Genomic DNA, 121,896 nt, shown 5'->3' with positions numbered 1-121,896 from the left:
AGCTATTCTTGTAAAGTTGTTGGTTGTATTTACACAAACAATACATTTTGAGGTTATTGCAAAATAAGCATATAAAAAAAAACATTTTTAAAAAAAAGTATAAGAATGTTGTGAATGTGGGCAGGCTGTACTTTGCAGTGCTTTGTTGAAGTGGGTGGGGCTAAAAATCTATTTTGGTGTTTAATAACACTCTCTGATTGACATTTTGTAAAACTTGTACAAATATTTTTTTCTAAACAAATGCTTTAAATGGAATTATTAAAAAAGTAAGTTGAAAATTTGCAGACATTTGGGAATTGCAATAGCATACACAATCAATTAATAACTCAACAGTGGTGAAAAGAGTGTACTGAAGTAAGTACTGAAAAATCATACTTAAGTAAAGGTACCATTACTTGCCTAAAATGTAGTGCAGGTAGAGTAAAAGTATCTGTTGTAAAGATTACTCAAAGTATGAGTAAAAAGTAGACTATCAAAGACCTTCTTTATTTCCTCCGAGAACAAGTCGAATGAGGAACAGCAGGGGAGTTTCTGTTCCCACACGGTGGTCCCCCACAACGCAGCCTTTCCAGAAAGGAGAGTAATCACGAAAGCGACCTTGGATTGCTCAGTAGTGAACAAGGATGGTCGGAGGGTTATGTATAGGGATCATTTGGACAAGAAGGATCGACACAGCTGAGGTTCTCCGGAAAAGCAAGAATTAAATGGAAGAATTGAAGAAGTTCAGGCGGACAATTTACGGCTTTTGGTGCTAGCGTCGGGTCATGAGATGGTGCAGCTTCCTGTGAGACCGCTCCACTAGTCAACTGCTGAACTTGAGTGGTAAGCACAGACATTTGACCCTCAAAGGTCTGAATGGCTTGATTTGTATTAGCCAATATTTGTTCCTGCCGGTCTATCCTAGTGTTAGTGTGGTTTACAAACTCTGTAAATTGAGCAATACTCACTGGATCCATGTGTATGGTCAGTTCGTTCTGTAATGGGTGAAATAAGTACTAGAAGGATCCAGTATGCAAGTAAAATACAATTTTTATGTAGTCAATAAACAAAGTCCAAAAACGATAAATAAACAAACAAAAGATATAAGGTATCCCGCTCAAACAGGGATCGGGGAACTGACAGGAACAGAACAGTAGATCTGGATCTCAGGCGGATCTCCACGCCAGTCATGAACACAGACAGAGAGCACAACAAAAACAACAACGAACTGACACGAGACAAGAGACGCACTGTCCAGATATAGCCGAGATAACGAGTCGCAGCTGGCAGGCTAATCAGGATAGCAGGCCTCTACATAGCACGTGACACAACACTGACGCAACCGACACACGTGGAACTTAAAACAAAACAAAGTCATGTGACCAAACAGACACCCAGAAGTGCGCACACACCTACAACCATGACAAAGTAGATGGCAACACCAACAGCCTGAGGTATCAAGACATTTGTGCTGCCCTTTACATTACAAACCACAGGACAGGGCAAATTCTTTAGCAGGATAGCGCTCCTTCTCATACTTCAGCCTCCACATCAAAGTGAAAGCAAAGAAGGTCAAGGTGCTCCAGGATTGGCCAGCCCTGTCACCAGACATAAACATTATTGAGCATGTCTGGGGTAAGATGAAGGAGGAGGCATTGAAGATGAATCCAAAGAACCTTGTTGAACTCTAGGAGTTCTGCAAGAACACTTTCTTTGCCATTCCAAATGACTTTATTAATAAGTTATTTGAGTCAGTGACTACATTTACATGCACATCAATAATCAAATTATTTGCTTTAATCTAATTAAGAGAATAATAAGACTAAGGTGTTTACATGAGTTGCTATTTGAGTGTTATTCTCAATATCCTGTTTTATCACATAATTCGATTAACGTCATTGCGTCACAGTGCTATCCGCATCTCCTCTGGAGTTCCATGCAATTTCAGGTGTTTCATTTTTAATTTGTGGACTTTAACTGCAGTTGGGCACTTTCACTTTCATTCACGAACATTTCATGCACACCCTCCATGACAAACGAGATATTGGATGCAACTGTGAACTCCTGGAAGTGTTGCTGTAAATGAAAGTGCATACTACATACTGAACAGAAGAAAAAAAAACCCTCCGCATTTCACGATGCAGGTGTCTGTGGTTTGCATTGACTGGGTGGGTGCAAAGAGTGTCAAACAGCCTTTTGTGTGTGTGTGTGTGTGTGTGTGTGTGTGTGTGTGTGTGTGTGTGTGTGTGTGTGTGTGTGTGGACTATCCTACTCAAAACGTAAGGTGTTTACATGTCTGTACTGCACTTCAATAATGCAACTAAAATCGATATACTCCACACGTCTTAATTCGATTTGTCTTTAGTTTGATTATGACCCTAATCTGATTAAATTAATAAAAAACTGCTGTTTACATGATTACTCTTAATCAGAGTATTGTCTTAATCACATTAAAATTTAATTATTGGTGTCCATGTAAAAGTAGTCACTGTCACTGTATAAATGCAAATACTTGAGGTACTATATACTAGAACCGATTTTACTGACAAAATGTGCCTAAAAATCATCTTCATTTAATCGCTGAGCCCTACTGCAAATACAGCAGAGTATTATATAAAATATGACTGAAAAAGAATAATGAAGAGAAGGTGGGAGGAAATCAATCAGTGCTCTCCGACCGTTTGACCAGCGGCCAAGCAGAGAGAGACCCAGCGCTGTGGCCGAGCTCCTCTGAGACAGCTGCAACATTTCAGAGCTTCAACTCAGCAAATTTCCATCAGCTGCTGCTGCCAGAGACCACAAAACGCTTTCAAACAACAGCTCACTTCAAGAATTCCTGTCTCAGGGAGGAGTGAGAGAGAGAGAGAGAGAGAGAAAAGATGGCTGGAGAAAAGTATCACAGTGAGCTCGGTGCATTGGGTTAGTAGATTAATGCAAACTGTGCCCTGGCAGAAGAGTTTGATTGGCCTTCCACGGGAAAGAAATTGCTTGCAGGCTTAAAAAGACGGCGGAGAAAAGTGTGTAAGGGCATGTTGTGTTCATAAACGAGGCTGGCGTGTTTCGTGTCAAACCCGCTTCGCTATACATTAACACTTGTCACAGATGCCCATTAGGTCTAAAGCCAGTGCCGAAAATTTAATTACCGAACCATTTATTTCATTGTTAGGAAAATAAACCACTGAAACCCCAGAATGCATTAGAGGCTCTCAAGCTGGTTTTCACCTTCTTACGTTTGATGACACCCAGTACACCCCGCAATTGGCCTGGCGAGCTGAAATAATGCTTCTCTTATACTCTATTAAAACCAGCTGGCCCGCATAAGTCATTCTTTATTTAAGTTCAATTAAGAGAACAACTGATTTAATGAAGGACGCAATTTATACACAAGGGTAACTCATCCGTGCCGGCCATCGGCTGAGCGCCTCGAAGGCCAAGAGGAGACCTGTCTCAATAAACTAGACCATTGACACAAGTGCTTGTAAAAACAAGTGGGCTTAAACCATTCATGACCGAACGCAAACGACTACAGGCTGCCTTTGTCATGGACGGTCTGGCAAAAAAGGGTTTTGTTTTTAGTGAGAGGAGGGAAAAGGGGTTGTGTGAAGAGATTGGATTTGCTGTTTGCTGATTAGAAGAAACCAGAGAGAAATCATTTGGGTTTAATTGAGATGGATGTGAGAAAAATAATATTTTTTATAATAATTATTGTTCTCAGCATAAATGAGTACACCCCATTTTGAAAATGAATATTTCAAGAGTTCACACTTAGCTCATGATTTATACCTAGCTTGTTTGGCATGCTGTCCCGGGAGAGAGCCCTGAGCTCAAGGGATCCTCGAGCCCAGGGCTCCCCCCCTTTTGCAGGGCGAGTGGAGATTGAGCTCAGGTCTATCTCAAACTCCCCCGCTGCTGAGGCCAAGGCGAACTTCCTGAGAGTAAGACATTATAAAAAAGGTTTAGGCTTGTTTTATCTATAATATAGAGCACATTTGGATGGTGGGAGGAAACCGGGGAACCCGGGGGAAACCCACGCGGACACGGGGAGAACATGCAAACTCCACACAGAAATACCAGATGGCTCAGCGAGGACCCAACACCATTGGTATTCTTGCTGTGAGGCAACAGTGCTAGCCACTGGGCCACCGTGCCGCCCATTCTGGATAAAGGAGGAAGAAGGGGAGGAGGAGGGGTTTCTTCCAGACGAAGATAGTTGTAGAAAGGAAATGAGGATATATATAGTGGTTTGGGATCCTTTGATTGGAGGATCATAATTAGTTAATGTGGACCAGCTGGGTAAATCATGAGCACATGCTTCTCTCGAAATTAGTTTAAAACTAAACTTCACTTCAAGAGTTCACACTTAGCTCATGATTTATACCTAGCTTGTTTGGCATGCTGTCCCGGGAGAGAGCCCTGAGCTCAAGGGATCCTCGAGCCCAGGGCTCCCCCCCTTTTGCAGGGCGAGTGGAGATTGAGCTCAGGTCTATCTCAAACTCCCCAAAAAGCCAATGATAAGCGCTCGGGACAGCAGCCGCGTGTTTACACAGGAACTCCCCAAAGTGCAAAGAAAAAGTGCTATATCCGGCTGCTGGATATATATGTGAAGAACTGATAAAAAGTGGGGGAAAAGCTTTCTAGGGAGTGTGTGAAGGGCAGGGTGGGCTTGGTGGCTAAGAAATAACGTTAGGAAGTCTGAGGGAGTCTGAGTGGCTTAGAGGTTGGGTGGAGACTCGTGTGTAAATTGGGGCTTAAATGGGCCCTCTACGGGAGTCAGTGCTTAAGAGAAGGTTTGTGAGATGTAATAATGAAGGGTGTGGAGCTGGCTGTTTAAGAGGAGGGAAGAGATTTGGTAGCGGAAGCATAAAAAGCTGTTTGGGGTAAACAAAAGGAGAGAAGCTGGAGGAAACAATGCTATATAAATTACTGTATGGAATATACAACTGCTATGCAGCAGAAGCACTCACTGTTGGCATGTGGCTAGAAACTGGCAGGGAGAAAGAGAGGGGAAGGAAGCTGGTATTAACACAGATTTAATATATTAACAATAAAATCAAAACAAGAAACATTAGGGAAATACTATGCATAATAAAATGCAGTAAGCAGCGGAAGCACTTAGCGCTGGCAGAAGAAAAACAGCTGTAATTAACAAAAATATGCTATACAATTACTATGCATAATATGCAAATAATCAATAAGAAAGATACTAATGCAGCGGGAGCCCACAACGCTGGTAAGGGGAGAGAAAAAGGGGGGGTGCTGTTGAAGTAACAAGGTTACTATGCAAAATACAGAACATGAAATGCAAATGAACTACTATGCAGAATAAACATGTCAATGCCGATACTGGTGAATAACTATAAAGAATAAATAAACTGATGCAGCGGAAACACTCGACACTGGCAGGGGAAACTGGAAGGTGAAGGCGATAGGTGAGGCTCTTGCGAGAGCCGAAACTCCTATTGACTCCGGCAGGAGTCAGAGCTTAGGGTGATGTTAATGTGGAGGAAGGAGGTTGGATGGGAGTCAAAAATGAGTAAACAGCTGGTAGAAAACAGTAAGGCACTCAATTCTGGCAAGTGGAAAGGGGAGAGCTGCTGGGAGTAATATGATTATTATCCAGAAATACACAATATAATACATGAAATACAAATGGACTACTATGCAGAATGAACACAATGTAGACATTTATCAATAACTATATGGAAAACAAATAAACTGGTGCAGCGGAAGCACTCCACACTGGAATGGGAAAAGAAATGGGCAAGGTGGCTGGAAGTAACAGATATAATAAACAATTTTTATGCAAATGATACAATACAAGATATAACAATAAACCATTATGCAGAATAAATTAATTGGAGCTGCAAAGGTGCTTGATGCTGCAGGGCAGGTAAAAGGGGGGAGAGCAACTGTAAGAAACACAAATATCCAACGCAAGTACTATACAGAATATACAAATTATGCAATAAGATACTAAGGCAGAGGGAGCATACAACGCTGACAGGGGGGAAAGAAAAAAGGGGAGAGCTGTTGGAGATAACGAGATTATGCAAAATACAGAATATGATAACATGTAATGCTAATGAACTACTATACAGATTAAACAAAATGTAGAAACTGATGAATGACAATACAGAATAAATAAAATGATGCAGCATAAGCACTCATTTCTGGCAGTGGAAACAGGAAGGTGAGGGTGATAGGGGAGGCTCTTGCGAGAGCCGAAGCTCGTGTTGACCCCTGTGGGGGTTTGAGCTTTGGGTGATGCTAAGATGGAGCAAAGAGGTTAGTTGAGAGTCAAGGCAAGGAGTTAAGAGATTGGAGGGAACAGCAGAAGCGCTTATCGCTGGCAGGGCATACAGAAAGGAGAGGTTGATAGGTGAGGTTCTTATGAGAGCCACAGCTTGCGTTGACCCTTGCAGGAGTCTGAGCTTAGGGTGATGCAGATAGAGCAAGGAGGTTATGAGAGGGCCAAAGGCAAGGAGTGAAGAGCTAGGAGGAAACAGCGGAAGTACTCAACGCTGGCAGGGATAACAGAAAAGAGAGGGTGAAAGGGGAGGCTCTTGGGAGAGCCGAAACTTGTGTTGACCCCTACAGGAGTCTGAGCTTTAAGCAGATTGAGCAAGGTGGTAACAAGAGAGCCAAAGGCGAGGGGTAAAGAGCTAGGAGGGAACAGTGGAAGCACTCAACACTGGCAGGAGGAACAGAAAGGAGAGGGTGAAAGGTGAGGCTCTTGCGAGAGCCGAAGCTCGTGTTGACCCTTGCGAGAGTCTGAGCTTGGGTGATGCAGATGGAGCAAGGAGGTTACCAGAGAGCCAAAGGCAAGGGGTAAAGAGCTAGGAGGGAACAGCGGAATTACTCAACGCTGGCAGGGGGAACAGAAAGGAGAGGGTGATAGGGTAGGCTCTTGTCAGAGCCAAAGCTCATGTTGACCCCTGCGAAATCTGAGCTTAGGGTGATGCTGATGTAGCAAGGAGATTACATGAGAGTCAAAGGCAGGGAGTAAAGTACTAGGAGGAAACAGCAGAGGAACTCAATGCTGGCAGGGGGAACAGAAAGAGGGTCATGTTAAGCTCTGCGAGAGCTGAAGCTCATATTTACTCCAACGGGAGTCTGAGCCGTGAGGGGGTTTGCTAGGCATGGACAGATAGATGGCTTTGGCTTGAGAATAAAGGGGTGGTCAAGATTGGGCTGAGAGGTTTGAAAGAAACAACTTGGGTTCTTTGAGATGAAATGACTGAGGCGAATGTAGGATTTGAAAGGCTTCAGAGAACCAATGACCAAGGGTCTGGATCTGGTGCTGGGAAAGCCTTTTAATAATGCCAATTCTGAATGAATGGCTGGAGATTGGTTCGGGAGGAAATCCTGAGAGGTGGACAACTTTGAGGTGTTTCTGGAACCAGAGATGTGATACTGGACGATTAGCGTCATCAGTAAAAAGGGGGGCTAGGGGGTTTGTTTCTTATAATCCTCGAGTGTAGGTATACTAGAGAGTTTGGACTGGGTGGGTGAGGGCAGGAATGTTGAAGATGTAAATGAAATGTTCTTTGTCAATAGATCTATCTTACTTTGCAGGACGAGGAAACCCTTTCTTTCCTCATCACACGAAATTAGATCTGCTATAGTGGGTTGGAGTGAGGGTTGAGTTTGAATGTTTCATGCTGTGATGTGTGACTGAAGGGTCTGAAGGTTACTACTTTAATGGTAAGTGATATGGAGTTTGGTGGAGGTTATAATGGGGGTGGCTTAAGGTAATGTCATTTGTGGAAAGGGATGGACAGGCGTTGAGTTGGGGTCCACTTCTGTAGCCAGTGACCAAAGTTTCTGGAAAGAAAATGAGAGAGAGTCAGTGATTTGGTTTTGCAACCTGGCACGTATTATGCAGACATGATAAATTGACTAATGTCAAATAAGACATCTTAAAAGTAGCATTAAAGCTTAGAGAGTAGGAACGCCTTTGTCTATGCATTATATTGTTTCTTCCTCAACACAATAAATGAGAATCCTAGAGGTGGACCATTCGTCTCCCCATAGTATGGCGGCAGCGACTATTGGGTACAGTTTGAAGAAAGCTGATGAACAATGGTTTCTAGAGTGGAAATAGATTGAGGGGGCCATGTGGTGGCAACCAGTGGCCTCTGAGTACCCTTGGAACCCAACTGATGGGGTAGCACCAGTAAAAAGACAAATATCTAATGGGGGTGCGAACAATCTCTGCAGAAGAAGGAACAGCTGTTCCATAGCTTAAGGAAGCAATCCATAAGCGGAGTTCATTGTGGGTGGGTTTTGAGAGAGAAATTGTGCCTTTTAAATCGTGACTTGTGGTAGGGAGCTGGAGTAGGCAAGTTTGAGGTAAATTTGCACTGTGAATTTTAGGTGGCCGAGGATAGATAACAGTATGTGTTTAATTCAAGTCTCTTTCTTATAATACAAGATAAAGAGAAATTATTCAGCCAATTTTCTCTTTAGGAAGAGAAGCTTGGAATTTGAGCAAATCGAAGTTGATGCCTAGAAATTCGATAAATGTATTGGGTCCAGCCTTCTGCGAGCAGAATACCTAGATTGGCGAAAACCTTTTGGTGATCTCTAGGTGTTTGGCTGGAGGCAATGTGGGGGGGTGATTAGAATATCATCTAAAGTTGGATAAGGTGGGGGATTCTGCCATTGTTAGAAAGAAGCCAGTGATGGAGAATTTGCAAGTTGCACTGCTTATGGGACAAATGCGTGAAACCTTGAGTGGTGGGGCAGAGAATGGTCAAACATAAAGTGGTTGTCGATCTCTTTTTAAATAAGATGATCCACAATTTCTGGTTCAATCAGCAAAAGCTGACTGAATATTAGGATAGGAAGGGAGAGCTGAGGTGCCCGGGTGGAATCCATAGGTTAGACCTGAAATGAGAAAATCAGAAAAATTAGTGGTGAGAACGCAGTTCTCTAGCGAGGTGAGGAATCGACAGACAGATAGTGTTTTAAATGTTTTGGTAGACGTTCATTCCCCCCCAGGATAGTGGAGGGCCAAGGATATTGAGCATGGCTTGGCTGGTGATCTTAAAAATACCTCTTTAAAGTGGAGTAGGTGAAGTGATAAGTTTAAATTCCTGTGACATATTACGATCGGACTTCTATGATCGATGGATGCTTATTGTCATTAGGTGGGTAATTTTATTTTAGAAGTTAAATAGCTATTGGAAGTGGCAGGGTTTGTTTATTTATATGCATGTTTATTTATTTATGTTAGTTATTTGTTTAATTAATTTATTTATTTAACTTCTAAAATGATGTTGTCATTTAATTTGCACTTGAACAATACTTATTAAACTGTGTCAATTAAATGTTTACTATGGGCTTTACTTTAATCTGATTGATTAAATAACATTACATTTGGAATCTTAACATGAATGAAATCAGAAGCATAATTGGCCCAATTCATTCACAAAGTCTTTGCAACCAAGTCTGTTCATAACTATCGTAAGAGAGGGCGGGACCAGCTCATGTTCTGACAGCTTGGATGGTGACACTTCTCTTTTCAGCTATTGGCTCAATGAAGTGTCAATCAAAAGGTCGGCAGCCATTTTGTTAGACCATAATACAAGTGTTTTTGTCTGAAAGATACTACTTTACTGAAAGCACTCCAGCAACAAGTTTGGATGACAGCAGTGTATCCATGTATGTTTATAAACATGTAAACATGTTGTGGACTAAAGTTTTATGGATTGGATTGCTTTGATCCTTGCAGTCAAATCAGCCAGGCTGTTAAAATGTTATGGACCTGTGAACAGACAGCAAGCTTGAAAGGTGGGTTTATTTGGTTTGTTATAATCTCTGCTTGTTTACAGATTATAGGAGGACGTTGTCCATAGTGTTTGTGTCTTTAAAATGGTTTAAATTATTTTTTATTTATGAGAGTCTTGCTTTTCTAAAGACATAAGAAATATTTAGTCTTTTGGAGAGTAGTTTCTCCTTAAAGAGAGAAGTTTCCCCTTAAAGCATACTACGTTACCACAGGTGGACCGCGAAGAGCGGTGAGAGTTTGGCTTCATTGCAGTGGCTGAAGTCTCAGGGAGAGCAGGGCTCTGGTTGCAGTTGTAGATATTGTTGGTTATTTCCATATTGATGGGCTTAAAAAGTGCAATGCTGTAAAAGCTTTTAGAGCTAAAGCTTTTTAGAAGCAGGAAGCTTTCTTCCAGACGAAGATAGTTGTAGAAAGGAAATGAGGATATATATAGTGGTTTGGGATCCTTTGATTGGAGGATCATAATTAGTTAATGTGGACCAGCTGGGTAAATCATGAGCACATGCTTCTCTCGAAATTAGTTTAAAACTAAACTTCACTTGTCTGTATTTCTCAGATTGGTAATATATTGGTGCATTTGAACAAAACAGACTTATTACATAGATTTATTTATTAAAATAATATTTTATTCACAGAACATCTTTAGAAATGGAAAGAGAATACATTTAAATCCGTGCAAAATATGCGTGCAAAATCCTGTGATGCAAACTATTTTAACAAAATTGTATTTATTTTTGTTTCTCTTGATTTTTGCTATTTTTGAAAAATTTTTATTTAATATTTTTTTTACTTAACATATCAATTTGTGCTACTAATCTTTGAACCATTATTGTAAGTTATTTTGCTCCAGATTTGGTTTTAGTACTGACCTAACAAATGTATATGGACAAATTTAATATTGTAAAGCTTCCAATAGAAAATATTCATTGAAATGAGAGATTTGTGAGGGGTGTACTCATATATGCTGAGTACTGTATAAGCTTGATCATAATCAATCATAAAAATGTTTTTTATTTTGTTTAAAATAACTAAGCCTCAGAAAGGCATTATAACAATACATAAACATGTGAAGATATACAGGATGATTATTGCTAATAGTAGTAAATATCATAATACATACATTTCATTTTATTTATTTGATTAGAACATAAAGTTGATCTTTTTTATTTCATAAAAATTCTACTACAAATGATAGTTAATACTTAAATAGTTAATAAATAGTTCAATAGTTAATACTATTACGAATACTACTGTCAATTGAATGAATTATGATTATATTTTTCAAAAATAACCTGGAGCTTTATGAAGCATGGATCATACAAAATTAAAATAATACTCTTTATTAAATGTTACATAATATAAAATGTGGAATGACTAATAATAATAATCATTATCACTAATCAGTAGAGCAGTAATAATAATAATCGTAATAATAACCATCCATAGATTTTTTTTAATTTAATTTAAGATATTTTTATTTTGTATAATAATAATAATAATAACAATAATAATAATAATAATAATAATAATAATAATAATAATAATAACAACAACAACAACAACAATAATAATAATAATAATAATAATAATAATAATAATAATAATAAATTAATTAATTAATTAATTAGTTTATATTTTAGATTAAAACAAAAAATATTGTTTAAATTTCATTTTTTTATACTAATATTTAAAATGACCTTTGGTTTTATAAATGAATCAGAAGTCCTAAATCAGAGATGCCCAAAGTTGGACCTGCGGGACAAAGTTGGCCCACTGTATCTTTTGATTTGGCCTGTCATCCCATCTGAGAGGTGAGTGAGAATGATTGAAAGAATTGGGACGATTAACACAGAGATTGTTATTTCTAATTTGACGTAACCATTTTAGCTACAAAAAAGCAAACTGAAATGAAATGTTTCAAATTAAAAGTTGTAAATGAATCTGCTTTTTTCAAAAATGTTGAAATGTTGAATGCGAGAAAAACGAGGCAAAAACTAATGTAATTCTGGTATAAAAGAGATTTTTATTTATTTATTTATTTATATTTTTTTACCGTAAAAGGGTTCATTATAAAATGTAAAAAGAATACTGTATTAGTTAATATGAAGCAATGTTTTCTAGTTATTTTTAAATATTATTAAATAAATGAGCAAATTACCCATGGCAACTATATTTCCCTCCTGTCCACTAGCTTCAATCAAGTTTGGTTTTTGGCCCTTCATAAGAAAAAGGTTGGGCACCCCTGTCCTAAATCAGTCGCACAAAATAAAAGCTTACGCATTGCAGAATTAAATAAATAAATAAAATTATTATTATTTAAAGAAAAAAATAAGATGAAAAAAAGTATATAGTGCCTTTATAAAATCAAAGTTTTAATCAAAACGTTTTAGTTTACAATACGTTACTCTACCTAAACTATCCTACACTGTAAAACTCAAAACCGATTGCAACAAACCATTTGAGTTCAAAAACTAATTCTAATGAGTACTCAATCCATTTGAGTAAACAAAGCAATTTGAGTACTGTAAAACCCAATTAATGAAGAGTACTCAATCCATTTGAGTACTGTAAAACCCAATAAGTTAAGGCAACTCAAACCGTCTAGAGAAATCGATTGCTACAAACCATTTAAGTCAAAGAACTACTCTATATGAGTACTGTGAACTTACTCTATTTAAATTAAAGTAATGAGGTATTTAATTAACTTATTACCTTCAACACTGAGTTCAAAACTCATTTCAAATGAGTAGAATTAACTTTCAGTAAATTTTGAGTTAACTACACTAATTTCATTTGATAAAGTTGACTGTTGGGTTTTACAGTGTAATAATGACCGAGATAAAATCATTCACATTCACACCTCTCAAGAAACAACACATCGAATTCTGCTAAACTTTAGATACTACTCTTCTAAACTCCCGTAATGTAGTAACTCAAGTGCAGTGTATGAGCGTTCTCTCCTTCCCTGCACATTATAAAGTAGAGCGCTGTGCTGGAGCGTGGTGTTTGAAGTCTGGATCCAGGCCCCAGCTCGGCAGTAAAGGGACTCCCCCTGCCTTTCTCTGGCCGTATAAATGACAGCTAGTGAAACCCGAACCGCCGGCCCTTCATAAAAAAGCCCGACTATCTGCGCCGCCCTCTCAGTTAATCAAATCCGCCGTAATTGTCATCTGCAGATTTTTAAAGACACAAAGGGGAAATCGTAACTTGACCCACACCTCTTGACTCGCAGTTTGTGTATAGTCATGCTTGGCCATGTGTTTATGTGTGCGGCCGTATATAAGTTTGAGGGAAAGGCCATGGCTGTCGACTTCATCTTCATCTCTCCTCATCTCACGCTGCACAACTCTTTAGATCTTCAAAGCCAGAAGAGGACAACAAATCACAGCGTCTTGTGAGTGTAAGCCTATAATAACAGTGACAAGGCATGACACCAGGGAGTAGGGTAGTCGGAACAATGGGGGGACCATATGGGATGTTTTGGGGAGGAGATGGAACTATTTAAGTAGTAAAAGAACATTTGCAACCCAGAGGTGAGCGACGGGGGAGCAACTACACAATATGGAATACGCAGGTCGCTGTAATATATATATATATAGCCTCACCGAGTGATTATACTCATGTGTCCACTCAGCGCGATGTGAAAAATAAAACAGCTTTAGCACTTTTGTATCCCAGGGGTGAACTTCAAACTTTACACTTAACTTGAACTTGTCACTTAAACCAGCTTCAGGACTTTTGAGTTACTCAATGTGTGAAAATACTGTAGTATCAATTTATTTTGAACTGTGCTTTTAAAGTTTTTAAATGTTTTAGATCCATGTTATATCGGCTTGTATTTACAATTATTGTGAGCATTGATGTTATACAGTAAGCATTTACAGTTAGGTCCATAAATGTTTGGACATTAACACAATTATAACCGTTTGGCTCTATACACCAACACAATGGATTTGAAATGAAACAAACAATGTGCTTTATCTGGCGACTGTCAGCTTTCATTTGAGGGTATTTACATCCAAATCAGGTGAATGGTGTATGAATTACAACAGTTTGCATATGTGCTTCCCACTTGTTAAGGGTCCAAATATAATTGGACAATTGGCTTCTAAGCTGTTCTATGGTCATGGCGTGTGTTATTCCCTAATCATCCCAATTACAACGAGCAGATAAAAGAGTTCATTTCAAGTTCATTTGAAAGTTGCATTTGGAATCTGTTACTGTCAGCTCTCAAGTTGAGATCCAAAGAGCTGTCACTATCAGTCAAGCAAGCCATCATTAGGCTGAAAATAAAAACAAAATAAAACGAAGAGTACTGCTCATGATCCTAAGCAATGAAGCATGGTGGTAGTAGTGACATGGTGTGGTCATCTATAGGTGTCAATTGAACTGGTTCTCTTGTAATTATTGATGATGTGACTGCTGACAAAAGCAGCAGGATGAATTCTGAAGTGTTTCAGGCAATATTTTCCCCTCTGATTAAACCAAATACTTTAGAACTCATTGGATGGAGCTTCGCGGTGCAGATGTAGAATGACCCAAAGCATACTGCAAAAGCAACCAAAGAGTTTTTAAAGGGAAAAAAGTGGAATGTAATGCAATGGCCAAGTCAATAACCTGACCTGAATCCGATTAAGCTTGCATTTCACTTGCTGAAAACAAAACTGAAGGGAAAATGCCCCAAGAATAAGCGGGAACTAAAGACAGTTCCTGTTGAGGCCTGGTAATTGATTACAATGGATTTGCAACCAAGTATTAAAAAGTGAAAGTTTGATTTATTTGATTGTTATTCTGTCTTATTACTTTTGGACCCTTAACAAGTGGGAAGCACATATGCAGACTGTTCTAATTCCTACAGTGTTCACCTGATTTGGATGTAAATACCCTTAAATTAAAGCTGACAATCTGCAGTTAAAGCACATCTTGTTCATTTTCAAATCCATTGTGGTGGTGTATAAAGCCACAAATGTTAGAATTGTTCGATGTCCAAATATGTACGCACCTAACTGTATATATTCCATAGTTTGCCCTACTATTTAACAACAAATCTGCAGTTCATACACTCTCGGAAATAAAGGTAAAGGTTGTCACTGGGGTGGTACCTTTTCAAAAGATATACATTTGTATTTAAAGGGTCCATATTAGTATCTCAAAAACATATCTGTACCTACATTTTAAGAGGTACACTTTTGTACTTTACATGTACTAATATGTACCCTTGATGTATTAATAGGGACCCTTTAGGTTCAAATGTGTAGCTTTTAAAAAGGTACCATCCCAGTGACAGCTCTTGTACCTTTATTTTTGAGAGTGTATAGAATTCCTTACAGCAAAGCAAATAGTGTGTTATGTGCTGAAATGAAAGACATCTCACAGAAAAGAACTGTAATCACACTGAAGTCCAGAATATACTTTGCTCTCCATATTCCTCGATGGGTTACGATTGTTCCTGTGATGCAATTTTTATTTTCATGATTCATGGATGTCTACACACACCATTTACATTCATTAATTAAATAATTCATTCATTCATTCATTTATTCATTTTCTTGTCGGCTTAGTCCCTTTATTAATCTGGGGTCGCCACAGCGGAATGAACCGCCAACTTATCCAGCATGTTTTTACGCAGTGGATGCCACAACCCATCTCTGTGAAACATCCACAAACACTCACACACACTCATACACTATGGACAATTTAGCCTTCCCAATTCACCTGTTCCGCATGTCTTTGGACTGTGGGGGAAACTGGAGCACCCAGAGAAACCCATGTGAACGCAGGGAGAACATGCAAACTCCACACAGAAGTGCCAACCATTTACATACAATTTAATTTTTTTTTCCTCTGATGTGTTTTTGACAGTGGAAAGTGTCAGCTCTTTTTTTAAAAACACACAGATGTGAGCTCTTCTCCAACTAAGTTGAAAAAACTGTGTAAAATTGCATTACTTTGCATAAAAAAGTCACTCAATACCTTGCCAATACTAGTGGTGTCCTAAAAAAACTTGAAGCTTTCATTGACGAAATATGGTTGGCTCAGGAAAAATGATAAGTCAATAAGCACAATAAGTCTACAAGACCACAAATTGCTCGTTTATCTTTATAAATATGCAACCTCAGTACTCACTTCTTTGAACCTGCAATGATGACCAATCACAACCTTTAAGGTCGTCCACTTCCATGTCTTAATGACATAATACCACTTTGACTGACATGTACTGTAGAATCCTGCTCAATGCAGACCTGACAGAAGTGCTCATCAAGGGTGCATAGCAGCTTTAAATGAATCACTCTCGAGCACCCTTCGAAAGCTATATGAATGGGACACCATCTATAAAGGCCCAATCCCAAATTGCACTCATTCAGCACACTTGTAGCCTTTTGTGTCTGCAATGTCCAAGAGGCTTTAGGGTAACCCATTATTCATCATTTCAGAAGGGTGCTGCATGCAAATATTCTTATTGAGGACGTAATAACCCTTGATGCACACTACTGTCAAGTTCTCACTGAAGTGAGCTCCAAGCAGACTCCTGCCAAAGCAAATGTGCTATTCCATCACACTTATGGTGGCATTTAAGATTGGGCAAGTTTTATGGACTAAATGGACACATGCAATCAGAAGCCGTACATCCATAAGACTGCAAGTCCAGACCACTACCTGTATGAGAATTACAACACAAAAGTGTGGAAGACAGAAAGAGTTTTAAGAGTTTACCTTTAGCTGATGATTGATAATAAAGCGGAGTTGGCATGCTGTTCCAGGAGAGAGCGCTGAGCTCAAAAGTTACTCAAACATAGCGCTCCCTCCTGAAAGAAGTGTGAGAGGGGAGTTTAAGCTCGGGTAGATCTCAAGAAGTCCCCCACTTATAAATGGGAAATTATAGATTACTATGGAAATATCCAGCTGACTCGTCTATAGTGGCAATTTGGTTTGATCATTGTCAATTCCCCTGCCGCATGTCTTTGGACTGTGGGAGGAAACCGGGGAACCAGGGGAAACCCACTCAAGCACGAGGTGGAGATGTACACTCCGCACAGAAACGTCAGCTTTCCCATTACTGGGAAACATCCACACACACACACATTCACATTCACTCTTACACTACGGACAATTTAGCCTACCCAATTCACCTGTACAGCATGTCTTTGGGGAAACCGGAGCACCCGGAGGAAACCCACGCAAACGCAGGGAGAACATGCAAACTACACACAGAAATGCCAACTGAGCCGAGGATCGAACCAGCGACCTTCTTGCTGTGAGGCGACAGCACTACCTACTGCACCACAGCGTCGCAGGTTGAGTATACCTTGTAAAAAAAAATACTCGGTTCTACATAATTCCTTGATGTTGTTCTAATACAAATCGATTAAGTTAACTTAATAATATTTACAATTTTAAGTGGATTTAACATAAAACTATTAAGTAGTCCCAAAAAAAAACACTAAGAATTGTGTTGTTTGAACTGTTTAAATGAGTAGTTTGAAGTCTTTTTTTGAGTGAACTTTTAAAGTGTGCAGTTACAGTCATGTGCAAGAGGAATTATAATGAAGTACATCTAGGCCAACATACATTTTACAATAAAATATATACTTAAAACCATGACATAGAGCTAAAACTTTTATTAGTAAAAAATACTGTTTATCATTAATAATCGAACAGGGCATGTTCAGCAGTTTGCTAATTTGATCGTCAACACCAAGCTTGACATTGTCATAGGACCTTTCCTACAAAGTCCAGTCAAACTTTAAAACAATTTTAATCTGGCCAAGGAAAAGCAGATCAGACATTTTAGCAAACTGACTGGTCATACATACATTTGCTCATAAAAAGCATTAGCATTGGGTGGGATTGATGAGATGGAAGGGGCCAAAACAGCTGCACAGATGGTGTGCATGTAGTGTTGTGGCTGGAGCGGGACAGTGCTGCTGCGTTGATTGGCAGGTGCCAAAGACCTGCGCCTGAAGTTGCACAGCCGGACTCTGACAGCGAGCCTTGACTAATACCATGTCAGCGACAGGGCTCACATTTGTGGGTGGGAAAGGCAAATGTTATGATGTTACCAAGAGAGACTGAACAGAAAAATAACACTCCATTCAGATGAGTTAGTTGCACTTCTTTAGGAGCTTTCACTGGGGTATAGACACAACTTTATTTGTCCATCTGAAAGAAAAACCGTTTCAAGAGTTCACACTTAGCTGATGATTTACAAAGCTTATTTGGCATGCTGTCCCGGGAGAGAGCCCCGAGCTCAAGGGCTCCTCGAGCCCGGGGCTTCCTCCCGTTGGCAGAGCAAGAAGGGAGCCTGAGCTCGGTGGATCTCAGAACTCCCCTGCCGCTGTAGCTAAGGGAACGTAAGGAATTAGACAAGCTTGATTGTTAAGTATGTTGAATGTCTTTGGATGGTGGGAGGAAACCGGAGAGCCCGGGGAAAACCCACGCGGACACGGGAAGGACATACAAACTCCCCACAGAAACACTCACCGGTCCTATCGAACTAGGACCGGCAGTATTCTTGCTGTGTGGTTCACAGTGCTAACCACTGGACCGCCGTGCCGCCCAATTGCAGGTAAAGGAGGAGAATAGGGGAGGAGGGGGGTTTTCTTCCAAACGAAGATAAAGTGAACTGAAAACTTAGACTATTTATGGTGCCTTAGGGCTCATATGATTGGAAGATTAGTGATTAGCAAATACGAGACTGGACGTGATAAATCATAAGCACGTGATCCTCTCGAAATTAGTTTATGAATAAACTTCACTTCAAGAGTTCACACTTAGCTGATGATTTACAAAGCTTATTTGGCATGCTGTCCCGGGAGAGAGCCCCGAGCTCAAGGGCTCCTCGAGCCCGGGGCTTCCTCCCGTTGGCAGAGCAAGAAGGGAGCCTGAGCTCGGTGGATCTCAGAACTCCCCAAAATGCAGAAATTAATCGCTCGGGACAGCAGCCGCGTATTCGAAGAAAAAACCCCCCAAAAGGCAGGAAATTTAGAGCTATATCCGGCTGCTGGATATAATAGAAGGAAAGAGGTTAAATGCATGGGCATTAATTAGATAGGAAAAGGTGAAAAGAGGATTCTAATAACTCTTGCTGGAGTTAGAGTTTGAAGGAACCCCTGCGGGGGTCATGGTTTTCGGGGTTGAGAAGAAGGGGAGAATAGGTGGTTTGAAGCAGTGAAAAGAGAACTTTGAGTGAATCTTGTGGGAGTTGGAGCTCTAAGTGACCCCTGCGGGGGCCAGAGTAGAGTGAAGGTATGGAGCAGTGAGTGGAGGAGAGTAGCTCTTACGAAAGATGGAGCTTTTGTGAGAGTTAGAGTTTAGAGCGGCCTCTGCGGAGGTTAGAGCTTGAGGGTAGGGTGTAGATAGGAGTGACCTCTGCGGAGGTTAGAGCTTGAGGGTAGGGTGTAGATAGGAGCGACCTCTGCGGAGGTTTGAGCTTGAAGGTAGGGTGTAGATAGGAGTGACCTCTGCGGAGGTTTGAGCTTGAGGGTAGGGTGTAGATAGGAGCGACCTCTGCGGAGGTTTGAGCTTGAAGGTAGGGTGTAGATAGGAGTGACCTCTGCGGAGGTTTGAGCTTGAGGGTAGGGTGTAGATAGGAGTGACCTCTGCGGAGGTTTGAGCTTGAGGGTAGAGTGTAGATAGGAGTGACCTCTGCGGAGGTTTGAGCTTGAGGGTAGAGTGTAGCTAGGAGCGACCTCTGCGGAGGTTTGAGCTTGAAGGTAGGGTGTAGATAGGAGTGACCTCTGCGGAGGTTTGAGCTTGAGGGTAGGGTGTAGACAGGAGTGACCTCTGCGGAGGTTTGAGCTTGAGGGTAGAGTGTAGCTGGGAGGAGCAATGAGTGGAAGAGAGTAACTCTTGCGAGAGTTGGAGCTTGAAGCGACCTCTGTGGAGGTCAGAGCTTGGGGGTAGAGTGTAGATAGGGGGAGATAGGTAGCAGTGAGTGGAAGAGAGTAACTCTTGTGAGAGTTGGAGCTCTGAGCGACCTTTGTGGAGGTCAGAGCTTGAGGGTAGATTGCGGATAGGAGGAGATAGATATCAGTGAGTGGGAAAGAGGATTTGGATAACTCTTGCGAGAGATTGGGGCTCGGAGCGACCCCTGTGGGGGTCAGAGCTAGAGGGTGAGTCATAAGGAGAAGAGAGGTAGTTGAAGTAGAGTGAAGAAGTTTTAGCTTGAGCGGACCCCTGCGGGGTTTGGAGCTTGGAGAAAGAGTCTAGGCGGAAAAAGAATAGGTAACATCGTGAAGAAGAAAGGACTGTGGCCGCTATGGCCGAATCCTGCGAGAGTTGGAGCTCAAGGGGGCCCCTTCGGGTGTCTGAAGAGTCTAGACAGGAGAAACAAGATCATTAGAGGTAGAGTGTAAAATAGATTAGTTGGGAGTGGAGTGTAGAGAAGAAAGGAACGAGAGGCTGAAAAGTAGGGTTATAAGGATAAAAGATTTGGAAAAGTTGGAAGAAGGGAACAAGCACAAATATAATACATATGTACAAACGCAGTAAATGCGCAAAGAACATGTGGATACAAACGTCTGCATCTGTAAATAGCTATTGGTGATTGCAGAAGATGCTAACTGCAATGGCCCTTGAGGGAGTCCTTGGCAAACATGTAAGGGTGCCATGGGTGGACAATTGGGCTTCTGCAGAGTTTGGTTTGGATGACTCTTGCGAGAGTCGAGGCTCTGTTAGACACCTTTTTGAGTTGGAGCCGTGTGAGGAGGTGCTTGGGGGTTGGTTAAAGCCTGTTGGGCTTTCTTGAGGTGGTATTTACTGAGACGTATATAAGATTTGAAAGCTTCAGAAGACCAGCGACCAAGGGTCTGGATCTGATGGTGTGAGAGCCCGTTGTAGTGGCTGCGCCAATCCTGAATGAGTGGCTGGAAAAGGGCTCTGGGAAAAACCTGATAGGCGAAAGATTTCTTTAAGGTGTTTTTGAAACCAGAATCGAGATACTGGACGGTTAGCGTCATCAGTAAAAAGCGGGGCCAGTGGGTTAGCCTCTTGAGATTTTCTAGGCTAAGAGGGTTTGGAATGGGCGTGTAGGTGAAGGAATATTGAAAATGAGGATAGAGTGTCCTCTCTGGAATTAATCTGTTTTGCTTTGTTTGATAAGGAAAGAGATAGTTTCCCTGTCTTGCAAAGCTAGATCTGAGATGGTGGGGTGGAGTAGAGGGTTAAATTTGGATGTAACTGTTAATTCAGAACATTTAAGAAACCCCCCAAAAAAAATGCTAGATTGAACATAACATCTAAAGTGCGGGCTGTATGGGAGGAAATGTAACCTTTACAGAGGGTGTAGATGCATGAGGTAAGGATTTTGAGTGTAATGGGTTGTCTAGCATGGTATGGAATTGTTTGAACGAATTCCATGCTGTGAGGTATGCATTGAGGGTTCTGGGAGCTATTGCTTGTAGGATAAGAGATAGAGAAGTTTGATGAAGATTATGAAGTGGGTGGTTTATGGAAATATCGTTACTGAATAAGGAGGGACCGGCGTTGGGTGAGGGTCTGCTTCCGGGGCTAGTTGCCAGAATATCTGCAAAGAGAAATGAGAGAGAGAGTCAGCGATTTGGTTTTTGCAACCAGGTACATGTTCAGCAATCATGATAAATTTTTTTTTTTTTTTTTTTTAGCAGATATCCAGATAAGGTGTCTTAAAAATGGCATAAGCGATTGGGAGTGGGAGCGCCCTTTGTTAATGCAATGCACTGTAGCTTCGTTATCGCAGTGAAAGAGAATGCTAGATGTAGACCATTCGTCCCCCCACAGGATGGCTGCTGCGATGATAGGGTAGAATTTGAAGAGGGCTGAAAAACATTGGTCTTTGGAATGGAATTACAATTGGGTTGGCCATGTTGAGACAAACCAGTGTCCTTTATATTAGCCACTGTAACCTATTGGAAGGGCAGCGTCTGTGTATGTGTTGATGTCAATAGGGGATGCAATCAAGTCGCTGTAGAAAAAGGAACAGCCGTTCCATTGCTTAAGGAAAGAGATCCATAAGCAAAGTTCATCGCGACTGGGTTTGGAGAGAAAAATTGTTTCTTCTAAACCATGAACTGTGGTGGATAATTGATGGAGGTGGGAAATGAAAGGAATAATGCGCATAGCGAAATTTAGATGGCCGAGAATTGGTAGGAGTTCTCGTTGTGTGCACATCTGTTTTTCAAGGAAAATTTGGGATAGAGAAATTATTCGATTGATTTTCTCTTTAGGAAGGGATGCTTGGAATTTATGCGAGTCTAGATTAATACCCAGAAATTCGATTGAAGTACTGGGTCCTTCCGAGATCAGCGAAAACCTGCTGGGTGATCGCTAGGTGTTTGGCTGGAGGAGATGACGGGGGGGAAATAAGAAAATCGTCTAGAAGGTGAATGAGGTATGGTATTTCGTAAATATTAGACAGAATCCAGCATAAAGCTTCTGACATCATGTCAAATATTTTTTTGGGCTGCTTTTGCATCCGAAAAATAGAATTGATTTCGCCAATAAATGCCAAAAGGTGCCAGAAGTCTGGGTGGATTGGCATGATTTTAAAGGTAGGGGAAATGTCTTCTTTGGCTAGCCAGGTGTTACGACTGGCTATCTTTATGAGAGAGATCTCTTGATCAATGTCGTGGTAGTTAAGTAAATATTCGTCCAATGGGATAGTGCTGTTAATGCTAGGAAAGGAGCAATTGTGTTGGGACGAAAGGTCGACTACAAGGCGTTTTTGCCAGAACATTTTTGAGTAGCGACACCAATGGGGCTAATGCGCGAGATATTAAAAGGAGGAGCCTTGGAGTTCCAATCATGAAGTTGTTGTCGATTTCTTTTTAATAAGATAATCGACGGTTTCAGGTTCGGAGGTTGCAGACTGCAGGTTAGGACAGATTGGATAAAGTGAAAAATGGAATGTATCCTTTGTGAAGAGGATGTGGAGTGTAATAGGTTGGATGAGGGTCAGCTTCTGGAGCCAGCAGTCATGATCTCTAAAATAGAAAAAACAAAGAGAATCAGAAATTAAATCTTTGCAAAATAATACAAGTATGGCAGACATGAAAATTGTTTTAGTTTATATCCATGCGAGGCATCTTAATAAGGGCATGGGCGGCTGTAAATGGAAGCGCTTTTGATAATGCATGGTCCGATGACTTCATTGATACGATGTGCAAGGATGGTAGGGGTGGGTGTTCGTCTCCTAACGGGATGACAGATGAATGGAGAGCTGAGGACATGGGATATGGCTAGTCTGGTGGTCCTGGAAAACTGGTACCCCTTGAAGACTGAGCATGTGAAGTGATAGTGAAGTTTAAATTTGTATTTATAACAGTCAAGTGGGAAGTTTGTTTCTTTGCCGTTTTCACATCCGACTGACTTGCTATATAATCTTATATGACGCTTGTAAATCAACACATGAGTCGCTAGCGTATTACAATTGGACTTCTGTGCTTGATGGCATAATGTTTTTCAATAGCTTGTTAATATTTACTGGTTGGGTAATAATCTTTTCAGAAGTTAAATGTCAAATGGAATTTTATTTTTTATTTTTATTTATTTTATTTTATTTATTTAATTTTTTTTTAATTTATTTATTTATTTATTTATTTATTTATTTTTTTTTTTTTTTATTTATTTTTAACTAAATTTACAAGCGTGTCTGGCCTATTCATTCATAAGGTCTTTGCAACAGAGTCAAGAGAGAGGGCGGGACCATCTCCAGTCTTTTAGCTCATTGGATGGAGACGCTTATCTTTACAGCTATTGGCTTAAGGAGTTTCAGTCAGGCCATGCAAAAGGTGCAAAAAGCCTGGCGGCCATTTTGTTGATCAAATTCAACATTGTTTGTGGCTGGAGCTGCTGCTCTGCTGAACACATTCCAGCAAACAATCTGTTAAACGATGGATAGCATGTGTACTGCTAGGAGAAGGTGAGGGTTCCGTTTTATTGCAATAGCTTTGGAGTTTTGGCTTATATCTTGCTGGGAAATCAGGTTGAAGACACAGCAGATACGTTGTGGAGGCTCTTTGAAGTGGAAGGTTTTGGTGTTGTTGTTTAAGCTGTTGATGAAATTGTTGGAGTTGTAGTTGTTTGAAATGGTAGCAATAGTAGTTGTTGTTGTTGTTGCTGTAGCTTGTATATTTTAGCTTGTAGATTGAAGCTTTTAGATTGTATATTGTAGATTGTAGCTTGAAGCTTTTGTAGCTTGTAGCACTTGTAGCTTTTGTAGTTGATGAGCAGAGCAGAGCGTTCTTCCAAATGAAGATCCTGAAGATTGTAGCTTGTTGCTGCTGCTTTAGTTGTCCATGCTGGTTTAGAGTTGGTTCTTCAACGGAGCTAGCTACGGTGAAGCTGCTTCTTCCAAACGAAGATAAAGTGAACTGAAAACTTAGACTATTTATGGTGCCTTAGGGCTCATATGATTGGAAGATTAGTGATTAGCAAATACGAGACTGGACGTGATAAATCATAAGCACGTGATCCTCTCGAAATTAGTTTATGAATAAACTTCACTTCTCTGCATTTAGCAACTTCATTTTCTTACAAAGCGCATGATAAATGGTACATTTTACCAACACAAATAAAGTTTAATTGCTAAATATACAGATGAGTAGCATAACATTTTGCATTAGTGAAGGAAGAGCCATTACCAAACTCTGCATTTCCTCTTCAGGGGCTGAAGTTGATGAGTGGTTACAACATTTGGGCAACTACCTAAGCATGATACAGAACAATCAACGTCACCATTGTGGTGAAAGTGAACTGATTGCATCCCACTCTGCCTTTCAGCTACAAAGGTAATAGCCTATTTAAGGTTTATTTTAGTCTGAAATGAAATACAACTCAATGTTTTGCCAACTGAAAAATGAGGACAGTTGGTATTGTTGATGTTTTTGTTGATACAGTTGATATTATTTATAAGATCATTTGTATGATTGTTGATAATCTTTAAAACAAAATAAATTGAAGTATTTTAAAAAGAAACAAAGTTTATTTTAATAAAATAACTAATTATTTAAAAAATATATATATTGTTCATATTTGAAAGAAAAATGTTGTTTAAGTTATTAATATTATTGTTATTTATATAACATACAGTAATATTACCCAGAGATGGGTTGCGGCTGGAAGGACATCCGCTGTGTAAAAACTTGCTGGATAAGTTGGTGGTTCATTCCGCTGTGGCGACCCCGGATTAATAAAGGGATTAAGCCGACAAGAAAATTAATGAATGAATATAACATAATAAAAGTTTTATTTAAGTTAAATTCTGATAATAATTATATAATTTAATAATAATTACAAGGGCATCACGGTGGTGCAGTGGATAGCACGATTGCCTCACAGGAAGAAGGTCCCTGGTTCAAGCCTTGTCTGGGTCAGTTGGCATTTCTGTGTGGAGTTTGTATGTTCTTCCCATGTTTGCATGGGTTTCCTCTGGGTGCTCCGTTTTCCCCCACAAGTCCAAAGACTTGCACTATAGGTGAATTGGTTAAGCTAAAGTTGTCCATAGTATACGTGTGTTAATGAGTGTGTATGGATGTTTCCTAGTGATGGGTTGCAGCTGGAAGTGCATCCGCTGTGTAAAACATATGCTGGATAAGTTGGCAGTTCATTTCACTGTGGTCGACCCCAGATTAATAAAGGGACAAAGCCGAAAAGAAAATGAATGAATGATAATAATAATAATAATAATTATAATAATAATAATAATAATAATAATAATAATAATAATAATAATAATAATAACGGCGAGGCAGTGGCGCAGTAGGTAGTGCTGTCGCCTCACAGCAAGAAGGTCGCTGGGTCGAACCTCGGCTCAGTTGCCGTTTCTGTGTGGAGTTTGCATGTTCTCCCTGCTTTCGCGTGGGTTTCCTCCGGGTGCTCCGGTTTCCCCCACAGTCCAAAGACATGCGGTACAGGTGAATTGGGAAGGCTAAATTGACTGTAGTGTATGAGCGTGGGTGTGAATGTGAGTGTGGATGTTTCCCAGAGATGGGTTGTGGCTGGAAGGGCATCCACTGCGTAAAAACTTGCTGGATAGGTTGGCGGTTCATTCCGCTGTGGCGACCCCGGATTAATAAAGGAACTAAGCCGACAAGAAAATGAATGAATAATAATAATAATAATTCTAAAAGACATTTTAAATGATAGGATGAAACCTGATATGTTTATTTTTTTTAATGTTTTTTAACATATAAATGAAAGTGTAAATTTCAATACTTCAAAAACAATATGGTAAACCCCTTTTTTTTTTTACTTTGTTATGAACTAATAATCAGTTAATGCATGCGCTAATCCTGACTTTAACTAAGCGCTACCTTATTTACTTGTTAGCACATGCTTGTTTGTTAATTAATGTATTACCTACCATATTAGTTTATGCTTAATTTTACAATCATGAACTCATGATATGTTAATGTATAATTATATTGTGCACTCTCAGAAATAATGGTACAGGAGCTGTCACTGGGGCAGTACCTTTTCAAAAGATACATATTTGTACCCAAAGAATCCATATTGGTATCTCAAAGAGGCATATTAGTACCCAAATGTAACGAAAAAGTACCTTTGAGGTACAATTATGAACCCTTCAGGTACAAATTTGTACCTTTTGAAAAGGTACTGCCCCAGTGATGGCTTATGTACCTTTATTTCTAAGAGTGTGACTACTTGGAGGTACACATCATCATAAACCCATTCTCATCTACGCATGAACTCCTTGTGCATGCCCGTCTATTGCATTCACAATGAATAACAATAGAAAAGTGTTTGGACAGCATCAACATGAACAGTTTCAACAGAGGAGTTAGTTAAAGATGATGGTGATGTGCCCCTCCAAGTAAAGTCATGACATTATTATACATTTACAGCTCATGAGTTTATGTTGGTTACATTTAGCTTAAACTTATATTTTAATTAATTAATAATATTAACATTAATAACATTAATAACCTTAATTAACAACATGTATTAACAATTAATCAAGGTAGCCATTATTCACACATAAACTCTTGTGGCTCTTGTGGCTCATATTGTAATCAAAGTTAGTTCATGATTATCGCACTCCTTAACTCATAATTACTCATCATTAATTCATAATAAAATAATGGTTATTTTGCATATTAATACATCATCTTTTTATTATTATCATATGCTTGAATTGTTGTGTTGCCAACACTACAGTTGAGAAATTCAGAAATGTTGTTGAACAAAACTGTTGGAAATTATTGTTGTCACAGAGCTAGAACTTCTTGAAATGTTGAAAAACATCGACATTCAATACCTTTTTCAATACTACACAGAAAAAAATGTCAGGGACATAACATAATTTTTACATTTTAAAGTGAAATACAAGTGAGTGTGGTGGACGTTTTGTAGTGATATTGTCTTAATCCACATCACATCCACACTGGTGATTTAGAAACCCAAACAATAGTGACAAGAGAACAGTCAGTAATAAAAATAAATTAATTATACATTCAATAGCAGAAACTGATTCAATAAACAAAGATACAAATCCACAAAAATGCAGTAGCTCTAACAGTACTCAGGCAAGCTATAGCATTCTGAAAATTTAGCCCTATATACATTTCTAGTGATCATGAAATACGTCCCAGAAGCTGCGTTTTTTTGCAGTTTTTGTTTTCTCAAATCCTCCAGAGGCTGCTGTGTACACTTGAGATCTTAAATTTCTCATTTGCCATTCGTGCCTGTTCTTCTCGTGTAAATCCACCAGAGGATGTTGTTGATTGACTGACCAACCAACCAATGCCCCACACCCCCCCTCCCCCACTCACCCCCTTCCCTAAAACCCAATCAATAGTGTTTTAAAAAGACAGATTCACTAGTTATCTTATTTTTTGTATTCTGTATTTGTCTTTCCCGCTTTCTAGAATTGTTCTTCACCAGACTCAAACCACCTCATCGTGATTAACACCTCTTTGTGTCTCAAGTCACACTGACGTACAAGGCGAGCTACGGGACAAACTGGTAAGGGTGTGAAAGCTGTCCATTCCCATGAAAAGGAACGGCATCATATCACCCCGTAGCGTTCGTTTTAAGGATAAAATGCAGCCATATGTACTTCTGGCTACATAATTCACGATCTCCAGAAATGTATATTGGGCTACATTTTCAGAATGAGCCTTTGTTGCTTTACTGGATGTGTTTTAGCATGTTGACATTTTTAAGCCATTTTTTTTGAGACTTTCATTAAAAGGAAATTTTGTTATAGACCATTTCAGTGTGGTTATATGTGGTTATTAGCCCATGAACATTTCCTGCTTGTTATCAAACTATTTTATAACTGTAACAAGAGACAGTTCACTCATAACTTAATGTCAATACAGCTACATAACATTACTTTTCAATATGTGGCTATTTCTTACAAGCTATAGAGATTAAAAATGTAAAAGAGAAAATATATTGGGACCATTGTACTTGTGTACATCCCTAAAAAAAAGTTATATTACATTCTAGTACTTTCTAGACAGGCTAAAATGCTGGAAGGAAAGCAGCATCCAAAACGAGTGTCTCTTAAGTGAGTGCGCATATGTGTATTATGTTTATTAGACTGACTGAGTGGCACATTTGATATGGTCCACACAGGTGTCCTGGAGGCCCACAGATGCATCAAGTCCAAGTGCTTGAAGGAAGATCGACTCGTTTAACTCGACAACTATGAAAGCCATCCAAGGAATGATATGAGCTCTTGGAGGAGGAGGGTAAGGGAAACGGTTAACTCATTAAAGCTTGAAAACACATTTACTCCTGAAAAATATAGGTAATAGCTACAATAAATCTGCTGCTTTTAGAAATAGATTGCAGCAATTAGATTTAAAAGTAGGCGATTGTTCACACACCGCGGAGATTCATGCTTTCTCTGCTTTATAAGCTCAAGTCTGTTTTGGAAGGCAGGGCTGCATAAATCTCCAGTGCAGAACTAGTGTTTAGGGCTTAAATATTTTTTTCACGGCCTACGTTCGTTTGTTTTATTATTTCGCTTTAATAGATATTTGTTTGGCCCAACACGACTGCAGGTAATAGTTTCCATTTGAGACAGCACGAAGCCGCCTGGAGAAAATAAACAGCGTTTTTTCTTTCATATAACCAAGGGAAGACATAAGGGTTTCATCTATCACACTCAGGAATGGTGCAATTACACCACTGTTGTCATTTGAAACTGATACGCAAGGGAAGCACTAGGAAAGTAAATGCTAGCCCCACAGAGAGTTCGATGATAACCTGCTATTTCTCATGGCTTTTATTTTATTCCCGCTCTGCAGGTCAGAGATTTGCATGTGTGACTTGTTAGACTGTACGTGTGAAAGAAACTCTACAGTATTACTACACTGGGGAAATATGCACTTTATCACCTCAGGCAGACTCAGTACATTTGATTTGGTTCCACTCAATTTCAATTGACATAAATTGTGCCATAAAGAAGTGGGGAAATGTAACTCTCGATTTCTACTTGAGTGATCTCATCGAGTCAGACAGGACTCCTGATATGAGAAAACCACAAGCGCTAGGAGCATATGTGCTCTCTGTAAATGTGTGTTCGCGCAGGCCTTGCACGTTTAACAAGCAGATTTCTCTCTGATACGGCAGACTCATGTGTTTACTCAAGCCTTTGACCTTCTCGCCATGACACTTTCACTGCTGATATAAATACCATCGCCATGCTAAATCATTGTGCCCCACTCAGGTAACATAAGACGCTTCGCACTACATCTTACGCCATTGGCTACATCTCGTCACATGCCTGCGTGTACCGGCCAATGGCATCGGAGAACCAGTAGTGCCAGGGGATATTTTTATACAAGGCTTGTTTGTTGAGAAGGCATCTGTAAAAACTGGAGAGGTGGGGAATGTGTTGGGCAATTGGGTTCCGCATTGAAACCGGATCACAACGCCTACGCTAATATGTCCAAAAGGACTGTAATTATGAGGTGATAATGCGTGCTGATCAGGTTGCTTGTTGCCAGTGAGAGGGAAGCCCCCTCTATTCCCAGAGCCAGGAGGCTGATGGGTCTTCCAGGACTCGGTGATGCAATAACCTCACTGACGGGGTGCATGGCATGAGCAGCCGCTGCAATGTGCTGTTGATGAATTCGCGACATCTGCATTATGGTTCAGTGTGTTGCTTATAAGCAAAATGTTTGCCAGTGCTGAGTTTGTGCAGACGTTTAGTATCTTATGTCCTTGTCAATTTTCTGAAATCAATGTACACTGGTGCACAGTATGTACTTGACAACCAAAACTAAAGGCCCATATGTGCACAGGTGCATAGTGTCTGTGACATTGAAAGCATTTAAAATAAATATATATACACATAACACACAAGCAAAATTACTTTAAAAGGCACCTATTTTACCCCTTTTTTAAGATTTAAGATAAGTCTTTTGTGTCTCTAGAATGTGTTTGTAAAGTTTCAGCTCAAAAGACCCATCAGATTATTTATTAAACCTTTCAGAATGTTAAGATTTTCTGCTCTGAACACAATGTAGCTGTTTTTGATGCCTGTGCCTTTAATGCAAATAAGCTAATTCTCCCTGCCCACCATTCCCACGTGCCTGTCAAAGTGTATCTCCATCTCCGGATGTGTAAGATAAACAGCACAGTGACAGACATGAAAGAAGATATTATGTAATGCTTGTAATAAATACAACAGTAAGAACTTTCCCAATGATTATTTGATGTATTTGTAGTGGAGATATTTTAAGCCTTTTTGCAATGATGAGTCACACACAATGTAATTACGAAGTTCAAGCATACACACACAATGGACCAGGGGCGTAAATCCCGGGGGGACGGGGGGAACATTGTAAAAAATATATGTATATATACCTAAAACAATTGTCTAAGTAGAACGAAAACCGCATTTGTCATTTAAAATGCATTTAGAAACAGTTGAGTTCCCCCTCCCCTTCCTCAAAGTGGTTCGGTCCACTGTGTGCTTTTTTTCCCTCTCGTCTCACCTACTCACACACAGGCACACGTCTGGTGTGCGGCTGCGGCTGATTAAATGTAGAATTTCACTATGTAAGTAGGGGCTTTTATTCACTTTAAATAAGGCGATTCTCTTCAATGTAGTTAATACAGACTCGTTCATAAATTAGTTGGGGCAAAAATGCTGATTACCGATGTAATTCCCCATGAATCTGCTGTATTATCGATTAAAATTACTTATCTAGTTAACGTTAGCTTGTTGCTAATGCTAAAGCCGTTTCCCATGCATTGTTTAATTTGTGACGACTTGGCATAATTTTAACTTAACATTAACGACCACAATTAGCATATTGTTTAGGCGAGCACAAGTAATTCAAACACTGTGACTACTTAAAAACACAGAAGCTCTGCACAATTTACTGTGTGTCTTTGCTGGACAGTCTGACACTTACAGCAGAAGCTGTTTCACTGCAATTAAGAAAATGAAAGTAATTCCATTCCTCTCTCTTTCGCTCACTGTGGCCCGTTTGACCTGCTGGCGTGACATTTCCCCTCCTCTCGGCTGTTATAGCGATACTTATGGATCCAGACACGAGCGTGTCTGCAGGGCAAGTTTTCTCCTCCACGTCTATTATGGATCAGCTGTGATTGCTGCTGCCGCTAGTGAACATTGTAAAACAGCACCAGAGTATTAGAGCCAATTGCAGGCCTTTCTGTTAAGCTTGTGACCAATCATAGGGGTGTAAGAACTCGCTCGACAGGGCTCATAAAGCCAGCGGGATATTTACATTTGCTTATTTGCTATAAATGCACATGTTGTTCTGTGCATGTACTTGTGCATGTGTAGTTCTGACTGTTTGTATTAAAGGACAAAATTGTATTACAAATAATATATAAATATATTTATACATTTTTCTTGTGCTGTGAAGTAAAGTATAAAATTGTGTATGGAAAGCATCAATGCACCGAGATGCATCGAATTGAAAAGAATCGATGGCATAATAACTGAACAGAACCGTGAGACTAGTGTAGGTTCACACCTATATGCGTTACTATGAAGACCTGTTAATACATGACTGTCAATCAATTCGGTGAGCAGAAAAAAACACACTCCTAAATTACGTTGCGGTGGGCCTTAAAATGGGAGGGATCTGGATCCAAGTTTCAACATCAGGAAGTTTAAAAAAAAGAGACTTATAGTGTTTCTATTACACCAATGTGACGGTGGGCACTCTATACATACACACAATTCTGAACAAACAGCTTACAAAAGATGACTGTTATCATAGGTGCCCTTTAAATGTCAATAATTATAATTGTATACCAATGAAACTGATTAATGACCATCCACTTTGCACCATGACGCATGGTCTTACAGGGTTGAGCTTATTCTCTTAATAAGTTCTAGGTGTGTTTTGAGTATAAACCAATCAAAGTCTCATTTTCCATTCCCTTTAAGTGCCAGTTGCGCCTCGTCATAGCGCATTTATAGGTCATAGGTTGACAAGTCTAAGCTTGTTTTTAATAAAACAAATATAAATATGCAGATAATAAATAATACTGCTAATAATGCCTATGTGCGCACATATGAGCGCAAATGCATTTGCTATTTAAACAACGTAACACAAAACGTCAAAACGACTCTTGTGCCGAGCTAAAACTAGCAAACAACAATTGTTTCGTGCCTTACGACGCATTGCGCCACGTGTATGATAGGGCCCTAAGGGAGACAACATGGCAAAATAGTCAAGAATATTATTTATTCTAACAATTTAAAAATAATCAAAAGTTCAATCAGTGTGAAAGGCAAGCAAGTGGATGTAGTAACAGTTGTTAGCGCTAGTGTATGGAAACGTAAAGCCCAAATTAGAGCGCCGCTCTAGCCAACTGCCCAAACAATGAATGAACAGCAGCCCAGACAAACTCGCTCACTGAGTTTAAATAAGGGTGCTGATGAGCATCAGGTGCACTGAAGGCATGCCCCAACCTTGAACAGACAAAACATACAAAAACACAAACCAACATAACTCAGTCCCAACAAAGTAATGGTAGCTAAGGGCAAGTTGAAAAATCTACTATGTAAAATGTACCCAAAAAAATAATATATGAAATAATGTATTTGTTTTTATTTCAACTAAATAAATACATTTGCCTATATTTTTTACAGGTATTTAAGGAAAAAGGAACCTTATGAAACCATCATTCATTAGTTCTTAAAAAGTTCTTGCATATTTTTAATCGAGAATATAACCCATGTGGTTGACTATACCAAGTATATTCAGTATGTCAGTTTAAGATAACAAGACAATGCACTTCTTACCATCAATATGTTGAAATATCCTGCTAAGTACTGTTGTATCTCTGTCATCAAGCTGTCATAATAGTGATGCTTATCAGGGTTGTGTGGCAGAAAAGGTCAGAGACCAACAGAAGTCCCAGAGTAGGCTATATATTGAATAGCTGATAGTGGCATGTGGAGTTAAGGGGTTGGGCAGGGGTCAAGGGTCATGATCAGGCACACCAGGAGAGGCATGGCTTTATCAGCTCTGTTACAGAAGGCCAGACAGACACGACGGACTGAGACATTGAGCCTTAATTATTTCTGACACACGCATCTCGGCCCCAGTAGCTCCACACAGCACTGCGGAGCCCTATGGAAATATACCAAGCCTGTTTATTCACCGTCTCACATTCACACTCATTTCCTTTTCATGTTTTCGAATTATGTTCAGATTTTCCAGCCTGGAAATTTTAATGCAGAGTAAAAAGAAAGGGGGGAAAAAAAGAATTTAGCACACAGTGGCTAAAACCACATTTTGAGTCCCCCTTTCAGGATCCTTAATAACAAAAAGGTTAAGCAGCTTCTCTTATGCATGTTTTAAGACTCATTATGATAATAAACATTCATTTATTCATTCATTTATTCATTTTCTTTTCGGCTTAGTCCCTAGTATTAATCTGGGGTTGCCACAGCAGAATGAACCGCCAACTTATCCAGCACATGTTTTACGCAGCGGATGCTCTTCCAGCTGCAACCCATCACTGGGAAACACCCATACGCACGCATTCACACTTATACAACATGGACAATTTTTTAGCTTACCTAATTCACCTGTACCGCATGTCTTTGGACTTGTGGGGGAAACCGGAGCACCTGGAGGAAACCCACATGAACGGGGGGAGAACATGCAAACTCCTCACAGAAATGCCAACTGATCTAGCCGAGGCTCAAACCAGCAATCTTCTTGCTGTAAGGTGATAGCACTACCTACTGCGCCACCGCGTCACCTGATGATAAACAATTAGCACTAAATATGCCCTTTTCACTACATTTACAGTATGTACAAAATATATTTGCTAAATCTTTTTAATTTTGTTTTTATAGGGATAACTAGCTCGGGACTTTTGGAATAATTTTGGAATCATACAATTAAAGCCAACAAAACAATAATCAAGAGTATGTTAAAGTGTTTTTGTTTGTTTTGTTGGTTGTTGATTTATGCAAACATAAGAAATAGTCCAAATGTAGTGGTTGTAGCTGGTTTTAGGTCAAAAGACCAATCAGAGACGTGCATTTTTACTTTAGCAGTTGTTTTGAATGATTCAAACATTTATTCGAAGGTGTTATAAAATGACAATCTTGATATAGCTAGGCATGATAACTGTTTTAAAGGTATACCGTGGTTTGGAAAAGTCAATGTTTTAAAACTGTCAAAATTTTCTGCTTTACCGTTACTGTGATATATGTAAAAAATTTTTATTTACATTTCTTTTTGTTTAGTTTTTTAGGGCAACAGTATCTCCAGCAAAAACATATCCAAATGTGCTTTTTTAAATTGTGAAGAAATCTGTGTTGGGCGAAGCAGTGGCGCAGTAGGTAGTGCTGTCAGCTCACAGCAAGAAGGTCGCTGGGTCGCTGGTTCGAGCCTCGGCTCAGTTGGCTTTTCTGTGTGGAGTTTGCATGTTCTCCCTGCGTTCGCGTGGGATTTCTCCGGGTGTTCCGGTTTCCCCCACAGTCCAAAAAACATGCAGTACAGGTATATTGGGTAGACTAAATTGTCTGTAGTGTGTGTAGATGTTTCCCAGAGATGGGTTGCGGCTGGAAGGGCATCCGCTGCATAAAACCTTGCTGGATAAGTTGGCGGTTCATTCCGCTGTGGCGACCCTGGATTAATAAAGGGACTAAGCTGACAAGAAAATAAATGAATGAAATCTGTGTTTTTGAAACTGAAGACAGCAGGTCAATGATTCATTTGAATTATTTAGCCTGTCATGTTCACTGTTCCAAAATATTTTAAATGTTTCTCAAAATAAAACATGTGTTCAAAGGGGGAAAAGGTTTTGTTTTTACCAAGACATTTAAAAAGTACATATTTTAGAGTAGTAATCACAATATCGGGAAACTGATATCTTTATTCAAGATTAATATGCCGTCAGAATCTTATACCCTGTCATGGAAATGACATGCCGAGCCTCAAGCCCTACTGTTTCCTCATTCTCATGTAAATCCCTTGAGCGTAAAATCCTGAAAAACAGGCCAATCGAAACAAAACTTTATATCTTATGTTGAACATGAGAATATTAACAAGCACATCCTGGACAATTGTGGTTGTTTGTTGTAACCAAAGTTAAGTCAAACATGTGTTATTTTGTTGGGTTGTCATTGCTCTATGGAGAGTTCTGAAACCACCGTTGCCCTCACACACTCATGGCAAAATTAATTTGTCCTTCTTTAATTAGAAGTACAATGAATTTAGAAAAACCTTTGCAGCAATATAGACTACTGAAAACAAACATACAGACACCATCCAGGCTGCATTAAAGTGACGCTTAGATGAATATATAAATATATGCTGCAATCAAAAAGTTAAACAACACATTTTAAAAATCTGATGTAATAAACAAGATGCAATTGCACTGCCTGACTTTATTCACATTTGTCATTGCAACACCAATAAACCTATATCAGATTCTGTTGTAGGCCTACACAGGCAAGTTTTTAAACATTAATTGTATAAGCCATACACCAACATCATTTGGAAAAGTGGCAATCTGCACTGACCCAAGATTCTCACATAAAAAATCAGTCAAGTTTGGTGAAGAAAAAAATCATGGTTTGGGGTTGCATTCAGTCTGGAGGATTGCGAGAGATCTGCAGAGTGGATGGCAGTCTGAGGTATCAAGACATTTGTGCTGCCCATTACATTACAAACCACAAGGGAGAGCAAATTCTTCAGCAGGATAGCGCTCCTCATTCTTTAGCCTCCACATCAAAGTTCCTGAAAGCAAAGAAGTTCAAGGTGCTCCAGGACTGGCCAGCCCAGTAACCAGACATGAACATTATTGAGCATGTCTGGGGTAAGATGGTGAAGAAGGCACTGAAAATGAATCCAAAGAATCTTGATGAACTCTGGGAGTCCTCCAAGAACGTTTTCTTTGCCATTCCATACAACTTTATTAATAACACAGTCGTAGCAGAGATGTATGGATGCAGTCCTCCAAGCTCATGGAAGTCATACACAATATTAATTATTTTTTTACTGCACCATGACTTTATATTCTATACTGGACATTATTTCTGATAAGTGTCAAGATTTTTGTCTAAGCAAAGTCAGACCTTACTGTCCTAATTAAATAATTAAAAATCAAGGCTTGATCATTGTTTATTTTGGTGCAATAAGTGTCATCTAGAGGCCTTTGCCTTCCACACAAGCCACGTCTGATACCAAATGATCAACTAGAAGTCAAGTTATTATTTGTTGTTCCTAAAACTTGCATAGGCAACAAAGCTTTTGTCAGCTGGTGTATAATCATCAATCCAAAGGACCCAGGAATGAAGCATTCACAGATAAAGACATTGAACTCAATTTATTGGCAATTTAAAATGTGAATTCCTTCAAACATACGTCCTTTTACACAGTGATACCGGTAAATATCCGGAAAATTTCCGGAACACCTTTATCGGTAAATTCAAAAGAGAACTGTTCACACAGACGAGGACGTTAACGAATTTTTCCGGACCATTCACACCATTCCAAAATACTGGTAAATTCTGACATCATTAACCAGAAATAACCTCTAAACGGCTGCGCATGTATTTGTAAACATTTATCTACATTACAAACTCTGTGGATGGATCAGTATTGTGAACAACTTCAATGTGTGTGTGCTGGCGCTCACAAGTTGCTTCACGGGCACACGTGTCAGAGCTTGAAGGTAAATAAACAACGGCTTTTCATAAGTATTGTATCGATATTTTTACACAGTTGGCATTAGGAAGTAACATATAAATGTTAGATGACTGACATCCAGCAGCTAAATGTGTCTGGATGCTAAATGCAGTCTTTTATTCTCATAAACCGCGCGGATGTGAATGCATCTGAGTGTTCTGATTGGTTGAAGTAGATGTCTCACGTCAGTGCGTTCTAGACGTGCACGTGCTCTTTCCGGCAATCTTCCTTCTTCTTCACATAGCGCAGCATTCCGGCAAATTACCAGTTATGTTACAACTTTTTTTTCCGGAAAATAGCCGGAACGAATTTACCGGTGTTTTCAAAAAGGGCCTGTTCACACATACAGACCTTTCCAGAAAGGTCTGTCTGTGTGAAAGGGGCTATAGTGTCAAGAGTCATGAGAATAGAATCGTGATAAATCTTTAGTGTTTAAAAAGTTACCCGAGTTCCAATGAATGTTCAGACTGAAGACGCATTTCAAAACACCTGACTTACACTGTAATGGATTTATTGCCACATCCCAAATTTAATTGAAAAAATCTGATTTAATGTGGTTTGTGCTGTTCATGAAAAAATGTGTGAAAAGAAAATTAATAAATCAATTTTGGGCCACATTTAATTGCACTTTGAATGTGGCCTAAAGTATGACACACCGGGCTGAACTTGATAAGGTTTTCTGCCTAAGTTTCTTTGGTTAGGCAAATCAAACAGACAGAGATGGTGTTAGATGAACAGCAGGTTTGTATAATTATTCTGATTGAGGAAGAACTGATCAAACGGCAGACCGCTTTCCAGTGAAGGGGGAAAAAAATCTCTTGCTTGCACAGGAGGACTTCCAGCTAAAAGTAAAAAAAATGGAGCTCAGTGTTTATTGATAGCTAATGGCTTCTCAGCAACTTGGTCTATTTGTTTTCACTGTAAGAAAATATGCATGTTGTTTATAGCTGTGGTTTAAAATAGAAACATTACTCATGGCTGCGTTGGACATGGTGGTTTGTGACCCAACACCCTTCTTCTGCTGCACTAAAGAAAACCCCAGGGGAAAGGGTTGCAATATAGGCATCTTTATACCTTTGTTATAAAACCATGGGTGAAGAAAGAGATAATAGGAGACAAGCCATATTGGGGCAAATAACATCAGGTATCCTTCTCAAACCCACTTTCCGTTTTACACACACCCACACACACAAGCATGCACAAAAATGAAACTATGGCCGATCAAACAGCCCATATAACACCCCCATGTATGGGGCCGCCTGTGGTCCTGTCAAGGGCCAGCAGCTGGGGGACAGAGGAGAAGGCAGAGGGGGGCGTCTGACCCAGGGTCCAGGTTCTGAGCACTTTCGCAGACAGGTTGGCTCCAGTAGCAATGAGTCATGGCTGTCTGTCTATGTTGCCTGCATTCTGGCCAAAAGGGTCTTATATTTTATCATGATGCTAACCACTGCTTCATTCACGTTCAGAGTACTGCCATTTAGCCTATCTAAATCTATGAGAGTCCCTGCACATCGGCTGTGTTGGGAATGGGTTGTACTGGTAATAAACACAGCAGACGGAAGTCAACTGCAGAGAAATCAATCTCTTTTTGACACGCTCCTTTTAAATGTGGTCATATTTAAAGAACGCTCTGGGCCAACTGAACATTCATCAAACTCAAAATATCCCTCAAAGGGAGAGAAAAAAGGCCAAATGAGCTTTTTAAGAGTCAAGAATTGCAATGACCAAAAAATCTAATTATGCTTTTCTATTTTTATGTATTATAAAATTTCCCAGAGATGGGTTGCGGCTGGAAGGGCATCCGCTGCGTAAAAACTTGCTGGATAAGTTGGCGGTTCATTCCGCTGTGGCGACCCAAGATAAAGGGACTAAGCCGACAAGAAAATGAATGAATTAATGTATAATAAAATCTGTGAATGTTTTTGAAGGCAATTGTATTTACTTGAACAAAAACAGCAGAATACAGATGTCAACCCATGTATTAAACATCAACATGGCTGCGTTCACACACATTTAGGTCATTCATCAAAGTGACAACTGCATTCTTTAACCAAACTTACACCTGTACATTTTTAAGAGTCACACATTTTTTTCTGGTAAAGTACTGCTGTGTGAACAGAACTGCTTCATGCAGCTCATAAGTGTCTAGTGTAATTTACGCTTTCATGTGTGGTTTCAATAACTTACAGACATGCAGATATATCCTGTCATCGTCCAAAATCAGGACTGTTTGTGACACTTTTATGGTCTGTACGATGCTTTGCTCTTTACTGCAGTATAAACACTACTATTGGGTAATTGAGCCTTCTTAGTGTCCTTTGGAGGGGTGCTAGAAGGTACTCATTGTGGGTACTTATTCATTCTACTAGGGGACTTAAAGGCTCACATGAGCAATGATAGTTATACCTGGAGAGGCATGATTGGCAGGAATGGCCTCCCCAATCTGAATCTGAGTGGTTTTCTGTTGATGGATTTCTGTGCTAGTCAGTTTGTCCATAATAAACACAATGTTTGAGCATAAGAGTGTCTATCAGTTCACATAACACAAGAATATCTGAGGTCGGAGGTCGACGATTGAGTTTGTGGTCGTCTCATCTGATCTTCGACCATATGTCTTGGACACTGAAAGAAAGAGAGGGGCAGAGCTGTCAACTGATCACCACATGATGGTTATCTGGATCCACTTTAAGTTGGATCCAACTTAAAGAGTTCAGGTAGAACATGGAAGAGAACATATAAGAGATCAAAGAGATTCTGGTAAAGCTGTGCTTCACTGTCAATAGTGAAAGTAGGAAACTGTTGGGCTGAGGAGGTGGTCAGCCAGTGGAAAGAAAACTTGGGGGATCTTATAAATCCAACTCACATTCTTTACATTTAAGAATCAGAGATGGGAGATGCAGGGGTTGACTCGCCCATCACCCAGACTGAAGTCACAGAGGTAGTCTGCAAGCTCGGCAGTGGCAGGGCATTCATTCATTTTCTCTTCGGCTTAGTCCCTTTATTAATCTGGGGTCGCCACAGCGGAATGAACCACCAACTTATCCAGCATATGTTTTCCATAGCGATGCCCTTCCATCTCTGGGAAACATCCACACACACTCATTCACACTCATACACTATGGACAATTTAGCCTACCAAATTCACCTGTACAGCATGTCTTTGGACTGTGGGGGAAACCGGAGCACCCGGAGGAAACCCACGTGAACGCGAAGAGAACATGCAAACTCCACACAGAAACGCCAACTGACTCAGCTGAGGCTCGAACCAGCGACCTTCTTGCTGTGAGGCGACAGCACAACCTACTGCGCCACCGCTTGGCTTGTCTATGAAGTTTCACATCAAAATATTAATCAGATAATTTATAATATGCCTTATTAATAATTTTATCATGTTTATATGCCTTATTAATTTTTGTGTCAGAAAAAAATGTAGCTGTTTTTTGCACCTTTACTAAAGGAGAGGGTTCTACCTGCCTCAAGATCCCTGGGATTTGAATCCAATTTTTAAATTAGGACATTAAAAAAAAAAAGACTTGTTGAGTTTGTACCACTCCAATATGACTGTGGCAACCGTATACTTACACATTTCTGTTCAAACAGCTCACAAAAGTAAATCTTTCCATAATAGGTGCCCTTTAAAATATTTCAGACAAAAAGTAATCACAAAGTTGCTTGTTTTATTCATTCATTCATTTTCTTGTCAGCTTAGTCCCTTTATTAATCCGGGGTCGCCACAGCGGAATGAACCGCCAACTTATCCAGCAAGTTTTTACGCAGCCAGCCGCAACCCATCTCTGGGAAACATCCACACACACACACTACGGACAATTTAGCCTACCCAATTCACCTGTACCACATGTCTTTGGACTGTGGGGGAAACCGGAGCACCCAGAGGAAACCCGCACGAAGGCAGGGAGAACATGCAAACTCCACACAGAAACGCCAACTGAGCCGAGGTTCGAACCAGTGACCCAACGACCTTCTTGCTGTGAGGCAACAGCACTACCTACTGCGCCACTGCCTCGCCCTTGCTTATTTTATGTGTATTATATATTAAGTAATTTGAACTAAATAATAAAGGAAAGAAAAAAAGAAAGAAAGAAAGAAAGAAAGAAAGAAAGAAAGAAAGAAAGATCCAGGAAAAGATCTACATTTTACCTCAACTTAACTTCTACATAGTTCCTCACAAGAACAGAGATGTTTATCACTTCATGTTTACTCAGTATTATCTTAATGTCATGTGATAACCACGCGCCGTATTGTGGACGTTCACTCTAATCTCTATTTATATAAGCACAGTTACATTGATATTTCATTGACATTTGAAGTCTCTTGATACAGAACTACGATTAAAATCACTATGCAAACAACAAACCCTTCATTTCAAGTGAAGGTAAGCAAGTATAATATCCTTGGGTGTGAACAAACTTAATGATAAATGACAGAGCATTAAAATTAAATTCAACCACAACAAAGTTAGGATCACCCCAGGGTTTGGGTTTTGCATAAGCCTGTCAGGTTGAACTGTAAGGCTCTAGCTGACCAAACACAAAGTTACTATTAAATTTAAGTGAAATATCCCTGGAAAAGTAGTGTGTCTGATTTCTGCAACCAGATACTAGGCAGATGGACATCCTCCAGAGAAGGGAGATTTTACAGATGAGCCCTGAACTCTTCCGTCGTCTCATTCCACTGTCTGCACTTGCGCAGACCTCCTGCAATTGTTATGGAAGAAAAAAGTGAAAGCCGGATCAGATCGCCTTACTTTTTCTGAAAAAAAGGTGAAAAACATGCAACCTAACACTCTTCGGAACTCAGTATGAAACAGAAACGGGTGAAGGCGGTGTAGGAGAGCGAAAGCTGATGAGAAAGGGTGAAGAGAGATGTCATGTTGAGCAGTATAACCTCAGGCGAGGCAGCAAATAGAGCTCTCAATTGTGTCTTAATTTGTGTCTCTCGCTGCAGCCTTTCCCGACTAATGTCTAGTTGTTGTTATCATAATCAACAGCAACATCCACCTTCAGTTTAACATTGAAGACATTGAGCTGATATAATTTTAGAGCATCTCAGCAATAGACTCAATGACATGATCCTTAGTTTTATTTATCTAAAATAACTCAAACACACTGACTTTAAAATACTTCTTAGTTCTAGTGCAGTACTACTCAATAATGCACAAATAGCAAAATCTCACATGAGTTTGCTCCAATGCATACTCTATATCATAAAGCAACATGTACCTTGTGCTGTAAAATGTCATTAAATCATTTGCAGAGGCCCCTGAAGAAAGATATAAAGTTGTAAATAAAGTTCTGCTTTTTGTACTGACTATTTCTACATTAGTTAATTAGTATTGTTTGACAGTATAGGCTATCATACACCCCGCACAATAAGGTGCAAGACGTTTGTTGCTAATTTCAGACCAGCGCAACCCTAATTTTCATGTTTTGCACCATGTTGTTTAAATAGCAAATCCATTTGCGCTTTGTGGACTCATGGGTGTTCGGGTCTACAAAGGAGGTGTGGTGCATTGTTGGCGCATTGCTATTTTGAGGTACTAGAACAGATTGCGCAATTGAACAACTAAAAGCAGGTCTAAAGTCTAGCACAGAATAAGTTAGTTATGCGCCTATGCAGGTCCAAATGCGTACATATTGCTTAATACTCACAGGATGTACAGCAATCCACAAATATATTTACATTTGAAAAAGAATAAAAGGATTACAATTATTATTTTCTACATAAATAAAAAAAAACACTACCTCCATGCCTTCTTCATCTCGAGGGGCTTTTTTTAGTTTATTCATGACAATTTGCATTCATATAATGATATTATTATTAGCAGTATTATTTATTATATGTATATTTATACTTGTTTTAAGAAAAACAAGTTTAGATTTGTCCACCTGTCAGGTTTTGGTGACGCCTGCATCACTATATGGGGCATAAGAATAGGACGTGTGTTTGGATATGACTTTTTTTTTATAACTTCGTTATTAATGCTTATTTATTAATTTGCTGGAAATTAGAGCTGAATTTAGTTTTGAAACAAATCTTTGCGATTAACAAACAAAATTAATTATGTAGGCTAATGAATTTCTTCAGTGGAGTACGCACAATACCATTTCCTCATCCATGAAAATAAAGGAGTAAAGTAAAAATTAAACGTAATGTAAAGAGAAAGTAAGATATGAGGAGGCTCATTTTTTATCTTTGTGCTGCAGATGGTCTGTTTAACGGTTTTCTCGCTAGTGAAGCATTCAGTTTTTCCACTTACAATGTCAACCATGTAAATAGCAAATGCACCATGGCGTGATGCAACTGACTCTTAAAGGGAATGGGAGATGAGATTGATTGGTTTAATGCTTGTTATGCTCAAAACACACCTAAAACTTATAAAGAGAATAAGCACATAGATCATGTGCCATGATGCAAACTGTATTTTTCTGTCTTTAAAATATTAAAAGTGGATTCGGACATCCCCTTGATGCTTTTGGGCAATGTGCTTTAGACTTTGCACCTAGATCATTAAAATAGAGCCCTATATGCTGTTGTTAACTGCCAAAGTACCACTTGAATCACTACTGAACAAGAAGGTCATCAATAACTTGGATTGACTGAGGGTTTCAATTTTGCACAAACTAAAAAGTGTAAATAATAATTACTTTTTGATTGGAGTGAGTTGGCGGAGGCCTAGTAGTTAGCACGGTCGCCTCACAACAAGAAGGTTACTGGTTCGAGTCCCGGCTCGTCCAGTAGGCATTTCTGTGTGGAGTTTGCATGCTCTGGTGTGGGCTTCCTCCAGGTGCTCTGGTTTCCCCCACAGTTCAAATACATGTGGTATAGGTGAATCAGGTAATCACAGTTGACCTTAGTGTATGTGTGTGTGTGTGTGTGTGAATGCTAGAGTATAAGGGTGCTTCCCAGTACTGGGTCACGGCTGAAAGGGCATCCACTGAGTAAAACATGATAATGGGTTTTTAATGAAGTATGATGGATAAGTTGGCGGTTCATTCTGCTGTGACAATCCCTAATAAATAAAGGGACTAAGCCAAGGGAATATAGATGACTGAATGACTGGACTGACTGAAGATTTCATTTTTGTGTGAATTAAAAACTATAAAGAAAATGCCGTTTCGACTGGATGTTTACAACCCGTAAAATAAGTTTGCATCTTCTTTAAAATGGTAAAAAAGTACAGAAAATAATTTATAATTCCAATTAAAATATAAATTTTCTTTAATGTTGTAACGAATATGGCAGCTTACCATTCATCCGCCCACCAGAGGGAGCTCTTGCTCAAATATTGACTGGGTACTTCCTCGGTGGTACTTCCTGGTAGCCACCATATATAAGGACACAGCTTATGTCCGTTCTTTGCGAAGTATTACTAAACGGTTTCCCTACTGCTGTTTCTGCCATTGTGTTATGACCTTTTTGCCTGCCTTTTTGACTACTGTTTTTGGATTTTGGAAACGACTTTGCTTGTCGTTGCCTGGTTTATGATCACGATTCTGCCTTTGTTTGATGCTAGCTGTTTGTTTAAATAAACCTCCAGCTTTTGGATTCATTCCGCCTCCATGTCTTCACCTACGGCTCCCTCACAAATGTGAACGTGCGTATACTATACATCACAGTGTCTTATAAGATGTGACATTTTGTCAACATAAACAAATATAATAAAACTAATCAGGAAATTAAGACAACAAAAAGGCATACAACACCAGGCATTCAAGGTCACACACAGCTGTCTGTCAGGCTAACCCTGCTACAGAATGTCAAGAAACAAAACTTAACTGCCAGAAATTTAAAGAATTATTGATCATTCTCATTCGGTATGTCATTGTATTACTTGTACAATAATAATTAAGGAAGCAATTAGCTGATATTGATGATTTCAGTCACAGTCACAGTAACAGAAATCAGCGTGAGACTGAAAGTCATATTGTTTCCTTGTGTGTAGGCTGATCGTCGGGGAATTTCTAGTAAATTGAGAGCTCACAGACACAAACAGGACCTTATTGGGCGGATCAGGTATGTATGGGAAAGCGATACAAAACGACTCACTTGCCCTCTAGATAAGGAGGTACAAGTTTCCAGTTTGCGCTAGCAGCATATCCTGTTACTAATACCGTGCTGGTTTTGTTCCTCTGCAGGGATGTCACATCCCTGAGGGAAAGGAACATCAACTTCCACATCTCGCTTCTCTCTCTCTCTCTCACTCCAAACTCACATAAACACTCACACACATGGAAATAACACCCATTACTCCTCATTCATCACTCAAACACTTACACCATGAATACCACCTCATCTGCTCATTTTAGCGATTATATATCTCTCTCTGCTATAGTCTTATGGTCTATCACTTTAAACACTCTTTAAAGCAGATTGGATTCTATTTGACTATCAATCTTTTTAGCGTTCATCTGCCGAAATAAAGTGATTCTACTGATGGGTGCCTTCATGAATCTTTGTGGTGTGGACAAAATGTTATCATTGTCTAGTTTTCTTTTTTCCTTCAGAATAATACAGAAGTTTGAAAATGTTTTGAGGTGGCACACTGTGGCAACCTCTGAAATAGAAACTAAGGCCGTACTCACACTAGGTACAGTTGCCTCGAACCGGGCCAAAGCACGCTCGTCCCCCCTCCCGTCTCCCCCAACGGCCCGCGCTCACACCACAAACGGGTTTCGGCACTCTTACGTCATTGCAGCTGGGCTGTTCAGTGAGAAGCGCTCTCTCACTCAGCAGCACAGTGGAGATTTCTCTAGTTATATCGTTTCAGTCGTTTGATATGCCGTCAAATATTTCGCCAAACAGTCCTTAGGGATGCGGGGACACGCAGTCAGATATTTCGCCGAACAGATCCGCCACTTTTGGCGCTCATAAACAATCATAAAGCCCTCGTGCTGCAGGAATGAGGAGGTCTGCTGATGCCGCCCAGCTGTCGTGAAGTGAGGAGTTTGCGTCTTTAATAAACTACGGCAGTTTGCGTTCACTGAACAGTAAGAATGATTAATAAATCCATATGAAACAGTCCCTTAAAAGTCACATCTTGCTTTCAGGCGCGTTTTGCACTCACACACAAGCGTACCGCGCCAAAGCCCAAGTGAACCACGCTCAGGCACACCTCTTCCAACCGGGCCAGGGCCGGCCAAGTGAACGGTACTTGAGCCCGATTCAGCACACTCACACTTCTCAAACGATCCGGGAAACGGGCCTGGGCACGGTACGGATGGCATAGTGTGAGTAGGCCCTAAGCTAAAGGAAAATTAATAAATGAAAATATTTTGACACTTGCCATGTGAACACACACAATTTACAAGAAAGTTTGGTACAAGGTCCAAACCAAATGGTTTATGCATTTTCCACAGTATTCTGCCATAAATCTTATTTTATATTAAAAAAGAAGCATTTTTAGGTCTGTGCTCACACACGAGTTATAAATAGACTACAACTACAACATGAATGTAATTTATTACTATTAAATCCTATAAATACAATATATTAAAGGGGTGGTTCAGCCAAATGTTTAAATGTGGTCATCAATTACTTCCTTGCTCTTGTTCCAAACCTGCATGAATTATAATTTTTTTAAATCACATTTGAACATCATCATGCACATTTATTTATTAAATTTGGAATATTTTTTTAAAACTATTGTTTAATCATCCTATGTAAACAAACCACAATATTTACTTTTATTTGTCACATAATGTTTTTAAAACTGCTTTATTAAAATTTATTAGAAAAATTTTATACTTGGAATACAACATATAAGTTGAATGACATAGAGTTATAATCAGAGATGGGCAGTATTTATGATACAAGTATTTCAAATACATATTTAAATGGTATTTTGGAGTTTGTATTTAATAGGGTTGGTGAAAATAGGTACAAAATAATATTTTGTATCAGAATAAGTTAGCATTTTGGATTTTTAAAGTACTGTAAAATATTTTGTAAGAAGTCTACATGATGACATAAAAATTGTGGTCTTCGATTCAATCGTATCTGGATGCAGCCTTTATGATGCAAGCTGAGATTACATCGCTCAGTGATGCAATGTCAGACGCAATACACTCAAATGTAGCAAGTGACGTCACTGTGAGGGGTAGGGTTAGGTGAAGCCATTAAAAAACTTTGGATGCAGCCCAGATTGCACTGCATCAGGTCTGCATCCAGACCCCTATCATTTGATTGGTGTTTTCTCAGTTATTTGCCAAGGCTTGAGATCAGACTAGAAAATTGATTAATGTTGAAGAAGTTGATCAATACTTCCCAGAGATGGGTTGCAGCTGGAAGGGCATCCGCTGCATAAAAACGTGCTGGATAAGTTGGTGGTTCATTCCGCAGTGGCAACCCCGAATTAATAAAGGGACTAAGCCGAAAAGAAACTGAATGAATGAAGTTGATCAATGCCTGGAGTTTGGATGGAAATTATGCATGACATATAAAGAAAGGGTAACACTTTATTTTGATGGTCTTTTTGAGTGTTAGTAGACTGTCTGCTTAATATTTGTTGATACTGCTCCTTTAACAGACATGATAAGAAACTGACTATAAGAAACTTTGCAAGTACATGTCAGCTTACACTGACCCTAACCCCAACCTAACAGTCTACTAATAATCTAAAACGAATTAGTTGTAACAGTTGTAGCAATTAACAATTAGTTGTAGCAATGTAACTTATATTCAACAAATGGACCATCAAAAAAAATGTGACCAAAGAAAGTAACAGTTAAAATGGTATGGATAAATTCAGGAGCAGGTTAAAAACAGACAGAATTAAATAATATTCTAGTGATCAAAGACTTTCGATTTTCTTTTAGATATCGTGTTTTATATACTGTTTTAAAGTGTACAATAGTTAAAAAAAAAAAAAAAAAAAAACAAGATTTATGGAAATGACTAAAACTGGAAATTATAGTAGTTTTCACAAATCATGATTTCATATTGATTATTGAGGATTTTAATTGCAAAAATGTAAAAAAATAAATAAAATAAAACTGTTAAGAGATGGTGGCAATTTTCACCATCAATAGATATACAGTAGTACTATATTCCAATTCATTATCTGCATTAAATTGTTTTTACAGTGATCTTCAGGACAGGACTTTCTGTATGAAACTTGTACAAAAATCAAAGATAAAAACAAGTTTTATGAATAAAACTAAAAAGTTTTACTCATAAATAGTGCAAGTTTTCTGAATAAAACTTATACAAGTAAAAAAAAAATGTTGGAATACCTCCTCATGTACAGTAGAGATGAATGAGGTGCAGAGAAGCTGACTTAAACTTGCTCAAAGAAAAGCTGCTGTTATCAATAATTGTTTACTTTACTAAATCAGTTTAATAGTGAAGGGATTGATCCAATGGGTCTATTAATGGAAGTTTTGTGGAAAAAAAAAGTGATGCTCCCTTTTGAAAGTATTTTGTAGTATTTTCAAAATGCTAAATACATACATTTATTTTGATACATTTGTGACTGCTGTATTGAGTAGTTTATTTTGATACACGTAGCACTGCTGTACTTGGTATTTTATTTTAAAATACATTTCAATGTATTTTTGCCCATCCCTGGTTATAATTATGAGTGGCATGAGAGTAAATAATAACGACATTTACATTTTGAGTTAGCTAGGTCACTTATATTAAGCCCAATTGTGATCTTATTGCATTATAGACAGGAAAAGAGAATTCATTCACTGCTATTTTTGGTAACACTTTATTTTGATGGCTCATCTGAGTATTAGTAGACTGTTTACTAAATATGTGTTGAGACTGCTGCTAAACTGACATTTTACTGACTATAAGAAACTGTGCAAGTACATGTCAACTTACACTAACCCTTAACCCCAACCCCAACCTAACAGTCTACTTATAATGTAATGAGAATTAGTTGGCATGTAGATGCAATGTAACTTACATTCAACAAACAGACCATTAAAATTAAGTGTGACCCCTTTTTTTGTTGACCAGTATTCGCCTGTTGAAGTAAAGTGTGTGTGAGCCTGAGGTTACATGGGTCATGACACACAGTTGCAGGTGCATCTTAGCCTTTGCGGGCAAAGGTCAGAGGTCAGAGAAACCAAAACCAGTTACACCAATTACTCTGTAAACCCATCAAATATATGTCTTGCTCTGTGCCACCTAGGAATCTGTGTAATTTAAGAATCAGTACATAATAGCTCCACTTTGTCTCTTTAAAGTGTCACTAAATACAAGAAAGTGTTCAATGGTATTACCCTAGCAATAAAGAAACCCATTAACACCCCATTAACATGGGATATCCTCCTTTGGCGGTCAGGCACAATTGTCAACAATTGCAGCTATATTTCTTACAATAGCAGATTTGCTTGGACAAAAACCACGGATTTGACCTCAATTTGCTGAATTATGATTCACTTTAAACTGCATTTCAGCAAGTCTTTTTGTTTTTGACAATTACGCACACATTACGACTGAAGTGTTTACACTTAATCCTAGAATAAGGCTGCTATTCTTGTTACAAATTCAAATCACATTAACAGTAAACATACAAGCAAGTTTACTCTAAACTTAAGCACGTCGTTGTTGTTGTTTTTTTTTGTAAAAAGTTCCTTAATAATTTGCCAACATAGTCATTGCAACCACCTAAAAATACAAAGTCCTAATGATGTAATGCCACAGTTGAGTAATATTTTTGGCACAACAGCAGAGTTCAAAAGCTTAAGCCTTTCGCTAACGTCCTCCAAGATAAATCTGTCAGCAGTGCAAAGCGAGCATGACTGTGTTCGAAAGGTCTACTGAAAGCAGTTTCCCTTTGAACAATAAGTAACTGTGTAGTGAGTCCCGTCTCTGGTATATCCAGCAAGGCCCACCTCCATCTGTGGATGCTTTTGACAGTCCGCCAGTCTCTCATCACACCCCTCCATCCTCCCTTTTCTGTATAGTTCTTCCAAAAGCTCAGCCCTTCACTTTTACCTCTCTGTTCCCACTCACTGACCTGCCCTGAGGAGCACTGATGGATCCATTAAAGAGAATTTTTGGCATTCTTGTGCTGTCATCCTAACCCTGCTGTTTACTTTGTCTTTTAGGGGAAGTTTTGGCCTATCAGCCTCTGCCCGTCCTCTCTTGAGAAGATGTCAGTGCAAGTCTTCAGACTGGTTTCACAGCTGCTTTCACCTGTACAGGTAGTCATTAACTATTCGCCGTCACTCCAACACACGACAGAGCTCTGGCCTGTCAACACCCTTAATACAAGAGCCTATAAGCTCTGTGAGCTCTTTCAGCATTAGGATCCTCAAGTGCTTCAAATCCGGATTGAAAATTCTGTGGGCCTGGAAATTTGATAAGCTTTTTGTTTATTTTGACACTGGGACTGGGTTGTGATTTCTCAATTTTAATCATTTCTGAATCAATATTAATTTAAAGTTGAAATTCTTGATTCTGATTGGGTGGAGGTTGTGCAATAAAATCGTTTAATGCATAAGTACAATCAGATTTGATCACAGTTCAAAAAAATGTGCTTCCCCCGAACATTAGTAGTAACCATAGTAACTCAGTGACAGTTGCCGGAGCCTTGAGATCAAATTGGGTATTTCTCACTAACGAATATAAAAATTCAACTCAGCTCATTCTGAAAACATACCGCTATATACACTACTGTAGAGCACCAAATACATTCCAGGAGCAACATTTTTGGCCAGTTTTTGTTTTCCGCTGTGTACGCTTTTTGAGATCTCAAATTTCTCTCACGAGTGCCATTCATACCTATTTTTCTTGTGTAAATCCACCAGAGGCCGCTGTCTACTGACTGTTTGACTGACTGACTGATCGACTGACCCATCCTCCTCCTTCCCTAAACCCAACCAATAGTGTTTTCAAAAGCACCCATTGACCTGCCCACCCATTTCCCTAAACACCATTGACAGTTTAAAAAAGCAATCCAGAAAAAGAAAAGCCTCGCCGGATTTTTTTTCATGTTTTCAGATTTGGACACATTCTCACTGTTATTTATTTGTTTATTTAATTTTTTGGCGTTTGTTTTTGTCTTACCTTTTTTCTAAACTGTTTGTCATCGTACTCAAACCCCATCATCGTGTCTGAAGTTTGCCGATGTACATAACGAGCTACTGGACAAACTGGTAACAGCAGGAAGCCATATATCCAAAGATAAGCGGTCAGCTAGTAAGCACAAAAAGGAACGACATCATACCGGCTCGTAGCTTTCATTTTAAAGATAAAATGCAGCCATTCTTACAATAAGTAATTCACAATCGTCAAAAATGTATAGATAGGGCTACGTTTTTAGAATGAGCTTATTGTACAAATTCATTAAATTTATTAACAAATTTAATTTAATAACTGACAGATACTCAGTCAAATATTTTGCTGCAAGGAAACCCAAGTGAACTCGAGGAGAACATGCAAACTCCACATAGAAATATCAACTGACCCAGCCGAGCCTCGAACCAGCGACCTTCTGGCTCTGAGGCAAGAGTGCTAACCACTGAACAACCGTGCCGCCTCTTGCTTATTCTTTTTTGTTTCTTTACAATTTCATATTGCATTATGAGACCTTGATATAATTCATTAATTAATTTAAAGTTTTTTCTTCGGCTTAGTCCCTTTATTCATCAGGGGTCGTCGCAACGGAATAAATCGCCAGCTTATCCAGCATATGCTGCAGATGCCCTTCCAGCTGGGAAACCCATCACTGGAAAACACCCATACACAGCAGCCAATTTAGTTTATTAAATTCATTATGTCTTTAGACTGTGGGGTAAACCGAAGCACCCAGAGCAAACACACACGAACATGGGGAGAACATGCAAACTCCGCGCAGAAATGCCAACTGACCCAGCCGGGACTCAAACCAGCGACCTTCTAGCTGTGAGTCGACCGTGCTAACTCTTGCGCCACTGTGTCGTCCACCTTGATATCCACTTTGGCAATTATTGATGTGAAAAATTAACAAAAAACTTAAACTGATATTTTCAGTAATAAACAATATAATGTATAAATAAAACTGAAAGTGTGCCATTATTTATGCTTTGATTTCAACAATAAAACACGTCAAACATGTTGTCTCAAACACAAACTGAACATTATAAGCATTTGTTTCATGTCAAAGAATGCAACAGCCAGATTGTTACAGATTCAAGTCCTTCACATAAAATCAACAGGCTTTCATAAAAAATCAAGGAAATTGGGAAAAGTCCATTTTTTTATTTTAGTTGCTCTAATGCCAAGTTCAGACTGCGTGATTTTAGCCCCGATTTTGGCTCGCCGACAGGTTTTGAGAAATTGCCGACAAATGCCTGAAATCACAGGCAAATCGCTGCTCGTGCACGTGAGTGACAATCACACAGTATGAACGATCAAAGACGCGATCTGAGAGAATCGCCGAGGAGTCGCCGATGCCTGTGAGATATTTGGCATGCTAAATATCTGGAGCTGTCGGCGATTCAAATCATGCCGTGTGAATTGAGTTTTTACTGAAAATAACATCAGCGATCGCCTACAGCCAATGAGAGAGCAGCTTTCACTTGTGTGTGCGTGTGTGTATACCTGCTGCAGGCCAGCGGGAGGCTGGGGGAGAAGGTAAAAGCGCTCTTTTTCGGTTTATTTGGACCCACGAAATGGAGGAAAAACTAGTGGAGGTTTGACAGGACTCAGGAGCAACCGTGTCTGTTTGAGATTTCATACAGAAAGAAATTAGTTTATTATCAACGTTTAGGAGAAATGGCTAATTCCCTTTAAACCCAGGTGAGCAAACATGTACATGTTCTACCCCATTAAAGGCTTCTTTCTCATTATGTAGTTAATAACTAAAGATATACTACATGTTTTTGGCTGTGCGATGTAGTTTGGACGAAGTTGTCGGCGATTCTCCCTATAGTAAATTCATGCAATGTGAATGTCCATGCCGCCGAACCATCTTGCAGTGTAAACAAAGCAGCGACGAAACGCTAGCCCAGATAGTCATGCAGTGTGAAAACATCTGTGACACGACTAGTTTGAAAATCATGCAGTCTGAACTCGGCATAAGCTATTCACAAACAAGTAATAAAAAAAGGGGAAAAATATCTGACACAGGCTGCTCCATAACCTCTTTAATGTATCATGACAGATGAAGACATTGCAGTTCAACTGAAGCACATGTGAAACAATCCTCTCTTACTACTTACTACTAGTCAGAAGATACTAGAAGGCGTATCATATGGCCATATTACAGGATGACAATGCCAAGATTCATTGGGCTCAAACTGTTAAAGAAGGGTTCGTTTTCACACATGAACTGACCACAAATTGACCCAAACGCCACTGAAAAATTTGAGATCTGCAGGAGTAGATAATGGATGCCTCAGTGTTAAATTTGTCACATTATAAGCTTGTCAACACAAAACAATGACAAATGCACACAGTAATCGAGGCTAAAACTCTATACTCCAGCACATCCCAAAGACATTCAGTGGGCCTCAGCTAAATTAATGTTTAATTTTATAGTAATATACCAAAGGACAGTGATCCCTAAATAGTTTACATTATTAGCTGAGAAAATGTCATTTCATTGAATACGAATATTAGCATCAGCGTCAAGCTCTAGCTGAGAATTTCAGAAAAAACGTAATATGTCAATCACTGATGCCAAGAGACTCATTTAAACACACCAGACAAAGACATCATTATTCATCTCATGTGTAGACATTGTCACTTGCTATGAAACAGACACCAGGTTTGAATAATTTGACTGGGAAACCTGAGAAGAGCATGCACACACACACATACACACGCACACACACATACAGTACTTTCATTGTACAAATATGTTTCCAGACGTACATGTGCTCTATAAATGATTTGGCTTGACTCAAACGACATACACCGTCTCATGTCCTTGTTCCTGAACACTGACAATTAGGTCTAACAGGTCTTGCAGGCTTTGCTGGGTCTGTCCTATTAAAGTTTGTTACGTCTTTACCCAAAACCATCAGCCTTCACGCCTCCAGGCTTTTCTCCCACCTGCACTAATTTGGTCACCGTCTCAGAATGCATGTGTGTGAATATGGATGCAGTCAGAGTAGACATTACACTCAGACGAATGTCATCAAGAGTTCATCCAAGCCGAAGAGAGCAGCTGCCAGAACAGTCAAGTCTGAACACACTGTGAAGCAGGAAGCATCACACCTTTCTCATGCCGCTCAGCCAGTCTTTCAGGTGCCCAACAGGACATCCAGTTGCCAAACACATGTTAGCGCTGACCTCCTGCAACCTGTTTTTACAACTTCATTTTCTTAAAGGGCTCTTGTTCAGGGAAGAACAACGAGTGACCTTTGAATGACACGTCTGGCATTAGTACACACAGTGTGTTCAGCACTATCGTTGAACTCTCAAGAGACTGACACCTTTATCTCCCTCTGCTGGATACAATGAAAAGCACTGACACGTGCAACTTCAATAAATTAATCTGTTTTTCCGGTCAGTAGAAGTATATGTGTGTTGGTTTTGATGGAGATCATCTATAGTCTGCAGATATCGAATGATAACTTGAATCCACACAAAATCCAGTACATTGACTCAGTCTGGCCTACTAGACATCTTCAAAAAGTTGTAAAATGCACACTATTGCACTGTAAAGCTCGTAGTAAAGGCATTTCGAGTGATGGTCACACTAAACTGAGCTAAACTGAACTGAACTGAACTTAAACACTAAAAACTGAACTACACTGTTCCAGTTACTATGACCATTTATGTGAAGCTGCTTTGACACAATCTACATTGTAAAAGCGCTATACAAATAAAGCTGAATTGAATTGAATTGATGGCGCATGGCGATAAAAACTTCAAGATAATAGGTTTGATTCCAAGGTTTACATCTTCTAAAAATAAGTTGTTTTTGCTCACCTGCATTTATTTGATCAAAACTAGAGTAAGAAGCAGTAATGTGTGAACCCTTATTGCAATAAAAAATTGTATTCTATTTTTTAAATGTATTTTAAAACATATTTTATTGTGAGCACAAAGCTGAATTCTCAGCATTATTCTTTCAGTTTTCAGTGCCACATAATGCTTCATGTGTTGCTCACAATATTTTTTTTTCTATCATCAATGCTGAAAACTGATTAAAAAATTGTTATCAATGTTTTGTTTGCTTAATATATGAATGTAAACTGTGATGCATTATTCTTATTTGTATTTGTTTTTTGTCACTTTGCTCTCACTTTTTTAATGAATATTTTCTGTAATGAATATTTTAATCCTCAAGTTTTATATGAGAATTGTGTTCTCAATCAGGTGAAAAGGATTGTAAACGTTCCAACTCATGTCTTTGTTTCCACATTATGAACTGCTTACCTCTGGTAGAAGATATAGAGTCCCAAAGTGTTGATTAAACCGTTATAAGAGATCTTGGTTCCACTTTTTATTAAGTGTCCTTAACTACTATGTACTTACATAAAAAAAATACAAACAATGTACTTACAGTGTTTATCATGTATTTGAGAACACTTGTGGTGCTTTTGAGTTGGGATAGAGGTTGGGTTATGGACAGGTTTGGTGGCATGGGTAGGTTTAAGGGTGGATTAAGGGATGGTCAACAGTGTATTTACAAATGTAAATGCAAAAGTTAATTACAGATGTAATTACATCCATGTATTTAATTAAGCATAAGTACACAGTAAATACATGTATTTACACAATAAGTGACAAACTATTAATTCCGGTGTAAGTACATATTAGTTAAGGCCACTTAATATAAAGTGGGACCGAGATCTTGTGTACCAGTTTCAGTGGGTTTATTTAACAAGAGTCTTAATTATCTTTATTAGCATTATAAATTTTGTCACTGTTGTATTTTGTATTGTTTTTATTGCTTGTTTTTAGTGAATGTCTGCAGCAATATGGCAATGCCCATGACAAACTTCCTGTCAAGGACAATAAAGTTTACTACTACTGAACAAAAGTCTTAACAAATCAAACTGTTTACAATTTTATTTAAAGAGTGTAATTTAGGGGAAAATATTATTCAAATGTTATGACATTAAAAAAGGTACACTGTTAACAATTTCTTGTGAAATCTTGCTGATTTACAGTAAGTTACTGGCGAACTGCTGCTGTAAGTACTGTAAATCAGCAAGAATACTGTATTTACAGCACCATTTATCTTTCAGTAGGTGCATTTACAGTATTGTATTCCATTACTGTAAGATATACAGTAATATTCATAATGCAACTTTAAAATACAGTTACATTCTGCATAACTGTCCTACAGTAAAAGACAGTTCATATTACAGTTAAATACTGTGCAATTTACAAAAACAGTCAACAGTGTTTATTCATTTAAAGTCTATAAAACTAACATATAATGTAAAAACATCTTACATAATCAGTTTGTGTTGGGACAACATGAAGGAATTAGGTTGACATATTTGTTTTTAACAAGTTCAAGTGGATGAACATAAAACAGTTAGGTTGTCTTCCCTAAAAACTGAAAAAAAGGTGTTGTTAATCAAGTTAATTTAAAGAAGTAGTTTAAACAAACACTGCTGGGTTCCACACAGTCGGTTTGGGTTAGGATGACATAAAGCAATTAAGTTAATCTAATATTTTGTACAAACTTAAGTGTAGTGAACATAAAACAACGTTGTCCCCAGATAAACCTCAAGAATTGTGTTGATTCAGCTCATTTTAAATAGGTAGTTCGAACAAACAGCAAATGCCATTTTTTGAGTGTGCATAGTAAATTTTTATAATGGACTTTGAAATAGGAAGATACCTGGGTCTAAGATGTAAGTCCCTCCCATCTCACGTCAACAATCAGCATCAGTTTAAATTTACAATTGTGATTTTATTTGACACAGAAAAATGAATTAATGATTTTATTTATACTAATAAACATGCTAAGTGCAACTGTTAGTTTTAATGCTTCAAACCGTTTTTGTGAAAATAACATTTGAAAATATGGGTGTAATAACATAAACATTTAAAAATTATTACGAATTAGTACTAGTATTAGTAGTTTTTTTTTAATGAAGTTTCACAAACTAATTTTGAGAAGAGCATCGGATATGATTGATCGCAGCTGGTCTGGTCTTTAATCATTATTAACCCAAGCGGATCATTCCAAACTCACTACAAATAGCCCAACTAGTATTTTTCCCTTAACTTCTTCGGTTTCTGAAGAATCCCTCCATCCACCCCATCTCCCCTTTTCCTCCTTTAACAGGGGGAGCTCTCAAGAATTACCTGATCTCCTACCCCCTAACATGCTCATTGACTAGGCGGGAGCCCTGGGCTCAGTTATCTCGAAACTTCAGGGTTACTTTCCCAGGACAGCATGCCAAACCTGCTATTATTATCAAGCAATATAAGTGCAAACTCTAAAATATGTTATCAAATGATCCTGTTCTAAATATTACAATTTTCTGGTTAATAAACAAAGCAGACTTTGCATTTTGGTCAAGTAAAATATGCTATTTAACCGAGTGTGGGGGGTTGTCATGTGATTTACATTACATTATCATTCAATACGAATAACACAAAATATAGTGGTTTTAAACACAGCATGTTTGGCAAGGAAGAAAGAGTTTGAGGGAGAGGAAAGCCAGAACACTTTTCCAACAGCACACGTTTAGCAAAACTCTCATCCTCTCGGTTCTTCCTCTCCAACAATGGAAGGCTAAGGAGTGGGAGGAATGAAGACGGAAGACATTTGCCAGTAAAAATAAACGGGTGAAATAAACTCTAGCTATATTAGTGTAGGGTTGCAGCGCTGAGAAACGAGAGGCTGTGGACACTAAAGTGATGAGGATAATCACATTGCTGCTGAAATCAATCCGCAAGAAGACTGCAAACAGCAGCTAGAAGATGGTCACAAAGGGTTTAGTTGATGGAGCATAGTATAAAGCATCCTCGTCTGCTTTTTATGCAAATAACATCAATTCAAGAGATGCTCTACTTATATACACAAGTATATAAGTAGTACACAAGTATACAAGTTATATAAAACATTTTTGTGATCTCACCATCTCTAACATACTTCAGTAATTAGTGACACCAATGGCCATTAAATTTAGTCAGCAACTTATCGCTTGTGTACATGCAACAAACAGTGCAAGAGAATTTGTGTGATTTAATCCCACGATAAAACTAAATAAGTAGGAAATACCTTTGCATAAGTATAACAAACATGACAGCCATGTTTAGATGAATGCAAAAATCAAAACAACAGTTAAAAAAGTATTGGTTCGTAACAATACGGATACGTTTTGACAAGCTCTGCATTTCTCTGGCATCAGTTCATCATTGTGTCATTCAAAGAATAATCGATACTTTGATTATATTTATGGTACAGTTGATTATTATAAAACATGGTTGGAATTACAGTATGCGTTAATAAAAATTAGCTGAATAATTCTGAATCTCTTGCTTGGTAATTTTTGTATGAATATTATAAAAATTGTGCAGTAAACTTAAACTAATGAGTCACTGGATTAGAATATTAATATAGAAAAGACTTTTTAAATATGATTCATTAATGGTGTGCACGCCTGTGTGTGAATGGATGGTGCAGACAGTGCTTTGTTTACTGTACACATGCTCAATCACACATGACCCTCATGCGGTTTACAGTGTCTGCCATTTGAAACATGAACACATGAAATTATCAGAACTGCCCTGAGAGCCACTTCACAAGCATTTAACCGATCTGTATGTGGAAAAAAAACAGATAATGTAAAAAAAAAAAAATCATCAAACTGAATACATTTCATTATTTCAATTAACAAAACAAGCTTTGCTACTATGCTTACTGACAATTATTTCTGATAATGATTACAATGTGATTACTACAATGCAATTAACCCACTAAAATAGGAATTCAGATAAATGTAAAAAAAAAAAAAAAAAAAAAGTTGAGCTACACAGAAAAATTGAAAAACAGAAAGTTATTTCCCTGTGACTTTCCCAGGGATCTTGAGCCCTCATTTGAATTGCATTAATATGGAAATTTTGGTTGGTTTCCCTCCTATTTGAAAGCCAATAACAGACACACTGTAAAAAAAAAAAATAAATAAAAATAAATAAATAAATAAAAACACAATTATTTGATGTTGTCTAAACAAAAATCAATTAAGACAACTTATCAATGTAAAAAAACACCTGGAGGCTTCCACACAATTCATTTATGTTGTTCAAACACAATCGATTAAGATAACTTTAATCAGTTTAAGTGGATTACACACAAAACAATTAAGTTGTCCCAAATAAAATCACAACAATTGTGATTTTTCCGCTCATTTAAGTACTTTGAACAAGTAGCAAACATTTTTTAACGTGTACATAGGCTGACTTATAAGAGGCATAATGTGCAACACCATACTGTTTATCAGTCCTACTTTTCATTTTATTTACTTATTTTATTTTTCAAATAGTAATGTTTAATAAAAGCAAGGATTTGTTTTAGTACCTCTTTTATATTTCCCTTCTGTGGAGTTATTTCTATAAGGGTTGTTTGATATGTTTGTATAATTTAATTGTAAAAATGTTAAATAAATAATTTTAAAAAGAAATCATTCGCTTTTTATTGGTTACAAAACAAACCATTGTTGTCCAATTATTTGGCTAATTAACCTAACTTGTTTAGCTAACACAATTAACCCAGTTAAGCCTTTATATGACACTAAAAACTAGAAAGCTATCTTACGAAATAACTACCAAAAATTGTATGTACTTTAATGATGGAAAAGATCAAAGAAATTAGATATTATAAATTAGTAATTAAAATTATTTAAATATCTATTGAATAAATCTCTCTTTAAAAAGCACGTTGTGATTATTTGAAAGTGAATAAAAAAACGTAACAGGAGGACAGACACACACACACACACACACACACACACACACACACACACACACACACACACACACACACACACACACACACACACACAGAGAAATTTCCATTAACAATTCCTTCCCTCTTCCACAAAGACGGTGAGCTATGCATTTAAGAACATCCCAAATAATATAATAAACTATTAATACGTACGTTTGAGTACATCTAATCATAGCACTGATGTTTTGGCAAGAAGTTGTTCGTGTGAAATGAAGCATGCTGGGATGTGGGACCAGAGGAAGTATCATGTATCTGCGTGTGTGTGTGTGTGTGTGTGTGTGTGTGTGTGTGTGTGTGTGTGTGTGTGTGTGTGTGTGTGTGTGTGTGTGTGTGTGTGTGTGTGTGTGTGTGTGTGTGTGTGTGTGTGTGTGTGTGTGTGTGTACAGTATGTGTGGGGAATCAACACAGCCCTCCTCACACCTGAATAAGTCTGAACGGCGCTCCATCCCCAGGTGAGCTCAGCGAGACGCCTCTGGTTTCACCGCTCTTTCTTTTTCCCTCACTCGCGCCAGATGTGGAGAGACACTCGTTTACCTGCCTGACTCATTGTGTGCGAATGTGTGTATGACAATAGCAGGCCTGGCTGCATCTTTCCTCAGCCGCAGAGATTTTTGCACTCCCTCCTCTTGAGCCTGGGAAAGGAAGTACACCTGTAACTCTAGCCGGACTCTCAAGGTTACAGCGTTCAGTTAAACCACTTCATTTCTGCTCAGGATATGTTCCTCTGCCCTCAGTCTAAACTAGTTTCACTACAAACTGTACTCCTGCTTGTAGCACCCGTCGTACTCATAACTATGCAAAACAAACAAACAAACAAAACAAACAGTGGTTTACACTAAATTATTTATAGTTCAATGCTTCATAATATATTTTTGCACAAAAATTTATAATATACAAATTGTACACTGATTAAAACACACTATAGGTGACGCATAAGAAGATAGCATATTCCTAATGCAAGCCAAGAAATATAATTATTAATATAAAGTTGTTGCTTTTTTAAACTAAATTATTACTGTTTTTGTTTTGGGGATAATAATACGAGCCAATAATGATACTGCATGAGGGTATGTTTACACAACAACAAACTACTAAAACTGAAATCTTTTACACTTGCATTTTTTTCACATTGTGAACACAACAACACCTGTTCACATGGAAATAAAAAAACAATTAAAAATTGAACAAGTGTATTATTCATGCCAGGTCAGTTTTGGCATTGTCAAGTACTGTATACTGGCCTGGCATTAATGTATGTATAACTTTTCAGAACCCGAACACGTCATTGTTGTGTAAATGAACAGCCAAAACCGATTACAGATATATTTACAACCTTGTTTCCAAAATATGGTATAATTTAGTATACAGAGCTCACCATAATTGTGTACACCCCATTTTGAAAATGACTATTTTTTATCCATTCTTCAGTGAATATAGGTTAAAAAATATTGGTGCATTTAAACTAAAGAGATTTATTAAACATATATTTATTAAAATAATATTTTAGTCACAGAACATCTTTAGAAATAGAAAGATAATACATTTAAATTCTTGCAGAATATTGCAAAAAAAATGACAACCTATAAAATTTTAACAAACTTGTATATATGTTTTGCTTCTCTTGATTTTTGCTATTTTTGAAAATTGTATTTAACATTTTTCCCTACCATAAATTTGGACTACTAATTTAACCATTATTGTAAGTTATTTTGTTAGATAAGCTTCAGATTTGGCTTCAGTACTGACTGATCCAATGTATATGTAAAAGTACAATATTGTAAAGCATCCTATAGAAAATATTCATTTAAAGGAGAGATTTGTGGGGGGTGTACCCATATGCTGAGCACTGCATATATTGTTTCCAAAATATACAGTAACACGTACATGTTTTTAGTGTGTGATGTGGTTATTTTCTCACAAAAAACAGCAAGAATGTTTAATAAAACAAAAATAAATTCCTTGGTATAAGATATTCTATTTAAAATTTTCTTAATGGCAGAATAAAAAAAAGTGTTGCAGATTTAGCCTACTTTGGCCCAAATTAACTATTCATAATGCACTGCTAATACGAACTAACTTTAAAAATCCTTAAATCAAAAAGAAGTTCATCCAAAATGTAACAAGATAACAGGGATTACAAACATTATCCCTGTTTCTCCCACACGCTCGCTCCCCAAAATATAAAGCAAAAACACAAACCACTGAGAATTAACAAGAAAATATTATTTATTTACAGAAAATAACAGGAGGGGTTAGGCCAAAATAATAATAATAAAACTCACTATGAATAAGTTTACTTTGTTTTTATGCATGTTCATGTTTTTATGCATGTTCATTCTATTAAATGAGCTGAAGTGACAACTATTATATTATATTGCTATTAGCTTTACTTTCCCCATGAACTTTGCTTGTGCCCTGTATATTATTAAGACATTGTCACTTTATCAAATTTACAAGCTTTTTGCACTATAATACATTTTAATTATAATGGGGGGTGAGGGGATAAGGACGATTCTAAGGGCCCATACATTTAGGATGGCCCCAGAGACATTTGCAAGAGCCAGCGCAAATCCGCCCCCCCAACCGCATATTCACATGTACAGTATGCGATCAACCTTCTCCACCAGATAATTTCTTTGTAATTTACTGTAAATTTCTCTCAAAAATCTATTTTTTTGTATTAATATTATCTGTTTGTCACAGGAGGAGGATGTAGACGAGGACGAGTGAGTAAGTAAACAGTTTATGGTCACTAATGATGTAAACAGATGAAATGTCAAACAGGTAAAGTCTTTTATCTTGCAGAAGGAGAGCAGTGGAGCCATGATGGAGTGAACTGCCGACTGATGATGAAGATGAGACAGACAGGATTAGGAGACACACAACCAGGAGGGATACACACTAGAAAGAGACATGGTAATACCAAGATATACAAGGAGCAGACAAGGTAAGTACAATTTATGACTGACCCTAAATAGACTGACCGTTTTTGTCCTTCTCGTTTAGACGAGGCTGTACACTAAGTGAGGGGCATGCAAGTATTTATGAGCGGGTATGGCGTGCAGGTGAACTTGATGATTAGAGTTCAGGTGATGGGGATCTAACTGGTTGTGGTGACTGTGAGTGGGGAGAACCTGGCCTCGCTGTGACATACACCTAGGGTCTGAGAGTAACACAATTTCAATTCTCTGTATGTCCTGTATGTGGTTGAATTGACAATAAAACTGACTTTGACTGCACATAAATTATTTATCAAAACCTAATTATTATGTGTTTTAGTTTTTTTTTTCTCAGTTTTATTTAATGAAAACACTTGTGGCCATGACCAAAAGGCAAAAAAATGTTTTATTTTTTAGCAAATGACCAAGTCTATAGCATATCTCTAATACAGCACCCAATACTGTAGAAATGCTGAGTTCCACAAAGTTCCATCATGCTGTCCCAACACAAATTTATTAAGTTTACTTAAAGGGCGCCTATAATGAAAATAATCTTTTGTAAGCTGTTTGGACAAAAACTGTGAGTAGGTATAGTGTGACCACAGTCATACTGGGGTGATATAAAGACAATAAGTCTCTTTTTTAAATTTCCTGATGTTAAAATAGGATCCAAATTTCTCCCATTTTGAGGCCCACCCCAATGTGACGTAGGACAAGACAGGAAGTGCGCAAAGCAACTGGGATTAAAAGATCTGTTCAGCTCTCTGTGATCATCAATCATCATCAAATGAGATCAAGAATGAGTTTTACGAGTTTAAAACTTTTTAAAGCAGTGCATGTTTGTACTGAATTACAATGATTTTATTGTCTTTATCCCAACAGATAAAGATTATAAAAGATATAATAATAATCCATCCCGGGCTGTGGACGTTAAATCAGGTTTATTTTGTACATTAACATATCGGATGGCGAAGCAGTGGCGCAGTAGGTAGTGCTATTGCCTCACAGCAAGAATGTTGCTGGGTCGCTGGTTCAAGCCTCAGATGGCGTTTCTGTGTGGAGTTTGCATGTTCTCCCTGCATTTGCGTGGGTTTCCTCCGGGTGCTCCGGTTTCCCCCACAGTCCAAAGACATGTGGTACAGGTGAATTGGATAAGCTAAATTGTCCATAGTGTATGAGTGTGTGTGTGTGTGAATGTATGTGTGGATGTTTCCTAGAGATGGGTTGCGGCTGGAAGGGCATCCACTGCGTAAAATATTTGCTGGATAAGTTGGCGGTGTGGCAACCTCGGGTTATTAAAGGGACTAAGCCAACAAGAAAATGAATGAATGAATGAATGAACATATCGGATATACACAGCAGTAGATATTACAGTTTTTGTCAAATGCTAAAATACATTTCACAAACATTTCCTCCATGTTCCCCAATAACTAAACACAACACCCTTTTCTAAACCCACATAAACACAACCCCACCTTCTCACTTCTAAACTCACAATAAGAGCAGCTTGAAGTTTTAAAAAATGTAAACACTATTCACATCATTACACACTACAGCAAAACAATTGAAAACACAATGCTCAATTTGTGAGAAGGTTCTTTGTTTTATAACTGCCAATGCATGTATTTTTAGAAACTTTACAGTAACATATCTTCTTAGATCTCTGCAGAGGATTAGGCATTTAGAATTGTGAGTTTCATATGAAGAGTATAAATCTATAGAATATAATGTACACTACTGTAACACAACTCAATGCAAAAACAGAATCTGTTGCACACAACAGTACTCTTGAACACATCATCATGGTGTAAAGTTTTTTTTATTTACTTTATTCACACCACACACACCACAATCACAGTGTGGCATCAGGTTGCTGAGCTGCATCGGGCCACATCACCTCAAAAATATCACAGGCTATGTTGTCTTTTGCAGGCACCGTGGGAAAATTACCCTAATATGGCGATTCCATCCTTGGAAGGCCTCCACTGGGATGTCAACACAGACCAGCTCCATCGCCCTTAGGAGGTTCTCTCTAGTGTATGGTTGTCTGCCATAAACCTTCCATCTCCACGATGAGAATAAGACCTTTAGAGGTTCAGGAAAGGGCAGTAGGGTGGCAACCAGACGTTTAAAAAGTGGTTACTGTTGGTAGTGCACTCCTCTCTGATTTGGTTTGTTCTGTGGAAGCGGACATTGTCCCAAATGGACACATAAATGCGATGTGCGGGCCCAGAATGGTGTTGTTGGCAGTCTAGGAGGATGTCTTTTAGATCCTCTGGGAAGGTGAGGAGATGTTGGGTGTTGTAAGACCCAAGTACAACATGCTGGTGGACAAGCCCCTCCTAACCCATGGCCTCACAAAGAGTAATATTAACCCCCCCTTTTGCCAATGATGTTACGGCCTCTTTGGCTTTGCTTCTGCAGGTTGAAGCCAGCCCTCATCCAGGAAGAGGTACTCATGAGGTCTGGCCATCGCGTCCAACTGTGATAACGTGGAAGTCAATCAGGTAGCACAGTGTTATACAGAAGTAATGTATAGGCCACAGAGCAACACAGTATGCCCTCTAACTATACTGTGAACATGGAAGTATACTTACTTGCACGTAACATAGCATTCATTCAACTCTAAAGAAAGAAAAGTTTTGTCAATTGACACGTTTCACAATCACAACTGATCTGAAAACAATAGACTACTTTCACAGTCTTGTAAAATTGTATTGTGACAAAGAAAGCAATAGAGTACAATACCTGTTGTGTTGTCTGAATGCCCTGATTATGGTGGCCACGGTGAATCCACTTAGGTTCGGACGGACCCTTAATCTTGCTTCAGCCATTGTCATGCCATGGACAATGACATTGTCAATGACTGTTATTCACATTTTGTCCGTAATAATGGTGCGAGGTTGTCTTGGGGGATCTTCTCCTCTCCATCCTGGACCTGCTCCTTTCACTTGTTGGCCTCCTCCTCTTCCTCATTTGCCTGCTCCTCTTTTTCCATGGCCAGTTCTTCTCTCTCCTCTGATTCAAATTCCTTTTCCCTTGACTCTTCCTTCATCCATCGTGTTTGTTTGGAATTTTCAGTAAACTGTGCACTCTGAGTTTTCTTTTATACATGTGGTCACAGCAATAGCAACTAGTGTCTTCAATTTTGAGTCGTTGTGTGTAATGAATGATGCCAGGTGTGCTCATTGTGTTCAAGTGAACTTACATAAACTAATTCCGAGAGGAGCGCATGATATGATTGTGCACTGCTGGCCACTCATCCGTAATCAGTAATAATTCAATCAGACTGATCCTAGCTTAATATAAATGGATCACTTTCTCCTTATTGCTCTATCTTCTTTTTGGAAGAATCCCCCCTTCCACCCCATCTCCTCCTTTTTCTCCCCTTCTAAAGGGGGAGCGATCGAGACCTACCTGATCTCGGATCCCCTGATATGCTTGTAGACCGGGCGGGAGCCCTGGGCTCAAATATTTCTGAGCTCTGGGGTCTCTCTCGAGACAGCATGCCAAACCTGCTATCAATGCCAAGCATATCTAAGTGGGAACTCTTGAAATATTGCTGACTGTGTCAAGCGTTTTGCATCACATGAGCTTTCATTTGAGAATATGAGCAGAGTTCTTTTTCAACTTGTGTTTTAGCAAGGAAAAATGTGTTAAGATTCATGGGAACAGAGGATTGTGTTTTGTAAATTGTCTTCATGTGAAATGTTTTTATAATATTGGAAAATGGTGGCTAGATTTAGTAAATGTGTTTAGACAACTGGTCATTTGTTTTAGAGGATTGTCTTTTGTGTTTTAGCATTTGAGAAAAAGCGTAACATGTATCCTGTCACATTTGCCATGCAAAAACAATGCAAAGTTAAACACGCCCTGTAAATGAGTGTGTCCGTGTGTGTGTGTGAGCATGCATGAACTTTTTAACAACATTGTGTGTGGCTCAGCGTTCTCATCGACTCATTAACTCCACAACAAATTTCATTGGGAAAGTTCTTACTGTAATATTTCTCCCAAACGTTACAGGAGATCTGCTTCCTTCATGTCTGTCACTATGCTGTTTATCTGATGCAGCCGAGCCGGAGTTTGAGGCACATTCTGACAGGCACGAGGGAATGGTGGGCGAGGAGAACTAGCATTAAAGGCACAGGAAACAAAAACAGCTACATAGTGCTCAAAGCAGAATTCTGAAAGGTATAATAAGTAATCTGATGGGTGTTTTGAGCTGAAACTTTACAGACACATTCTGGAGACACAAAAGACTTATCTTAAATCTTGAAAAAGGGGTAAAATAGGTGCTCTTTAATTGCTTTTGCAAATTTAAATGGATTAAACATAAAAACTGCAAAAGAACTCAATAACTGTGTTGTTTCAACTCATTTTAAATAATCAGCTTGAACAAGCAGCAAAAGTATTTTTCTGAGTAAAAGTTTCCTCTAGGGCGGCGCAGTGGCACAGTAGGTAGTGCTGTCGCCTCACAGCAAGAAGTTCACTGGTTTGAGCCTTGGCTGGGTCAGTTGGTGTTACTGTGTGGAGTTTGCATGGTCTCCCCGTGTTTGCATGGGTTTCCTCCGGGTGCTCTGGTTTCCCCCATAGTCCAAAGACAGGTGAATTGGATAGGCTAAATTGTCCATAGTGTATAAGCGTGAATGAGTGTGTATGGATGTTTCCCAGGGATGGGTTGGAACTGGATGGGCATATGCTGCATAAAACATATGCTGGATAAGTTGGCGGTTCATTTCGCTGTGGCAACCCCAGATTAATAAAGGAAACGAACGAGTGAATGAATGAATGTTTCTTCTAGATCTCACTTTATTCTTTTTGTCTTAAATAAAACTACATCAATCTGTTTTATTGTGTGCCATAAAAAAAAAACATTTTCAATTCAAACTATTTCCTCTTCAATTTATGGAGATAATAAAAGATCGAATCTGATCAATAGGACATTCATTTACTGAAGCTCTTCCTGACTCAAACTTCCAGTTGTCTTTTCACCTACACTTAAAGTCAGAATTATTATCCCCCCTCTTTCCTTTTTAAATATTTCTTAAATTATGTTTACAGAGCAAGGACATTTTCACAGTACGTCTGATAATATTTTTTCTTCTGGAGAAAGTCTTATTTGTTTTATTTTGGCTAGAATAAAAGCAGTTTTAATTTAAAAAAAAAAATTTAAGGTAAAAATTATTACCCTTTTAAGCTTGAATTATTTTTATAGTCTACAGAACAAACCATCAACACATAATAACTTGCCTAATTACTCTAATCTGCCTAGTTAACCTATTTAACCTAGTTAAGCCTTTAAATGTCACTTTATTGGGTGGAAAAACATGGGGGATAATAATTCTGACTTCAACTTTAAATATACCCAACTATATGTCAACCATGCTGGTGTAAGCGTAAGCAGTATCCAACAATCTAGCATTTCCTTTTATGTGAAAACTAAAAAGGCTATAAAGAAAACATGATGTAAATCGAAGAGCATGTGGGAGCAAAGGAAAACTTTTTAGAGGGTGTAAATTGAAACTGCCATTTGGAGGCATTCATTTCCTGGAGTATTTGAGTAAATATTATGAAGATATTTCTCAGTGTTGGACAGTCAATCCATCAGAGCTCAAAAAAGTTCAAATATTAGCTCACTTGATTCACTTTGTCATACTTAGTCATTTTGACGTTTAAGGTGGACAGATTTCCTCACTGCCAGTCGACTCTGCTGCGCAAGAGAGAAAGAAAAAACATTAAAAACCCTCAACTTCTCTCAATCACGGGTGGTTACATGCCAGAGGCAAAGAGAAATAAATGAACGGCAAGATGAAAACAGCTAGCATGACAGACACGGCTAACTTAAGCAGTGGGATCTCTAGCACGTATTACACAGGTGCAAAGAATATTAGCATTGGCTACACAATGAACCTGCTGAGCGGCTGTGGAACAAGGCCCAAAAACAGTGGGGTCTTAGCATTGGCGACTCAGTCAACTGATTTTGTAGATGTAGTGTTAAGTTCCGAATATTATCTATTAAGTTCGATAAATCTGGAAATGAAAATCACATTCTCATAACAGACCAGTGAAAATGGATCGTTCAGCTGTAATTCCAACAGCTAGATCTTCCATTTCGAAGGTCTCTCGTGGGAGTCTACAAGAAGCCATTCATTGACTGCACAGAGCATTGCTTACTAACCATCCAATACAATGAAATAATATACGTTTCATCTTTCCAAGCATAGTTGGGTCAAAAGATTTATACAGGCACTCAGTTTGAAGACAAAATTAATAGCCTTATTATTACAAATTCTTTTTTTTAAATATTTCAACATTTTTAAAAATGATCATTTTAATATCTAGGAGAGGGCAAGTTTATTTAAATAGCACATTTCATACACAATGGTAATTCAAAGTGCTTTACACAAACAATAATAAAAGAAAAAAAAACAACAAAAACAAAAAATTAAAAAGTATCAAAACGGATAAAAAAACTAATTAAAGTGTGTTAAAACAAGTTTTAAAGAATTAAAAAGAAAAGAAAGAAGGAATATTTTGATCTGTGGGATGTAGCACAGTGCTCAGTTAGTAAAGTGACAGCTAAACAGATGTGTTTTCAGTCTTGTTTTGAATGTGCCTAATGTTGGAGCACATCTGATCATTTCTGGAAGCTGAAATAGCTGTAGTAGCTGAAGGCCTATTGACTGCATGTCACTGCATCTCAAATGACTAAAAATAATACAAAATGATATAACTAAAGCAATGTCCACTGTGCTAAGCAAGAGCACTTCTCTTTTTGTTAAATTAAACAGTTGCATCATCGATGATGTAAGCCTGCTCATGTCCGGTAGGTAAAATGCAATGTGAGTGCAGGCCGAGGGGAAGAGGGGATGGAGGACAATCGTGCTTTGGCACAGTTCAAGGCAACTGTACCTAATGTGAGTACGCCCTTACTTGATCTTGTTGATCTGAGTGATCTGTTAGGTTTGTATTTAGTGAGCATATCTGTAATGTATTGAGGTCATTTAGTGATTTAGAGACAAGGAATAGTACATTAAAATCTATTCTGAATGCTGGTGGGAACCGGTGTAAAGTGATTTGCTCTGATTTCCTGGTTCTGGTCAGAATCTTGGCTGCAGTGTTCTGAATGAGCAGCAACTGTCTGGCTGTCTTTTTGGAAAGCCAGTAAGAAGTCCATTACAGTAATCCACTCTGCTGGTGATAAAAGCATGAAGACATTTCTTTAAGTAATCATTGGAAACAAAGCATCTAATTCAATGTTTTTGAGATGAAAGCTTGCTGATTTAGTTAATGCTTTGACATGACTATTGAAAGTTTGACTCCAGAATCAAACCAAGATTCTTGACCTTATCTAATTTTATTTGTCTTTGCCATAATGACTGTATACAATATTTTTTCTAGTCATTGTGCAACACATTCAGCTTAAAGTGCAATTCAAACTTGTCATTTAAATTCAAACGCTTAATTAGATTAACTAAAAAAAGTTGGGTTAATTAGGCAATCATTGGACAACGGTGGGTTGCTCTGTTGCCAATCTGAAATACACGTTTTTTTTAAGAAGGCCAATAGAATAAAATTTTGCAGTTTTTTTTATTTCAATTTTTTTATTCCAGTTAAAAAGAAATAAGACTTTCTCCAGAAAAATTAAATATAGGAAATACTATAAAAATTTCACAGGAGGGAGCTGTATATACTACTACTAGACTGTTTACACTGGACATGACAAATCAAACATTTCAAATAAACTTTTCCATAATATCAGAAGTTTCGGGAGCTCTCCGAGTTTCTCAGAAATACAGCAGAGGATCATTTTAGCATTGTAGCATTGTTGCCTCACAGAAAGAAGGTCATTGGTTTGAGTGCTCAGCCAGTTTGCCTTTCTCCCTGTGCTCTCGTGGGCTTTCTCTGGGTGCTCCAGTTTACCCCACAGTACAAAAACATGCGGTAGAGGTGAATTGGTTTAACTAAATTGGCTGTAGTGTAAGAGTGTGGATGCTTCCCATTACTGGGTTGCTGCTGGATGGGCATTCGCTATGTAAAACATATGCTGGATAAGTTGGTTCATTCCGCTTCGGTGACCCCTAATAAATAAGAGACTAAGCCGAAGAAAATTGAAAAATGAAGTGCGCATTCAATGGACATTTCACTATTTCTTGAGTCCGTGGAAAAGAACTGATGAACAGAATTGAAGTGATGCAACTGTCATTGGTTGGTCATATGTCAACGATAACATGGCAGATGTAGTATGTCCTTACTAACTGCTTCAGTCATACAGTTTTTCAGCTGGAAATGGCAGTACATTTCATGCGCATTTATTTTATTTATGTATAGTTTATCCTTTGTATCTTGTTTTTCTTAGGTTTACTTGCTTCCTCAATGTCTTTTGTTGATGTGGGCTGTTAGAAATTTAGAAATAATTAAAATCATTTGGATAAGTAATATAAAACTTTAATGAGGTCAACATCTGCCTTTTCATGAAAACAATTGCACATTCCTTAAACAGAGACAAGCTTTCAACAACCTGTAGTATAAATATTCACACTAACCCTACAAACTATAACTGAATTTAAACTTAACAATTATCCAAAGGTTTGCAAGATGTGTGTCATTTGAAATGAAAAAACTTGGCTTGAATGATGGCTTGACAAAGTCTTATCTAGATTCTATTAGGTTGAAGGTTTGATTCTGTAAGGCTATTTGTTCATTCATTCATTGATTTTCTTGTCGGCTTAGTTCCTTTATTAATCCGGGGTTGCCACAGCGGAATGAACCGCCAACTTATCCAGCAAGTTTTTATGCAGCGGATGCCCTTCCAGCCACAACCCATCCCTGGGAAACATCCATACACACACTCATACACTACGGACAATTTAGCCTACCCAATTCACCTGTACCGCATGTCTTTGGACTGTGGGGGAAACCGGAGCACCCGGAGGAAACCCACGCGAAAGCAGGGAGAACATGCAAACTTTACTGCGCCACTGCCTCGCCTAAGTCTGTTTGTATTGTCATCAATATAATTTTGTGTTTATTACATGCACTGACTTTTAAAAGTGATTTTAAATCTTTTTCAACGTCCTGTGGGCCTTGACCAATATATTCGAATTCAAATTCACTCCATTTAAACTCAGAAAAGGTAAATGCCCACACCCAACCATATGTGCAAACACTGAACCACTTGTAGGAACATTTCAGTAATAGATTTCATGGATCTCTTTCTGTGAGTAACACTACACTATTACTTCTCAGCTACAGCCCAAATCTGTAACAGGTGATAGATGAACTGCAGAATTCTTTTTGTCCTTCATATTTAAGTGCTTGTCAGAGGGGATACGAGGCCCAGAGCCGTATCCACACGAGAGACAGAAATGCCTCAGTGTCCATCACAGACGGCTTTTTATGGAGCTCTGAGCCCGAGCAGGGCAAGGGAGATAATTGGCCGATGGATATTTCAGACACTCCGCTCTCCAAGTTCCAGCATTTCAGGTCTCGGCCGACCGGAAGCGAGGGCTTCTGGGATAGATTTATACGGGTTCTGGCCTAAATTGCACATGTCAGGGTCGACTCTCTCTAATATTAATATTAATTCCTTTTGGAATGGAAGCTGATTCTGGCAAGACTAGCACGTCTGGAGTTCTAAGTAGTTTTCCATGAGTCTAATGCAGAACTGAGGCTTTGGAGATATGATGACAAAAACCGCCCCTTCTCTTTCCCTTATTCTTTTTTTTGTCTTTTTCCTTTCTCGCTCTCTCACTTTTTTACTTCATCTCTGCCTCCAGCTCACACGCTTTTTATAAATGCCACGATTTCCTCAGTTTCTTCACAAAGGACCACAAAACATTCATCTGGACTATTAGAAATAAGACTCAAATCTGCTGCTCTCACTTGTTATTTTAGGGAAAATATACCTCTCAGAAAAAAGAAATATAGTGCAGGCCAGAAAACAGCGTTTAGACAGCATATTCGCAGCAGCAAGTCCTTCAGATAATACCAAAAAAATCCAGGCCATCATCTGTGCGAAATTACCAAAAGGAATTTCCCTCATTACACAAATCCTGACATACTCCGGTATGTGGTGCTTTATATTTTGTACAAGTCTGCAAAATTCCTCAGAGGTCCTTCGACTCTTATCATCTCTAGGCTCAATTCTTCAGATACATCCTTCACTGCTTTGTCAGGTTTTGACGATCCTTTTTATGTAGTTTGACTCAAATATATGAGCTCAGTTGACTAAATATATAACGTAACTCTAGCTTAAGCTACAGGCCTGCTTCTGATCTGTCCCCAAGCAGCCCGATCACTCATAAACACAAGCGTTTTGAGTTCATTTACCGTGTACCGGCAGCCAAAGACATCATTATACCTGATCCCACATGTGCCAAGAAGTGCTATTCAGGCTTAAGGAAGGAGGCCTGTACTATCGCAAGAAGCAAGACCGCACACCTACTTACCACACAGTACGCAGATTTCACCAAGTCCCTTATAGAACGATTAACAGCTGCATATCTGCGAAGTACAGGGGCCACTGCCAAAATTCAGGTTTTGTTTGCATTAGAAGAAATGGATGAAATATGCTTATTTTGTACTCATGTTCTAAAGTGTGTGGACCACAGAACTCCTGGGGTTATGTGGGTTTTGGGAACTCTATATGATATTCACATCACTGAGGGCAAAACAGTTTCCTTCTGATGCATCATGTTTGTCTGTGTTTTGGAAATCAAAAGCCTGACAAGTGGTGCTAAAAGAGATTCATTTATTTTCCTTCGGATTAGTCTCTATTTCAGAGGTCACCACAGTGGAATGAACCAGCAACTATTCTGGCATAGGTTTAACACAGCAAATGCACTTCCAGCCGTAACAGTACTGGAAAAAACTCATACACTCTCACATTCATATACACACACACACACACACACAAACACTACAGCCGATTTTCATTCATTCATTCATTCATTTTCTTGTCCGCTTAATCCGGGGTCGCCACAGCGGAATGAACCGCCAACTTATCCAGCAAGTTTTTACGCAGCAGATGCCCTTCCAGCCGCAACCCATCTCTGGGAAACATCCACACACACACTCATACACTACGGACAATTTAGCCTACCCAATTCACCTGTACCGCATGTCTTTGGACTGTGGGGAGCACCCGGAGGAAACCCACGCGAAGGCTGGGAGAACATGCAAACTCCACACAGGTTCGAACCAGCGACCTTCTTGCTGTGAGGCGACAGCACTACCTACTGCGCCACTGCCTCGTCTAGTCGATTAATTATATTTAATTAACCTGTAGACGGTGAGAAGAAACCCAGAAACATCGCCTGGAGTCACACAGGAACATTGTCCACCTGGTTGTGCATCTTATCAGTGAGAACAAAGCGACACAAATGTATAAATTCACCGTCTTCCAAGTGACCCGAAGGTCTGTTCTGAATACATAGTGAAAATAAAAAAGGAGATCGAATCTCACTTTCAGCTATGTTAGGGAATATTGTGCTAGTTAGCTAACGTTTTCTTTCCTAAACACACGTTTTAGATGCTATTTATCAAACTCATGTTAATGAACTGATTCTTTCACAATATTAGACTTGTCACGATACTGAATTTCGGTACTGCACTGTTGAGCACGTTCTTAAACACTGCTGATTTGCCATTGTGTTCACCAGTGCTCAACAGAAAGTTGTCAGAGTTCTGCCACTTCGGTCTTCGGTCTTAAATTCTTGTTTTAGTGGCAGAATCCAGACACTAGTTCTGTCTTGTCCTGTATGTTGTGCTCGGCTCGAGTTTTCGCGTCGCGACCGCGCTCAGGCTGTGCTGAGCAGGTCTGGGAGTACTTGGGATGCGCGCTCTTGTTCTCAAGTTTGTGTTTTGTTCTGTTGGCATCACGCTGTTTCATTCTCCAGCGTCTTAGTCTGGTTGGTTTCGGTTTGGTTGGCGCTGAAATTAAACATGCACGTTGCATGTGTGAGCGCACGATAAGGTGTTTTCATTTATCGTGTGCTTGTGTCTTGCTTCTGTTTATGTTGGTGTTGTCTAGGCACGTAGCTCAGTGTTTACATTGTGGCCGCATGCTTTAGTGGTGTGCTTTGTGAACATTAGTCTCGTTTTGTGAGAGCATGACTTGTGTGATATGTGCTCTCCTGTCTATTGTCTAGTCCTAACCTCCTTGTTAACCCATTATTAGTTTATTATGTTCGCCTGTTTGTGTGTTAATTATTTCTGCTTATATTCTCTTCATGTCTGCTGTCCTATGCCAGTTTGTTGTAATATGTTGCATTGTCCTGTTGTGTTCCAGTCCTGATCTCTGCCAGCCTGCCAAGTCTAGTTTATTTTGTTTGTTTATTTGTTCTGTTAATGATTTTCTTCTCGGGGTAGTTTGCTTTGTCTTTAATGAAATTTTATTATGAATGAATTCCCATTTTTTACTGCACTTGAGTCCTTGCTCCTTTTCCCCACCCACTGAACGTGACAAAATTACTTTGATTGGCCATGAAGGTCATCAGTTCACTTCACTTCACCAATGTTTACCAAGTGCAAACACAAATGAGCAATTTGCTGATGACTCGACGGATCTTCGCGGCTTTAAAATGCTCCAGTGTCTGTGTATATATTTTTTTTTTTTTTTGTCGGTGAAGAGCTGATGACCTTCAAGGGCAATCACAGTTATTTTTGTTGAGCACTGTTGAACACATTGGCAAATTAGTAGTGTTTAAGAACGCTCTCAGCGGTGCTTAAATGTTAGTGGGAAATAGACTTTTTTTAAAATTTCACTACTGGAACAACACTATTACAGACACCATGAGAGTGTGCTACAGAGGACTGCATTGTTTTATATCTCACCTGGTTGCATAGGCTAAAGCAGGGAAGTGTCCCCAAGGTGTTAACCTAGTGCCATGAACAAAGCCTAGTAGCCCGTTTCCACTGAGTGGTACAGTATGGTATGGTATGGGTAACCTTTATCAGGCTTGCATTTCTACTGCTGAAATGGTACTCTTTTGGTGGGTGTGGTGTATGACAGAAAGTTTCAGTCAAGGTAAATGTCAAGGGTAAAGCTGTATGGGTCATTTATATGAGAAGCACTTCTCACAAAACATATGCTTTATACACATAAATACTTGTGTATAAATGTTCATTACTAACTTTTCTATGAACATAGTTTGATTATAACTGCAGATCAATGAGGGCGAAATAGGCTACTGCAACATCTGCAATTATATAAAATAAATAAATACAACACTGATGAACACTTACAGTCTCCAGTATGTTACCAATTACAGAAAAACTACTCACAGTCCTTATTTGGGTTCAAAAACAACAACATAGTCTGCAGTCAGTGCAAACCTCTTATCTGTATCTTTAATCTTCACCAGCACATGTAACCTCTGTTAGAGAGTCATTCCATCATTCCCAGTTCATAATAGTCCAAAAAAAATAGTCCATAAAAGGTGATGATAGCAGTTAAACATGACAGTTTGTTCATGTTGTAGATTGCTGAAAGAATCATTTGCTCTTTTGTTTTTATTAGCGATTCACTCTTGTGTTTGTTCGTTTCTGATAGGATCACATGTCAGAAGCACTTCAATAATCAGGCGCACGTTATTATCATCAGCTCAAGAAGTTCAATATTTCAAATATATACCTGTGACGAGCAATCGCAAGCTCTCTGGAGAAAAGTGAAACCGCTCGTGCTTTAGATGGCCTTGTAAACAACCACGGAGCACAGGGTAGATTATTGCTCTTCTTCTTGGCTTTGTGGCTTGTTGTCAAGACGACGACAAGGTTTGTTTGAGCTCAGGTCAACCATGGCTCATTGTTATATGTATATATTAGTATGGTGTAATGTCTTAGCTGTGTTTTTAAAAATGGCACTTCCTTTGTTTTCATTCTCCTGGCTTGTTGCACAAGTGAGTGATGTATCTCTGTAAACCAACGCCGTTCAGTTGTGCATCTTGTACGCCTTTTGGTACCCATTTGCTGTGCTAGGCACCCTTTGCAAAGGAGTACCCAAAAAGTGGTACGGTATGGTTCGCTTTTAGGTACCTTTTAAACATACCCCTCAGTGAAAACGGGCCATTGGAGGACAGTGCTATGATTGCTGTAAGGCGACACAGTGCTAACCACTGAGCCACCGTGCCACCCCACTAAAAGAGATTCACCCCCTCTTTTACTCAATTGAAATTCCCTTCAATTTACTCCCCCTTAGGACATCCAAGATGGATTTTGTCTTCTGGCCAGCAAGCACATAGACGTCAAAACAACATCAAGTTGACAATTTAATGCAAAAACGTTACATCATGGGAAACTCATGGAAAATGATTGCTCCCCCGTGATGATTTGTAAACTGTATGCTCTGACAAAGAACTACTCATGCAGAAATTATAACAATCTATCAATAAACACTCACCTTCTGCTCTGCACTGCTTCAGTCAGTTTAATTATGGCCTAGTGAGATCAAATCAATCAAATGACCTATACTGTATACACTGAGACAAATATTAGCAAATGATCCAATGTAGTAAAGGTGTTTTTAAGGTTATACTTAAAACAGTATTATGTAAGACACTGTGTTAATGAGCTTTCTTTGATAATCTTCATTTAAGCATAGATGGTGTTTTGCTGCTTCCTGAATTCATTTCAAGTGAAAATGTAATTTAGAAAACATGTAGAGGCACATTTTTCCAGTAAACCCGTGTAGCTTTTCAGTCATGTTAACAGCATCGCTGATTGCCATATTGAAATCCATTCCCCACGCAATACTGTTTGAAATAACACCAAACAGCTACATTGTATCCAAACAGGTGATGCAAGCAATTTTTGAGTCTGATCCGAGGCAGCTTTGGGAAGCCGTTGCTTTGAATAAATGCTCATAGCCTCGCTCCTTTAACGGATCAGTCAAAACCACTTTGCACTCGCATAGATCTTCATTAGGCTTCGTTAAACTTTTCTGTTCAGAGAAAAAAGGTCTATGTGTGCACATTCTTGTGTTGTCCCTTTTGCTTCCTTCGCAGGCAGGATGTGAGTTCAGCTGGGAGCTGATCCTTTGCAGAAACAATGGCTGAGATGCACGTCAGACTAGGCCAGCTGTGTCTCCAGCAAAGAAACGAGACAGGAAATGATGGGCTCCTGAAAGAAGCTCTGACATATACAGTACTACTGTGCTCTGCACTGGACACAGAGAGGGTCCACATGCACACACACTTTACCTACACTTACCACAGTTTCATGTGAAAAACGATCATAGATCATTATCTCACATTACAGTTTATACTTTGTCCGGGTATGCTTTTCTTTGCTAAGAGCAAGCACTGAAATTATATTTAATGAAATAATAGCTCTGAGGGCTGCTGCCTTGTTTGTTCTCTCCGTTTATGAAAATGTACTTAAATAGAGCGACTTTCATTCCCTTGAAGTCTTTTACCGATTTCAATATTTGAACATGACTTTTCCGTCATATAGGCTCCTCCAAGGAAAATAAATTTCCTGGTTTCGTTGCCATTTCACAGGAATCAAGAGGACAAACAAAAACATCTAGAAATAGTTAAGAGGTAAACAAATCTCCCAACATTGAATATTATATGCAGCCGTATATGTTATTTGTTTTCATCACAAATATCATGTGCACGTTGAAAGCTTGAGAAACCTGTTGTCTACAAGTTTTCCATGGGAAAATGAATAATAAGTAATTGAAAAATGCCTAAAGGGAATTGGCAAAACTGGTACAATGTTGAAAAAAGTGGCAAGATATTGTGTTCCTCTGTAGAGATATGCTGTATTATCCTCTGTAAGATCACTTCATTTTCTTTCTTGTTAGGTTTATTGTGCACAATAATTTTCATATACTTTTTTTCTCCGCAGATCTGCTACCACAATATCACTTCAGTAGGTCACTACTGATCATTTGGACCACGGAAAAAACTTGAGGTATAAACTCTATAAGCTATGAACTGTAATTATAGCACTTAATGTGGTTGTGATAAAATATGAGAGAAATATAAAGCAAAATAGTATGTACTTCTTAAATATAAACCAGCACATAATTACTCCACTCGTGGACAGACTTGAACGACATACTGTAATAACCAAGACCAGTACTCAAATAGTACAGTGTGAACGACATTAAGGCCATGGGTTTAATTTTCTTGTGGAGGCATTCAAAAATGAATATAGTATATTGTGTTTATTTTGTTAATGTAAATGTGATCGTGAATGTGTACAACTGTAGGCCTACTTGGGAAAAGGCTGTTGCTAATTGCTGTGTGTAAAGTATAAACTTGTTTTATGAATGTGTGAAGCATTGTCATATAAATCATATTTTGTACTTTTTACCACCACAGAAAACACCAATCCTGCAGTTTTCGTATTGCTGGTCTTTATGAGGGTGGCACCTTCTTTATAGATCTTTATTAAATTAAATTAGATAACGGCGAGGCAGTGGCGCAGTAGGTAGTGCTGTCGCCTCACAGCAAGAAGGTTGCTGGTTCGAACCTCGGCTCAGTTGCCGTTTCTGTGTGGAATTTGCATGTTCTCCCTGCCTTCGCGTGGGATTCCTTCGGGTGCTCCGGTTTCCCCCACAGTCCAAAGACATGCGGTACAGGTAAATTGGGTAGGCTAAAATGTCCGTAGTGTGTGTGTGTGTGTGGATGTTTCCCAGAGACTTGCTGGATAAGTTGGCGGTTCATTCCGTTGTTGGGACCCTGGATTAATAAAGGGACTAAGCCGACAAGAAAATGAATGAATTAGATAACTTACGAGTGTAACAATAATATGTTGGAAAATTATTTAGTTGTCACCATAAAACGAATGGATGCGTATGCATTCTGTGTTGATGTGTGTGTTTTGTTAGGCCTACTAGACAGTGATGGAGAAGTGCACTGTATCATGTTATTTGCATTTACTGTCTTCCCTTAAAGGCGCTGAAGCCTCTCACTCTCTGTTTCACGCATGTGTGATGGCTGCTTTTTTGTTTAATCGTCAATAAAAATACCTTCAAAACATAATATATGGGACAGTTTTATTATGAGTTTACCGAATTTGAATGAGATCACTATTAAATGTTTATGGTAATGTAAAATTGATTGGTTTTAAGCAATCGAAATTACAATTGGTAACACTTTATTTTGATGGTCCATTTGAGTATTAGTAGACTATCTGAATCTTTTAGTATGCTTCTTCAACAGACATTTAACTGACTATAAGAAACTTTGCAAGTACATGTCAACTTACACTAACCCCTAACCTAACAGTCTACTTATAATCTAACGAAAATAAGTTGGCTTGTAGATGCAATGTAACTTAAATTTAACAAACAAACCATTAAAAAAGTGTGACCTTATAATTTACATATTTGACTAAAATGACAGTGTTTTTATAAATGTTTCACTCATTATAAGCTAAATGAAATCAATGTAAGGAATCCAATAAAAGGAGAATCTAACAATTCATACTTTTTATGAAATAAAAATGTCATAATTGCTGCATAAAAACCTTTGATTTCAAAAGAAATGCCAGACATCTAAATTTTATTCCACAGTTCTGAGATTCAAAAATGTTTTTGCAGTTGCAAGATTAAATGTTTTTTCACAATTCTGACTTCATTGCATCTCTTTAAATACATTATTAACAGCAGCTATGCTAATCATTTTACTTTATTCCATATTTCCACCAGGGGATACTCATCTTGAAGCCCCTGGAGACTATGCAGTGCCATTGATGCGATCCAAGACCTGTGAGGAGATGATCACAAGGTAGCCATAATTCTGGACCAAGCCGTATCCCAAGCTGATGTGGTGGTTATTGAGGAATGGAGTGCATGAGACTGATTCCTGAAAGACCAGAGAGACAAAAGAGTCCCCGCACGGCCTGACCTCTCGCAGGTGCCCTACTCACACCTGCAGCTTCTCCACAATAGTCGTCCAGCTTCTCCAGCCTGCGGCGCCTAGACTGCAGCTCCACACAGAAAGTTTGGCCAGAAGAATTGGTTCCTCACCACTGCTGCTTCTGGCTTGCTCGAATCAGGACTTGTGGAGCTGCGCTTCGGTGGATTTGCTCTTCAGTGTTTGAACTTTCAGCAGTGAAGTTTAAACCACACTAAACTAAACTTCAACTCTGAAATTGAGTGCATTGATTCGAATAAAGCCGACCAGTACACTACGGATGCTGTGCAAATATCGGATCCTTAACTTTGTGTAACATGACAATGCGGTACACGAGGACACTGGTTGTTCTGGTGTCCATATGTTGCGTAGGACAGGCTACAACATAAAAATAGCACTGTTTTGGTTCTGGAGCGGACACTGCAAGCTACTGCCGTGCCACTATTTTGGAATTACGATCACAATACAGCTAAAAACCCACTCAGTCAAAAAATATTACAACAAAATGTTTTACTTATCTCCAAAACAATCAGGCATGTGTTTCTGTGTGAATTTCTAACATCTGAACAATTTGAAACCCTAGTGTGTGATCCCCCGGGGTTTATATAATGCCCAGATATTTTCAGCAACCAGTCACAAAATTGGCAAGTCTATAACACCTGGGGCCTCATGTATCAACGCTGCGTATGCAAAAAAAACTTTGCGTACGCCAGGTTTCACGCTCAGAATCGCTCATGTTTGGATTTACTAACGATGAACTGAACGTGGGAATGTGTGCAGCTCCACGCCAGCTTTATGGCTGGCGTACGCACATTTTTTGTGCGTGTCTGTTTTATTTCCATTGGCGACTCCTAGAGGCAGTTGTGTTAAATTGCACTCTACAAAGTCTCTTTAAGCCTTGCAATGGCAGCTGTATGAGACGGGATCATCTAGCAGGTATATAAGGTTTCCATACCATACAGTTGACCAGCCAAACATTAAAGCGCAATTTGCATCGGTCGCCTGTTTTCCCAATGTAATCTACTGCACGCACATTGCTATAAAGACACTATCTGAAGATGAATTTGCATGCGTGAATCAAAAACATTTCCATTCAATAAATGTGCAAATAAAATATGATGCACAAACTTATTAATGATTCCTACTTGTCTATCTCGTGATAAATAGTAGGCAAAATCTGATATGTAGCGGAGGAAAAAAAGAAGAATGAGTTCATTAGACGCTGGATTCGAACCGAGTTCAGGCTTGAATGTGTCAAAACATGTTTCCATACGTTTTATGAGCTGCGCCACTGAGACTGTTGAGGAAGCTACAACATTTTACACCTATGAATCACACTATGTCTTTTTTAAATCCACACAGTGCGTTGTGCAGACTTAACTGTGTTAACCGCATCAGCTAATCTCTCTCCACTCTATTTTTTTCTTTTGTTGTAAATTCCGGAGGACAAACTTGCAAATAACACCGTTATTCTCCGGTCTGCTTTTTCGTTGGGTTTTGCCAAAGTAGAGTCATTAGCATATTCATACGGGGGAGGAGGCAAGGAGGGGGTTTGCGCTCGTGCATGTTGCGCTCAGTTTCACGTTCATTATGATGTACAAAAGAATATGCGTGGGATTCGGCGTACGCAGTGTTTCATACATCTGAATTTTTTTTTTGTCCGTACGCAATGTTTTAGTATGATTTCCACGCAAGTCTTCGTACATGAGGCCCCTGGTGTTTAAAAATCAGTTCAGAATTTAATAGTTGTGCATTTCAGCACTAAATGAACACTAAAAAAACATTTAACTTGAAGCTTGTTCGTATTTTAATGAAAGTCTTGTGAAGTAGCAAGTTAACCCCACAATTGCTTGGTACTCTTTACTAACGTGGACTAGAATCCTAGATTCTTTGGCAATGTACCTTAAATCTCCTGCTGCTGTTTAGTCTTAATATCTTAATATTGGCCATGTGAAAAGGCCTAAATGAGTCAGCTTTTGAATTCGTCATGCTTTTAAGATACATCACCGTGTTGTGCTTGGCCAGAGACTTAATCAGCTATACGCGTTTAGTGCAACACTCTGGCTCACTCAGAGCTCTGTTGACGGCTGACTGGCCTAGAAACTTCTGGCTTCTGTCTTCAGTCCTGGGGAGCGTGGGCATCATGCATGGTGAGTGTTAGGTGGAGTTTCTGAAGTTGTCATTACTTGGCCATGTTGATGGAACAGTGTTATACTGTAGATACAAGACTCCAGCAAATAAAAGAGTCTTTGTCATCGAGACAGATAGAAGCTGAACTTATTACAGCTCATAATGGCTTCTGTGTAAAATTCCACATATGCTGCCATTTTAAATGTTCCTAATCTTGTTTTAGATGTCTCCTAGATTAGATTTACAACAGCAAAGCTTAAAAACACTTTAATGTTACTATAAAATAAATTTCCATGTACTTTTCATTAAAGAATCCTCCAAACCAGTGGTCCACAACCACCGGGCCGCGGACCAGTACCGGTCCGTGGAACAATTGGTACCGGGCCACATAAGAAATCATAAATTATTTCTGTAGAAAATATTCCCCCCGTGACTTGGTTTCTTCCACTTACCCCCGCCATCTCACGTGAAATGGACTATGCCAAAATCCACCACAGAGTGGGAAGAACAATAGAATATAGCTAATTGGTGGTTGTTGATAGTTTAAAGTTATAAAACAGGTATTATAGAGTCCAAATCAGCAGAGCATTTAAGGATTGTGCATATATGTGTGCGTGCATCGCTAAGTAAGTACCCGAAATCATTGCAATATGTATCTATATGGAGTTTCACATAATCATAATCATTTGGGCTGTAACATGCCAATGCATACATTTAATTCGGCTATTCGGTTGTATTATTGTTAATATGTTCGTCAGTTGAAATGGCAAAGATGTTATGTATTTGATGCATATAAACCTTGATTGAAACAAAATCAGACAGCAATAGTGCAACTTCATGATTAACCTGGATGCACGAGCGCAGTAGCTGTGTTCACAGCCCCCCGGTCCACACTGTTCCGTTGTAAAATTGACAACCGTTGACCGGTCCGTGGTGATAAAAAGGTTGGGTACCACTGCTCTAAACCAATTCTAAGAGCCTACTGTGCTCTGATTGGTTAATTAGCCCAGTCAGAGACTAGTCTGATTGGTTAACTGCTCACAGGATGTGTCGGAAATGAAAACAATTACAATAATATCAGCTCCAGAGGATTCCTCAATATTTGTCTACATGATACAAAAAGAAACAATGACATCAAGCATGATTTCTCATCTTTTGGAAATGCATGGAGTGCATTCGCTTTTAAATAGGGCAAAAATAGCATCATGTTGACATAAAAAAATAAAAGGTCTTCCAGGTGAACTAAACTGGCCATACTGTTTGGATATCTTTTAGTAATGGGTTGCTGCTGGAACTGCATCCACTGTGTAAAACATATACTGAAATAGTTGGTGATTCATTCCAAGGTGACAACTCCAGATAAATAAGGGACTAAGCCGAAGGGAAATGAATGAATAAAACTTTTCCAGGCCCCATCTATGATTAAGGTATACACTTTTTTGGCAATACAAGTGTTGATAAGCTGCAAACTGAGACAAGTAGTGTATTCTAATATACTCTATATCTACAAAATATTTCCGGTATACTTCTAGTAATTATTTGAATGCAATAATTCGATTTATCGATCAACAAATCCTCTGTATAAACAGCAAATTTAGAAATCATAACATTCCTCTTTAATGCTTTACTTTGAACATTACTTTTTTGCAGCATGGACTGTAATTATTGTTTTTCAATTTTTCATTATTCATTACCAAACTCTTGAGCAGAAAACAACCCTTCCAAGTATTTGTTGTGTGTGTTAGTTCACATTAAAATTCTGTGCTTGTCCACATACTGTACCTAAAATTTCTAAAATGTTTATGTGCATGTTGCAGTGGTGTATACAGTATTTGAAAACCACACTTGAGTGAAAGTACAGACATCTTAGACTGAAAAATAAATTATGTCTGAGAAATTCATTCATTCATTTTCTCTTTGGCTTAGTCCCTTTATTAATCCAGGGTTGCCACAGCAGAATGAACGGCCAACTTATCCAGAATATTTTTTACGCAGCGAATGCCCTTCCAGCCACAGCCCATCTCTGGGAAACATCCACACACACTCATTCACACTCATACACTACGGACAATTTTAGCTTACCCAATTCACCTATAGTGCATGTCTTTAAACTGTGGGGAAAACTGGAGCACCCGGAGAAAACCCATGCAAACGCAAGGAATACATGCAAACTCCACACAGAAATGCCAACTGACCCAGCCGCGGCTCGAGGTGATAGCACTACCTACTGCACCACTGCGTCGCTGTCTGCAAAATGATTCCAAACAATTTATATGGTTGTTTGTTCAAATTCAGCCCAATTAAACTGTTTACAACCACTTAACTTAAAATATTTAGCAAATGCAAGGAATCATCTTTGAATCATTTTTTTTTTCAGTGTACTAGAAAATGATGTTGGTAAAAGTTAAAGTCACTGTTTTAGAATATTGTTTGAGTACAGGCTTTAATTATGAAACTTATTTTTTTCTTCATACTGTGCTTAAGTAGTGAAAGCAAAAACACATGTAATAGACTTTTAAACACTGTCTGCACTTTACCTCAATGAGTTTCTTGAGGTTAAATGGTGAGTTTTAAACACCAAGAATTATGTATTCTTTGATTAGCAAACACACTCAATTTTTTTTTTTGCTGTTCGTTTAAACTACTTATTCATAAAATAAGCCGAATCAACACAATTCTTGTGTTTTTTGAGGTGACAATTTAATGGTTTTATGTTCAATCCACTTAAATTTGTAAAAACAATAGGTTAGGTGATTTTTTTTGGGACATGACGGAATGTGGAATCCTGCATATTTTTTTTTTCACTAGAGGGTTTCTCCATAACAATTATGGCTAAGGGTGTTCATCTTTGACAGCACTCATTTGTCAATAACAGTGGCTGCTGGAGGTTTTATTGTCAATTATTATCAATAGCCTGTAATCATGCATGATCTTGTTTGGAAAATGAAATGAACCACAGAGGTTGTGTGAGCACTCAATTGCACATGCGCAAACCAATTGAAGTAATGCAGCAGACCACTGATTTGTCAAACTGACTTGTCAAACAGTCTTTGCTCCTTTGGTTTCATTTTGTAGCAAGTAACAAATGTTTCAAAGGGAAATGTATTGGATTAAATGTATAGAATATATTGAAGAAATAGTCAAGTGAAAGTTCCCAGAAAAATAAAAACTCAAGTAAAGTGCAGATACTCCCCCCAGTTCTTTAAAGGGCCATGAAACCCCCCATTTCAGCAGGATGTTTTCACACCTCTAGTTTAGAAAAAGTCAGGAAAGTGGGTGTGTCTCGCTTTGTTTGGGTGGGAGTGTAGAGGGAGGAAAATGGGCAGGGTTTAAATAAAAATGGGAGTTGCCATTTGGGCACGCGCTTCTGACCGAGTATAAACAAACACACACGCAGGGGAGACAGTGTGTTTAATGATGGTGGGATGTTTGATACCGCAGGTCGTATAAGAGAAAAAAGCCTCTGCATTTTTCTGTAACTCAGATGCACTCAGTAGGTCAGAAAGTCGTGTGTGTGTAGACTATCCTGTCACAAAATGCGGTGAAAATTCAATACAACGGTCGGCAAAAGTTTGCTTAGTGTTCACGTGTTTACACTCAGAGAGCAGAATTCACAGCGGACCTTTCAATATTGTAGTGATATTAACTTACTGTAAACTAAGTAACTTAGAAATCATTTTGACTAAGGTCTGTCTGTAAACACTGAAAGAGTACAGCTGCCCATACCAACTATAACTTTTCCATCTGAACAAACAAAGAAAGGGCGCTGATCGCATACACTTACCAAATCTGTTGACAGGAATAATCAGCACATACTGGAGCTGCGTCTTTTTTAAAGGAGACAAGCAGCAAATCCGGATCTTACCATAGATGAGAAATGCTCTTGAGTAAAAAATGTTCTAAACAAACGCATTTCTGCCGCGCGTCGCGTACACGGATCCACGCGTGAGTCTAGCACTGTCTCATAAAGAGAAAATAAAAACAAAACCTTCACATTATGAAAGCAATACTGGTGACCCGTACCTCCAAACAATTCTTATTCTTTTCCCACAACTTTTGGCAACACAACGTGTGTTGTCGCTCTGCAGTCTGAACACTGTTTCAGGTACAGTCTAAGAAAGCTAGCATGCATATTGATGAAGTTGCAGCGCATTCATAATGGAGCGCGCTGATTGGTTTGAACCAAGCCTTACTCATGAATGAATGCAACGCATTCAGAGACGTAATACGGGACGCCTTGGTACAGACGTCCAGTCGACATGCTGGAATACACGCTATGATCTCATGGCCGTGACGCAGCTTTGAAAATTCATTTCAAACCGGAAGTATGAATTTTGCTCTAAATAAACAAAACAAAAAACAACCAATTTTCACTTTTTAGTGAAATATATGTGTCCTAATAGTGTTTTTAGCAGTGTGGACCACATATACGACTGTCAACAGCTCAAAAAATGCATTTTGGTGTTTCGTGACCCTTTAACAAAGTACTTCTACTTGATATCACAGTTTTCAAAAAATCTACTGGGTGTTTACACAGAAATGTTAAAGGGCCATGAAACCCCCTCGTTTCAGCAGGGTGTTTTCACACCTCTACTTTGGAAAAAGTCAGAAAAGTGGGCGTGTCCAGCTCTGTTTAGGGGGGAGTGTCGGAGGAACTAAAGTGGGAGGGTGTGGGAGTGTCTATTTGGGCGCGCTGAATTTCAGAGTCAAAACACACAACCACAGCGGACAAAGTGACTGTGTTTACATGGACATCTGTAGTCGAATTATTTGCCAGATTATTAAATGGTGGACTTTAACTGCAGTTTGGCTCTTTCATTCAGGGAATTCATTCATGTCCCTCCCGACAAACGAGATATTTGATTCGAGGAGCTGCTCTAAGCGTGTATTTTTCATGCAATGTTTGATACCGTACGGTGAATGAGAGAAAAAAAACTCAGCATTTCCCGGAAACTTAGATGCACACGACAGGTAGCGTCAGAAAGCCGCGTGTGTTATTCCGGTCACAAAATCCAACACGAGGTTATAGTTTGGTTGTAACTGTTAGTGCTAACTTGTTTACACTCGTTGCAATTGTTTGTTTGATACGAATAAAATACGAACTGAATAAACAAAGAGCACTGGTCGCTCACTTACTGAATCTGTAGAAACAGGACAATCACCAGCAACTAGAGCCGCGTCTTTATTAAGAGGAGACTAAAGCGAATCTGGATCTCAGCGTTTGCAGATGAGAACAGCTCTCAGGTAAACAATAATCCTCCTTGGACACGTAAGTTATTGTTGTCGCGCGTCGCGTACACTGTTAATCCACACGTGAGTCTGAGCTCTCACAGAGAGAAAATGAAAACGAAACTTAACTGCAGCAAACTATAAAAGCAACACTTCACGCTTGTTTTGCCAACACAACGTGGCGTCTCTGCCATCTACACTCTGACAGTAATGAATATTAATGAAGTTGCACAATAGAGCGCGCTGATTGGTTTGAACCAAGCCTTACTCATGCATTAATGCAACACACTGTAAGACGTAATAAGACTCACTCTGGCACAGACGCCCAGTCTGCACGCTGGAATACAACGCTATTATGTCATGACCGTGATGCAGCTTCAAAAATTCGTTTCAAACCGGAAGAACGAATTTGCTTGAAATAACGCAAAAACAACCAATTTACACTTTTTAGTGAAATATAGGTGTCCTAATAGTGTTTTTAGCAGTGTGGGACACATATATGACTGTCAACAGCTCAAAAAATGTGTTTTGGTGTTTCGTGACCCTTTAATGGTGGCATTTTCCAAAAAACTTGCACTTTTAAATTATGCATTTTCAATCCCTAAAATATCATTGTTGTTTCCACAATCGGGCAAAATGATAAAAACTTTTCGATTTGGCTCATCATGTAAACTCCCCTTTGGTACTTGCTTGTCTAAACCTGCCGAAGAGGTCAGAATGATTATTCATCACACCTTGACTTGCCATATACAACCTGAACTCCGAACCCTGCAAAACTGCCTGAAGGTTCTTTTGGAATTCATTTAATAAATTAAAATGAAACTATTTCCATCATGTTTCTCTGCTGTTTTTAATTGTTCTTAACTGAATACTTTGTAGCCTTGCCGCCACTCTGAAATGTGGCATCTGAGTCAGTCATCTACAACAGACGTCTTACATCTATTTAACAAAACAGAAGCTCTGAACTTGCACTGAAAATTCACTTTCCTCAACCCGTTGCACAGCTAATTGCCCAAATGATTGAAAGCTCTTGATGACAGGCCTGTCTCCTCTTGTTCCTGAATTGCAGGCCACTGGGAAAAATAGATCATCATCAGCTGTCTTAAAGGTGTCAGGGCCAAGTAGCACTACGGTTAATAGACTACCTCCTTCCTTCCTACTTCCCTAAACGAACACACAGACACCCAACCACACAAGCATTTCAAATAACAATGTTCTTCACAGATATAAATCAACAAATGAATCTAAAAGCTCCCCAAAACTTAAAGCAAACAGTATCACGTTTTAAATGTAACCAAGTCAAAATGGAGTTGATTAAACTGTAGGTGTCAAACAGCCCGTATTTCTGTTCTTCAAGGCTTGGAGAACAGTAGACGTGTGACATGGGTGGGAGTGTGCGATGTAATACAGTGACAGAATTGGAAATGGCCCATATGCAAAGTGCAGACGGCTCGTCTCAGGGCAGGCCTGCTTTGGAGCGCCAGTGGTATTGTTTTAACAGTAAATCTGTCATAACGAGACAAGCCAGTCTGACATTGATAAGGTATTATTACTCCTCATTGTTTAGAAGTTGAATATCTTAAATGAAAGGTAATTACTCAGTAGGTCTTGTGTCCTGGCAGCATCTCAGAGACACGTCAGGACACGTTCTTCCCTGTCATTAGCAAAGCTTGCAAAGAACTGCACCAGTTACAGAGGACGCGTTAAACAATGTCATTTGAAAGGAACATGGAGTAATCTTGCATAATGTAGTAGCGGTAAATCAACATACTGTAAATCAGAGGTCTCAACTCGGTCTTTAGGGAAGTAGTAAAGCACTTAACAGTAGTCATTTTATCCAATGCAATCTCACAGCAATTGGTAACATTTATAGTGGCTAATTCGTTATATTTTGTATGGTCTTTTTAGTACATTTTAGAATGATTTGCCCATCCCCCAAAGAGGAGTAGGGTTTGGGATGAGGTTTGGGAGCAAGCTTCCTTTAAAAAATTAGTGATGGGTCGTTTATTAACGATTCGTTCATTTTGAACGAATCTTCAGTATGACTCGGGAACTACGAGTCCTCTCAGGCAGTGATTCGTTCATCCGCGCGTGCGCACATTTGTGCAGGTAGTATTGTTAATTTCAAGTCTTCATCACATTGGCAGAAGCCAATCATACGCATTTAGAGCTGGAAAAAGAATTGATCCGCTCACCTCTCAAATGCTCTGTCGGGTCTGAGTCACTCGTTCCTCACGGGCCAATCATACGCGTTTAGAGCTGGAAAAAGAATTGATCCGTTCATTTCTCGAGTCCTCGGGTTTGAGTCATTCTGTCACGTGATGAACGAACGATCATGGCTCCTATTGGCTCAGACTGTGCATTGATTAAAATTATATGTGACTGTCAGTGTAACGTGAATGAACCCCTGACATTTGAAGACATGAAGAGGTGAAGAGACAAAAATGTCTTCATAGACAAAAGAGCAGGTAAACATTGAATTATTATTTTCTCCTTCTTATATGCTTTTTATGACTTATTTGTCGTGCAATTAACCTTTTGGGCTAGTTGTAGATGTGTTTGGAAGCAATTTGTAACATTTTAATAATATTTCGGCAAATTGAATCAAATGAACGAAATGACTCGAAAAAGATTCGTTCATCTTGATGAACGAGACTCAAAGATCCGAGTCAGTAAAATGATCCAAACTTCCCATCACTATTAAAAATCATACGTTTTCATGCCATTTCATATGAATTTGTATGATTAAGCAACTTTTACGACAATAAGTTAATAGTTGCATTTCCTCGTGAGATCAGGTTGGATATGAGCTTGTTTTTATTTGTCAGTTTATTAGGTATGCAGATTTTGAGGGTCTAAACATGCTCAAAATCTCATAAAATCTTTTCACACGCACCAGAAGTGGCGAAAATGTCCATTTGTTATAGGTTTCAGAAGTGGGTGTGGCAAAATGGCTCGACAGCACCATTTAAGCACTTGGAAAGAATTTACGTCGAAGGGCTTGTTTGTGGCAGCCTCACAAACTTTGATACTTCATCAAATATGACTCAGGCATACATTGTCTGATCTGCTTCAAAATCCACATGTTTGATAACAGTCCTGACCTGAAGACGTTTACATGCCAATATCCAGTTATAATTATAGCGCCACCTGCTGGCAACAAGAGATGACAGGTTTTACACTGTAACAAACTCCTCCTAGAATTATTATCAGATTGAATCCAAGTTTAGTCAATATAATCTAAAGATCTTTGTGATGTGAAATTGTGACGATCTAGAGTTTTCATCAAAGGGCGTGTCTGTGACAAATTTCAATGTTTCGCCATGAAAGAGGAAATCCTTATAACTCAGCTAAACTCAGCTCATACTTATAACTCATCCAAACAATGTCTGATCTGTCTGACAATTCACAGGTTTGATGAGATTCCTCTGCTGCCAAAATTGAGTCACAGTAATAGCGCTTCCTGCTGACAGAAAAAGTCTGGCATAAACCAGTAATTTTCTCAGGTTTTTTTATGACCTGTTTCCACTGAGTGGTACGGCACGGTACGGTACCATACGCTTTCATGGCCGTTTCCACTGTCAAAATTAGATTGAAACTAGCATGTTTCCATTTGTGCCCATCCTAATGATCTGTTGTTTAAATGTGTTTCAACTATTTTTATCTCTATTACAAAATGTTGGTGTTTTAGTTTCATTTGTAAATATTCTTTTTTTATTAACATCTACAAAACCATTTCTATTTTAGTACTTTTTAACTATGTTTGATTGATTGTATAATTCTTGTTATTGGTTTTTTTTTTTTTTTTAGGTTGTTAGGGACAACAGATGAAAAATAGCCTTCTGGCTAATGCTGGTGCATTTGCAGAAATGCCAATTAATGTACACTGTCCCTGTCAAATAAACAAATAAAATAAATAAAATAAAATATTTTCCTGCAATAACTACTTTATTTAGGCGAGGCAGTGGCGCTGTAGGTAGTGCTGTCGCCTCAAAGCAAGAAGGTCGCTGGTTCGAACCTCGGCTCAGTTGGCGTTTCTGTGTGGAGTTTGCATGTTCTCCCTGCCTCCGCGTGGGTTTCCTGCGGGTGCTCTGGTTTCCCCCACAGTCCAAAGACAGGTAGGCTAAATTGTCCATAGTGTCTGAGTGTGTGTGTGAATGTGTGTGTGGATGTTTCCCAGAGATGGGTTGCAGCTGGAAGGGCACCCGCTGCGTCAAAACTTGCTGAATAAGCTGGTGGTTCATTCCGCTGTGGTGACCCCAGATTAATAAAGGGACTAAGCCGACAAGAAAATGAATGAATGAACTACTTTATTTTTTTTTTCTTGTCTATGGTGATTGGCTAATACAATAATCAGTCCTGCGATTCCTGTCCAATCAAATCACACAAAAAAATTGCATTATACAGAACAACCTCAAGACGTGGCTGCTTTATAAATGCAGCAAACATGCACAGTGTAGTAGCATAAAAAGTGTCCAAGACACAAAGTTATTACACGCAATGACCAAGAGACTGCTTGGAGTGCATGTGAATGATGAAAGGCTGAAGATGTCTGTACTGTATGATGACTGAAATCACAAATGGCCTAAAACAAAAACTAACACAATGTTACATTTTAACACACATGCACAAATAGCATGTAAATGCATCAACCTTTCACAGCGTCATACACACTACTACTTTTTACTCATACTTTGAATAATATTTACAACAGGTACTTTTACACTACCGTTTTTGGCAAGTAATGGTACATTTATTTAAGCATTTACTTCCAACAATGTTCTCTGTTCATTATTGGGTTTTTCCCTCACATGTGAACCCCCTTTTCCTTCCGCTGGTTGAATATGATCCGAGTATTAGATATATGCATATATGAGACGAGAGAAACGTGAAGAAGTCAGAAGGTCTACAGAAAGTCTCACTGATAAAGGTTTCTGATATCAGGAGAGCAGTAAAGGTGAAGGCGGCTGGAAACACAACTTCCTACTCAGGCCTGTCAATCAGCGCAAACACTCTTGACCCAAGAAGAGGAAGAGCTCGACAAACACGCCTGATGGGGGATTTCACACTATTGTTGAACTGGGAGGAAAGAGGCTGCCTGTAAGTAATACTAAAGACCAAAAGGCCTGAATCAAGCATAAAACCGTTGGTGGATGAATTAAAGTTGTCAATATACATCTGTGCCAAAGACTTTGAACAATTAAACAGATACAAATCTCTTAAATGAGCAATACCACACGAGTAGCTGTGCGATATGGCTGTATATCGGCACTGGTGGGAGGCGTGTCTTAGTGCCCCAACCAGTGCCGATATACAGCCATATCGCACTGCTACGAGTGTGATATTGCGTTTATACAACAGTTTGATGCCATTATTGTGTATATAAAAACAAAATCAAACATGGAAGGTCTCAAAAACCCTTTTGTATGAGGAACTACTTTCTTCAGCGTTGGATTCAAATCTTAAGCTGACAGTTAAACAGCACCTTTTAATCTCTTTAGATCTGTAGTGTCTGCTTTTTGCTGGCTGTGAGTGGGCGGAGTAACACACAAAGGGTAAAGAGGCTGTACGGGTGCTGATATTACTTAAATATATCACGGCTATCAGCCAATCAGATTCGAGAACCAGACAGAACTGTTGTATAAAAGTGAATATACAAACGGTATGCAAATATACAAGTGGTTTACATCTGTATAAGTGCCCATGTCAATTCCTCAAAGGTACATAGTAGCACCTAAGAAGTACAAAAGTGTTCCTTTTGAAAAGGTACAGTCTCAGTCCAGGATTAATACCTTTATTTCTGGGAGTGCAGTGAACAAATTAACAAATAATTAAGCAAAAATATATTTATTGATACAGTCTAAATAGGATTGTATTGGTGGCAGTAGGAGAGAGTGTGGACAGTTGCAACATGGGGTAGTTGCAACTAGACGTATTCCTTCATTCAGGAATGAGCTAGAGTGATTACATATTATCCTTCAATCTGAGAAAAATCTGCCATGTGTGGCTATTCCTTCAGTTTAAACATTTTTTTTTCAGAAAATGTCTCATACTGTCTAATCTGTTTCTGTGAAATAATTTTTATTTGTATAATTTAAATCACTGTTTTCTTAGTCTTAAATAGACAAAGCTATCAAGCATTAAAGCTACTGTATCTCCCTAGCATAGACAGTTTAATCAGCGTTGACAGAGTTGGGACGGTGGCAACATTCTGTTGCAACTGTCCGCCAATTACAAAAATCATTTAAAAGTGTGCCATATTAACATTGAACAATTTATTCATTTTAAAGTTCTAAGAAGTAGTTTAGTAAAGATTCAGTCTAGATTTTCAGAAAAAAATATATTTTTGTTCAGTTTTTTTTATGCCTGATGATTGGTTGTTGCTTATTGTTTTAATAGTCTGTATTTATATGGCCAATTTAACACATTTAACAATGTAACCAATTTATATTTAGTCTGGTAGAAAAAAAAAAAAAACTAATAAAATCCAACCTGATGTCTCAAAAAAAATAAATAATAAAAAGTAAATATATATATATATATATATATATATATATATATATATATATATATATATATATATATATATATATATATACACATATATATATATATATATATATATATATATATATATATATATATATATATATATATATATATACATATATATACATATATATACATATACATATATATACATATATATATACATATACATATATATATATATATATACATATATATATATATATATATATATACATATATATATATATATATATATATATATATATATATATATATATATATATATATACATATATATATATACATATATATATATATATACATATATATATATATATATATATATATATATATATATATATATATATATATATATATATATATATGTATATATATATGTATATATATATATATATGTATATATATATATGTATATATATATATATACACACACACACACATATAATATATATATACATATACATATATATATATACATATACATATATATATATACATATACATATATATATATACATATATATATATATATATATATATATATATATATATATATATATATATAAATATAAAATTACATTTTAATGAATGTTGCAACTGTCCCTGAGGGGTCCGTGGCAACACTTGACTTTGTTCAAGTTTAAATTCTGTATATATTATCATATGTTCAAATATTATAGCAATGTGGGTGGGTGTCTAATAGGTGTGTGTTTATTAAGTAACACTTTATTTTGATGGATATCTGTTGTTAATATCTGTCTGCTCCTTCAACAGGCATTTAATTGACTATAAGGGCATACTCACAACATGTACAGTTGCCTTGAACAGGGCCGAAGCATGCTTGTCCCACCTCCTGTCTCCCCCGACACCCGCACTCACTTTACTTTCGGGCCTGGGCACGCTTACATCATCGATGATGCGCTGTTTAGTTAGTGCTTTCACTCAGCACAGTGGAGATTTCTTTAGTTATATCGTTTTAGTAGTTTGGGATACAGTGATTTGTTTCACCGAACAGATCAGCCACTATTGACGCTCATAAACAACCTTAAAGTCCTCATGCTGCAGGAATTAGGAGGTTTGCTAAAGGTGCAGCTGTCGTGCAGTGATGGGTTTTGTGTTTTTAATAAACTACGACAGTTTGCGTTCATTGAACAGTAAGAATGATTAATAAACCCAAATGAAACAATCCCGTAAAAGTCACGTCTCGTTCTCAGTTTCAGACTCAGGCACGCTTGTGAACCGCCCAAGTGATCAGCGCTCTGGCACACCTCTTCCAACTGGGCCAGGGCCAGCCAACTGATCCGTGCCTGAGCCCGATTCAGAGCACTCACACTCCTCAAACGATCCAAGAAAAATGTAGATGCATTGTAACTTAAATTTAACAAACGGACCGTTAAAATAAAGTGTGACCGTTTATCATATAAAAATTGTGTTTCCACAAAAAAATGTCTCTGAGAAACTCAAGGAAATGCAAAAAATGTTGCAACTGCCCCCAGTATTCCCTAAATATGTGATAAAAGGTGTGTGACTGTATGTATTAACAGAACATTTCCATAGGCTGATATACAGGACTGTTGATTTTATTTTATTATGTTTTTTTTTATTCTGAATTGAACCTTAATATCGACTATGTCGACTTTGGTCTCCGTTTTTGAAATCAGTTAAAATGTCATTTCTAGTAAGCTCCAAAGACTAACCCTACAACTGTATACAAAAAAATACTCTAAATATGGTCATATACATGAGCAATCACATGCACAGGTAGGAATGTGATCTTGTGACAATGTTAATACAACTGTAAAACGGACAAACTGTACAGACAAACTAAAAAACTGCATTTTTTCTATAATTTGAATGATTTCATTCAGTGTCGGCTGATGCCTCTCAAAAAACATCATAAATTTCCATGTTTGCTCCCTTTCTAAATTAAACTCTTTCTTCTACAGATGTCACTATCTCAATATTTAACAAACAACAATATAAAAATGTAAAGCAAATCAGTCAAAAGATAAACGGCTGCATTTAAATATAGCATTTAATGTATATGACTTTATATGCTTCAGTCAAATCTATTTGCAACCACACTGCTGTTAGATATAACCAAAACGAGTTATATTTTACATAAACAAAACAATCCTAGAATGGGTCTATACAAAGGGTGCTCTTGTCAGGAAAAGAAGTCCTATTTCCAAAATCATGTCCCAACACAAATCGACTAAGCTAACTTGATCGTTTGTGGATTGAACATAAAACAATTGTCCCAAAAAAGCCTGAAGAATTGCATTGATTCAGCTCAATTTAAATAAGTTGTTTGAATTAATAACATTTTTGAGTGTATTTGAGATCTAAACAACAACAAAAAAAACTAGTGTTTCATTAGTGTTAACTATTCACACAATAAAAATTCACACAATAGCCACCTAGACTCTTGTTCACCCCACTTAAACATCAGTAACGCATATCTGGCGAATCCTATAGAGACTGTGTCTGTTCCTCGTATTATTAGATTAAGAAATAAACGTACTGTGTGCTCCAGGAAAAATCTAGTAAGAATCAAACCAGAAAAACCAGTAGAAAGTGAAAATACAAATTTCGTAAAACTTGGTCTCCTAAACATCAGGTCACTTGCACCTAAAGCACTTATCATTAATGAAATAATAACAGAAAACAATCTTAATGCACTCTGTCTCACTGAAACCTGGCTGAAACAAAATGACTATATTAGCTTAAATGAAGCAACTCCTCCAGGATTCTTATATAAACATGAGGCTCGTCAAACTGGTCGTGGTGGTGGAGTTGCATCAATCTTTAGTGATTTCCTTAATATTAAACAGAGAAACGGACTTATGTTTAGCTCCTTTGAAGTATTATCGCTTAATGTTCAGCTTCCAGATACTATACAAAAACCTATGTTATCTCTCGCTTTAATCACCATATATAGACCCCCAGGACCCTATGTCAAATTTCTAAAAGAATTTTCTGATTTTATTTCTGACTTACTAGTCAAAACTGATAAAATACTAATTGTAGGTGACTTTAACATCCACATAGATGACGCTAATGATACATTAGGGCTCGCGTTTATGGATTTAATACACTCACTTGGGATAAAGCAAAACGTTGTGGGTCCAACCCATCGCTTAAAGCATACATTAGATCTAATTCTGTCTTATGGAATCGAGGTTATTGACGTAGACATTATACCACAAAGTGATGATATTACAGATCACTACCTCTTACTATATAAGCTATGTTTACCTGAAATCAGCAAACCCGCTCCAATACTCCGCCCTAGTAGAACTATTGTTCCGTCAACTAAAGATGAATTTATAAATAACTTACCTGATCTCTCTCTATTTCGTAATGCACCCGCAAACTCAAATGATCTTGATGTAGTAACCAGCAGTATGGATGCCATCTTTACTAGCACACTAAATACTGTGGCACCCATCAAATTAAAAAAGGCTAGAGAGATTAAAACTATACCATGGTATAATAGTCATACTCGTGCGCTCAAAACAGCAACCCGCGCCCTGGAACGTAAATGGAAAAAAACTAATTTAGAGGTCTTTAGAATTGCGTACAAAGACAGTATGTCCAGCTATAGGAGGGCTCTAAAATCTGCCAGGACCGAGCACCTGCGCAAACTGATAGAAAATAATCATAACAATCCTAGATTTTTATTTAACACCATCTCTAAATTAGCAAATAATCGGTCATCCTTGGAACAAACTACTCCACCGCAAATTAGTAGTGATGACTTCATGAATTTTTTCAGTAATAAAATAGAAGGCTTTAGACAGAAAATAGGAGATGCCAAACTTTCTGCACCGGCTTATACTCCAAATCCTGTAAATATTTCATTAAATCATAATAATAACCTACACTGCTTCAAAATCATAGAACATGAAGAGTTAGTGAAAATTATAAATAGCTCTAAACCAGCTACGTGTATGCTGGACTCAATTCCAACAAAATTACTGAAAGAGCTGCTACCTGCTATAGGAGAACCTCTTCTTAACATTATCAACTCTTCTTTATCTATAGGCCATGTTCCAAACTCTTACAAGCTAGCTGTTATTAAGCCTATTATTAAGAAACCGCAACTAGACACCAACAACTTAGCTAACTATAGGCCTATTTCAAATCTTCCATTTATGTCTAAAATACTAGAAAAAGTTGTTTCCACTCAATTATGCTCTTTTCTGCAGACGAACAATATTTTTGAAGTGTTTCAGTCAGGTTTCAGGGCTCACCACAGTACAGAAACCGCCTTAGTGAAAATAACCAACGATTTACTCTTAGCTGCTGACCGAGGGTGCGTCTCGCTATTAGTTTTACTCGATCTTAGTGCGGCATTTGATACCATTGACCACAATATCCTCATAAATCGCTTAAAGTCTACAGGTGTCCAGGGACAGGCTCTACAATGGTTTAAGTCATACTTAACTGACCGCTACCAGTTTGTAAATCTTAATGGACAGCCTTCACAAATCTGCCCAGTAAAGTATGGGGTGCCTCAAGGATCAGTTTTAGGCCCTTTACTGTTTACAATTTACATGCTACCTATGGGAGACATTATTAGAAGACATGGGATCAGCTTTCACTGCTATGCAGATGATACTCAATTATATATTTCCACTAAACCTGACGAGACGTCTGAACTTTCTAAACTAACTGAGTGTATCAAAGACATCAAAGACTGGATGACCAACAATTTTCTTCTCTTAAACTCAGACAAAACAGAATTATTACTTATTGGGCCTAAATCTTGCACACAGCAGATCTCGCAACTCAATTTACAATTAGAGGGATACAAAGTTAGCTTTAGCTCTACTATAAAAGATCTGGGTGTCATATTAGACAGCAATCTAACTTTTAAAAACCATATATCCCATGTCACAAAAACTGCCTTCTTTCATCTGAGAAATATCGCTAAATTACGAAATATGCTATCCATTTCAGATGCAGAAAAGCTAGTCCATGCTTTTATGACTTCGAGACTGGATTACTGTAATGCTCTATTTGCTGGCTGCCCAGCATCCTCTATTAACAAACTTCAATTAGTGCAAAATGCAGCAGCCAGAGTTCTGACCAGGTCTAGAAAATATGATCATATAACCCCAATTTTATCCTCCTTACACTGGCTGCCTGTTAAATTTCGTATTGAATTTAAAATATTACTTCTCACCTATAAAGCTCTAAATAATCTAGCTCCTGTTTATCTAACCAACCTTCTGTCTCGCTACGAACCAACTCGCTCCTTAAGATCTCAAAATTCAGGGCTTCTGGTAGTACCTAGAATAGCAAAATCAAGTAAAGGAGGTCGAGCCTTCTCTTTCATGGCTCCTACACTCTGGAATAGCCTTCCTGGTAATGTCCGAGGCTCAGACACACTCTCCCAGTTCAAAACTAGATTAAAGACCTATCTGTTTAGTAAAGCATACACTCAGTGCATCACCTAGCAGGTTCCACACTGGCTTCTACATCTTGCTTATATACACTATGAACAGCAGCTACGCTAATTATTCTCTTTATTCTCTATTTTCACCTGGGGATACTCATCCCGAGGTCCTCAGATTAGGCGGAGTCACTGATTGGATCCAAGACCAGCGACGTGATGATCCCAAGGATTCCATATCCGGGACCAGGCCATATCCTGAGCTGCTGCTGCGCTGATGGTCGTGGGGAGTGGAGAACATGAGTCTGATTCCAGCGACGCTCCAGGGACAGACGAGTCTTCATTGAGGCCATCTTCCAGCATAAACCACGGCGAATGAAGTTCTGCACAAGACTTTTGGCCAGCGGAGAAATTAAAATGGTCGTGCCCAACTGAGTCTGGTTCTCTCAAGGTTTTTTTTCTTCACTCCCATCAGGTGAAGTTTTTTTTCCCTCTCCGCTGTCGCCACTGCCTCGCATGGTTCAGGATTGGTAGAGCTACGCATCGTTGAATTTGCTCTTCAGTGTTTGAACTCTCTGTAATGATTAAATCACACTGAACAGAGCTAAACTGAACTGAACTGAACTTAAACACTAAAACCTGAACCACACTGTTCCAGTTACTATGACCATTTATGTGAAGCTGCTTTGACACAATCTACATTGTAAAAGCGCTATACAAATAAAGCTGAATTGAATTGAATTGAATTAACTTAACAAAATGACAAGTGTTGTTAAAACAATAAAAAATAAGCTGACAACACAATTCCCAAATGTTTTAGGTTCAAACCACATACATTTATAAAAACTAATAAGTAAACTTAATTCCTTCATGTTGTCCCAACACAAACAGATTGGGGGGAACCCAACATTTTTTTAACAGTGTAGCAGTGTTATCACTACAATACAGGGCTGGAGGGGGACTCCTTTTCAGCCCTGGAGTTTCAAGCATTAGACCGGCCCACCTCAGTTCACGACTGACTATATTAAAATAAGGTCATTTCCAATTCAGTTTCTAATTACACTATCACGTCTTTTTCAAGAAAACAGCTGCTTTAGAACTTCAAATGTTCAACAACCTTACAGTTTTATATGTCTTAACAATAATATAAAAAAAATAAAAAAAATCCTCAGGTGAGGGTCAAACGGACCAACGACGTCGTAACACTACATGCTCACCACTGGACCACATGGCGCTGTTACGCTTGAGTGGCCGGAATGATAGTTGCATCATCATTACCCTGCAGGCTGCATTTTGCTCATGGGGCTGCGAGACAATAAATAAGAAGAGCGGAGCTGCGGCAAAATAATGAATAAAAAGAGTGAGGCTATGGTTAAATAAATAAATAAATGAGAAAAAAAGTGCGACTGCTGAGAGTGCAAGCTGCTAGAAACACCGGCCCTCGCGACCAAAAAACGGACCGGCCCACCGGAAACTCTCTCGTTCCTCCCGATTGGCTAATCCAGGCCTGCTACAATATCACACACCTACCTGGTGTGTGTATATACTACGTATAAAAAAGATCAGCCTGAACTTTCTGTTAAACAAATAAAACATGTATTTCAAAATGAGAGTTTTAGGGATAACTATAGCCTTTAACTGAATTTAATATCTATATTAGCACTCTAAGTGAAAAGTCTGTCCTCAAATTTGTGCCAATGCTGTTCGAGAGCAAAACACCTGGACGGCTGTGAAAATATTTGGCCTGTAAAGGGGGTTTAGTGCTGCAGGGCCCCGTCTCAATAGCATCCTTCACTCTCATAATCAGTCTAAAGGCATTATCCACTTACTGGAGATGAGCTGAGGGCCTGCAGGGGAAACATAGCCCGGGTAACACAGTTAGTCTAATGGCCCAAACAGGGAGCAAGATGACTTTGGGAAGGATTGGAGGGCAAGGGGGGAATCTGGGGAAACGGGGGATCCCGGTGGGTCTGCTAATCCAATGCTCGCGTTGAGGTTTTGATATCACGCTCATTTAGGGACAACGGCATTTATAAGCTCTGTTGACAAGGTGCAGGCTAATGCAAACAGCCATTCACCTGGCCTGAGGCATTCAGAGAGGAACAGGAGGAGTCTGAGAGAATGAAGCCATTTCTGTTCACGCAACCAAAGCAAAGGAAGCTTTTTGTAGTATTTTGTGGTAAAGCAGAGAAAAATAATCTTAAATGCACACTGTAAAAACAACCATAAATAAGCAGTTTCTATATTTTTTTTATTTTTTTATTTGTTTATTTATTTATTTATTTATTTATTTATGTTTTGGAAACGCAATATGGGACTTTGAGCTTTCTTCCAACAACTTTTAACCTTGAAAAGTTAAAGAAAATGACTCTTATTGACATTTTTAATCATTTAAGGTGATATATTGTCTGGGTTGGTGTTGTATATTATGCTACAAAAACCTTGCAATAAACTGCCAGTATATTTTCTGCTATTTTTCTTTTTCTGCTTAGACTTATACTTATTTCTCTGTACATTATTTCTTACATTCTTTTATTTCACACTACTAAAATGAAAATGAAGTCACTTTGCTAAACTTTAAAGATGAATTTTTAACATCAACAGTCAACAGAGCAGAGATTCAAGGTCCCACAAAGCAATTCACAACTGTAAATAAACTGAAAACTCTTGTGAAGCACAAAATACAGAAATGTTAATTAATAATTTTTTTACAGTGCATATAATTAAATAATAATGCAATTTGGCTACACAAATGGCTACATGAATTAAGAAACTTTAATAAGAAATTAAGAGTCTTCTAGGGTGTATTACTTTTCAAAACCAAAATCAAAGACAAGGCATTACCGTTCTTTTAAATGTTCTATTCTGTTCTTTTATATCCTGAAAAAAATATATCAGTTTCCCCAAAAATACAACTGTATAAATATTAATAATATAGGTACAGAAGAAAAAATAACTCTTTCTCCATTACACTGTAAAATACAGGGCTCCACACAATTTATTTATGTTGTCCAAATACAAATTAAGTTAACTTAAAACTTTTAAAGAATTTATGAGGATTGAACAACACAATCTCACAGCAATTCGTAACTTTTTGATTTAGTGGCTAATTTGAATGAATTCGTTCAATCTAATTTGTACAATTTAGCACGATTTGCTCATCACCCAATGACGGTTGGGGTTAGGGGTGGGGTTGGGTGGCATGCCTCCTTTTATAAATCGTACGAACTCGTACAAAATTAGCCACTAAACAGACAAAATGTAAAATACTTACGTTTCCTCGTGAGATCAGGCTGGATTGAACATAAAAAGTAGTCCCAATGAAATCTCAAGAATTGTGTTGTTTCACCTCAATTTTAAATGAGTAGTTTGAACAAGCAAAACAAATATTTTTTGAGTGTACAACATTGAAGAAGGTTTTTAGCTGTAACTGTGATGATTCATAATCTGCCAATGAATGTTCAAAAACAAATAAAACAAACAAAATTAAGTTCTGTGACTTTTAATTAAGAAATCTGAAGCTAAAAAAAATTCTGAACTGAACATTATTTACAACATTATAATTCACACCTTATCATGAGTGTGTGCACGATAGTCAGCAATGCAAAGGTGATGTGACCAGTTATGTTTTGGTGCATAAAAAAAAAAAAAATAGGCCTACATAAATGTTCTGCTCTAATTTTAAATAAAGTGCACTTACTATCAAAACTAATTAATATTAATCTGTAATAATAGAATCAAAACATCAACTGAAATGCTTTCCTTTGAACATACGTTATACAATATAAACAACTTTTTCATGTAACCTTAATAATTAAAGCCCTTATTTATAATGAGCAATATTGTACTTCTTTAATTTAGCAAGAATTTAACTTTTATAGTTTTGTGATGTATATCTGATCAAAAGCAAAATTAAATTTGGAGCATTTTTTGAATCATCTGAAGTTCCATCTATTTCATCAACACTTACCCCTCCAATAATAGCACTTCATATTTATTCTTTATTTATCTGTTTGTTTTTCAGCTGTCCTGTTTGTGCACAATGCTAAACCAACTGAGACTTGTTTCTGGTGCTTGTGGTATCCACATTATTAGGTACACCTGTCTAACTGCTCGTTAACTCTAATTTCTAATCAGCCAATCACATGGCGGCAGCTCAATGCATTTCGGCATTTAGCCATGGTCAAGACGATCTACTGCAGTTTAAACTGAGCATCAGAATGAGGAAGAAAGATGATTTAAGTGACTTTGAACGCGGCATGGTTGTTGGTGTCAGACAGGCTGGTCTGAGTATTTCAGAAACTCCTGATCTACAGGGATTTTCTCGCACAACCATCTCTAGGGTTTACAGAGAATTATACGAAAAAAAAGAAAATATCCAGTAAGCGGCAGTTCTGTAAATGCAAATGCCTTGTTGATGCCAGAGGTCTGAGAAGAATGGCCAGACTGGTTCCAGCTGATAGAAAGACAGCAGTAGCTTAAGTAACCATTCGTTACAACCGAGGTATGCAGAAGAGCATCTCTGAACACACAACACGTCCAACCTTGAGCCAGATGAGATACAGCAGCAGAAGATCACACCGGGTGCCACTCCTGTCAGCTAGAAACTGAGGCTACAATTCACACAGGCTCACCAAAATCAAAATTGGACAATAGAAGATTGTTCTGAAGGCAGAAGGGGGTCCAACTCGGTACTAGTAAGATTGTCACACAGAGGCGTTTTTAGGGTGTGCGTGAAACAAGAAAAAATAAATGATGGCTCAGCCGACGTAGCACTATGGTGCAAGGTGCCTTTATTTACAGTGCAAAAGTGTCCAATCCAAAAAATCCCAAAAATAAAGTAGACAAATATATATATACAATATATATATATATATATATATATATATATATATATATATATATATATATATATATATATATATATATATATATATATATATATAAATAAACAAACAACAAAACAAACAAAGACAATAAAGTAACAAAATAATTATATACAAAATATTTGCTATCCAGAATTTTCAAACCAACCATTCGCCACTACTCACACCTTCTATCTCCTACGACTCCCACACTGAACTGAGCACAAGTCACTCTATTTATAGTGAGTGACTCTGCCCAGTTTGGATTAAACTATATTGAAGGTAAGTATAAGGTAAGTACCTAATAAAGTGGACGGTGAGTGTATGTAAAAGAACAAGTATGTGTAACGTAGGCCAGCTAGCGTGTGCTGTGCAGATAAACCTCACTCCTCTGACCTCTAGAGGTGCTCTAGCGACAGACGTTAGAGGCCATGGTCTTTAGCCTCCTTGAAGCACCCGACTCCCATGTGGAAGGTTGCCGGTTCTATACCAGCTTGGAGCGGGTTGGGTGGTTTTAGGACCGGCGGGGTTACACACGCAAGGACAAATTAAAAAAAATAAAATTGTCCATGGTTTGCTGTTGGTGGATTAGTAGGAGAATATCATGAATAACAATAATAAAAACTAATTTGACTTTAAATCCAGTTCCTTTGCTGACTCATCATTCACTCTAGACCAGTGGTCAACCAAACTTATTCCTGGATGTCCGATGTCCAGCAGATTTAGCTTCAACCCTAATCAAACACACCTGAACAAGCTAATCATTGTCTTAAGCTGTGGTCACACTAGAGTTTGATAATGCGAAATTCTGTCGTGTGGCGCTGTGAAAAGGGGTGGGAATAAACAAGATGATTTAAGCATTAAAAAAGCGAGCGATTGCTCCATGTTTTACATTTCTGCCCAGAGAGGTCATGTTTTGATCCTCGGTTGGTCTCACGCAGTCAAGTGATGCGATTTCGTAGGTCAGAGTTCACCAAGCTTGAACTTTGCACCGCAGCAATCTGGAAACTTAACGCATGATACTGTGTTTCCGGTCTAACGCATTCGTGTGCGTATGAATGGAAGTCTATGGGAGGAAAAGCCAGTGTGACCACAGCTTACCAGGTATATTTGAAACACCCAGGCAGGTGTGTTAAGGCAAGTTGGAGCTAAACCCCGCAGGGCACCGGATCTCCAGGATTGAGATTGGTGACCCCTGCTCTACGTTTTCAACTCACTGTACCACATCTCCAAGATTATAGCCATCCAATTGTACTTCCACAACCAGACAAGTACAAACCACCTTTTTTTTCTGATGGAGTTATTCAAACACATGCAAAAATGAGCAATGGGAACAAAGCAAACTCTTTAAAAGAACATATAAACTCACTCCTTATGGGCAACAAAGTACTTTTGCAGTAAAACTCCAGTCCCACTCTTGGTGTTTTTCTTCTGTAGGTTGGGCAGGCTAATTAGATTTTACTGCAACCATACCGCAATGTTGGAAATCCAAACAACTACTATGAAGCTTTTACAAGTGCACAGATCAGGCTTTCAATGATTCAGTCATTAAGTTAGTTCTGTGTTCAGGCATATTAGTGATGCGGTCATTTGCTTGTGTATGATGACGGCAGCAGTGGGTGCAGTCTGGATGCTCTACAAGTATGGAAGTTGTTTGTGGTCGTAGACTGTAAAATACTGAAGCAGTGACATCTATCATATCCACATTTAGGATGTTTATTCTTTAGTCTGGCCTTTGCTAAAATTGAACATGAAAATGCTTAAACTGTTGGCATTTGTGTTACTGATTTACATCAGGGAGATGCTAAGTTTGTTATTGTTTTTAGGACTGTATGCAGGGCCGGAGTGGGACTTTTCAGCCCTGGAGTTTCAAGCCAGACCGGCCCACCTCAGTTCACGACTGACTATATTAAAATAAGGTCATTTCCATTTCTGTTTCTTATGACACTACCACATCTTTTTTCAAGAAAACAGCTGCTTTAGAACTTTAAATGTTCAACAGCCCTCACAGTTTTATATGTCTTAACAATAAAAATGAAAAAAAAAATAAAATAAATAATAATAATTTAAAGGGTCACGAAACACCAAAACACATTTTTTGAGCTGTTGACAGTCGTATATGTGTCCCACACTGCTAAAAACACTATTAGGACACCTATATTTCACTAAAAAGTGTAAATTGGTTGTTTTTGCGTTATTTCAAGCAAATTCGTACTTCCGGTTTGAAACGAATTTTTGAAGCTGCATCACGGTCATGACATAATAGCGTTGTATTCCAGCGTGCAGACTGGGCGTCTGTGCCAGAGTGAGTCTTATTACGTCTTACAGTGTGATGCATTAATGCACGAGTAAGGCTTGGTTCAAACCAATCAGCACGCTCTATTGTGCAACTTCATTAATATTCATTAGTGTCACCGTGTTTACACGACAGAGACGCCACGTTGTGTTGGCAAAACAAGTGTGAAGTGTTGCTTTTATAGTTTGCTGCCGTTAAGTTTTGTTTTCATTTTCTCTCTGTGAGAGCTCATCTGGAGTCACGTGTGGATTAACAGTGTACGCGACGCTCGACAACAATAACTTACGTGTCTAAGGAGGATTATTGTTTACCTGAGAGCTGTTCTCATCTGCAAACGCTGAGATCCGGATTCGCTTGTAGTCTTCTCTTCATAAAGACGCGGCTCTAGTTGCTGGTGATTGTCCTGTCTCTACAGATTTGGTAAGTGAGCGTCCAGTGCTCTTTGTTTATTCAGTTTGTTCGTATTGAACTCAGTTAACTATAGCACCGAGTGTAAACATGTTAGCACCACAAAAAAACTTTAATCTCGTGTAGGGTTTTTACCGCATTTTGTGACCGGAATAACACACGCGGCTTTCTGACGCTACCTGTCGTGTGCATCTAAGTTTCCGGGAAATGCGGAGGTTTTTTTTCTCTCATTCGCCGTGCGGTATCAAACATTGCATGAAAAATATACGCTTATAGCAGCTCCTCGAATCAAATATCTTGTTTGTCGCGAGGGGCATGAATGAATTCCCTGAATCAAAGAGCCAAACTGCAGTTTAAGTCCAACATTTAATAATTTGGCAAACAATTCGACTACAGATGTCCATGTAGGTTAAACACCATCACTTTCTCCTGTGTGTTTATTTTGACTCTGAAACTCGCGCGTGCCCAAATAGACTCTCCCACACCCTCCAACTTTAGTTCCTCCGACACTCCCCCCTAAACAGAGCTGGAAACGCCCACTTTTCTGACTTCTTCCAAAGTAGAGGTGTGAAAACACCCTGCTGAAACGAGGGGGTTTCATGGCCCTTTAAGTGAGATTCGAACACAGGTTGGTGGCGTCTTAGAGCCACGTGTTAACCACTAGACCCCAGTGGCGCTGTTCTAATGGGAAAAAAAAAATCAGATTTCTCATCAAGTTACATCAGCTGTATGAATATAGTGTATCATCTGATTTTCATTGAGCAGGTGTATTATTCATTAATATTAATTATTCAAATTCTTATATCCACTAAGGTGCCGCTGTTTGGGGTCGAATGATGATATTTACATCATTACCCTGTAGACTGCATTTTGCTCACAGGGCTGCGAGAAAATAAATAAAAAGAGCAGACCTGCAGCAAAATAATGAATAAAAAGAGTGAGGCTATGGTCAAATACATAAATAAATGAAAAAGTGCGACTGCTGAGGGTGCAAGCAGCTAGGTACACCGGCCCTTGCGGCCAAAAAAAACGGACCGGCCCACCGGGAATTCTCCCGGTCCTCCCGATTAGCCAATCTGGGCCTGACTGTATGTCAGTTGTTGTATTTTTAGGTGTGACTCCAGATTCATGATAACACTAAAAACTTTGATTGTCCACACAAAAGTTTGATGGCTGCATGACTTTTCCAGTCATTTGTTATTTACCACACAATAATGAAGGATTTTTTAAAGTAATTTTTACCCCAAATTTTTTTCACTGTTAAAATATGTTCATTTCTTGACTTTGTTTACATTGTTGAATCGCATCATTGGAGCTTGACCTTTGCTCAAATGACTTTTAATCATACAATGTTGAACAAAGTGACCTTTGTTAAAAACTTCAGTAGTCTAAAATGATATATGGGTTGGTTCGGGAATAATAGTTCTTTGATAAAAGTTGTTAAGGGAGTTAATAAAATTGGAAATCTCATTATTTTTAAACATCATAGCTTGTCTAACGCACTACCTATGAATGAAGAGCAACATTCCATTTAGAAAGTTAGGGAGACCAGGATGTCAAGGGATGAACGTTGCTAAGTAGGCTATAGTGGATCACATGAGTGCAGCTACTGTACATGGAATTAAGTGAATTTAGTCTACTCACTCTGATGTTGCTCCAAACCAATGAAAACTGGTGGACTTTCAAGTTAGGCACAGAAATCTCTTGGATTTCATTAAAAATATCTTCATTGGGGTCGGAAAAATTACCAAAAATCTTTTGGTACAAAAAGTAAATGATGACAGAAAGTACGAGAAAATCACTATGTGATCCATGATCTGGTCTCTTTAAAGAAACATTCTATAATAAGCAATATTCTATGTCATTTAGTATATTCTGGAAAATGTTGCAATTATTAAAAACTTTATTCCCCTAGTTTTTGAAATTTTATAGTTTGCTCTGGCACAATAACTGTGCTGAGGATAGCCCCTGTTAAACAAACCAAACTAGTTGTTTAAATGGCTATCAAATAATGTGTGGACGGCGAAGCAGTGGCACAGTAGGTAGTGCTGTCGCCTCACAGCAAGAAGGTCACTGTGCCGCTGGTTTGGACCTCAGCTCAGTTGGCATTTCTCTGTGGAGTTTGCATGTTCTCGCTGCGTTTGCGTGGGTTTCCTCCGGGTGCTCCGGTTTCCCCCACAGTCCAAAGACATACAGTACAGGTGAATTGGGTAGGCTAAATTATCCATAGTGTATGAGTGTGTGTGTGTGTGTGTGTGTGTGTGTGTGTGTGTGTGTGTGTGTGTGTGTGTGTGTGTGTGTGTGTGGATGTTTCCCAGAGATGGATTGTGGCTGGAAGGGCATCCGCTGTTTAAAAGCGTGCTAGATAAGTTTGCGGTTCATTGCGCTGTGGCGACCCCGGATTAATAAAGGGACTATGCCGACAAGAAAATGAATAAATGAATGTATGTGAGATTCTTATTAAGAAAACGGGAGCAGGGAGACTAAGGGGCCAATCACTCTGAATGTGTTTTTTGCATTGAGAGGTGCCTTTTTTAACATTCTCTTTGTATTTCTTACATCAGTACAAATTATAACTTTTACATAAGTGTACTTTTTTCCTTCTAAACACAAAATTGTGACATCCTGTTACTATTATATGTATAAGAGAACTAAAAAATACCTTATCAGATATCAAAGAACAATTTAACACATTGAATTAATGCACTCTATAGCACCTTTAAATCCTTTTTAAGTCATCCTGATTTCACTGAGGCACCTTGGTGGGTCCGGGACCTCCAGTTAGGACTCAGTTTTAGGGATTCATTCAAATAGTTAACAGCAATTGGCAATTCCAGAACTTTCCAGTGCTTGGTACAGTCATATTTTGCTCTGGGTTTTCGCATTCATCACATCATCATCTGCCAGTTTCATAACCCATTCTCAAATTATAATCACAGCCAAAATCACTGCATGGTCGGACCAGATGTTTAACTTACTGTGCATCCAATCCTTATGCTTTCTTAATTCAGCTAATAAAAATACATGTAATGGGGAAAGATTTTTTTTTTTTTCAACAAATAAAATGCAACACATGCACAAATCAAGACACGGGTTAAGATTTGCAACTAATGAAATCCCCCCCAAAAAAGTGTGAATGGGATAAGAGTGTGCACACATTGGTTCAGAGTCAATGGTGTACAATAGTCAATGGTCAAAGATTGAGTCAACAGATAATAGTAAAAAGGAAAAGGCTGTAGTAAGCAGTTTTAGACTCATTAAAGCATAATTATTCAATAAAAATAATGTAAAACCCACCATACAGTGATGCTTCAACCCTTCCGGAGTTCTGATGAAACTTCTCTGTAATACAAAGCAACGTCGCCAATGCAAATATAACACACTCATTTGGAATTCGGTCCCAGTGGTTAGTTTTAAGTGCTCAGGGCACCTCAGGTTTCTTATTTATCCATTTTTTTAATTTGTGTCATATAAACACAAACAGATTAGATAATAGAGACGAGGGAGCGTGGGATTAATTTTGAAGTGGCTCATTAGCACGTGGCTAGTCTGGGATAATTAGGTTTCGTTTTTCCCCACGGCCTCTAGTCATATTGCAGTGTGGCAGCTGCTTTTACTCCCCCCCTTCTCAGCCTGATAAGTGGCTGTCAATCAAACAGCCCTGAGATTGGTGGAGTAACATCTGTGACTGGTGTTTATGGGATAGCATCCAGTTGGAATTATGGTGTTTTGATCATAGGCCTTGAATATGCTCTCTTCACGCATCATTACTATTTTGTTCTGAAATATAGCTATGGTAAGAGTAGGTTGATTTTTTTTGTATCATCATTATTATTATTATTATTATTAACATAGTAATGTTATCATTAACGACAGATACAGTTAAAGTCAGTATTATAAGCCCCTCTTTGAATTTTCTTTCTTTTTTTAAATATTTCACAAATGATGGTTAACAGAGTAAGGATATTTTCACAGTATGTCTGATAATATTTTTTCTTCTGGAGAAAGTCTTATTTGTTTTATTAATTACTTTTTTTATAAACCATTTTAAGGTCATTATTATTAGCCCCTTTAAGCTATACATTTTTTCGATAGTCTACAGAACAAACCATCGATATACAATAACTTACCTAATTACCCTATCCTGCCTAGTTAATCTAATTAACCCAGTTAAGCCTTTAAAAGTCTCTTTAAGCTGTATAGAAGTGTCTTGAAAAATATCTAGTCAGATATTATTTACTGTCATCATGGCAAAGATAAAATAATTCAGTTATCAGAAATGAGTTATTAAAACTATTATGTTTAGAAATGTGTTGATTTTTTTTTCTTTTAAACAGACATGGGGGAAAAAAAATAAACAGGGGGCTAATAATTCTGAATTCAACCGCATATATTTAGATTCTTTAGTGTGTATACCACAAAGAGTTACGGTAAATCTTCAGAGAAAAAAAAGTTAAAATCAAACAAGAAGTGCTTTAGGAGTAATGTGTTGATGCTCTTTTTGTAAGGAATACATAAAGATAAACAGCAAAATTGTGTTTAAGGCAAAATTAACTCCAAGGCACTCGAAAAAAAAAGTGAAATAATTGTTTTAAAAGCTTTTCTTAACATGGCTATTCCTTTAAAACTGCAATTAATTCCTTTAAAACAAATTTGTTTCAGCACTTGCGTTCATCCATGCCTTCATTCATTCATCATGGTTATTTTCACTTTTTAGGCTTTTCAAGTTGCATTATGGGATCTTAATGTCTTCTCCAACAGCCTTTGATTTTGAGAAAATTGGCAAAGTAACCTTTATTGACATTTTTCTAAGTTCAAAGCTATATATTGTCCGGGTTTGTCAAGGTAAAATATAGTATAATAATTGGTATACTTCATTCTGTTATTTTATTTTTATATACATTGGTATTAAATTTATTAATTCATTCATTTTCTTTTCGGCTTAGTCCCTTTCTACTAATCAGGGATCACCCCAGCGGAATGAACCGCCAACTAATCCAAAATATGTTTTACGCAGAGGATTCACTGGGAAACATCCATACACATTAATTCACACACGTACACTACGTGAAGTTTATGTATAAACTAATTTCGAGAGGATCACTTTCTTATGATTGCTAGCGGTTGGATCTGCATTATCCAATTTACAATGCTCCAATCAGACGACTCCTAAACTACTATAAATACCTTGGGTTTCATTCCACTGTTATCTTCGTGTTGAAGAGTCCCCCCTTCCACCCCTACTCCTCCTCCTTCCTAGATGGGTGACACGGTGGCCCAGTGCGTAGCACTGTTGCCTCACAGCAAGAATGTCTCTGGTTCCAGGCTTTACTAAACCAGCAAACATTTCTGTGTGGAGTTTGCACTTTCTCCCCGTTCTCACGTGGGTTTCTCCTGGGTTCTCCGGTTTCCTCCCACCGTCCAAAAACATGCAAATTAAGTTAATTGACTAATCCAAATCGGCACCATAGACATGCTTCTAGTACGTAGTTATCTCCAAAGAGCAATCACTTACTGTTCATTGGTTACTACAGCAGGGGAGTTCTCGAGATCTACCTGAGCTCAAACTCCCCTCCAGCCTTGCAACGGGAGGGAGCCCTGGGTTCGAGGATCTCATGAGCTCAGGGCTCTCTCCCGGGACAGCACGTCAAACAAGATTCATAATCAATCATCAGCTAAGTGTGAACTCTTGAAGGACAATTTAGCATGTCTTTAGCATGTCTTTGGACTTTCCTCCGGAGCACCCAGAGGAAAACCACACAAACACAGGGAGAACATGCTAACTCCACACAGAAATGCCAATTGACCCAGCTGAGGCTCGAACCAGTGACCTTCTCGCTGTGAGGTGCCCACTGCGCCACCATGCTGCCCTGTTATTGGATTTATTTATAGTAATTTTATTTATTGCACAATATAATATTCCCATAATGCAATTTGAAATTGTAAATAAATATAAATATTTGAGAATGCAAAGGCAATCATTTATTTAAAGAAACCAGGGCTGGGAACACTTACAAAAAGACATTATAATTTGAACGGCATCTGCACTTATGTCAGTCTGTTTTTATTATTCCTGAGTTTCCCATAATCCTGGACCAGGCCGTATCCTGAGCAGCTGTTGTAGTGGTCATGGAGTAGTGGAGAGCATGAGACTGATTCCTGTAAGACCCCAGTGACAGACGAGCCTTTGCATTGATCCTGAAGGGCAAGCCTGTACACCAGCTGGTGACCTCTCTCACTTGCAGCCTCTTCACGATGGACGTCCAGCTATTTCCAACCTCCAGCGCCCAGACTGCAGCTCTGCACAAGAAGTTTGGGCAAAGGAAAAATGGTTGTGCCCAACCAAGCCAGGTTTCTCCCTTCACTTTGATCAATTAGAGAAGTTTGTTCCTCGCCGATGTCGCCACTGGCTTGCGTGGTTTGGGACTAGTGGAGCTGCACATTGATGGATTTGCTCTTCAATGTTTGGACTCCCAGCAGTGAATATTAAACCAAACTGAACTGAACTAAACTGAACTTCAACACTGAAAACTGGACTGACACCGTTTCAATTTACTAGAACTTCTATGTTAAGCTGCTTTGACACAATTTACATAGCAAAAGCGCTACAAATAAAGATGAATTGAATTGGATCATCACCATTATAATTCTGTTATGTTTCATGAAACATAACATTTATTGAAGGTCTTGAAAACTACAGTAACAGCAGGTCAAAATAAATGAACAAAAACAGCATTTTTGGCACCAAATATGAAGAGAAACATGATATTAACCTACAATTACTTCTTACACACTGATCTTGTATTTGCATTAAAGTGTAAATAAAAAATGTTTTAATTCAGCACATTCCACAGTCAAACACTGGAAAAGCATAATGTTCCATAAACAAATACAATATGTATGTAATAATAACTACATTTAAACCCTTAACTAACAGTTATCTAAGAACCCTAATGAGGTCCAGAGTGATCCGATTCCTCTGAATATCCACATTCATGACCCGTACCTCTACCCGCTCACCTGGACCGAGAGCTAGGCTTCTTCGTCTCTGGTCAACAGGAAGTTTCTCCGGAGTGATGAAGCGTTTTGGAATCAGACCAGAACGTCCCACTCCAATGTCTACGAAGGCTCCAAATAATGCAGTGTTTGTAACACGGCCCGTCAGCACCATGCCATCATGCAGGTCATTCATGGACACAACTTCTCGCTTGAAGTCTGCCTGCTCAAAATCTTTTTGAACAAAAACAAAAGAAAAATAATTAGGGCAAAAGTGGTCTGGGAATAGTGTGTGGTCATCTAAAGCATTACTGTTTCCACCTGGTATCCACATGCATTCAATGGATAGCAACAAATGACGCCAAACACGTCTTGCACCTTATTGCGCCAGGTATATGATAGGGCACTTCATATCTGTTTACCCTACAAAAGCAATCCAAATGAATGTATTTCAGAATATTGTATCAGTGTCATCCACTTGTGATCGGACTAAATAAAATGCAAACGGGCCAAAAAACTCAAAGAAAGAAACAGAGAATGTTTCAACAGATTTTGTCTTTTCCAATGACTAAGACTTTGAGTCTTAAGCACCCTATTGCAAACTGATCCAAGAACTCCAAAGCTAGACATAAGAAACAAGCTCCGGCTAATAGTATAAAACAAATAGAATTACCAGGCCTCTCAAACCACTTCTTTCCAAGTCCATTTCGCCTGTGTTTTTGGGCGACTTTCTTTGGGAGGTGCTTTTTACATAAACATGGCCTCTCAGCAGGCTCTGCAGTCCAGGAAACATTCATCTCTGATTATTCTTATCCGGGACACCTTACCTAGTGCACCGCTCAAATGGCATTTATTTATACAGCTGGCCACAGAGCAGAGCCCGTCAGGCGTCCAATGAGAGGAAGTGAGCCTGCAGCCTTCTGATGAGAAAGCTAGTGTCCCATGTAGTGCACGACACCAACGAGGTGACATCTTATCATATGAAGTATGCCACAAACATTGGTGTTAATCATCTCTCAATCCATTACAATTAAAAACAGATATGTGCTAATGTTTAGAGGCATCTGAGTAGTTGATTTCTAAAAGAAACTAAGTTACTCCTTCACCTGAATATTCATTTAACACTGCCATCATCTTTCCAAGTACGGAAAAATAAATCCTGTGTTTAATGAACTCTGCTCTCAAACCCTGAAAACACGTCGGGACATTCATCTCAATTATAAACCTGTCACATTTAATGAAACTTAACATTTACTATCAACACCCGCAGAAGGAAAACAATGTCTTCTCGGATGTCTGAACTTAACATTAAAACCAGAAGAGGCGTTTGTTGTTTGGTCCTTTTTATTCCCTTTAAGAGTCACCAGGGGATTTTAGCAGAGGGATCAAGGCTGCTCTGCTTTCCTCTTTACGCAGCTTTCTCTCTCATTAATGATATATCTGTCGGCAGGTCTGCTTTAATAATGCGGGTCTTCCCCCAAATTACGCGGCAAGACTTCAAAAGCCTGGAGCGCCGCCCAGTCATCTCGCAGACAAGAGACGGACTCAGGGGAGACGGGAGCCCAATCGGGAGACGGGAGTGTGGAAAAGAGACTGAGATGCCAGCATTGTCTATGATCTGTGTAGCGGCCATGTTGAGAAAGTGCTTTGATACTTTGGTTTGTGTTGTCCTAAGCTTATTTCAAAAGCTTCATCTGTGTATAAACCTGAGGAACAGTTAACTTCCGTTATGAAATGTTCTCATGGGCTATGATACAAAGCAGAAAGTTCAAATTGATTGCCTTTTTTATATGTGTAGTAGTCACACAAAACGTCTTAAAGGGGTTCTATTATGCCCCACTGAGTGTACTGGAATAGGTTTAGATGTTTTATTTCTTAATAATTGTTTACATAATATACCTCTTAATATAATATAATCTCTTGTCAGTAGGGATGGGTATGCTTTAGAGTTATTTTGATATCGGTGCCTGAATCGATACTTATGAGCCACAAAATTAAGGTGGATGACTCTAGAAAAATCTTTTATTTGACAATATAATTAAAGTTTAAGGTATACATCAATTCATGTATTATGTATTTGAATTGAATTACATTGACATATTTCTTTTGATCATTTGTTTCTTAGCATGAATTTAAGATTTGCATTATGCAACTAACATTACATTAGCTTACTACTAAGGCTATCATCAAAATAAGGGAACACCTTTTTTCTAGGGCTGGGGCTTGGGACTATGTTTACATGGACATCATATTTGCCTTTATCTGAATAAGAAAATAATATGATTAAGATGTTTATATGAGCTGCTTTTTGAATGTTCCTTTCATGATTTCGTTTTACATGTTAAAGCACTGGTTAACATCATTGTATCACCGCACTATCCACGTTTCCTCCGGACTTTCATGCAATGCAATTTCGGGTGATACATTTTTTTTTTTTTATTTAACTGCAGTTTGCCACTTTCACTTTCATTCAGCAACATATTGTTTATTCCTTTGACAAACTAAGCTATTGGATTTGTATGAGCTAAGGATTGGTGGATGAATGTCGTTTTAATGGAATTTGATACCGCATGCTCAAAGTATTGTCTAAATCATATTAAAATCGCAGTGTTGGTGTCCATAAACGTAGTCCGTGAAAGTGCCAGATGATGTTGCAAGCTTACAAAGACAGCTTTAAGTTGATTCAATGTGCCCTCAAATGTTTTATTAAGTTTGACGTGTTTCCCCCCTGCATGCAACTTTTGTAAAGCGTCTGCTTCATGTTGCTGTGTCATAATCCTTGCTTGTAAAATATAGCCATACTTTAGAATGCTTAGATTAAGCAAATTTGATGAATGCGATCATGCGTGTTGATGAAACTGAAGCGAGTCGCTCACTGGAAGCGCTGTACTGCGACCGTTGTCTACGTGCATGCATTTCCTAAGCAACAAGAACAAATGTCTAACATCGCCAATGGTGTCTCTATCCCTCAAAATTGTTTAGTACTAAATGTTTAGAGATGGTGCGTACCTACCTATATGTGCCTTTGACATACCGCTTGATGCTTCTTACGTCCTTGTCGCGGCACCAGTGGCAAGAAATAATATGCTGATTTAGTCTGGTACTACCGGTTACATAGGTACTGGTGCCACTATGGAACCGGTTTTCAGTGCCCAACCCGACTTGTCGCAGTTCAAGCTCTTTATTTAGTTCTGTTTTGATGAGACCTCTCCCACCAAAATATGAAATGTGGTCTAAATGAACCATTTTGAGTATGTCTTGGAAAAGTTTCACCTGCTTAGTTGTAAATATTATCAATGGCGCCAATTTTGAAATTTCATTTCAGAATCGGACAATATCATACTTAAACATTGATGTTAAATGACATTTTAGATGGGAATAAATTTTTAACCCAATACAAGAACTGCCTCAAAACTTATGTGCTAGAAGATAAGCATTCGATAAATGCTAGGGTTGTAATTTTCAGGAAAAGCGTTAAAATTTATTAAACACTGCTTTTTACATTTTTGGTTTTTTAATGTCTTTGGAAGGCTAAAGAAACAATTGGAACTGGAGTGGGAAAAAACTGCTCTTTGACATGACGACAACTCACGCTTTCTCTAGGGCAGTTAAACCAGTCCTCATTATGATTGTTGCATATTTTGCAGACGGCAAATTCGTGTGATCTTCTCTCTCTGGTGTAATGCAATAAGAGACATTTCTCTTTTCGATATAAAACACTTTAGTTTTCCATTTTGCTGTTTAAACTAAATGTAATGTGTATTTATATACCGCATTTATTGTGTTTGGCCGTACACCCAAGCGCTTTACAATCATGAGGGGGGTCTCTTCACACCACCAGAGTGCAGTTTTTACTTGGATGATGCGACGGCTGCCACAGGACAACGGAGCCAGTGCGCTCACCACACACCAGCTATAGGTGGAGTGGAGAGACAGTGATAGAGCCAATTTGGTGGATGAGGATGATTGGGAGGTCATGATCGTAAGGGCCGATAGAGGGCCAGGACACCGGGGTTACACCCCTGCTCTTTCACGAGAAGTGCCATGGGATTTTTAATGACCACAGAGAGTCAGGACCTCGGTTTAACGTCTCATCCGAAAGACGGCGGCCATTGACAGTCTAGTGTCCCCTTCACATTTACTGGGGCATTAGGACTCACGCAGACCACAGGTTGAGCGCCCCCTGCTGGCCTCACTAACACCACTTCCAACAGCAACCTAGTGTTCCCTAGTGATCTCCCATCCAGGTACTGACCAGGCTCAGCCCTGCTTAGCTTCAGTGAGTAACCGGTCTTCGGCTGCAGGGTGATATGGCTGTGGTAACTGTTAACTGTTAGATATCTAAATAAAATATTCTTTCCAACAAATCAGCTGTTTGCTAAAACATGAATGTACAGCACAGAATCAAAGGGCCTTAATTCATAAAACTTTAAAGACTTTTCTTAGATAACTGGCTTTCCAAAAATTTCAAAGAATCAGATCAGGTACATGAACCACTTACATAGAAACGAATTCACTCTGCTTGCGTTTCACGTATGAAGCCCTTTGAACAATGCAACTGCTTTTAAACATAAAAAATATTAACAGTTTGGTTAAGTCACAGGTTAATTCTTACTTTGACGAATATCAAATCCAGGTGGCTGAGTGAGTCCGTCCACAATGAGCTGTAGAGTTTCAGGTGTAGTGTTCAGAGATTTGGCCAAGACATCCAGACCACTGCTCCTCACACTGCTCTCAATGCTCTGCCTGAGCGCAGAACTGCCCATCTGATCCAAACTGCCCGCTATTTGAGTCAAGAACCTGTATGAAGAGAGAAGAATTGAAAATTATAGTCCTGACAATTGACAAAACAGTATTTTATCAGCTTTCTTAGAGCAGTTCTTGACACCTGAATCACACGTGACCTTCCCAACCAGTATACAGCACAAGAGAAGTTGTGAACTAGAGTTGGACAAATTTGGACAAATTTATTTAGAATGTAATTTTTTTCCCTAAAAAAGAAGATCATTATTTGTCAGCTAAGATGTGTAAATTACATTTAGGCTAAATATGCATTTTGGACCCTCAAAAACGGTCTATGTTGAGCCACATTTGTGCACTTTGAAATCCTGAATTGTTTTCCCCCTTTGTCTACAACAAAAGCCAGATAGAAACTAAAATGACTGGAAAATAACTGGCTTACTACCCCTTTAATTGTTGTTCATTGGCTGCAGTCAGTCACGTACACTACCCAACAAAAATCTTGTCAACTATCCAAGTTTTAGGAACAACAAATAATAACTTCACTTCTAGTTGATCATTTGGTATCAGAAGTGGCTTAATATAAATTGCAAAATCCTCTAGATTAAGCTTTTTTTAATAATTTAATTAGGACAGTAAGGTCTGACTTTGCTTAGACAAAAGTCTTGTCAGTTAACAGAAATACTGTACAGTATAGAATATAAAGTCATTGTGCAGTGGAAAAAGAATTAATACTGTGTATGACTTCTATGAGCTTGGACTGCATCCATACATATCTACAATGACTTAAATAACTTGTTAATAAAGTTAGCTGCAATGGCAAACAAAGTGTTCCTGCAGGACTCCCAAAGTTCATCAGGATTCTTTGGATACATCTTCAATGCCTCCTCCATCTTACCCCACACATGCTCAAAAATGTTCATGTCTGGTGACTGGGCTGGCCAGTCCTTTAGCACCTTGACCTTCTTTGCTTTCAGGAACTTTGATATGGAGGCTGAAGTGTGAGGAGTGCTATCCTGCTGAAGAATTTGCCCTCTCTTGTGGTTTTAATGCAATAGGCAGCACAAATGTCCTGAAACCTCAGACTATTGATGTTGACATCCAATCTGCAGATCTCTTGCACGCCCCCATACTGAATGTAGCCCCAAACCATGATTTTTCCTTCACCAAACTTGACTGATTTCTGTGAGAATCTCTTACAATAGGTCTTCTGCAGTATTCATGATGCTTGAGATGCAGTTCAACAGATGATTCATTGGAAAAATCTGCCTTCTGCCACTTTTCCAAACGATCAACTAGAAGTCAAGTTATTATTTTTTGTTCTTAACACTGAGATCAACAACACCCAAAATTTAAATTATGTCATCATTTACTCGCCCACCACTTATTTCAAACCTATTTAAGTTTCATTCCACTCAAATAATATATACTGAATACGTTGGAAACCAGCAGCCATTGACATATATTGCAATTTTTAATTTTTTCATTCCAATGGCTTCCAATTCAATTGTCAATTGCTTCTGGTTCTCCAACCATTTTCATAATACCTTGTAATGTGAAAAAATTGTTAAGAAGCACTTGAGTGAGAATAAATTGAGAATAAAATTGAATTAAATAAATTTTTGTGTGAAATAACCCTTTAAGCACATTTCATCAAATTCTTCTCTAATGTAAACAAAAACAAAGTCCACCCAGAAACACACACATACAGAACTGTACGCAGACACACACTTGACTGAGATGCTGTGGTAAGACAGTGAGGTTTTTTTGAGGTCCATGGGAGGCGGTGTCTTAATGAATGGCTTTTTAATAGCTCTTTTCAGAGCCCAGCGCACGTGGAGGAACTCCCCCGACACCAGCGTGGAGCCTGAAGGCCGACACACAGAGCAAAGACTGCAAGAGGAGGTAGATAGAGGAGGGGAGGTGAGACTAATTACACCCTAAATCTTGATTTCTAGAGTCCCAGAGATGAAAACTTTGTCTCCCTCCATAAATCTAAGCGCCTTGTGAGCCCTATACATTAAAGAATAAGGTGAGTAGCTGGGGTTTGAGCAGTGAAGCAGTAACACAGACCAAACAGCCAGTAAAAAAAAAGAACCAGACATGGCCTATTACTTGGCACAACCCATAATCTCTGGCTCAGGATAAGTCTATATATTCATGATCTGATCACGAACTGTAATGCTGAGACATGGCTTAAACTTCAGACTGTGCTGCACAGAAGGTCACTTAAGGCCATTTGCTGCAAATTGAATTACAGCATTACAACATAAAGCGTGGGCCATCTTAAAGCACACGTAAGTGCAATAAAATTACTATTTAAATACAAACATATATTAAATATGAACATAAATGCCTATAGGTGACTTTTCCAAATTCTATAGGTAGCCAAAAAAGGAGCTGTTTTAGCTTTGATTATTTTCTTTTTAAATCTATAAAAAACTTTTCATTCTGATACAGGCACTTCATTTTAAATTACACATCATTTCTAAAATCCTGCAACACAATAGCAACTACTGTAACTAAAATGTCCAATAAAAAAAGATGGTTTTAAAATGAATTTTGTTTTATATGTCTATAAAAACATGCATATTTCTACATGAAAGACCATGATATCCCATCATAATAACTTAAATAATTACACGGCTGTCTAGAAAACTC

At 38.5% G+C, this 121,896-nt stretch overlaps 1 protein-coding gene and 2 long non-coding RNA genes across 18 annotated transcripts in view; 2 read left to right on the top strand and 1 right to left on the bottom strand.

Moving 5' to 3' along the window:
• The first annotated feature begins 600 nt into the window (after nt 1-600).
• Nucleotides 601-58,798, top strand: LOC141377138 (uncharacterized). Of its 3 annotated transcripts, XR_012389174.1 has the most exons (4): nt 601-822; nt 24,414-24,537; nt 28,352-28,467; nt 50,007-58,798. It is a non-coding gene; the product is annotated as an uncharacterized lncRNA (long non-coding RNA). The 3 variants fall into 3 exon arrangements; XR_012389173.1 differs by lacking the exons at nt 601-822; nt 24,414-24,537 and adding an exon at nt 12,982-13,166 and having other exon boundaries at nt 50,007-54,729; XR_012389175.1 differs by lacking the exons at nt 601-822; nt 24,414-24,537 and adding an exon at nt 27,637-27,733 and having other exon boundaries at nt 50,007-52,979.
• A 16,544-nt stretch (nt 58,799-75,342) lies between these two features.
• On the top strand, nt 75,343-80,897 carry LOC110440194 (uncharacterized). 3 transcript variants are annotated; one of them, XR_012389172.1, is made up of 4 exons: nt 75,552-78,290; nt 78,601-78,666; nt 79,080-79,339; nt 80,411-80,897. It is a non-coding gene; the product is annotated as an uncharacterized lncRNA (long non-coding RNA). The 3 variants fall into 3 exon arrangements; XR_002459898.3 differs by lacking the exon at nt 79,080-79,339 and having other exon boundaries at nt 75,343-78,290; XR_012389171.1 differs by lacking the exons at nt 75,552-78,290; nt 79,080-79,339 and adding an exon at nt 78,488-78,526.
• A 33,243-nt stretch (nt 80,898-114,140) lies between these two features.
• The window catches only part of srbd1 (S1 RNA binding domain 1), a 157,169-nt gene continuing 149,413 nt past the window's right edge, over nt 114,141-121,896 (bottom strand). For 11 of the 12 annotated variants that reach the window (XM_073920697.1, XM_073920698.1, XM_073920692.1 and 8 more), the window contains 2 exons: nt 119,111-119,295; nt 114,141-114,729 (listed from right to left, as the gene is read on the bottom strand). In XM_073920697.1, the coding sequence (XP_073776798.1) occupies nt 114,437-114,729; nt 119,111-119,295 (478 nt within the window). In that variant the 3' untranslated portion in view covers nt 114,141-114,436. Of the gene's footprint in view, nt 114,730-118,020; nt 118,242-118,819; nt 119,296-121,896 lie in introns of those variants that run through there. The other variant, XR_012389162.1, reaches the window with a different exon arrangement.

This window comes from Danio rerio, chromosome 13 (assembly GCF_049306965.1).
Source record: "Danio rerio strain Tuebingen ecotype United States chromosome 13, GRCz12tu, whole genome shotgun sequence".
NCBI classification, from domain to species: Eukaryota; Metazoa; Chordata; class Actinopteri; order Cypriniformes; family Danionidae; genus Danio; species Danio rerio.
The sequence above is the reverse complement of the archived record's forward strand: the minus strand, read 5'-3'. Positions and strand labels throughout refer to the sequence as shown.